The sequence below is a fragment of the Pelodiscus sinensis genome, chromosome 2 (assembly GCF_049634645.1).
Source record: "Pelodiscus sinensis isolate JC-2024 chromosome 2, ASM4963464v1, whole genome shotgun sequence".
NCBI classification, from domain to species: Eukaryota; Metazoa; Chordata; order Testudines; family Trionychidae; genus Pelodiscus; species Pelodiscus sinensis.
In genome coordinates this window covers 29,158,774-29,280,669 of record NC_134712.1, presented here as the reverse complement: position 1 = coordinate 29,280,669, position 121,896 = coordinate 29,158,774, and the positions used below count along the sequence as shown (strand labels likewise).

General features: G+C 43.6%; 1 protein-coding gene across 3 annotated transcripts; it reads right to left on the bottom strand.

Annotated features, from left to right (window-relative positions):
* Positions 1-331: 331 nt before the first annotated feature.
* Positions 332-74,006, bottom strand: SYBU (syntabulin). 3 transcript variants are annotated; one of them, XM_075920209.1, is made up of 8 exons: positions 73,953-74,006; positions 62,513-62,573; positions 57,182-57,389; positions 37,028-37,225; positions 6,931-7,033; positions 4,005-4,208; positions 3,018-3,167; positions 332-2,060 (listed from the first exon to the last, which is right to left on the bottom strand). In XM_075920209.1, exons 2-8 carry the CDS (start codon positions 62,537-62,539, stop codon positions 932-934), a joined length of 2,019 nt encoding a protein of 672 aa, XP_075776324.1. In that variant the 5' UTR covers positions 62,540-62,573; positions 73,953-74,006; the 3' UTR covers positions 332-931. The 3 variants fall into 3 exon arrangements, with proteins under 3 accessions (XP_075776324.1, XP_075776323.1, XP_075776325.1); XM_075920208.1 differs by lacking the exon at positions 73,953-74,006 and having other exon boundaries at positions 62,426-62,684; XM_075920210.1 differs by lacking the exons at positions 62,513-62,573; positions 73,953-74,006 and adding an exon at positions 50,914-50,985 and having other exon boundaries at positions 57,182-57,314.
* Positions 74,007-121,896: the final 47,890 nt, after the last annotated feature.

Genomic DNA, 121,896 nt, shown 5'->3' with positions numbered 1-121,896 from the left:
TTCCCAGAGCCACAATACTTGGCCAAAATCTAAAATACGTGAAAGAATTGAAGTTAACCCAACCCACAATGATACAAATAGGTGGAAGGACAGAACTGATGGCTTGGGAGATTGGTGACAGAATACAGAGCACTTTGTCTATGGGTCACTAGCTGCTGTGGGAGCCATAATGTTTTCTAGGCCAAATTCTGTTGTTGCAACACCACCAAGCTACCGACTCCTACTGCAGGTATGCTCCTGCCTCCTCTGCGTGTAAAATTTCAACCTTAAACTTAATTACTTTTTAATAGTTTATTGCAGGTGAGTTTTGCTAAAATAAGACACAGATTCATACTTTTAACATGCTTTACTGTACTTTGATTATAATGTATAGTTTCCAATAAAACAATTAAATAAGCAAAAAAATAAGTTAATTCACAACCACTTAGACAATATTTAACATGGCTTGAATGACTAGCAAGTTACAAGAAGTTCATTTAAGACTTTAAAATAATGTGGTTAAAATATATTCATCCCCTATTTATCAAACACAGCAAGATGCCTAACAACCAACACAAATGCATTTTTGGTTACAGTCCCCTTGCACAAAAGACCAGTGGAATGCTAGGACAATTATTGATTTCACAAGAGCATTAAGCGCGACAGACATACAATATGTGCCCGAAGCTGCCTTGGAAGTAGAAGCTTTTAGTATAAGAATTGATACATCAGCCTACGAATGAAAAGCGACAGCATGCTTGCTAAAGTACATGTATAGTACACTTAGTAGAACCAAGCCGCCATGTCACTGAGCCTTCATTTTCAAACAATCAACATGTTTTCAACTCAATATAGTGCAAATCAAATATTCAAGAGCAAAAAGACAGACTCTGCCATTAGACACAGACACTTTTATGGTCTATTGTAATTCTTCCCCACCAACCAGCTGCACTTAGGTTTTGACAATAAAAGGTACACGGCGCAGAGAGCGTAGCGCTATGAGGCAACAGCCACGAAGCAATGCACTGATGTTGTAGATAGGGTCTGTTCCACCTCGCTGAGTACTGAATGCCCACATTACTGTTGGGACAATGGGGGCTGCTACAGCCAAGAAATCTACAAGGAAACTGCTGCTCCAGTACCTTTTCACGAGACCTGCCTGAGAGCGAGTAATGACATTTCTGAAAGTTTCATCATGAGAGGCTGTAAAGTCAAGTTCCTTCATAACACGGTTGTCACTAACGATCCAATCCCCCTTGCTAGCTGGAGACTCCATGGGAGACAAAAGGATGGCAGAGTTTGGATCACTTGCATTTAAGTCCAGTAGCAAAGCAGATTCACTGAAGCACCCAGCAGGAAATCCATCCAATCCCTTTGAGGCAGCAAATGGGCTCACAGGACTGATATGTTGTTTCCTGAATATGTTCTGAATGAGCTGCTCCACATCTGGGCTGTATGGCACCACATCAGTCTGAATGCCCTGTTCCAGCATCGGGCTATTGTCACTCTTCTCTTCTGCCTGCAAGGATGTTAGATCTTCAGCAAAACCCCGTTCAAGTGCATTTTGGTTTAGGGGGGTGGGCTCTACAGTGGAAGTGCAGAGGGATGGATCATCCGATTCAGATGTAGCAGCCAGAATAACATCTTCAAAAAAGTCAGTCCCATTAGTTACCTCATCATTGAGCAGCAGCCTGCTGTCTTCTAGGGCTTGGTCCTCCATACCCCGGCTGTCCACCATTTTGGAATATCTTGTACTTGGGCCGAGGGACTTACCAGGTGACTCACATGTATACTCTAGGCACTGCTCATCCCTCAGAGAGCCGCTCTGAGCCATCTCCATGCTGTGAAGTAAGGACTCCAGTTTCTTGTTTTGGATATTTATGTCTGCAAAGTACTTCTGAATCCCTTTGTCTTTCTCAGCCAAGCTGTTTTTCATGGTTTCAATAACCTGCTTGAGCTGTTTGATCTCCTTTCGTGCCTCTTTCAAGGCCAGCTGTGCTTCCACGCGATGACATTCTTCTTCAATCCAGTCTTCCCTCATGCGTGCCAGCTGCGACTTGAGCTCTTCTATTTCTGTTTCCCTGTAGCAAAAGCAAAACCACTGTAAAACGTCTGGTCTTTGGTCAATGAAAGCATTCAGAAGTTCCATGACAGAGGGATGGTGAGGGTGTAGAGCTGCTGTGAAAAGGTGGGTTGACACGCCTATGCACACAGTACAATTTCACAGTGGTATAACATGAACCCAATGGATGGCAAAGATAAATTGGTCCACTAAGTGAATTCACTGACCTAACCACAGTAAGCTCCAGTAACAGCATGAGAGAGGTGCTCTATGCCACACCTTTGTTTGGTGGAGAGGAATGTGTGTAAAATGCCACTTCATTCAAATCTACCCTCCCCTTTTTGCATAGTTCCAACCCATACATCTCTCAGCTGTTGAGTAATGGAAGCGGCTGCTCTTCTTCTGCAAAGCATCACTACATAGTACTACTGTGAGTAAAACACACAAGTTCGTGACCAGAGGGTTATTGCTGGCAAGAGGGTGGAGCAAGAAGAATTTTTCTGTTACAATGAGGTTTAGAACAAGACAAAATACGTTGCAGCAATTTTTCACACTTGCAGAAATACTGTGGGCATAACTGAAGTAGACAACATACTGAGCCACTTGAAAAGCCAATCCCTGAAAATACATCCACAATTTACAGGCGTCAACAGTTGCATGTGCAAACGTTAAGGGTGCAATATCAGACTGACTTGTAAACAATTAGACTGCCTTCAAAATATCCCTTCTAAGTTCAAAAGAGGAAAGCTGGCTCCTTTCCATAAGTTAGACACACTGTGTGCATTCACAGAATGGGTTATAAAACCTACAATGGCTGTAAACATTTAATTTAATTAGATTCAGCCAAATTCTAAACTTCTTAGTCAAAACTCACTGCACTCAAAAAGGGAGCAAGAATGTCAGGATTTTACTCCTAGTGGAAACTGCTGAATAAATCTTCTTCCCAAACTTTTTTTTCCCCCTGGGAGAAATGTACCTTTCCTGAAGTCTGCTCTCCGATTCCTTCAGTTTTGTTTTTAGATGTCTCACTGTAACTTCTTTCTGCTGCAGTGGGGTCAAATACTGCTCTGGATTTGGTGCTTTAATGCCATGATTCTCCCCACAAGATGTATATCTCACCGATCGTCTGAAACATAAAATAGTGTTATTCCTGCAACAACAAGAAGTCCTGTGGAACCACAAAGACTTAAATTTATTTGGGCATAAATTTTTGTTGGTAAAAACCACTCGTCAGATGTATCTGGTGAATGCAAGAAGTGACCAGCTCAGATGATCCAGAGCAGCCCCGGCTGCAGAGAGGCTGGTGGGCTAGACAGCAGGATCGGGCAGGGAGCTGGATAGCAGACCCTAAGTTAAAGTGGTTAACCAGCTAACAGTTTTAACACCCCCAGATCATGTCCACAGGGCAGTCTACAGAGTTCAAAACAATGACCAGAGTGGTGACTTGAGGGATTTTGGGACATTGCTGGAGGCCACTTACTATGCAATAGACAACTGAAGTGTCCATACTGGCACCGCAGCATGGTAGCCACTGCTCAGAAAGCTCTTTGCCTTCTCATTGAGGTGGTTTACCTACAGTGCACCAACTGAGGAATTAGTGCGCACTAAGTGTCTTGCCAGTGTGGACACCTTGGAAGTTACAGCACTGGGAGCTGATTTACTGCACTGTAACTTGCCACTCTAGACAAGACTTTGGATGTGAAATCTGGCTAATATAGCCCTTAGGGTAAGGGCAGACATATATCTTGTGATGAACAGGTATCGAGCTTCCATGGTGGGAGGACAATGGGATGGACTGTATTCCTTGCTGCTCCTTTACCAACACCACAGTCACTGCCTGTAAGTCTCAGTGGTACTGAGATGCAACATGTTTTGTTCTCCAGCCAGAGGACTGATCCAACAATAGAGAATGGAGAGGAGAAGATAACAGAATTAAAACTGGGATGAAGGAACAAGCACTTGCCTCATAACTGGGCTACTATCACTTCCTTTGTAGGAGCCCGAGTTACTGCTACTAGCAGAAGACACCCCATAATTCTGACTGATGTTAACAGGACTCAGCTGATTTCTGCACAATACTGACAAAAGGTCCTTCTCACGAGAAGTAGGTGGGCTGCCTCCAGGCTTGTATGATGAAGATCCATTATTCCGTCCATGAGGGCCTCGACTAAAGGCAAACCACAATAAGTAAGGCTTGTTGGGTTATACTGAACCATACAATCACAGCATGTCCTTCTATAAGGTCACCCTATGTTGTTTTATAAAATAAATCAAAGCAGGTGGGGAGAAGGAAAGTCTTAGAGTACAGTTACACTGGAGTTGGAGTAAATCCCACCTCAAGGAGACTTATCCTCACTAGTTTTTGTTAAGCTAGCACACTAAAAATAGTAGTGTAGCCAAGGGCTATCAGAAGTAGGTGAGACTAACCTCTCAAGTATGCACCTAGAGTCTCCGAGAGGACTGATTGTACCCGGGGCAGCTAGCTCACCATCTCACTGCAGCCAAACTGCTATTTTGAGCATATGTACATATGCCTGAGCTAAAAATTATAGCTCCAGCTGCAGTGCAGCCATGCCTTAGCCTCTCCAAGTACCATGTGTCTTTCATGAACCATGAGGCAGTTACTCACTCAGATGATTTAGAGAAAGCTACAAGATCTTCCTATATTTAGCGTTTTGTTTCTACATTTCCACCATACCCATCTAAGCTAGCAAGCTGCACATTTAAGTTTTCCAGTCTACTCTCAAAGTAATTAGAAGACTACAGTCTAATTCAGTATTTACTAAGAGACTTCTTCAGTCAGGCTTGCAGCAAGACTTCATGATCCTTAGCAAGTAGCCTGAGAGGTCATAGTGACCAGTGCAAAGAAGTTTTGCTTGAAGCAATGTCCCTTTCTCCATATGACATAGAGGACTTCAACTGTCACTGCCAACTATATGTTGTACTTTGATATGATCTGAACCTGACAGGGAAAGCTGAAATAGCCCCAAAGCCTCAATAAGTGGAGAACACAGATACTTTCTCCAAGTCATTCTCATACCTGTCTCTTCCCCCGTCTTAAAACGTTCTGAACTATTCCCTATTTGTGCTTGAAAGCAGCACTGATCGGTGCTGGCCAATATCCAGGCATCTGGTAAGGACCGGTGACATTCTGGAAACTATTTATAGTGTTATATATTAGTCTGTAAATGCTTTTATCTACTTCCCCAAACTCTCTCCATCACTCTAACACGTGGAAGCTGCTCCTCTAAACTGTAACAAAAAGTGAAAACATACTTCCAAAGAAATGGAAAAAAAAATCCAGCTAGGAAATGAGAAGGTTACAACACATCAAGAAAAATACCATCGAACTCATGAAGCAAAAATCCTTTCCTCAGAAAATTGTCTAACCTAGTTCCCTCCCTCTTCTGAAAATGAACACTTTATAGGGAACAGATGGTTGTGTGGTGGCGCTGCAAGCCAGCATAGCAGTGCTATGGCTTGTGTGTCTTTATAAACAGCTTCAATAAAATGCAAGAGTGTAGTTAAGATGTCACTGAAATGCTGAAATAAATTTGACACAATTAAACCCAACTGCTTCTTTTGAATCAAACAGAATGAAGGCAAGCATTTTAAAACAATTAAAAGGGAAAGAGGAGGACTATTTATATTTTCTTTGCTCAGCACTACTTTAGGTTATTAATTTCTTTCCAAGCCAGACTCCATACAGTACCTGACTGTCCTAAATGCTGAATTTGAAGGAATATTATGCATGACTTCAGGACAAATTAAGACTGGTGTCTTGCAAGGAATATTTAAAGTTATAACGAGGTCATGCTGCTCGTAAGAAAAAGTAGGTTTAGGATTTAATCTTTTAGTTATTACTCTTGGAGTCAAACACAAAATCCCACAGTTGGAGCAGCTACCTATTCTCCTTAAATGCAGCATGACCAGAGCTAAACTGCTGTTTATTTGCATACCAATACCACGATAGAGATCAGATTCTCTTTTAGTTGGTCATTATGCTACCAGTCTCTGCATACTGGGTATGTTGTCATCATGGATGGGCTCAAGTGACTTGGAAATATGGAAATCATGCTGTCCCTCCACTCTCACTGCTAGTTTCAATCTTGTGATTTCACAAAGCAGGAGTCCTGTCTTGTCAGTTTCAAACCTCCCTGATAGCTCAAAGACTTCAAGCAGCAGGGGTTGTGTAGGCACAGCACAATGTGCATATATTAAGAGCCCTGCAAATCTGCAGTTACCCTTGGACCATGTTTGCAGATTGCAGATTGGATGCAGATACACATTTTCTATCTTCCCAGGGTTCTACACATATCCATCCAAACTCATTAGGTCTCACAAGGAGTCTAGGTTTGTATCTTGCGTACCATTCAAGAAATAGGTATTTTTGAATGGATACAAAAGGGTGGAACTTGATATTTAGCAACAAGAATTAAAAACACAAGCATAAACGTTTTTCCTTCAACAAATGATGTTACGATGACCCTACAATGTGCGTGGTAAGCTGACAATTTGTCACAGCAGGGAAACAAAGTGATGAGACCAGAAGGTTAAAGTTAACTGGTCGGAATAGTTGCACTTAACTAAGCAAACACCCAGTTATTTCCTCCTCCTTTCTACATTACACATTTTTGTGTGGTATACAGGATCTCAAAAGTATGTCAGGAATGAACAGAGCTGTTGTTGGTCACATGATCCTATTGTATCACAGTTAATATTCTCCAAATACATCACATTTATTCTCTCCTAGATCACAGATTCTCATCAATGTCAGCGCTATCAGAGAACACATTGTAGTAGTCCAAGTTGTTTTCAAAGGTAGGATAGTGATGGATAAGGCTGTCCTTCCACTAAGCAACACTCATAAGATAAATTGCTTTGCTTACTTGCGAGAAAAAGAGGCTCTTTTGCTCCCAGCAGCAGACATATGGACTTCAGGAGCTGAAATGCTGCCTGTGCTGCTTGAAGAGCTAAAATCAGCTTCACTCCCTGGAGAGGAAAAGGGAAGAGTAAAAACATGATGGAAATTATAACGCAAGGATAGATGTGCTGTTTTGAAAAGTGATGATGAATCATAGCCATCCTTCCTTTGCCTGCCCATGTAAACTTTGCAAGTCAGCTTGTGTTTTCAAACACACCCTCTAGGAGAAACTGTGGATGTATTCCAGACTTTCAACAGCTCCCTCAAAACAGACACTACTACACCAATAAAAAACAACAGGACATTCTGCATAAGTTGTTCTAGAAGCAGGCGATATACATTTTCATGGAAACATAAGAGTGGAGATGCTGCCCATTCTTTCAAGCGCATAGTCACATTGTGCAAACTGCTGCTGGATTCTCCACACTTTAAACAGAAAAATGTGACTTATCTGGGGAAGGAGGAGACACTTATCAGCTCATCTGTTTCTAATAATCCACATATAGGCTTTAATCTGACACAGAAATAGTAAGGCACTTCTGAACAGTTTTACAGTAATCCAATAACAATGCCTGGCTCTAGACTGCTTCTTTGGTATTAAACCAAACTATCTGATGACTAACTTTCTATGATTTACTGCTTTCACTTCCCAGACTCTTATTTAAAGGAAAACAGCGCTCATTTTTGCTCAGCTCCGAAGTAGGACAGTTCACTGGGTAAAGAAACTCTCATCACCTAAACAAAACTTAGCAATTTTTTCATGTTTGTCATATCCAAACCCAGTGCTGCAAAAAGCGATGAAAAAAAGATGCCAGTGTGAGAGCTCCATAGAAGGGGATGGAAATAAGCGTCCAACTTGCTTTAATAACAGCTTATCAGCCAGAAGAAAAATTACTATATACACAGTATCTTTCATCCCTGGATCCCAAAGCACTTTGTAACCATTAATTAGTTCCTTCAAAAACTCATCAGTTATATGCAAATTACAAATGGGTAAATGGGAACAACCATTTTCACACATACAGAATGGAAAGTGATTGTCTAGGAAGGAGTACAGCAGAAAGAGACCTAGGGGTCATAATGGACCACAAGTTAAACATGAGGCAACAGTGTGACACTGCTGTAAAATAAGCAAACATGATCCTGAGATACATTAATAGAAGCATTCTGAGCAAAACACAAGAAGTCATTCTTCTGCTCTACTCTGTGCTGATCAGGCCTCAATTGGAGTATTGTGTCCAGTTCTGGGCACCACATTTCAAGAAAGATGTGGAGAAACTGGAGAAGGTACAAAGAAGAGCAACTAAATGATTAAAAGTCTAGAAAACATGAACTATGAAGGAAGACTGAAAGAACTGGGCTTGTTAAGTTTGGAAAGGAGAAGACTGAGGGGGGGATATGATAGCGGTTTTCAGGTATCTAAAAGGGTGTCACAAGGAAGAGGGAGAAAAATTGTTCTCCATAGCCTCTGAGGCTAGGACAAGAAGCAATGGGCTTAAACTGCAACAAGGAAGGTTTAGGTTGGAGATTAGAAAAACTTCCTAACTTTCAGGGTGATTTAACCCTGGAATAAGTTGCCTAGGGAGGTTGTGGAATCTCCATTTCTGGAGATATTTAAAAGCAGGTTAGATAGACATCTACCTGGGATGACAGTACTGGGTCCGGCCATGGGGGCAGGGGATTGGACTCGACAATCTCTCGAGATCCCTTCCAGTTCTAGTGTCCTATGCTTCTATGAAACACAAAGAGATGAGTCACCCGAGGTCATGTGGCAAACCAGCAGAGGAAGTGGAAGTGTGCACATTGTACCTTCCCTTGCCACCTTGGCTACTGCACCAGGGGAAGAGAATTCAGCTCTTGAGAGGAGGAGAAGGGACGGATAAAGCCGTAGTGCATTGCCCTCCTCCACAAGGGTTCCTCTGCAGGAGGACAGCTTTGAGTTGTGATTTAGGCCCAAAGGAGATTTGATGGTGGAGAGTTCTCTGAGGGATATGCTGAATCACTTATCCCCGGCCATATCCCATCTCCAGCCCACACCATCTACTTGTCTAGCTGTGGTAGCTGGTTGAAAACCTCCCAGCAATTGAGGGCTGGGGGCACAGTACAACGAGGTGGCTGCCAAAGCACTGAGCTTATCGACCCAGCCAGAGAAACACACCACCCTGGCCAAAGCCACCTGCCATGGGTGGGAGGGGAGGCACTCCAGCCAGGCCATTTCTCCTTCCCCTTTAAGCAGTTAACTGTTTAACTGATTAAATGGGATTTTACATCCCTACTCTGTACATTCAAATTTAAATGCCAACAGCAAATAAGAAAACCCCATGACATTCAACAATGCTGGATTCTGCTGCTACCTCTTCTCTAAAGCTGCAGAGCCACAGACTGTAGACTGACCTATTTGTTAGCCCATTACAAACACAAAAGCAATTCTAATACCACAGAAGCAAAACATTAAAAAACAAAACCAAACCCAAGCCATTTTTACCATTAAATATGATCTCTTGTGAGGACAAGAACTCACAGTGGAACCTGTTTTAGGGGAATTTGGGAAGGGATTGTTTCAGGGATCTCACATTTTTAGAGCCTCGACTGTTTTTCCATCAGATCATTGCTAACAAGCAAAGAGTTATAATCTAGAAAAACATGGGTGTTCTTATCATCATTACCATGTACAATATGTTGTTTTTTTTTCTGTTACTTAGATTCCTAAAACTTCCTGGGTGAAATCCTCAATCCCACAACAGCTCCATTGTACCAGGTAAAAGGATGTCAGTGGCATAAAGATTGGAAAGACCTGGTGCTGGGAGGGGAAGGAATTTCCCTGGCACTGGAAGCATAGATACAGCTCTAAGGCTGATTTCTGAGAACACCTGACAAGCTTTAGTGCAGAGGACATGGTGGGCCATGGCTGCAGCAGGCAGCAATGTAGCAACAGGGCAATCTGTGGGAGACTGCTGTTACTCAGACCTTAGACAAGCCCAGTGGGTACCTCTCTAGCCTCTGGCGCAATCCAGGATAGGGATGGCACACTTGTGGTTTAAAGCTACCTTCACATGTCTGGGCTGCAAGTTCTGGGCTCTGTGTTGAATGTGCACAGCACAGACCCTCACACATCTGTCTGATCATTCTATTAGCAAATTGTGTTGGCCTCGGAACATATAATCTTAAAAAGTGATTCTAGACAAACAGTATTTTGAGGTTCCATTTCTATTGCTAGGACGATTCCAGATCAAATATCTTGTTTTCATGTAAAAAGATTTTTTCTGCCATCTCTGCAAACACAACTAGTAATACAAATTCCATAAACCATATTAGAGCTCCCGCAACATACTCCTAACCAAACAGAAACAAAATGCAAAGGTGTGGGACTGGGGAGAGGGAAAACAATACTGCTCTCTCAGGATATGTCTACACGTTCACCCTCTTTTGAGAGAGGGATGCAAATGAAGACATTCGAAACTGCAAATGAAGTTGGGATTTAAATATCCTGGTCTTCATTTGCATAATTGCGTTATGGGGCTATTTCGAAATACAAAACGTGGTGTAGATGCGGTTATTTTTGGGAGAATACCCTTCTTCCAAAATAAAATAACCACATCTACACCGCGTTTTGTATTTCAAAATAGCCCCATAACGCGATTATGCAAACGAAGCGTGGGATATTTAAATCCCAACTTCATTTGCAATTTCAAATGTCTTCATTTGCATCCCTCTCTCAAAAGAGGGTGCAAGTGTAGACATATCCTTAGTCTGTAAACACTTCAGTACATCTCCATGTACATATTCCACTGAGTCCATTCTTGGGAATGCAAAATAACTGAAAATGGGAAATAATGTCTAAAACAACCACAGAGTTTTCCCTATAAACAAAAAAAATCCTGCATTCCATTCCTATATAATATATAGAACTGTTTTGTATTTAACTATTGTTTTGTTTTAACTATTTAACATCTATGTATATAAATTACAAATGCAAGTTTACAAACAAGACTAGAGCAGGTAAGCACACTATGAATATTCCATACCTCTACTATGCTCTGGCACCAACAAGAAGTTAATGGCTTTCTAAAGAGGACTATTGGCTTTTATGCAGAGACAGCCTTAAGCGAGGGAACTCTATGATTAAGTAGACCACATCATAATTAGATCTTGTTACTGAAAGTATTCCAAGGGAACAAAGATTAATAATACCCTCTCTCTGAACACATTCACTTGGAGTAAAGTACAGTGAAGGGCTGCCAAACTAGGTATTGTCGATAAGGCTAAGCAGATACTGGAAATGTAAGCATCTCAAATTCTGGGCTTTCGCAAAGAAAATTATACTGAACTTTGGGTTGGGGCTGTCTCCTCAAAGCAAGAATTCTATAGCCTCAATTCTGCAGACACTTATGTCCATACTTAACTCTGACCATTTGTATTTACCAAGCAGCTTTTTTTATATTAAAAGTATCAAACTTGCAGGTGTTTCTAAGCATGGCAGACTTAAGGTTCAGGCTAGAACTGTGCATAATACCAAATTCACCTATACTACTGAGACTATTTTCCCCAAAGGCCACGCATCTTCGCTTAAAGCAATAAGGCTGCTATGTGTTCAAGCACAAGCTTTACATGCACATACTTAGGTAGATAAGTAGTACTTCCAGCTGACAAATTTTAACAGATCAAAAGGAGAAGTGGGTCACAAAGCAACTGAATGGTAACGCTAAGATTTGTACTTATGCTTTCCTAATTCCCAAGCCTGTGTCCATTTGCCAGGCTACACTGCTTTGGGAGTGTTTACAGGCTTCTGTGATACGCTTGTGCTGCTGCAACAAGAATCCTATGGCTCACACATCTGAACAGCTACATGGCCTCAAAAGGCACACTACACGTGGAAGCAGTTTAAGTTCCTTTGTCTTCCAGGTGTCGTAGCTCTTGACTTACTCTGAGGTTCCTTTATCTTACGTGACAGCGTCAACTGTTTTTTACTGTAAAGTCAAATGCTGCATCATACATTTCTCATTTGAAATTCATTCAAAAGCAAATTTTTCTCCATCCCCAGCCACTGGTAGATCTGTTCACCTGCTTACATACCAGCTGCCAATGTACAGCACAGCATGTTCTCACACAACACCTGTGCCACATATACCCCACAGGAGGTGGAAAAGTCCATTGCTAAGATCTCCCACTGCCTGCAAAGGGCTTTCTAGCAGCATGTGGAACCGTGCATAGCCCCACTGCAGAGAATCACAGTGCTTTATAACAGACAGATCTGCAATAGCATGGTATAAGTCTGGTCAAATTACTAAGATGTTTTCCAAAATCTGTTTTAATAGTCAACACATAAAGCTGCTATTTTTTGTGTGACTGCATGAGAAGTAATGTCTAAAGGGCTGGAAGTCAAATGTGTTCTAATCTGGGCTCAATCACTGGCTGGGTAGTTTTGGATGAGTTACTTAGGGCCTGATTTTTCCAAACTTTTCCAAACATAATTACATACTTAATTACATACATAATTAATTACAAACTTTTCCAAACATAATTTTCCAAACATAATTACAGAACAAATTGGGTAACCAGTTGTACCTCATGGTCAATTGTGCTTCTAACTGTCAACTGTATGTTTTTACCCAACCTTTGCATTAACTGGTAATTACACATGCAGGTTTGTGCACTCATAGCTATAGTAAGGTTTCTATATTGCTCACCATCATACTGTCTAAGCACTGAAATTTACAAAACACAGTACAGCGTATATAATATAAACAAATGCACATTATTGATATAGGTAGAAATAGGGTGTATATAACATTTATACAGAAATTATATACACGCGCTCACGTTGTACCTATTGTACCTAGGTATTAGCCATCATCTGGGTACAATATACTGTATGTATTCCTGAACTTTGGTATATTAGTGGTCTTAAAGGTGTTGCTAGAGCTTGAACTGTTAATGGCTTTGCTTCTGTAAATCCAGACTGATGCTTAAGCTTCCTGATTGTTGTTTTATGCTTAATGGTTAATATTAAACATAGAAGGAAGAAGGAATTGTTCAAACAAGATCTGCCACAGGAACTGTGACACCTGATCTATGGGATCAGATTCTTCAAACCTAGTATTGAAGGTGTGTGGACTTATTACAATTTACCACCTTTTGTTTGTTATTCTTATCACTACTTCAAGCTGAGAAGCAGCTGTGAATAGGTATAATCCACAGAACTCACTGGTCTTGTGGTTTCTTAATACTGAATGCATCACAAAAATGAACCTTAATGCTGTTTTTTTTGTCTTATAGCACTGATATATTTTATAATTATAAGTAAAACAACACTGACAAAAAAGGCATGTTCATTTCAAGATGCAAAACCCCTAATTCTTTGAGCTTACCTGTTTTTAAAAAGCATGCACAGCTCTGGTATCAATGAAAGGGCTCCAAAAGAAAAAAATGAAACAGTCTCCCTTTAAAGCCTGCAAGGGAGAAGATAGGACCAGATTGTATAAAATGGTCCAGTGAAACCATGAAAAGCAGCTAAAGTTGGGAAGAGTGTGTAATTGCAATGAATGCAGCTGTATTTGGTAAAGTTTCAGTAGAGTTTATCTTGAAACCTTTTACCGCATAGCTAAATTTGCAATTCTGAGAGCTCATTTTTCACAAAAAAGGGTATGTTACTAGTCAGTACAAACACTGCACCTCTTCTACCTCATGTACCACTGGGCTGCTGTGAGTGTCCCTGCAAGCATAGAGTTGTGCAAAAATCAATTCACACAACCCAGAAAGGACCATTAAGATGAAGGAGACGGATTGATGGAACAGGGAATAGGGAGAGGTAAGGCCTATCTCCAAAGTCTCAGGTTTCTTTCTAGATAACCCCCTGAAAAACTGTTGGTCTGAAGGCCAGGCAATGAGAGACTGCATCCTTTGCTAGTGTGATGAGGGATACAGTTACCTCTAATTGCTTAATGTAGTGGTTGTCAGACTTTCTCCATTTCACTCACAGAATTCTATGTAATCAGCAAATGGCGCCACCTCCCAGGAAACAATGAGGAAAGAGACAGATTTATCAGTCATAACCAGTGATAGGTCATTACCCTAAGGTGCTTAGACAACACTGAGACCCCCTTTCTCCCTGCCTGTGTCCCCTTTTTCCCTGGAATTGCTGAGTCAGGCTCTCCAGCCTCCTCTGACAAAATCTACAGACAAGGCCACCCTCAGGTGCAGATACAAACACTAATATCAGCTCTGTGAGGACTCAGTTTAAGGGATTAACTCTAGTACCCAGAAATTCTCACACACCCATTTGGGGTACAAACTCAAAATTAAATGAAGTTCACTTCCTTTCTTCATGTGAAGGAAGTATACATAGCCTCACACACACCCGTTAGAAATTACATAAACTGGGCTATATTATAGACCAGAAGAAATAAGTTTATTAACTATGAATAACTACAAAAAGGTATATTTTAAGTGGTCAAAGAGGTATCCAACAGAACAAAGCAAATTCTAAGAAAACAACAGAAAAGCATGCAATCTAAGCAAGATTCACTAGAACTGATTACAAATAACAATTTCTCGCCCTAGTTGTTATGTAAGGTACAGGACTTCACAGGTCAGGTGTCTCTTGGGCTGAGTCCAGCAGTTCCCAAGTGTTTTCAAGTATCCTTTTGGAGTGGGGAGGGGCAGTGGTAAAGCCAGCAGAAGACAATCATTGTTTTCCTCCCCAACCTTCTAACTTCATTTACAAGTTTAATTCTTATGCAAATGAATGAACAAAGACATCTGCTGGCTCACACACTGCTTTCCACATCCTACCACTTAGCCTACCAAACAAACAATGGAGGTGCTAGTGGTTTTTATCAGCCTCTTGTAACTATTTAGTCTTTAAGGTGCTACTAGACTATTTGTTGTTGTTGTTTTTAAGTTTTTCCTGCTACAGACTAACTAGGGGTATGTCTACACTACCCCGCTAGTTCGAACTAGCGGGGTAATGTATGCATACCGAACTTGCTAATGAAGCCCGGGATTTGAATTTCCCGGGCTTCATTAGCATAAAGCCGGCGCCGCCATTTTTAAATCCCCGCTGCTTCGAACCCCGTGTAGCGCGGCTACACGGGGCTCGAACTAGGTAGTTCGGACTAGGGTGCCTATTCCGAACTACCAGTACACCTCGTTTCACGAGGAGTACCGGTAGTTCGGAATAGGACCCTAGTCCGAACTACCTAGTTCGAGCCCCGTGTAGCCGCGCTACACGGGGTTCGAAGCAGCGGGGATTTAAAAATGGCGGCTCCCCGCTTATGCTAATGAAGCCCGGGAAATTCAAATCCCGGGCTTCATTAGCAAGTGCGGTATGCATACATTACCCCGCTAGTTCGAACTAGCGGGGTAGTGTAGACATACCCTAGGCTACCCCTCTGAAGCTTATCTACTCATTGTCTCTCCTTTTTCTTCCTCCCCTCCTTTCTTTCTTTTTTTCCTTCTCTTCCCTCTCCCCCACCCCTCCTTCCATTATTTATTCTTGGATCTGGACCTCTAACACACCTCTCATCTGAAGAAGTGGGCTGTACCCTCAAAAGCTCATGATACCATCTACATGTTTTGTTAGTCTTTAAGGTGCTACTAGTCTATTGTTGTTGTTTAAGTTTTTCCTGTTACAGACTAACTCAGCTACCCCTCTGAAGCTATAGAATTTCAGTAAGGCAGGACATTTTTGTTTGATTCCTCCCAACCCACTTTGGAAAAGTACAGCATTCAAGAGGGATTCCAGTATCAGGTGAGCTGGCCACATGTCTCAGAAGAGCCCCTGTAGTCATTCTTCACAAGCTGATCTACAAACTAGCTTGCAGAAAGACTAAACTCTTTTAAAGTCCATTGTGTCTTGCTAATGGGTCATCAGCCTTGGCTTTTTTATGTTAGTCCCTCCCTAAACTGCCAGTCACAGGGAATGACCCAAAAAGTCAAATGTGCAATACAGATACACAGGTCAATATTCTTAGCTTCCTCTACAAAAATAATATGTGCATAAAAATAGGATAATCATATTCAGCAATTCACAATCTTCCAATGATATCTTCCAGAAGCCATCTTGCATAAAGCATATCTCAGCTTTGACATATTCATATCATAAGCATATTTTCATGAAGCATATGAAGTATTATGTCACAACCACTATAAAGGTATCAATCGGCTTCCCTCCTTCTCAATCCAAGGTAACAAATCCCACAACTATGCCTGAATGTACCAATCACATTTCAAAGGAGGAATGAGGAAGTGCCTAAAAGCCCCCACTGGGGCTCTTGTAGGCTACGTCTACACTGGCCCCTTTTCCGAAAGGGGCATGCTAATTTTACAGGTCGTAATAGGGAAATCCTACTTCAAAGTAGGAATAAGAGATCTCCGGAAAAGGGCTTTTTTCCGGAGGATCGGGGCCAGTGTAGACGCTCTTTTCCGGCTTTTCTAAAAGCCGGAAAAAAGCGGCGGACATTTTTATTTAAATGCCGCGGGGGATATTTAAATCCCCCGCGGATTTCCCTATTACGACCTGTAAAATTAGCATGCCCCTTTCGGAAAAGGGGCCAGTGTAGACGTAGCCGTACATTTCCGAGGAGAAATGTGGAACTCAGCGCATGCAGCCGGAGGGCCAGCGGAAAGTCCTGCTGACTCCGGGCTGCATGTGGGCATGCCAGCTTTGAAATGTCCAGGAGTCCCCAGCAGGGACTCTTCTGCATTTTGAAGTGGAAGCATCCTCATGGACCCCAAGCTCCATGCTGCACTGCCGCTTTGAAATGCCACGCGGAGCCCAGGGTCAGCTGGGGACTCCCCAGCTGTTGGCGACATTTCCGCAGAACCCGGAATTAGCTAGGGACTCCTGTCAGCCGATGGTCAGGGCAGTGTGTGTGTGTGTGTGTGTGTGTGTGTGTGTGTGTGTGTGTGTGTGTGTGTGTGTGTGTGTGTGTGTGTGTGTGTGTGTGTGTGTGTGTGTGTGTGTTACACCCAAGTCTTCAACTGCTGAGACGCAAGGTCTCGTCGCAGTGGGCAGCCTAGGAGGCTGGAGGGCGCCCTGAAAAAGAGTTTAATGTCTGTGACTTTATTGCTAGGACCGGGGTCCCGTCGCAGAGGGCAGCCAACAGGCTGACAGATGCCCTGAGTTTATAGGAAGAGCTTATTACATCTCAGATTTCAGCTACTAGAATACAGGATCCCTTCGCAGCGGGCAGTCTAGGGAAGACTGAGAGATGCCCCAACGGATCTGTCACCTGGGAGTGACACAATCTAAAACGCCCACGCTCTTCCTTTACCTGTCCCTTATGACCGGCTGAAGTTCTTTTGTTTGTGTTCGGTTCGGGTACAGCAGCACGGGTTCAAGTCAGAAGCTTGACATGCACTGGCTTATTTGTAGGAGAAAGAAAGAGAAAATAAAATAAAGGAAACTTGGTTCAATATATATATATTTAAAAGTGAATGAGGGCACCCACTTATTTCCAAAGTTTTTAGCTAAATCACCTTACCAAAGGCGGTTTACAATAGAAATGAAGCAGTTTGACTTAAGAAACTATAATAAAGTAACTAAACTTATAACAGAGTAACAATTAAAGTGTACACACTGCAGGTACAGTTCTCACCCCGCGTTCCAGACTTGGCATGGCCAGCATCTTTCTCTCAATCTCTCGGAAAGAAGAAGGGTGAGGTTGGGTGTCCCACGGACCTCGGGAGACAATCAATACCTGCCAGCAGGTGTAGGTGATTGGAGCTCCAATCAGGTGGGCTACTAAACCCCTCTTTATACCCCTTGGGTCACGTAGGCTTCTTCCTGGTCTCAAGTGGCCAATTAGGAAAAATGGCTCTGAACGCCAAGTTTTCCATGAAGAATGCAAAGCATAATTCACACCTGGGAAAATGCAGACAATGGGCACTTCTAGTATGTGATGGGCGAAAATTCCTCTTCTGGGACAGTGCGGGCATGTCAATTACTGGTACTAGCCATCAGGGCGACGGGAGGCCTCCCAGTCATCAGCTAGCCCATTTACTGTCTGGTTTCTGTTTATGGTAGAGTCAGCGACAGGCAGCACACCTGTGTTCCCAGGGCATCAAAGGCTGACTGCCTTTCTCTTGCTCTCTGGGGGAAGGGGGGGAAACAAGATGGGGTTCATGTCTGGCTACAACTCCCCAATTGATCCTGGGTTCACGGAAATGCGCGCAGAGCCCGGGATCAGCTGGGCAGTCCCTAGTTGACCCCAGGCTCCACGTGGTGCTGCCGCTTTGGCGTTTCAAAGGGGTAGTGCCGCACAGCTGAGCCAAGGATCAGCTGTGCGGCGCTGTTCCTTTAAGAGGCAGCGCTGCATGGGGCCTAGGGTCAGCTCCTTGTGGCCCTGCTTTGAAACGCTGAGGTGGCGTTTCAAAGTGGCAGCGCCATACGGAACTCGGGTATAGGCTCTATGCGGCACTGCTGCTTTGAAGTATCCCCTCTTCCCTCCCACTTTGTTTTCTCTATCTGACAGAGGTAGCAAGGGAGCGGGGGGAATCGACTAGTCCTTAACATCCTTACTATATACAGTGCAAAATGGTATAAGTTTGGCACTGAGAAGGGGTGCATGCTGGGGACCTGAGACCATGCCATGACTAGAGACTTTCTATTACTGATTCATGCAGCAAGGTGTGTCCCTACCTGTAAGTATACTAGTGGGACTGTAAGACCAGGAGCGTGTCTACTGCTTGTCATAGCAGCATAAAATAGGGTCAGAGAACTCAGTGCTATCCCAGTGAGAAACCCATTACAAGGGGTTTCCTGTAGGCACCACCCTGAATAGGGATGAAAAGCCTGTTTAATCAATTAACTGGTTAAATGTTATGTTTAACTGGCTACGCAACACTGCTTCCCGAATCTCCCATTGGCTGAGAAAGGCAATCTGTGGCCAATGGGAGCTGAGATCACCCATATCTACAGAGGTGCAGGTAAACAAAGTATCTTGCGGCCAGCTAGCTCTTATAAGCCACGACCCAGAGTTTGAACACCCCTGGGTGATACCACACTACTCTACTACTAAACCAGTAAGAAAATATTTATCTGATAATTATTGGTTTTCATCTCCCAATCTAAATACATACATTTCAGCTACAACAGAATTTATGCATATAAGTGGGAAAATACACACTTAAAAGTTGAACAATCCTCACTGATTTCTCAATTGTATGTAAAATGAGATTTATTAAAACAATTTAGAAAATACAAAGCAATGCTGCATGGCCAGGAATACTGTGGGGGTGGTTAAATGAGCATAGACAGAGAGTATTTATTAATAGTAAAGAATTAAACTAGGATGAGGTATTGAGAGGGAAACTATGAAGGATCTGTTCTGGGCAAACACTGTTTTTTCTCTCCAATAAATCAATGATAAACAAAAACAAAACAAAACAAAAAACCCTGCTTAAATTGCAGATGCTATCAATCTTGGAGGCAGTTTGCCAAGACAATTGGGATCAAGAGAGATTGCAAAACAGTATTTCTTGGGAATTTAGAGATCAGGCAGAAATTATCCAGATGGAATTTAATTTGCATTTGAAAGAGTGAGAAAAAAATCACAGGTAGAAGAACAAAGCGGGACAACACTTACTACAAAGTAACATGGAGCACAATGAGTTGGGATCATGGAATACAGAGGAAAAACATTAACCAATTCAAAGGTTTTGCTACTACACAGGAAAAACAGTGTTTTATATCCCTTTTTTTACTCAGTTTTTCCAACTACATATTCTTAAAATGGTGCTCTGAGAATTAGTGTTCAAAATCTTGCATATAAAGGATCTACTACATATAAGAAAAATAAGGCAGTAATTAATAAATTCTCAATTAAGCATCATTCCAAATACAATATAAATGCAGCATCCTTGCTGAAAAATGGAAGAAAACAAAAAGACAACAATAATAAAAATAAGATTACACAGCATTGTTTATGAAGAGAGATTAAAGGAATATAATTGTACATTCTAAGGTGGTAAAAAACAGCAGCAGAGGTGGGGGACATGATAGCTGAAAAGCAACAAAAAATTAATGAAGAAGTCAGACTGTTATGAGTAGTAGTGCAAAGGTAATAGCTTAAAATAAAAAGTGAGCTCAGAGGGAGTAAAATGAGAAAATCTTGCTGGACCAGGCCCAGAATGCTTTTAATGTAATTACGGATTCAGCAAGCTATTTCAAACATTTACCAGAGAGAGACTAGATATTGTTTAAGAACAAAACACAATTACAAAAACAGTCTCCTGAAGGAGAATTCATTATGGTCTCTCTCATATACACAGTATTTCTCTTATGAACGCAGAACAGACTGAACATAGCAAAAAACAGCCAGGAAAAGAAGTTGGTAAAAGCTTCAGTTAAGCAGATATACACACTGAAAAATACATTCGAGGTTAAACTTTAACATATTTAAAAACTATTTACACCTAGCATTGTTCAGGGGGCTGGCGAAGTAGAGGATGCAGGAGCCAGGGCAGGGGGATGGGAGTGTAGGAGATTCAGAGCAGAGGCTAGGGGTCCAAAAGTCAGAACAGGAGACTAGGAGGTGTGGTGGGGCTTCAGGGTAGAGGGTGGGATGCTCAGAGCAGAGAGGTAGTGGGGGGGAAAGGGCTCAGGACAAAGGGGGTGCAGGATTCAGGGCAGGAGGTGAGGGTCTTAGGCCAGGGAGCTAAAGGCAGGTAGGTGCTGGGAGGACTTAGTCATTCTGAAGAATGACAGACTCACAGACAGGCAGATGCACATTCTCTCTAATATTTATATAAATGAATGCAGGCTTTGTGTCATGCATATGACATCGGTTTCTTTCTTTTTTTTTTTTTTTTTGGTGTGGCTCAGATGTCATATTGGACACGTGCCGAAAAAAGAGCTCTTGCTGTACATTAAAGTAGTATTTTTGCCCAAGGAAATATAGTTCTTTCTATCCTTCACCTACTCCAATTGTTATTTTCCAAAACATGAATGATTATCTTTAAAATACCAAATAACAAATATTTTACTTACTGTATAGTGTCAGCTCCAACTCACATCCTTTTTTGGAAGTGGAGGGAGCTTAAAACCTATGATTTTGCCAGCACTGTCTCACTGGCAGCTTAGAAACACTAACAATTCCATTCTGATTCAGGACAGTTTTATTCTTCTTGTTTAATTACATTGTGTAACACAAAATTCACTGGCTGGCTGGGACTCATGAAATCCTTTTATATAGAATTAAGCTTTTAGTTATCCAAGTCATATCTAGTAAAATAGACTTCTGCAGGCTTTAGAGCAGAAATATAAAACTTTTTAAGCTTACAGGGCACTTTGCTCTTCATATTGCATGTTTGAAAAAAATCTTTCTATATAAAAAAATCTTCCTGCAGGATGACAGAATGATGTCATCACGTCACTCTGCATCCCACTTCCCCCCTCCCTGATGGCTCTGCCCCAGGAGCCTTGACCAAGTGACCCCTCTGTGAAATGAGGGGGGCAGCAGATCCATTCCTGAGCACCCCGTGCCTGCCTGCCTCTGAGCCTGACCCCAGCCTTCCCGGCCCACGCACCTGCCAAGTGGCTTTGCTTTGAGAGACCCGGGCCCAGCCACAGTGCTTGGGGGCTGTGCTGCCCATCTCTCCAGCATGTGCCGGTGACCCCGGACCAGGTCCCTGGCTCAGTGCGCTCTTCCAGGCCCACGGCGAGCTGGGCAGGTCTTGCCCACACTGCACACCTGGCCCTTTGGGGACAGTGTGGTTACGCTGCACCCCAGCTGCTTCCCTGGCTCTCTGGAATGGCCGCTCTGCGCTCCAGGCTACCTGGGCTCACCACAGAACAAAGCCACCTCAACAGGCCCATTTGGAAAGGCTGGGCTGGGGGTTCCTGCTGTGGTGGCGGGAGCTCTGCTGCCCGGCCCAGTGATACTCCTGCAGAGGGGGCGGGGAGGGGAGAGAAGGGAAGCGCAGCTTGACAAATTCATGGGATGTGGCAGGGTGTGTGTAGGGAGGGAGGAAGGGGTATAGGATGTATGTGGGGGATGGCTGCTGTGGTAAGGGGAGATGGTGGGGGTGAGAGATATACAACTGGAGGCAGGAGGATAGGCAGTGTTGGGGTGCGGAGGAGGGGGGTAAGGGAAAGATGGGGGTGTAGGAATGGAGGAAGGAGGTAGGGATAGGTAGTGTAGGGTGGAGAGGAGTAGGGGTTAGGGAAAATGGGTGGGTGTAGGAATGGAGATGGAGGTAGGGATTGGAAAGAGGGGAATGGGCAATGTAGAGTAGAGAGGAGGAGGGGTTAGGGAAGATGGTGGGTGTAGGAATGGAGGATAGAAGTGGAGGTAGTGATGGAAGGACGGGGTGGGCTGAGAGCCATGGCCATAGGCGTCCAGTGGCTTAGACAAAGGAAGGCTCTGCCTTCCCAAACCGCCAGCCTGGCCATGCCCACATTCTGCCCCTAGAAAGCTTACTATAGGCATTCTGGGGGTGGAGTGTTGCTGCCCTCATCACCAGCCCTCCTGGTGATCCTGGACAGGGAGGCCGGAACCATCTCCTCCCCTCCCCTAGTTCTCCAGGAGCTGCATTGCATGCATGCTCCCCTTCCTTTTCTTCCCTTCCCTTCCCTGGTGCTTCAGGGAGGCTGGGGAGTGCCCGGAGGTGAAGAGCCTCAGCAGAGAGGGTGAAGCTATAGGTGTGGCTGGGAGCTTGCCTCCCCTAGCCCTGCTGCACCAACCACCCATGGCCATGGTGCTCTGGGATAGCACTAGCAGCCCAGATTTCCCTACTGAGTTCTCTTCCTGCGTGACCCAAATCTGGTTCTCAGAAGGGCGCGGGCACATAAAGCTGGGCGCTCCCTCATGGTTCCTTGTCTCTCCATTGTGCCCTGTCTGCACGCAGCATGTCTCAGCCCCACGGTGGGAGCTTGCTTGCCAGCTGGAAAGGCACATCTGGAGCACTGCTGCCCTGCAAAAAATGGGCAGTAAACAGGTGCAGAGAGCAGGCAATTCTCTCCCTACCTGGCTGCTGGCACGTAACCTAGCCCCGACTCTCGCTAGCGAGCCGGGTGCCCAGGAGCACCCAGAACTAAGTGTAGTTGGGCCCAGTTTTACTAACTCTGTTGGTTTTTGTTTACACGTGAGACCCACAAGCCCACAGAGTACAGCCCTTTCTGACAAGTAACTTCTCTGTAGATTGGTGCTAGCTGCCAGCGGAGGCTCCAAACTCTGCACATGACCAAACTACTTTTTGGCAGGAGGGGCAGGAGTGGGAAGGGAGGGGGAATGGTTGGCAACTGAAGGACGCAAGTGGGTAGGATGGGCCAAGAGCATTTGGATAGAGGGTCCCGTCCAAGGCATAGTGGGCAGGAGCAGAGAAGGGTGCAAGTGACTTGGGGCTATGGAGAGTGCATGTGAGTTCAGTGCAAGATTAATAGGCTCTCTGGTCACAAAAGTGGCCAACAATAGAAGGGTAGGCAAGAAATACAGCCCCTAATATATCTTAAAAATTAAGCTAGCGATAATTGCTTATGCAAGCTCTTTAGTGTGGATGCAGAAAATGTGATCAAAGTTTAAGTACATAAAACCCAACGTAAAAGAATTATTTAATCTTTTGACTTCCAATAGGACTTTGTTATTTAGGTGTTTTGGACATTTTTACTCAAAGCAAAAAACAGCAGCAATCTCTAGTGTTGCAGAGAAAAAAATTGGGGGTAAAATTCTGCTACTGGATGCACAGGGTGGCTCTTATATACTGAAAACTAGGGATGTAAGGGACCAATTAACTATCCAATAAGCAAAAGCCTATCTGACAGTCAACACACTAGTCGACTAGTCACTTCCCCCCCTTGCTGCCTCTATCAGAAAGAGGCAGCAAGTGGGGGAAAGTGGAGGAGATGCTGGGGGGAGCCAGCTTAAAAGCCGGTTCCCCCCAACTCCAGCTCTGTGGGAGGGGGGGCAGGGACACAGTGGCAGTGTTCCACCTTTGAAATGTACAAAAGTCCCACTAGGGCTCTTGTATATTTCAAAGATTGAAGCGGCATGGAGCCTGGGGCCAGTGGAGGACTCAGAGTCCCCCACTGGCCACAGGCTCCACATGGTATCACAGTCTTTGAAATACACAAGGCTGGGGTTCTTGTACATTTCAAAGGCAGAACGCTGCACAGCACTTCCACCTTTAAAATGTAGCAACAGTTGGGCAGGCTCTTGCTACATTTCAAAGCAGAAGCGCCCTTACCTACTATTCAATTAGTTGATTAATCTAATGGTAACATCCCTACTGAACAACATTCAATATTCCATTAAATAGTCCCACTATGGAGAAATCCTATCCGTCTGATGGTTAATAGTTTGTAATCTTTTTCCTGTTGGTAGGTAAATGTTTAAAGTAAAAGACTGCAATATAAAAATGGATGTTCCAGGAAAAAGTATCTAAGCGACATTCAAGCCTAAATGCCACTGACTTTCATGGGAGTTACTTTTGAATATTTTACCCTAAGTTTCCATAGCCCAGATTTTCAAAGGTACTTAAGCATCACGCTCTTCAGCTTTACAAGTCTCGTGATTTATGTGCCAAATTAGCTGCATGGGTCATTTGGGGGTAGGAATGGATCAGTGACTTGTGCATTGGTCTGAAAAACCCATGGCTGTGAGCTCAATTCTTGAGGGGGCAAATCTGTCAGGGATGGTACTTGGTCCTGCTATGAGAACAGAGGACTGGATTCAATGACCTCTCAAGGGGTACGTCTACACTACAGAGTTAGTTCGAACTAACTTAGTTCGAATTAGTTAATTCAAACTAAGCTAATTCGAACTAACGCGTCTAGAACTAAAAACTAGTTCGAATTAGCGTTTTGCTAATTCGAACTAGCATGTCCACATTAAGTGGACCCTGAACAGGGCTTAAGGATGGCCGGAAGCAGTGCCGGCAGGGCATCAGAGGAGGACTTAGAGTGTGGAGATGCTGTCTCAGGCTAGCCAAGGGCTGCGCTTAAAGGGACCCGACCCCCACCCCGGACAGACAGTTCTCAGGGGTGCCCCGCTTGAAAACCAGTCCTGGCTTGGAGTGCCCAGAGTGCCCACACTGGGCACATCACACCACTCGGCCATCAGCCCGGCTGCACTTGCTGCAGGCTGCCATCTGGGGAGAGGAGGCAATTGGGGGGCTGCAGGAGAGCTTCCACCCCCAGAAGCCCGCAGAGCCAGCCCAGTCCTCCCCATCGGGGGCTCGTACCCCATTCCTCCCTCACCTCCTTCCACTTACCCTTCCCTAGCCCCTTTTCTTGATGTACAAAATAAAGGACAATTGTGGTCAAAAATGGAATCTGTCTTTATTGAACAAAACTGGGGGAGACTGGGAAAAGGAGGTGGGAGAGAGGAAGAGAGAGGCTGGGAGAGGGGAGGGCAACTACAATGATCAGGGGTTGGGAACAGGTCCCATATGAAGAGAGGCTAAAGAGACTGGGACTTCTCAGCTTAGAAAAGAGGAGATGGAGGGGGGACAGGATAGAGGTCTCTAAAAGCAGGAGTTGGGTGGAGAGGGTGCATACAGAAAAGTTCTTCATTAGTTCCCATAAAGAAGGACTAGAGGACACCAAAGGAAAGGAATGGGTAGCAGGCTTCAAACTAATAACAGAAAGTTCTTCTTCACAAAGCAAATAGTCAACCTGTGCAACTCGTTACTGCAGGAGGCTGTGAAGGCTAGAACTAGAACAGAGTTTAAAGGGAAGTGAGATCAAGTCATGGAGGCTGGGTCCATGGAGTGCTATTAGCCAGGGGGTAGGAGTTGTGTCCCTGCCCAAGGTTTGTGGAAGGCTGGAGAGGGATGGCACGAGACAAATGGCTTGGTCACTGTCTTCGGTCCATCCCCTCCAGGGTCCCTAGGGTTGGCCGCTGTCGGCAGACAGGCTACTGGGCTAGATGGACCTTTGGTCTGACCCAGGACGGCCATTGTAAGCTCAGGGCTCAGGGTCGGGGGTCTCAGTGGACCACCTTGATTTTCATGCACACCTGCTCCTGGGTGGCCAGGCTGCCAGCTCTCCTGCCCAAGCCGGCCACTTTCCTGTGCATAGTGCGGCGATCGTGGACAAGGTCCACGATGTCCGCACTAGCCCAGGCGGGTGCCCGCCTCTTGCGGTCCCGGGCAAGCTACCGGGAGCCGCCAGCCTTGTCCCGGGAAGAGGGGAAGGGCTGGGGGGCATTGGGTGGCTGGCTCGAGCCAGCCACGTGCAGGGTCTGCTGGCTGGGTGCTGGCAGGCTCGCACCTGGCACGGGCACCGTAGCCAGCCCGTGCCCCTTTAAGGAGTCCGGGGCCGGGAAGGGGGCATAGAGTTTCCCTGGTGTTGGCCAGAGTGGCCACCAGGGAAACCTGGGGAGGGCTCGCCTCCCACTAGTTCGAATTAAGGGGCTACACAGCCCTTAATTCGAACTAGCTAGTTCGAACTAGGCTTAATCCTCGTAAAATGAGGTTTACCTAGTTCGAACTAAGCGCTCCGCTAGTTCGAATTAAGTTCGAACTAGTGGAGCGCTAGTGTAGCGCCTATCAAAGTTAGTTCGAACTAACGTCCGTTAGTTCGAACTAATGCTGTAGTGTAGACATACCCAAGGTTCCTTCCAGCTCTGTGAGATAAGTATATCTTCATATTTTGATCCTTCATGGTACTCAGCATCACAACACCTAACCCCTAGCAGGCTTGCTGTTCAGCGCACTTTTCGGCCCTGAGCTAGATGCAAAGGCTCCCCATATAATTAATGGGGAGACTTAGTCACCTAAGGATGGAATTTTAAGCAGCTGGCCAAGTGAATGAGGAACCATCCAAGCTAGCCATAAGTGAAATGCCAGGGAAAGGGCTGAGAAGAAGAGGGGGATTTTAGCAATAAAACGGTTGTTCTGGTGCACTGAGCAGCCTCCTTCTACTCAGGACCCTAAGCTGTGAACCCTCTCCTAGAATTAAGCAAGTAACTGCTAGAACTTAAGTAACCCATGTCCTGAAGACAAAATTGTTTCTTGGTATTCATCACTTGCTCATATTCACTTTACATTTTCCTATGGCCCTGGCTTGTTTTATGCAGGCATTCTGATGCTCTCCTGATACGGGACGGGGGAAGGGGAGGTGGTACTGTGGAGAACAGGTGTTAGGTGTTCTATTAACATACATACAGAATTGTTCCTTGCTTGCAAGACAGCCTTTCCCCTGTCTATTTTAAAACCTTGCTTTGGTGTCTCTGGGGCTTCAATCTGAGGCAAGGTTTCAAGCTGCTAATGATCTGTGGGAGGGCATCAGTGCTTAAGCTACTTTACCAATAGCCAGCCAGTGGAGACTTGGGCACCAAAGTGACTTGGGCATTGAACATGTCAATGGAGCTTAAATAGTGAACTTAGGTGCTATTGGGATAATTGGGTCAACAAATTTCCCTTAGTTGTAAGCTGAATTGTAAAAAGAATGTAGAGTTTATAAGTTAATAGAATAACTTGTAATAACAAATGTTTACGGGTAAAGGAAGCAAAAAAAAACCTTGCTAGTCTAAACAAAAGGGCCTACCAATATGGTTCAAAGCCTATGTGAAAATCATGTTTGGTAGAAAAACAGAAGCTATGGAATTGGAAATTAATTAACCAATCTTGTGTGTCAGAGATTAGACCTAGTTGATAGAGAAAATAATGATGAGATGGGCTATTTCTCCCAACATTCACTTAGTAGGACCCTAAAAAAACACTTGAGCAAGGGAGGGGCACTAATCAAGAACAGATGGAGGCTACTACTACAGAGAGTTTCACCATCCAGGCTGCCACTTGCATTGTTTCTTGGGACCTTGGGCATTCATTACCCTGATCCTAAGTGATGTTCTAACTGGACAGGGGAAGAGTGAAAGAGAGAGAGAGAAAGAGAGAGAGAGATTCAGATGACACTGCTACTCCCACTACCTCCAACTTAATCCAAAACACATGTATGATTGAAAAGGTTTAGTTTTTTAACAGCAGCAGCAACAAAAGCTGCCACTCATTTCAATTAAAATTTCTTTTACCTAGTTATCATCTTTAGTAGCATCTGACAGACAATCAAATAAGGGGTTTTTCTTTCTAAAACTGTCTTTAGCTAAAAGGAAAGGAACAAGAAATATTACAATGACATTTTTATTTAACACCTTATACTGCAAATGTTGAACCGTTTTCCTCTTTTCCTTTATTTTCAATATAAGGTTAGACTCATTTTAAATGGTGTATTTGATATGATACTAAATAGCCTGTGATCTCTATACAGGCAATCCCCAGGTTACGTACAAGATAGGGACTGTAGGTTTGTTCTTAAGTTGAATCTGTATGTAAGTCGGAACTGGCATCAGCCGCTGCTGAAACTGATCAGTTTCAACAGCGGCTGAATCTGGACACCAGTTCCACTTACATACAGATTCAAGGTAAGAACCCCAGGCGTCCCCAAGTCAGCTGCTGCTGAAACTGATCAGCAGCTGATTCCAGGAAGCCCAGGGCAGAGCAACTCTGCCTCGGGCTTCCTGTAGTCAGCCGCTGGTCAGTTTCAGCAGCGGCTGACTTTGGGACGCCTGGGGCAGAGCAGCTCGGGTGCTGCTGGCTTGGTCCAGTAACGTGGCCGCTCCTCGGCGCTACTGGACCAACCCAGCAGCACCCCAGCTGCTCTGCCCCAGGCATCCTGATTCAGCCACTGCTGAAACTGATCAGCAGCTGAATCAGGACGCCTGGGGCAGAGCAGCTGGGGTGCTGCCGGGTTGATCCAGTAGTGCCAAGGAGCGGTGCCACAGGCCCCCGGCTTTGCTCCACGTCTCCCTGGTCTACTGGGAGGGCACTAGCTGCGTCTCCCCCCCCCCCCCCGAAGACCAGGGAGACGTGGAGCAAAGCGGCGGAGGACCCGGGCCGAACCGTGGCTCTTCCAGATCAGCGCCGCAGTCCGGCCCGGGTCCTCCGCGGCTTTGCTCAGCGTCTCCCTGGTCTGCAGACCAGGGAGACACTGAGCAAAGCCACGGAAGACCCGGGCGGACCCGCGGCGCTTCCAGATCAGCTGAAAGCGCCGCGGGTCCGGCCCGGGTCTTCCGCCGCTCTGCTCAGCGTCTCCCTGGTCTGTAGACCAGGGAGACGCTGAACAGAGTGGCGGAGCACCCGGCCGGACCCGCGGCGCTTCCAGCTGATCTGGAAGCGGCCGCGGGTCCGGCCCCCGGTGCTCCCCCGCTTTGCTCCCGTTTCCCTGGTCTGCTGGCTCCGCCAGCAGACCAGGGAGACGGGGAGCAGCTTTTCTCGCCCCGGAGAAGGCGGGCGGCGGGACCAGGCGTCCCACTGCGCCAGTTCTCCGGGGCAAGAAATCCCCGGTCGTAACTGCGGATCCGACATAAGTCGGATCCACGTAACTCGGGGACTGCCTGTATACCAAACACCAGACACTGTTTAACACTATTTAATATTGGACAGCGACTGGGTTCTTTTAATAGCTTTGGCCCACATATTCCATCTTACAATTTAATACAACGGTGCCAAAGAATGCAGAAAGGCAACTAAATACCTTTAAGGAGCTGAGTTGTAGACATTGTAATGCTAAGCAGAAAAGAACAATGCCAAATACCTTTACTAATCTGAGCCTAAGTGTCTGAAATTTTTATTTTATGTCTTTATGTGCTTCACTCAAATTGGGAGCTATATGCATGATATCCATGCCATGAGAGAGAAAGCTATTTTCTTTTTAACAAAATGCAATTGGCAGAAACACTGAACAACTTCCAGCCTCAAATAATCAGTTCTGTGTTACACCTTCAGTTACTAATCATTGGATAGTAGGAAAAGATATTGAAGGCCTTATTTGGAGAAGAGCTGTGCACCAATGTTCCCTATAAGCTGTGTGCTTGTGTGGCTGCTCAGGAGAAATTGAAATGAGGTCCCTCTGATTAGCAGAGCACTCACAACTAGATTTGTTTTTATCCTGGTGGTGCACATTGACACATGCCTCAGTGCACATAAAAGAATTTATTCTGCATGTGGGCTAAAAAAAACCAGCACACAAATGGAAAAGATTAGAGGGGACATTGCTGAGCACCCACAATTCCAACTGAAGTCAACAACAGCAGGTACTTAGCATCTTTGAAAACCAGTCCCTTTTTAGAAGTGTAGTTATTACTGGCAGGAAGTAAAAATCTGAAAATGGGTTTAAATTTCTATCTTATCTTGCAACATGTGGATTTACAGCAGTGACTCCATGTACATAATGAGGTACACACAGAATTCTTTCAGTGTGATTGTGATGGGGTGATGTCACAGAAGACTCCTTGGGGGGCTTCCCAGAGTGCTGACACGGCCACTGCCACTTGACTTCCCACTCTCTGGGGCTTCTCACTGCTTGGCCCTACTGGGCCAGCTCTGCTGGTTTCCCACAGCCAGGGCACCAAGCTGAGGTCACTCCCTCCCCTGCCCAAGAAGCAGTATAGACATCGTACCTCTTCAGGGCCAATGAGAGTGCAGTTTTGGGCCTAGAGTCCTGAGATACCACTCCTCAAATGGGATCAAAACCCCCAATGAATTATTTGGGTAAGCCCCCTTTAACAATGAAACGGGGAATGTACACACTGATTGTTCCCCGAAATAATAATTATTTACACTGGGCTTGACAGTAAGTAAAAGTAAGTTCATTACGTACAAGCAATAGGATTTAAGTGGTGATAAGTGAGAAAAAGCAGAGCAAAGTAGATTACAAATCAAAAATAACAAAAATCGCTTAGCTAATCCTAACACTAAAATCCTCAGCACAAACTTATAAACGTACCATAAAACTGTTTCTTTTCCAGCTGCCTTCCAAATCAGGGTCATCTCCCTTCTCCTGGGGTCTCTAGTTCACCCTCCACAGGTGTGTCCAGCCAGACAAAGGACTCCTACCTTCCTATTATTTTAAAAGAATTCCTTTATTCTTGCATGGGGAGTCACCTGGCTGCTCCCTACCAACCACTGCTAAGACTTAAGGACAAAAGGTTATTTGCATATGATTGCCCAGACATTGAGGGCTCCCAGCAGAATTACTCTTGGCTTTCCATTGACACATTTAAAAATCATAGAGTATTCCCTACTCCACATGTCTAATTTTACACAGAAGAGTGATACATACACCAAAATAAGATAAACAGAACCAGCAGATTATGACATGAAGATTGATAGGTTACATGAAACAATTTGATCAAAGCAACTTTTGAATTATGTACATTTATGTCCATAAGTCCAATTCATAAAGCATGGGGCAGGGAGTCCATCATAGTGATATCATCCATACTCATATTTAGAATGCAAGTTTTGGGAACAGTCAAGAGCACAGCCTTACACCAAAGCACAGCATCTTTTTCTTTTGAAGAGAGTTGTGTATTTAATTTATCTGTTGAATATAGTTTCATGCTGGGGTAGCCATGGAGACGAAGCCTTTAGTAACTCCATGCATTAGCAGGTCAAGTAAGCAAATCTACACAGCTCCATAGCAACAGACGAGCATGTAAAACCGAGCCTATCAGTAAAACATGCAGCAGGTTTCTTTGCATTCAGCATATTAACTGAAAGCACCAAATGACTATGACCGAAAGGAAAGGAAAGGAAAGGAAAGGAAAGGAAAGGAAAGGAAAGGAAAACAATGTCAAAAGATATTTGTTTTACAACATATCTGCTACCTAGACAGGATCTGAAGAACTCTCATTCTACATCTGATTTTGAAGTCCATGCTAAAACTAGGCAAACTTTTTATCTAAAATATTTTTTCACCCAAAAAATATGCAGTTTGGGGTTAACTGAAACATGGTAAAATAATGACACTCTTATACCCCATAGTCTACTGGCTAAGCCATTCTGTTTGAATCTCCACTCTTGAATCTAAATTGCCTGATGATGATGATGATGGGTAATCACCCATTGCTGAGTATGATCATCTTCCACTAGAGTTGTGAATCTCAGGTGACTGATAAGGCTGATCCTTGAACCACAAGTTCTGTTACAGTGAGGACAGATGTTTTCAAGTACAGCAGGAGGCTACTGGCAATGACTAAAAGCCAGTCTCCTCTTCCTCCTCAGCTTGTCCGCAGGCAAATTCAAAATTCAGGGAGCCATTGCGTAAGGCTTCTCTCCATTTTGAGTGATCCTGTGTGAGTGTCTCCCAATGTCAATGTTGTCCTTCTTTAAGGAAACCAAACCAACTCGAGCACCCACCCAGCAATCCCCAATCCCTTTGGTAAAGCAGCACTGTCTGCTGGCAGAGTAGGTGTGTCTATTCAAATACAGTCTGCTCCTGAATCTTCCTGCGAAGGCTGTCACAAGATGTCCGTGGAGAGTTCATTCAGATCCTGGCTTACACACTAATTATTAAATCAAAGTGCTTGACAGTCAGAGAATATGAATGTAAAACCAGTGATCAGAGGGAAGAAGTTCCATAAATCCTTAGCAATCAATTTCTTGTATCATGCAAGTAAACAGTGGGAGACGTTACTTGCATCTTTAATTGTAATTCCAATTTTCAGATCAACACTAACTGTTCTAGCAGTCAGACCCATTTTCTACCAGTGTTCTCAACTAGTGGTACAAGTACCTTTAGGGGTACTAGAGAGACATCTGGGGGGCACCTCAACACAACTGAAATTTGGAGAAACTGAATTTTTGTTTTAAGTTTTACAGCGCTTTATTATTTTTGTATTTTTTACACCCAATAATTTCATTGCCCGCCCGGGTACGATTAAGTTGTTTAAACACATGTGTTGCAATGGTAGAAAAAAAAAATTGTGTGTCTGAAAACTGTAGGTACTGGGGGTACTTATGCTTTTTTTTTTTTTTTTTTGAAAATGGGGGTACTTGTTTTTTTTAAAAGGGGTAATCATAAAAAAAAGGTTGAGAAACATTGTTTTATACCATCATATATATAACTTCTCTGAATGCTCCCAGAAATTAGGCACTGATCCTCCAAACTTCTGTACACAAGTAAAGAGAAGCTTATATGCAAGCGTTTGTAGGATAGAGGAGACATTGCTTGCCTAAATCAAAGTCCAGATTTATGATCAAATGCCATGCTTTTTGATTTTCCATAGTTCACAATTATATCTCCATCAGCTGACAGTGTTCTTAGAATGCAAAAACACTGGAAGAGGTTACTAAAAACTGTAAAATAAATAACAACAGAAAGGTTATATTATAAGTGTCCCTGCCTCGCCTCTCCTCTCCCCATCCTGCTTCCTATGAATCTGCAAACTAAATCAAGCACAACAATTTATTTTATGGATCAAATTGAAGGAAAGCAGCAGAGCAAGTACAGGTTGGTGCTTTTAGAATATAGTTATACATTTTCTAAAGAGCACGGGCAGGATTTTAAAATGCATTTCAACAAGATAGTGAAAGCACAACTGGCTATTATTAAAGAACAATGCAGCCCTTCCCATAACATAGGATGCATTCAAACTAGGACATTCTGTATCTTTGAGTTTGAAAAGCAGACACAGTTCTATTTTTTTCCATTGTCTGCAGAAATGTGCAACAAATTGAGAACAAATAAAAGCAACCCACATACAAGATACAAATGCTGTCAAACAAAGCCGTTAATAAAAATGCCTTTTCTCCCGCCCCACCCAGAAAACAAATCTATGATTCTACCTCTTTATGATCATGAGAAATGTAAGGTTCTTTGTGGCAAACAGTGTCTCAATTATCCTTAATATAACCCTCTTCTAGGAGTTACAGATAATCTGGATATATACAAACTAGTGTATTTTGTTTTTGGAGTGGGGCACCTACACTCTGAATCGGATGTTGATACTTCCACCTTGTCATGCTGAGCAGAGGGAGCTGGCAAGGATCGGCTAAATTATCCAGCCAGGTCTAGCAACGTGAACAACTAGTCGACTATCGGATAAGCTAATGCTTATTGGACAGTCGACATCCTAGTCGACTAGTCACTTCTCCCTCCTTGCTGCCTCTATCAGAAAGAGGCAGCGGGGGGAGGGGGACCGGAGGGGAGGGAAATGGAGAGGGTGCTTCAAAGTGTCAGTGCCATGTGGAGCCTGGGGCCAGACCCTGAGCTCCAGGCCATGCTGCCACTTTGAAACGCTGCATTTCAAAGTGGCAGCGCCACATGGAGCCTGGAGTCATCTGGGGACCCTGGGCTCCATGTGGCATAGCCACTTTGAAACACCACAGGGAGCATAAGGCCAGAGCTTTTAATTTTGAAGTGTAGCAACAGCCCTGCATCGACTATTCGATTAGCTCATTACCGTAAAATCGCGAGTATAATGTGCACTTTTTTCCCGTTTATTTAGGGTCATAGCCGGGGTGCGCATTTTACATAGGGGATTATCTTTTCAAGTTTTAAACTCATCAGGCAGGCGCGAGCTGAGTGGGAGGCCCCGTTAGATGCGAGTTTGGCATGCAGACAGCTGGGCGGGGGGCAGGTTTCCTTCCCGTTCCTTCCCTCCCATTCTCCTATATAATGGGTGCGCATTATATATAGGAGTTCGGGTTTTTTCATGATTTTAAGAGTCTAAAGTCAGGGTGTCCACTATACATAGGTGCACATTATACTCGCGATTTTACGGTAATCTAAATTTAACATCCCTGGCCAGATCTCAACAATATAAATTAAATCTTAGATAACGATAGACTTACTAGTCACTACTCTTGCTCTGAGTCCCAGGCAACCATTATCTAGTGCTTCCAATGATGAGGCACCAGATGAAATCAGCAGGGCTATTAAACATTAATAACCTGCTCTCCTATCTACTCTCATCATGAGAATTACAACAAAAACTGGAGAAACCAATATCTTAGGGAAACTGTCCCTTCCTCATCCTCCAGTTCATGGAAACATTCTGCTCTTTCTGTAAAGTTGCAAGGGTAGTTGATGGGGCCTCTGAGTATCCACAGTCAATATAAAGGTGATTTGACCCTAAACTTGTATTCACCCATGCACAAGTAAAATACAAACTTAAAACCTCATTCGATTAATCCCCGCCAAAATAGGGAACACTTTCTCCCCTAGTGTTCATAAACCAACCACCATAAACTTCACCAATTACACTTAAAATGGCTTATTACCTCCTCATTAAGATCACTTGTTATTTGACAGTTACATCAGCAAAAGTAGAACAGATCATAACAGCACTGCCCAGTAAGTATAATATGACACAGTACAACTGTGAAGTGAATGATATTCTACAAACTATAGCTCACCTTTCATTAATTCATGTGACCTGGATAGGGCTGAACTGGCAGCACTTAACTAACAGAGACCCAGCAGGAACAGAGCAAGTGCACACTACAATTTCAGATTAACTGATCTAGTGTGATGCAGTCCATGCCAATTTAAAGGAAAATATTATGATGAACAACAAGGCTGGATTCTAAATGCTTGGTAATCAATTGTCAAAACGATGTCCAAAATATACTTAACATCACCATAATCTGTTGACACAACTATAGTTACAATTTTCCCATCCAATGAAGGAAAATAATTTCTTCAGCTAGGAGAGGAAATAACTAAAGTAACTACTGAGAATTGCTGTGGAGGAAGCAAAGCTTATCTTCAAGGACAGAACCGGGGCCTCGTGCCTCATGTTCAAAAAAAAAATACTGAACCTATTTATGGGGTAAATGATTACCTGCAAACGGAGCTTCCCTCCTGGTTTGAAGGTGCCCATGACACATTGGAAGCAAGAAAGTAAGTCCTGAATTTCTTGCATAGAAATGCAGAGCACTCATATGGGCCTATGTGCCAGTCTACAATTATGAATATTTGAAGACACTTAAATTGAATGTAGCTTTGTGCAATTCTTGCAGCTAAATATTGTAAGTTACTGGAGGCCGGAGACACTACTTCCACAGCCATACAGTCAAGGAGCTGGCCCTGAGGCACCCTGACCACAGGCCACCCCAGAGGCTGTAGGCGCTGCTATCAAGGTCACAGAGTCTGGGGCCAGCCCCAGAGGCCGGAGGCGCCACAGGCCATCCCAGAGGTGCCACTGGCCACCTCAGAGGTGCCCCAGCCACAGGCTGCCCCAAATGTGCCACTGCCATGGCCACACAACTTGAGGCTGGCCCAGAGGCACTGCAGCCATGTGTCCCCAGGCTGCCCCAGAAGCTAGAGGTGTGCGGTCAGGAGCTGGCCCCAGAGGTACCGTTACCGCACCCATGCAGCCCGGGGATGACCTGGAGACGCATTACCACAGTTTGGGGCCAGCCCCAGAGGCACTGCTACTGTGCCCATGCAGCCAGGGGCCAACCCAGAGGCATGCTACCACAGTCCGGAGCTGGCCCCAGACACACTACTACTGCAGCCACGTGACCCGGGGCCAGCCCCAGAGGTGCTGTTACTGCGTCCATGCAGCCCGGGGCCAACCTGGAGGCATGCTACCACGGCATGGGGCTGGCCCCAAAGGCACCGCTATTGCGCCCGTGTGGCCCAGGGCCCACGCAGAAGCACAGCTACTGTGCCCATGTGGCCCGGGGCCGGCCCCAAAGACATGCTACCATGGCTCCACAGCCTGAGGCCAGCCCCAAAGGTGCTGTAGAAGCAGCACCTTCAGCCTCCTGGGCCAGCCCCAGACCACATGGCTGCAGTAGTGGTGCCTCCAGGACTGGCCCTGTTGAGGAGCCTCAGCCCCAGTGCTGCCTCCTCTCCAGAGGGTGCATGGGGGAGGAGGGACAGGGCTGAGCTCCTTCTCCTGCCACGCGTGCTAGTTAGGGGGCGTGGCCTGTAATTGCCTCACAGGCCATATCCAAGCCCAAGGAGGACCCGATCCAGCCCGCTGAGAAGCTTTTTCCCACCTCTGATTTATAGGGATGTGCCACATGGAAAGAACAAACAACATATGTGCAATTTCTTCTACACACAAAAATTTGTATTTCAGTACATTTCACATTACATCTGGTCTTAAAATGTTATATAAAGATCTTAAATCATTACATTGTCACTAAAAAGGCCCACTACTTACAGGTGTTCGGATCTTGCAGTTAATCATATATAGAGGGGCCAATTGTTGATTTGTTTATTACCTACATAGACAAAGTCTTAGTCCTCTGTGCTGTTTGATGAGAACTTTTAAATATACTGTAAAGAGAAATTAATACAATGAAATGATCTATAATCTACTTACCAGGTTTTATAAGGTTTGTCTTTGTTTCCTTCTTATATCGAGCAGGCTGTGGGTTTCCTTCCCCCACCATTCCAGAATTACATTTCTTTTTGGTATAGTCTCCATCGCTGCCAGTACAAAAAATAATTGGACTGTTTCCAGCATCAGAAGGAGTCTTAACAGGAGATACTGACTGACTACTAGGGCAGCCCGTGTCATCTGAAAATAAGACAAAAAATGAACACAAGAATTGTTAGCCAATAAGTAAAATGAAGATGGTAGAAAACCAAATCCTTTGGAGTATTCTACCCACAAATTAGAAACAGCATTCTCTAAAACGCACAATGTGTGCACAAATATAACACCCATTTTGTCCCTACATTTCTGCACCCAACAGTTGAGTATAAAATGTATAAAATGCCACTGTAAAAATTTGTTTCCAAAATTCTGAGAAGGTGCAAAATCCTGCATACCAGATCAGTATTTCTCAACCTCTTTTTAGAAAGTACTCTTAAAAAAAAAAAAGTACCCCAGTACCTACAGTTTTCAGACACTCACAAAAATGTTCTACCATTGCAACACATTTTTTTAAACAACTTAATCGTAGCCAGGTGGGTGATGAAATTTTTGGGTGTAAAAAGTACAAAAATAATAAAGCGCTATAAAACTTAAAATAAAAATCCAGTTCTCTCCAAATTTCAGTTGTGTTGACATAGTCCCCAAGACATCTCTCAAGTACCCCAAGGGTACTCGTACCACTGACTGAGAAACACTGTACTAGATCTATGGAAAGGCCTTCAAGTTCAAGGGCATAAGATGTGTGGCTACAGCTTACCGGATTGAGAAGTGCACTCAATATCCAGTTGGGAGACAATTTGTCCTACTGATTGTGCAATTCTTAAAATAAAGCCTTAGCGCGCTTTGCTAGTATACCGATCAATGCACACACCAAATTTTTTGGATGACTCATTATTTGGAACTTTGATTTACACTTATCTATAGCAAAACATCACTTTAGCTAAATATAATGTGCATTGTTACTTTTAATTATTTACTATATTGTACAATGCATCTATGGCTGCTTAGAGATTTTGAGTGAGCATTTTTGTCTCTGATGGATGATTATAATTGAAGTAATTTGTTTTGCTTTCGTATTTTTTCTGTTTTTTATTTTATTTTTACTGATTTATCATCCTTTAAATATCTACAATATGATAAACAAACTGATCATTTAGAACAGTGTTTCTCAAAGTGGTCTGACACACTCTGAGAACGTTGATCCCGGGCTGCTCCAGTTTGTTTACCTACCAGCTCCACAGCCACAGAGTTTTGTGGCTCCCGTTGGCTGTGGTTCACTGTTTGCAGCCAAGGGGAGCTGTGGGAAGTGGCGTGACCCAGGCCACTGCTTCCTGAGGCTCCCTTTGGCTGCAAACGATCAACCACAGTCAATGGGAGCTGCCAGGCTCCATGGCTGCAGAACCAGTAAGTAAACAAACTGGAGCAACCCAATAGCAGCCTTCTCAGAATGCGTCCATGGACCACTTCGAGAAACGCTGATGTTGAATATTTATTCATTATATTGTTGCAATCAATGTACAGTCTGTGTAGTAATATCATTTTACTGGAATGTAGTACAGGCAGTCCCCAGGTTACGTACAAGATAGGGACTGTAGGTTTGTTCTTAAGTTGTATCTGTATGTAAGTCGGAACTGGCGTCAGCCGCTGCTGAAACTGATCAGTTTCAACCGCGGCTGAATCTGGATGCCAGTTCTGACTTACATACAGATTCAACTTAAGAAACCCAGGCGTCCCCAAGTCAGCTGCTGCTGAAACTGATCAGCGGCTGATTCCAGGAAGCCTGGGGCAGAGCTGCTGGGGTGCTGCCGGGTTGGTCCGGAGCGGCGCTGCAGGACCAACCCGGCAGCCCCCAGCTGCTCTACCCCAGGGGTAGGCAAGAAAAGCCTGGTCTGCTGGGTGGGGGACACTAGCTGCACCCCCCCCCCCCAGCAGACCAGGGGGACAGGAGCAAAGCCGCAGAGCACGCCCGCACGCTTGGGCTGTCCCCCTGCGGGCGTGCTCAGTGGCTTTGCTCTCCATCTCCCTGGTCTGCAGGGAGACGGGGAGCAAAGCCTTGGAGCACGCCCGCAGCGGGACAGCCCAAGCGCGCCCGGGCTGTCCCGCAGCGGGCGTGCTCCGCGGCTTTGCTCCTGTCCCCCTGGTCTGCTGGGGGGGGTCCAGCAAAGCCGCTGGACCCCCCCCCCCAGCAGACCAGGGCAAACGAGCAAAGCCGCCCAGGCAGTGGGACTCCCGCCGCCTGGGCGGCTTTGCTCAGGTGTCCCTGGTCTGCTGGGGGGGGGGGGGTCCAGCGGCTTTGCTGGACCCCCCCAGCAGACCAGGGAGACCGGGAGAAGCTTTTCTCGCCCTGGAGGACACGGGTGGCGACCCCGCCGCCCGTGAGCTCCGGGGCGAGAAAAGTCCCGTTCGTAAGTGCGGATCCGACATAAGTCGGATCCGCGTAAGTCGGGGACTGCCTGTAATATCATTTTACTGGAAACAATAAACATGTCTCAAAATAAATTATTTTTCTTTTAAAGAACTTTTTTTTAAATATTTTCCATTTCCAGAGAGTGACTATGATACCTGACTCTAAAACTGCTGTACAATATGAACAGTAAGTACTTTGGTGTAAACCAGCATTCATGTGTATAAGTATCAGCTTTCATCTCATGGAAATACAGAAATGTTGGTTTATTAAAAGTTTTACAAACACGATAAAACTCCTAACACAAACACAAGTCCTTTTTCACAAGTCATAGTAAAGAGGTAAACAGTCCAGATAGTCAAACACATTTAAGAAAAAAAAATCCTTCCTACTGTTGTTAAAATGCTTCCTGAACACTCACTTCTTCTGTGATGCCCACAATAAGTGACCTTTTTTTTTGTAATTATAAAACATATTATATTAAAAACCAGAACCATGATGTCACTTTAAGGCAAGAAATAGCCCATGTCTCAGAGAACTAAGTCATTTATTTGTCCTTTCCAATGCTGAAATAGACCAGTATCTTTCAGTATTCATGTGTACTGTGTGTTCACTTTGTATTGTCTTCATGAATAAAAGTCCCTCACACACTATCATGTGACACACACAGATGTACCTATACCTAAAGTGAGTAAGTACACAATCATATATCTGTAACCACTGACCATCTGCACTTTGCTCGCTATCATGTCTATAATTCAAATCTGCTTCTACAATGAGTTCCGCATGGGGACCAGCTGAAAACCACATTTACCCAAAGGAAAAAAGTGGAAAGAAATAAAGGATTAGAATATACAACCTTACCATTTGACTGAGGGTACGTCTACACTACAGCGCTAATTCGAACTAACTTAGTTCAAATTAGTGAATTCGAAATAAGCTAATTCGAACTAACGCGTCTAGAACTAAAAACTAGTTCGAATTAGCGTTTTGCTAATTCGAACTAGCATGTCCACATTAAGTAGACCCTGAACCAGGCTTAAGGATGGCCGGAAGCAGTGCCGGCAGGGCATCAGAGGAGGACTTAGAGCGTGGAGATGCTGTCTTGGGCTAGCTGAGGGCAGTGCTTAAAGGGTCCCGACCCCCACCCCGGACAGACAGTTTTCAGGGTGTCCCGCTTGCAAAGCAGTCCTGGCTTGGAGTGCCCGGAGTACCCACATTGGGCACATCACAGCACTCGGCCATCAGACTGGCTACACTTGCCGTGTAAATACTGAAATCTGTGCACAATTTGTCTACTGGACCATGAATTGGTTCCTCCAAGTGAATTCTTGGATTCTGTCTAAGCAACAAATATAGCTGTTTCTAGAAACATCCTGTCCTTCAAAGCATACCAAAATGTACAAAATCTTAAAGCTATATTTAGAATATAGTTCAGCCACAAATTATTTTAAACACCAGAGAGAAACTCTACTTTAAAGTATCTCAGAAGTTGACACCCTGTGAAGGAGGGTGTTTTAGTTTAAAATAAACAAAAGATCCCTACCCACAATTCTGTATGAAAAGATTTTTTTTAAAAGCAACTAATGTGCAAAACCAGCAACAAATGTAGGAGATGGAAAAGCAGATAAGAAAATGAAAATACATAGAAAATGCATGTTTTGATCAGCAGACAGTTAATATGGCCTCAAATAATGTACTGATTTTATGTCCCTATTATAATTAATTTGAGTAAGCTCTACAGCTTGCATTGTGATAAAACACTTATCAAAGGAACAAAGAGAACTTGGCACTAACAACAATAAGTCTTCTATATTTATATCATTTCTGACCTTTATACACATCAGCAACCAAGTCAGAATTTTAACTTCAATTGCAAAAAATGAATCATTTTATTGTGCTCCTTTTTCCTGTTACTGTTATTTTTAATGAGATATATACCTAAGGCTTCTATGTGAACTAGCAATTGAATCATTAGTACAGAAAAAGTGTAGCTCTAAACATTTTTGGATCTAGTTCATGTTGCGAAAAAGACAATTTTTCCTTACATGTATTAGATGTACCTTCTACAGGATTAAAATGTTCAGTATTGCCAAAGTAGCAGCTGCACATGCAACAGTACTGTCTATCACAAGGGGCTAGATAATCTCAGCTATGAGTTGAGAATGTACCTCTACTAATAACTTTGCAGATGACCATCCCATTACAAAAAGTGGAAAGGGAAGGAAAAACACTGGAAAGAGTGCACATTTGTGCATTCAAAACAAGATCAGGTATTACTGGTCTTCATTCTATCCTCACAACTGCTATGTGAATATAAATAATTTTAAAAACAACATTTCAGCTACAATTCCCTACAAAGCAGAGCACTCAAAAACTCAATATGTTTACTTCAGTTGAAAGAGTGAAGCTTGGCTGCATGTCACATTAGTAGAGCCAACTTTCATCCCACACACATGCTCAGGTTTATAAAAGGGTAAGGCTTTAAAAGCATTTATTGCCAATACAGAGTTTCTTTCAAAACAATCTTTAAAAAGGCCATTTTAGGGAAGGGGGAGGTTTTGAAATATCTGAACTACCTAGAAATAGAATAGGCAGGCAAGAGACCCATCCCTGAAGCATGTAAATCCAAAATGGAATTTATCATTACCTACTGCAGAGAAAATATTAATGTAATTTGCATTATGATCAGCTAAGGACTCAGTTTTGTAACTAAATTGGAGTTTTGAGTAAGGAAACTCAAGACTAGATCCAGGCAGAATAGGATAGTTCTCTTGAGCATTAGAAAGCTATGATAGAGAGAGGTCCTGCAGACCCCTCTTTAGAAGGTACTGCTGTTGATCTTCTACTTAGTAACAGAAGCTGTTTGCTTTCATTTTAGAAGTATAAAAAATATAAAATACACAACAGAGCACATACTCTGAAATATACTGCATAGTTTTCATTGTTTTCTTCAATGTATCTATACTCTCTACTTTTGAAGTGCTCTTGTAAGAACATCTTGTAAATTAATCTTCACCCTGAATGCCAACTGGATTTTTTTGTTGCAAAACTGTCTTTAATCACTAAGATCTGATGATGCACCTGCCAATTTTCAAATGCCGTTACAGGAACAGTGTCACATAAAACCTGCAGACAAACAGGATCAGCAACAAAACTGTTTAGAGTGTTGTGACAGTTGCATGCACTGGCTAAAATTAAAATCTTAATATAATTCAGTTGTAGTATTACTATGACAATAACATTAGGAGGTCTTATATCTTATCTGCATTAGGGATGTTAAAATGCATTTATCTGTTAAACGTGTAACCGCTGAAAACTTCATTTACACATGGGGGAAAGGAGCAGGGTTAAAGGAGCTGTCAGAGGCAGCAGCTTGGGGGGAGCGGGAATCAGCTTGGCGGAACCCAGTACATGCAGGAAGCCAGCTTGAAAGCTGGTTTAAAAGCTGGATCCCACATGCACCAGCTCCCACCTCTCCTCCCCCACTGCACAGAGGCAGCAGCATAGGGTAGGGAAGGGGGCTGCGTTTAGCCATGTATAGAGGTACACGTTCAAATTCCTAACCTGTATATGGTTAATCAAACTTTGTTTACCTTTGGCACCACTTTGTTTACCTAAAGGCTCTATAGCCATGGAGCCTCGTGGTTCCCATTGGCTTTGAGTTGCCATTTCCAACCAAGAGGAGCCACGGAAAGCAGCAGCCTGGATCACGCCGCTTCCCACAACTCCTCTTGGCTGGAAACATAGCATCACTTTGATTGGATGCAGAGGGAGCACACGACTCTCACAGTCAATGTTGTGTGCAATCAGCACACACCTCACTTCACATGCATGTCACTTTAGTAATACCGGTAGGAAAACAAAATATCCTACAGGCCACACAGAGAACACTGATGGGCTACATGCAGCCCATGGGCCGTAGGTTGCCCACCACTGCATTAGATACTGACCACAGCCAAAGGAGAAAACACCAAATTAACTGAACAGTGTCTAAACCAATATAAACACGTGAAGATATGTGATATTGCCAAGGAAGACACAAGAAGCATCATCAAGAAACTTATGATAGCTGTTGTAATTAAAATATGGATAACAGGACTGGCTAACTTTATAGGGATATGCTGTACTATATCTGTATATAGTACAAGTAATTATACCTCAGAGAGAGACCTTGAGCATCAGTATGTGAATAGCCTAGGTTACCTACTAACCAAGGAAAGCTTTTACCAGCAACACAGTGATATACTGACATTAAAATACATAATTAGATCTAGTAATAATAGTCTAAACATTGCAGCACTACAAATTATAATAAAATAATTCAGTAAAAGTACATCAAAAGAAAATGTGCAGGATCTATAAGATATATGAATTCATTATAAAAGGTTAGTTACAACTTAGTTCTACTGATACAGCATCAGTTGATGTACTTTGACAGCATAAAAAAGTTCCTCCTTCATCCTATCTGAATGTTTTTCCTATAACCAAAGTTCTAGTAATACTGGGAAACCGTAGGAATAAAGACTCTATAATTGTGGTCGTTTGGCTCTGTCATTATATTTATAACATAACTAGCAGTATTAATATTACAGCACAAAAACTTCTCAGCTATATTGGTAAAAATATAAATGAAAAATACTAGTCTGACACTATTAGGAAACTGTACCCAGGGATGACCTAATTCCCAGAGGCTTAGACATCGTATCACAAAAGCATTTAGACGGGAAGCCCAAAAATAAGTTTTGTCCAGATACTTCTTAAAGACTTCATTAAGACTAAGAGGAGGGTATGTGGTGGGTCTCCAAAGCAACAAAGATTCTTCAAATCAAATTTGTTTCTGCTAATTTCTCCCCTGTCTATAGTACAAATGAATGTGATCACAGTCCCATGAAGCTGATAACGATGATAATGACACAAAATGCTACACTCTGCCCCTTTTTTAGCCTCTCTTTTACAACACAATCTCTAGTTGAAGGCTGCTACAACATTGGTGACAACTAGAATGGATTATATTACAGAGAGTATTGTAACAAGAACACTCTTTAAAAAGCATTCAAGGTCTGGCTTCTAATAATAAATGAGAGTGCTGGGTATGCCAGTTCACAGTCTTTTGTATTCATATTTTATATACTGGCTTTACAGTCATCCAGATCCCAATCTGTGGCTATGAATCACTGCATACAATATTTAGGGAGAGGGTGAAAATTGTGGTGGTGGTGAACAAAGGCAAAATTATGCTCCAAGATTTACATGACATATTCTAGGAATAACCCTAATATTCTGCTGTCTTTATGTATGTGGAATTCCTGTTGATGTCAGTGGGAGAGTAATTTATCAGGATCAAGATATGACATATAGATTTTGTTTTTAAAATACCACAGACTCTCCTACTATGTTATTATCTTTATTCAGTAGAGTTTTGGGATTCTAAGAACAAGGTTCTTTCATTCTGTTTAAACTTGGCAATAATTGTTGATACACACGACAACATTTAACTCAATACAAATCTGTATTAAACCCATTTTAAAGCAAAATATCTTGGATTCAGTATTTTTAAGGAGAGATACAAACACAGTGCTCCTTAACATTGAATTAAATCATTTTGTTATCAGCATACATGCAGGACACAAACCTGGGTCCCAGAAGGGGTAAGATGCTAAGTGCTCGTTTCTTAGGGAGTAAACCAAAACCCACTGAAGTCAATAGGAACCTTTCCACTGACTTCAGCAGGCTCTAGATCAGGCCTTTAGAGGTCACAGCTCTGATTGATATGTTAAGCAGGTGACAGAGACATTCAGAAGGTCAAATGTCTTAGCTTCCCGAGTGGTTGTATGGTGCAGCGGCAGAAGAGCAATAATTTCATATGAAGCCATAGTGCAGAGGGGACAGAGAGAGAGAGAAGCAGGCATAAAGTGGGGACAATTTTAAACATATTTCTCTAACACAATAACTGTTAATAAAACAAAACTGAAACTAGGAGCCAAGGGAATATGCTAACAAAACATTTCTTCTGATGAAAACAGATATAAACCCAGGGAGACTTTAGCATATAAGGAAACTAATAACAGTAACCTTACATTTGGTCTCTGCATTGTTGACCCATTAAAATGATGCATTTTTTCCCCTCTTTTTTCCCTCAGAAATATACTTAGGATGTTACATTTAAATTAATTGGCTAATCAAATAGTTGATGTAATTTGCATTGACTATTCGATTATTCAATAAGGGCGTCCCCGCCTTTGATGTGAAGCAATGGTTGCAGAGCTGTTTCTACACTTCAAAGGCGAAAGCGCTGTGGGGAGCATAGGGCCAGCAGGAGAGCAACTAGTCGACTAGTGTGCCAGCTATCCAATAAGCATTTGCTTATCAGATATTCAACTAGTCGGTCACACCCCTAAAATATAATTAAGTATAGCCTCTCTCCGACTTATGAACCGGTTACGGACCAAGCAATTGGTCGTAACTTGGTTTGTTCATAAGTCAGACCCCATAGAGTTACACGCGACTGCACTGTTCGTAAGCGCGGATCACGTTCGTAACTCGGGGTCCGCTATTTACAACAGTTTCGGTCGAAACTGCAAATGGTCATAAGTCGACTGTTCACAACTCGGGGACCGGTTGTATGTGGTTTAATAATGCGCCACTCTGAGTAGCACATAATCTACTTCACTCTTCTAAGAAGAAATTATTTCAGCCATGACTGAAGGTACATCTTGTTAACTGCCTACAGTGAATGAAAATGTCTCTTCTATGGACTTGTACAGCTCCTCTGACTCAGTTACTTACAGCTAGTAATAAACATAACTTATTCAAACTGTGTATATACATGGATAAATCCTGTTTGCTTTACTCACACAAACATGCTCCCTAAACTTATCTTTGAGTATCAACCAATAACTGAATCAATTGGCAGAATAGTCTTAAGTGAACTATGCATGTGAATAATGTGAACAGGACATGGTAACAGAGAACTTTCTGCTGTAGGCACTGTGAATTAACAATAGAAACACTGTGAACACAGAGACCTAAACAAAAACAAAAGCCTAAACGCAGGCTCTGAATTCCTGTTTTGAAAATCTTGACCAGAATTTTCTAAATGAGTAAAAAAGGTGAACCTATTGCAACCACAGGTTTCCATCTAGCTCCTAGATGACTAGTAGTACTATTTATACTTATTAGCAAGGAGCTATTGCAGGTGAGAATAAAAGCCAGAAGAGTATTTTATATTTAATATAAAACAGCTTCTCTAGCTCAAGCAGCCCTTTACTACAACTGATTATTAAAACACATGTACTTCTCTAAGGATATGTCTACACTTCAAAGGTAATTCGAAATAACAGCCATTATTTCGAATTAACTTTAATAGCATCTATACATGCAAACCACTATTTCGAAATTAATTTGAAATAGTGGAGCGCTTAATTCGAATTTGGTAAACCTCATTCTACGAGGAGTAACGCCAAATTCAAAATAGCTATTTCAAATTAAGTGCTGTGTAGACACTTAATTCAAAATAGGGGGCCTCTAGCCCTTCCCAGGGAGCCCTGGAGGCCACTCTGGGCACAACCAGGAAAACTTACTCTGCTCTCCCCCAGCCCTGGAGCCATTAAAGGGGTAGACCCTGGCCACAGTGCCTGTGCCAGCTCCAAGCCTGCCAGCCCAGAGCCAGCAGTGGCCACTGGGGCCCCTGACCCAGTGGCCCCAAAACACGAGCCAGCAAGCCACTGGCAGCCAGTCCTCCACCACTCCCTGGACCAGCGTGGAGATTATGGACCTTATTCAGATTTGGGGGGGATGCCCCCAAAGTCCATGATCTCCGCACTAGATGGAGGAATGCAGCCGTCTATGGCAGGATAGCTGCCAGCCTGGCCACCAGGTTTGCATGAAAATCAAGTTGGTCCAGTGAGACCCCCAATCCTGAGCCCCGAACTTCTCCTCCCCCTTCTTCCCCTTGCTTCCCTCTTTCAGCTCCCTCCTCCCAGATTTTCCCCTCCCCTCTCCCACCCTCTCTCTTCCCCTCTCCCACCTCCTTTTCCCAGTTTCCCAAGAGGTTCATCCTCCCCCCCAGTTCTGTTCAATAAACCCAGTTTGTATTTTTGAACATTTGTGTCTTTTATTTTGACATCAGGAAAGGGAGCTAGTGAGGGATAAGTGGAAAGACATGAGGGAGGAATGAGGCACGAGCCCCCAGTGGGGAGGCTCTCCTGCAGGGCATCCTGGATCCTGACAGCCCCACGATGGACCTCCCGGATGGCAGCCTGCAGCAAGTGCAGCCGGGCTGATGGCAACGACCCCACAAGACACACCGGCATGCCCAGGGGCAGCTCTGGCTCCATGTGGCCGAGTGCTGTGGTGTCCTGAGTTCAGGCACTCAGGGCACTCCAAGTCAGGACTGCTTTGCTGTCCCTCATCAAGGTAGACAAGCAAGCGGGGAACCCTGAGAACTGTCTGTCTGGGGTGGGGGTCGGGTCCCTTTAAGCACGGAGCTCAGTTAGCCTGAGGTAGAAGCCCCACACACTAAGTCCTAACCTGATGCCCTGCCGGCACTGGTTCCGGCCAGCCTTAACTTCAGTTCAGGGTCCACTCAGTATGGAGGCGCTCTTTCGAAATAGCAAAATGCTATTTCGAAATAGTTAATTCAAATTAAGCTAATTCAAAATAATGCATCTATATACTAACTCGAATTAACGCTGTAGTGTAGATGTACCCTAAGACTAATGCATCTCAGACAACCAACTATTTTTGCATTGTTTCCTTTCGATAGGCTAAGGATCTAAATAAAGATGAATGCACAGACTGAGAAAAGAGTCTCAGTGCTACTAAAAGGTAAAATTTAAAATGCCATTAAAAAGTAGGGATGTTAGATAGCATGTAATTGAACAGTTATGTAACTGCATAAAATGTGAGTAGTTACATAACTATTTGATAGTCCCGGGGGTTACGCTGGCAGCCAGTGCACTCCAACCCCACTCTTAGGGAACCCCAACATCCCATGCAACTGCCTTGGTTTCAGAGGAAGCAGCGAAGGGTAGCAGGCGGGAGCTGGTCTGTGAGGTGAGAAGCTGCCCTGTCCATGGGGGTCCAAGCTCAGAGCCCTCACGGACAGGAGCTGCTGCCAGAGAGCAGCCTCTGTGGCTGGACCAGGCTCACTACAGACAGAACTACTCCATCCGATGCTGGAACAGCCTCTGACCATGGGGAGGCTCAGACCCCCCACAGACAGGGACTGCTCTGTAGGATGCTGGAGCAGCCTCTGTCCACTGGGTGCTGAAACCCCCCCATGAACAGGGGCTGCTACCATGGAGCAGCCTCTGTCCATGGCAAGCCTAGGCCCACCGTAGACAGAGGCTGCTCTGTGGCATCCTCTCTGCTCCCCCTCTGTGTTGCTGCTTCTGATAGAAGCAGCAGCATGAGAGGGGGAGGTGGCACCACAGAGCTGGTACTGGGGAGAGCTGGCTTTTAAGCTGGCTTCCCCCAGCACCAGCTCCTGCCTGCCCACCGTCCCCTCACTGCCTCTGTAGGAAGCAGCGAGCGAGGGGAAGGGGATCCATGGGGCTGGTTTCCTGCACTTATCGGCTCCCACCTGCCCCTGTCATCCTCTGCACTGGTGCATCTCTATCAAAGGCAGCAACACAGGGGACAGAAGGGGAAGGCAGCCCCACGGAATCAGATGCTCATGGAGAGCCGGCTTAAAATCTGGCTCCCCACAGTCACCAGCTCCCACATCCCCGTCCCTGCTGCCTCTGATATAAAAGCAGCAAGGAGGGAGGGGAATGTGTGCAGTTGACAGGATTAACTGGTAAGACTAGGCTTATTGGTTAATTGTGTAGTCATGCCTATTAAAATGATGACATCCCTATTAAAGAGATGAGCTATTCAGAAAATGAAAAAGGATGCCTCCCCACCCCCAAACCAACTCACTCTAAAAGGATATTAGAGAGCCACAGTGGATAAGGTAATATCTTTTATTAGATTAACTTGTGTTAGTGAGAGAGACACAGAAAATGAGACTCTCCTAAAGCTGTCTTTGGGAATTCCAGCAAATGAATCTGCTTTCTACGTGATATGACACTGAAGACAGAGTTAAAGTTTGTCTCTCTCACTCTAGCCAGCAAGTAGAACAGGTGGTTTATTCGTTGACAGGAATACAGCGTAGCACAGACTTGTTGTTAACACAGGAACCAGCAGCGGTCGGTACAATCCAGCTTGGGGAGAGTGGAACCCTGGGCCACCTTCCTGCATTCTCCTCAGCTGAGAAACTCACAGCCGAAGCAGCCAGTCCCAACTCTGCAGGCAGCCACGTCTCCTCCTTTGTCTAGCTCCAGAAGGTATCACCTATTGAATCTTCTACTTAGGCTCAGGTTACAAGACAGCCTGAGCTATTGTTGTGTATGTGCTAAAATGCGGCAGCCAAGGGCAGCCTCCCCCTCAATGAGAGCCACACCCAACATTCCCATCCCCAGCTGGGTACCAGTACAGTGCCCAGGGAGACTTAGGCACACACCCAAGGTTACAAAAGAACAGTATGGGACAGTAGGAATCACATACAACATAACAAGCAAACAGAGCAAACACAATCCCCACCATGTCATATCTGGGGATTATAATAAATAGAATCTGGATATAACTCAACAGTATGGTCTTGTTGCCAAGAAGTCTAATGGTATATTGGGCTGCATTAGTAGGATGCAAAGCAAGGGAAGCGATTATTCTCCTCTATTTGGCAGAAGTGACCCATATCTGGAGTATTGTGTCCAGTTTGGGGCTCCCCAATACAGAAAGGATGAGCGCAAACTGGAGAGAGTCCAGCAGAGGCCAAAGAAAATGATTAGGGAGCTGGCGCACATGACTTGTGAGGAGTGACTGAGGGAAGTGAGCTTATTTACTGTGCAGAAGAGAAGAATGAAGGGGGATTTGATAGTCGTGTATAACTACCTGAAGAAGGGTTCCAAAGAAGATGGAGCCAGGCTATTCTCAGTGATGGCAGATGACAGAACAAGGAGCAATGGTCTCAAGTTGCAGTGGAGGAGGTCTAGATTGGATATTAAGAAAAACTACTTCATCAGGAGGGTGGTGAAACAATGGAATGGATGCCTAAGGAGATAGTGGAATCTCCATCCTTAGAAGAGGTTTTGAAGGCCAAGTTTGACAAAGCCCCAGTTGGAATAATGTAGTTGGGGTTGGTCCTGCTTTGAGCAGAGGGTTGGACTGGATGACCTCCAGAGGTCTTCTCCAATCGTAATCCTCTATGAGTCTATGAAATAATGAAATTTGTGATGTTTAAATCCTATGATCGTGAAATTGACCAAAATGGAATGTGAATTTGGTAGAAACCTAATCATAATGGTCCCTTTTGGTTTTAAAATCTAAAAGGAGTTGTACATGCAAATCAAGGGTAAACACTCCACCCTGAATGTCTTACCACCAAGAAGGTAGATTCATTAGCTAGGATTTCCAATGCAGTCTTTAGGACACTCGTTTTCCTTTGAAGCAGCTGTAGAAATAGGATATAAACTGGATTATTTATCTATGATGTTTAAAGTGTGCACCTTTCTCCTAACTGAAGGTTAGTCTAGTAAGTAGGTCAAACCAAATGTGTAATTTATGAGGAAAACATGCATGACATGGGAAAATATTCCATAGCAATATAACCAGCATATGTTGCTAAGAGAATGTTTTTCACAGCTTGATATTTGAATCCTATGGCTGACTTCCAAATCAAAGAAGGGTAGTGGCTAGGGGAAGAGAAGTGCTTTGTTGCCAGCTGACAAGTAGCACCTATGGAAGCGATGAGTACTTTTTTAATAAAGATTACATACTATAAATACTGCTGTACAAATGTTTTCAGAAAGAATGTCTAAAATACATTGGACAGCAGAATTTTATGCTGCAAAATCTAATAACTAGGTTTGTTAATACCCATAAATCATCTCTGCGAGAGTTTGGAAAGAGCTACTACCACAAAGTGAATGAGTGCATTATACCATTAAATATGCAACAAGTTGAACAAACATATATTATGATCTCTGATAAAAAGTCCTCTAGAAGAGAAAGGCGGAAATCATTTTCCAAATTTAAATCTAAGATCAGCAAGTATTAATACTGTACACCTCCCACAATGCAGAGTTCATGGAGCAAAATTAAGTGTCTTTTTTTGCATCGGTTAGTGGTATTTCCTTTCCCGCTGCCTGCCTGCCTTTAAGATTGCAGCATTACTAGTGTTCCCAGAGGTTCTGAACCCTTTTAGTTTCTGCCTGCTGCCTCCCTGAAACAACATTAACAGGCCCCAGAAGGTTCTGCACCTGTCAGTTACAGAGGAAGACGAACTTGAAGCCTTTTGGTATGCATCAGGGACAGTGCAGCCAGACAAGGAAAATTAACAGACTTAGAAGCTCTAGGGACACAAACAGCAGAGCCATTTTCAACTGGCTTAGAGAAGAGAGCGGATTCTAAGTTTTTTTTTTTTTTAAAGAGCTCTCCATAGTAGAAGAGCACCATGTCAAAGATAACAGAAGAAGGGTAGGTATAATTTTTCAAGGGAAGAGGTAAAGGGAAAGAAAGTATTCCAAGTGTTGATTTATTTGCAGTTGCTATTTTCACAGGTAATTTTCATTTCTGTTGGATTTTCATGCATGAAAATTAGGTGGTCATGGAAAGGAAGAGTTCTAGACCTTTCACTCTAATGCTCACAGGCAACGATTACAGAATGTTGAACTCCTGATGATCTTTCCACCTCTTCCAAAGTTATTACCTGTTAAGTTTAACCTCCATAGCTGAGTTTATTGCTTTTAAACCAAAAAGATGTCAGATGCCTGTTCTGAGATCCTTATAATTCAAATTGGACACAATATGGCAAGAAATGACCACAAACAAAAGTTGGGAAGGACAGACCAGAGGCCAAAAGAGACAGAAGTGACCAATCTCAAGGTACATTTATTGTCATGTTATGCATGCACTTTGAAAGACAAAGAGGCAAGGTCAGGCTGGTGATCAGAGACAAGTTTTTAACGAAAGCAGCAATTACTGAGGAGGCCTCTATGAAGTCCAATTGTGTAGCGCACAATGTTAGAGAGGATATTTCAGGCAAACTAAAGAAATGGCATGAGAAAAGGCACATTGCTACAAATAGGAAATAACAAGCATCAAGATCAGGAGTGAGTAATAATTTTTAATTGGGGGCCACTACAAGATTTTGGTCAGTGATCCACAGCCGCACTTCTGTGGAGAAGGCGTGGGGTCTGGGACAGTGAATGGGGTGTAGAAGAGAGCCTGGGATAATGCTCTGGGTGCAGAGTATGGGGTGCAGGGTCCAGGAGGGGTTATGGGTACAGGAGAGGATTCTATACCCATAAACTCTGCTGGACCCTGCACCCCAAGCCCCTGCTCCAGAGTATAACCCCTTCCTTCACCAAAATTCCCTCTCAGACTCCCTCTCCCTCTCCCCTCAGGAGAGGATTCTGACCTGGGGGAGGAATGTAGGATGCAAGATCTGGGAAGGAGTTATGACCTGGGAGAAGGGGAGAAAGGGGGTGCAAAGGGTTTGGGTGGTGATGTGGGGCAGGGCAGGGGAATGGAATGCAGGGTCAGAGAAGTGTATGTGTGCAGGAAAGGATTCTGGCCTAGGGGAGGAGTTTAGGAGGGAATTGTGACCTGGAGGAGTTGGGGAGAAGGGATACAGAGAGCTTGGGTGGTGGCCTGGGCAGGTAGTTGGAGGGGAAAAGGGAGTGGGGTGCCAGAGGCAGGCTCTGGCTGGGAGGTGCTTACCTAGGTGGCTCCCAGCCAGCCAATCTGCAGAATCCCGGTCTGTGGGCTGCTCCACATGGCTCTGCTCCAGCACAGGGAGGAAGGAAGTGAAACCGGCCAATGGGAGCTGGGGGATTTTGCTAGGGGGTAGGGACAGGGCAGGAAGCTTTCCCTTCTCTATCCACCTTGCAGAGCAATTAGCAGCCTACTGTTTAAAGTGGCAGCTCCTGCCCTGTAGTAAGAGTGCCGGCCAGGCAGCAGTGGCCTGGATCTGGCGGCTTGGCAGGCTGGATCCAGCCCACTAGCTGCCTCTTGCTCACCCCTGATCAAGATGAACTAGCATACGGTCTACGGAGTGAATAAGAAACGACTGGTCTAAAGACAAGATGCAGACATTAAAAGCAGTGTATGGCCTTGGAGGAAAAGAGCTTGAATATTGTACTTCTCAATGCTACTATAATTGGTGCCTTAGAAATGTCAAAACAGATAATTTTTTACACACACACACACACACACACACACACACACACACACACACACACTCTGAAGGAGGCAGGAAACTATTATGGAGATTCAAAGAGAGAATTTATGTGGTTGGAGCAGCAGCAAATAATTTTGGTTGTAGGATGCTGGAGACTTCAAGAATCAGATACGAAAATAAGGAAGACCAAAAGGAAAACATTGCAATACTCACAATGAAAGACTGTTGGGGCACAGACAAAAGTTCCAGCACTAGTGAAGAAGAAATAAACTTTGGAGCTATTATAAAAAGGTGATTCTGAAAGGCACCATTTTAAAAAACAATTTTAGTGGCAGATTCCTTTATGCAAGTCGTGTGCAATCTGTGGGTCGCGATGCCCAAGGGGGTCACAGATGTCTTCCTGAGGACCCCCAAAGGCCAGGCCCAGCCTCCGGCCGCCCGGCTCTAAGTGGCGTGCTGCGGGGCTGCCAATGGCTGGACCCAGCTGCCCGGATCTAATCGCTGCGCCACTCAAATTATCTTGGGGGTCGCGACATGAGTATATAGGGGTCATGGTTGAAAAACGGGTGCGCACCATTGCTTTATGCAACACCCATATTCTGTCATTAATTTGTGACTAAACAAACTCATAAATTAAAAAAACATAAGACGGAACTGTTCAAAAAATCATAGAATCATAAAAGACTAGGGGTTGGGAAAGACCTCAAGAGGTTGTCCATTCCAACCTCCTGTTCAAATCAGGATGAACCCCAACTAAATCATGGCAGACAGGGCTTTGTCAAGCTTGTCCTTGAAAACCTCTAAGGGTGGAGATTTCATCTACTCTCTAGGCAACCCATTCTAGTGCTTCACTACTCTCCCGGTGAAACAGCTTTTTCCTAAAATCCAGCCTAGAACTCCCTTACTGCAACCTGGGACCACTGCTCCTTGTTCAGCCATCTGTCACCACTGAAAACAGCCTCTCTCCATTCTCTTTGGAACCCCTCCCTTCCCCCAGGGACCTGAAGGGAGGTTCCAAAGAGGATGGAGAAAGGCTGTTCTCAGTAGTGACAGATGGCAGAGCAAGGAGCAATGGTCTCAAGTTACAGTTGGGGAGGTCTAGGTTGGATATTAGAAAAAACTATTTCACTAGGAGGGTGGTGAAGCACTGGAATGGGTTATCTAGGGAGGTGATGGAATCTCCATCCCTAGAGGCTTTTAAGTGTCGGCTTGACAAAGCCCTGGCTGGGTTGATTTAGTTGGGGTTGGTCCTGCCTTGGGCAGGGGGCTGGACTTGATGACCTCCTGAGGTCTCTTCCAGCTCTATGATTCTATGAAGTCTGCTATCAAAGCCCCCACATTCTTTTCTTCTGCAGACAAAATGAGCCCAGCTGCCTCAGCCTCTCCTGAGAAGTTATGTGCACTATCCCCCTAATCGTTTTTGTTGCTCCCATTAGACTCTCTCCAATTTGTCCACATCCTTTCTGTAGTGGGAGGCCCAAAATTAGACATAGTATTCCAGATGTAGCCTCACCAGTACAGAATAGAGGGAAATTATTCCCTTCCCTCAATCTGCTGGCAATGTTCCTATTAATGCAACAGAATATGCAATTATCCTTCTTGGCAACAAGGGCACAGTGTTGATTTATATCCAGCTTCTCATGCACTGTAATCCCCAGGCCCTTTTCTGAACTGCTGCTTTGCCAGTCAGTCCCCAGCCCGGAACCATGCATTGGATTCTTCCATCCTAAGTATTCAGCATTTGTCTTTATTATACCACATCCGATTTCATGGAAGGATATAGAGGAAGCCTATTTTCCACCCTCACTGTTTTTAAAATAATGCCTTTAATTCATTAAATGATAATCTAACAGATCACTGCACTGAGCTCTGAAATATATCAGCAATAAGGATGCAGTACTATAACCATAGATGAATATTGCAAGTGCTATTTCTTTTCTAAGAAAAATTACTATTCTTGAATGTATTTTAAGTATTCTATTACTGTTTAAGAAAAAAATACAAAATAATTTAATCCCATTTTTGAGGGAAAAATCAGAATGCCCTTTAGAAACTATTCTATTCTGGTTTCACTTGGAAAAATAATTGCATCTTGTGGATTGGTAATTTTGTGAACAGGAAAAAAAGTAAATTCAGGAACTTATTCTGTCATTAAAGACTCATAAAATATCTGTTATAACTAAGATGTTGTGATTAACTGGAAATATTAAGGACAAATTCTATATGAAAGATTAAGCACTAAAATAACTTTAACTTAATGCAAAAGAAGTCTCCAAAATGAGTATCTACATATTGTGTACCAAGGAGTTAAAAGAAATAGTCCCTGTTCTTCAAAAATATTTGCACATGCATAACTTTACACATTGTGTGTACTCCCACAAAAATAGATAGGACTGTTCACAATGCATAAAGTTGAGCATGTACATAGGATAGGAAGGATATGATCTGAGTGCAGGCTAGATTCCATAGAAGCAATAGCATAATATTAGATATTTGGTTTAAAATTTTCCATGTCATAAAGGGTAATCAGTTAAGTATTTTAAACAGTCTCATAAATGTCCTTGGCAAAAGACCTACTATGTATGTAAATCAAGAATTATGATTTATTTTTGCACTCTGATACATCACTGAATCATTGCACTTTCTATAGGACCACTGTCCCGTATACTGTAGTGTTAACTAAATATTTCCCAGTAATTTCCCAGTGCAGCATTTTTACATTTCTTTTGAAGAAGGTTGAACTTTCAAACAATGTTGATTTCATTTTAACACTGTCAATAGCAGCCACCCTTTTTCTACCCAAACACACTGGTTTATATTTTGCTTCTGGTCCATACATAAAACATTGCATGTAATCAGTGTGGAGTTCTGTATTAAAAAAAATCAATCACAGTTCATGACCCAGGCCTGTAATCCCCTTTGGCAATTGTCCCTCCTGTTTTACATATCTAGCTCCTTCAGCTTCTGGTTTGTCCACATTCTCTAGACTAAGAACACAGTTTTTAAAGACTTTTCATCTAAATAGATCTCCAATAAAATGTTCTGTTGCAATAAAGATGCCAACTTTTTAGCAAGGGATAGGAAAGAAAAGCCTTTAGAATCTGAAATGGAAACATCTGGTATCACAGACATTTATTAAAAAAACAGATACTGGGTTTCAGTTAAATCAATTTTTATTTTTATCTGCAAAGCACTATGCAAGCCTAAGGCATGATGTGAATAAAATAATAATAATAAACAAATGGGGCATTAAGTGTGTTCACTATCCCCACCAGTGATTATACTAAGAATATAAAGAAAGGGAATCGTATGTCAACGTATTATCACTCTCCAAACACGTCATATACACAGGACCCGATTCTCCAATCATACACACAAATCCCCTAAAACAGTGAAGTTACTCTTCATTTATCCTAAGAGGAAAATTAGGCCAGGCATCTCTGTTTTTGCACAGCCATGCTGGTACCTGAACAGAAGCTGTTGCTGCTGATGGTCCTTGCTGAGCCTCCAGAAGAGCTATGGGGGTTGAACTCCCTACTCTCCTCCTCTGAGAAGGGCGATTCAGAGGCTGGGGACACTTTCTGTTGCTGCTGCTGCTGGGATACATAAGGCCGAAGGAGCAGACGGGGGATGCGGCTGCGGGATATCTCCTTCTCCTGCTGCAGTTTCTGCTCCTAGTCAAAAACAAACAAGGTGGATGCAAGATACAATCTATGTATCATACCCTGCTGAGTAACCCTCAATCATAAACACCTTCCCAAATACTCCAGGAATAAACTCCACTGTTACCCACCAGCTCTGGGATTCTTGGGGAACCAGAACATGGTCACCTGTCAGCCTTGTGCTCTTGGGGAGTCAGGGAGTGACATTCATGGAAACCATTCCCCTCCCTCAAGCCTCTGCTAGAATCAAAGACAAAGCAATGAAAAGGCCGGGGAAGACACACCTAAACTGCTTCAGACAAGGGTGATATAATTAAGGAAACACCCCAGCCTCATTTGCATTAAAGATGGAACAGAGGGACATCTCATTAGCATACAGAATGGAGAGCAGCTCTTCCAAGGCAGGAACTGCACTGAACTATGGGACACCGAAAGCAGAGAAGCACTGCCTGATGGGAAATCCCTGCTCCAGATGCTAATGAACCTAGGCCTGCTCACACCCAAATTAGTCATTATCAGACCAATTCTAGTAACGATCCTATTGACATCTAAAATACTGAAACTGCCTAGTTGCATTGTGAGCTCGTTCAAGGAACATCCTCCATAACCAGGGGTGATCAGTCTCTATTGTCTCTCCTCTTTCTCTTTGAACTATCCCTATAAAAACTCCTATCCTTGCCCCAAGAAAACTGTTCTGATACCTGGACTTAAACTGCATCAGTTCCATTGAGACTTCTTCATCTCCTGTCTGATCGTGCTGGGGAGTCTGTCCTGCTTTTCTCCTGCCCTCTGGGCCCCCGGCTACCATCATCATCTGGGAACCCTGATCAGTGCAAGCTCCGTGGAGTGGTGAGGTCTCTCTCTCTCTTTCTCTCTCTCAACTATCTCTCTAAGCATAGCCTCCTGACCCTGCCCTGTGTAAACTGTTATATGGTTACCTAACGTTTGTAATCAGTTTCAATTTAGATTTAATATTGTAATTGTTAGATTTAATATTGTAACTGTTTGATATTTATTCACTACTCAGAAATAAATCACTTCCATTGCTAAACTGGTTGCTTCTCTCTCTTTCTTTCTCTTTTGCTCACTCTTCCTTAAGGGGTGTTGTTTTGGCTTCCCCATTCGCTCTGCAACAACGCTTCTTGTACCCAAGCAAAAGATCCCTGTAGTGCCTAAAATCCTGTGGGGTTTGCTCATCGTGTGGTTTACCAGTGAATGACTGTGGTGTGAAAGTGGGGATAGGGGGTGCTGAACCTGGGGGCTTATGAGGATGGCAACTTAAAGTGCTGTTTAATCCAGCCCACGGAGTCCAAAGGCACATGAGGGTGCAGTGTGGCATTGCTGTGAAACCCAGCCAGCTGAGTCCAGGGACATATGAGGGGGTCAGCTTGTGAGTGCTGAGTACTCAGTCCTCTCAGACGTGCTCTGTTAGTGGGTGTGAGTGTCTGTGTGTGTTGCCAAGGTGGTAAGAACCCCATCCTGAGGAACCTAGTTCCTGCAGGAGAGCTCCAGTGGGAGGGGGAATTGGCAGCAGGGAGAATTCAGCTCCATATGAGAGCCCAAGTAAGCACCAACAGCACACTGATAGAACTGTTAACCTTCCCCCAGTCCCATAAGGGTAACCCTGATAAATGAGCATACCCCAGAGTATTGGGCAAATTTGGTAACACCACTCACAACCTCCCCACAACATGTACCAGGACTACTCTTTTCCAAACAGCTGCCCTAGAAATCTCCCATTGTAACCTCCCTCACATAAGCACTCATCCTCCCAAGTATCCTAGGAATAATCCATCCCAACTCATATTTGAGTTCCTCTCCTTATGTATACACTGATGAAAGCTCCTGCATGAGGAAAACTCAGAGGGCGATGACAGATGCATCTGTCTCTTCAGACACACCATTGGGGGACACGATAAGAGCTTTCAAGCACATAAAAGGCTGTTACAAGGAGGATGATAAAAAATATTCTCCTTAACATCTGAGGATAGGACAAGAAGCAACGGCCTTAAATTGTAGCAAGGAAGGCTAGTTGGACATTAGGAAAAACTTCCTGTCATGGTGTTTTAGCACTGGAACAAATGCAGGTTGTGGAACTTTAGAGGTTTTTAAGAACAGGGTTAGACAAGCACTTGTCAAGAATGATCTACTTATTACTTAGTCCTGCCTTGAGTGCAAAGGACTAGACTAGATGACCCATTGAGATCCCTTCCAATGTTAACACTTCTATGATTATACGATTCAGTACCTTTCACCCACAGTGGCACTAATTTCTCCTGCTACTGCTGCTCCCTGCGTGGAAGGTCTTGTGGAAAGTAGGGATGTAAAAAGTCAGTTCAAAAGGTAACCCTGTAGCTGCTGAAAATCTTAGCCATTACACATGCTGCAGGCTCTGTGGTATAAAGCTTAAATAAACTTTATACTGCAGAGCTCGCAGCAAAGCCTCCCCCGGAGTGGAGCTGTCAAGGGAAGCAGCCGGAAAGCCGCCACCTCAGGAGTGAGACCAGCAGGGGCTAATAGCTCCCAAGAACAAGGATTCCCTCCAGCAGAGAAGCCGCCTCCCTGGAACCCAGGCCAGCAGGAGCTAATGGCTCCACTTCCCACCCCTGCAAACCCCATCCCTCTCCTCAAAGCTTCCTGCCAGTTCTTTCCTGACCCCTCACCAGTCTCAATCCTCCTTCTTCAGGACCTCCTGCCAGCCTGGTCTACCCCTCCTTACAGCCCCAGCCAGCCGACACCTCCAGCAGCCTAGATCCCTCCTCCTCAGAGTCCCAACACATCTGCCAGCCCTGATCCTCCCTCCTCAAGGCCACTTCCAGCCTCATCCCACTACATGCCCCAATCCCTCCTTGTCTGAGCACCCCCGCTAACTCAAACCTCTTGCCTCATATCCCCCTATCAATCCCAATCCCGTGCTAACCCCGATTCCTCTCTTCATCCCCATTACACTTCTACCAGTCCCAATCCCCATGCCAGTCCCCTCTCCTCAGAACCTCTGAGAGCCCTGACAACCCCTGGAAACTCTGACCTCCCCTCCTCAGAGCCCCCCACCAACCTTGACCACAGAGGTCCTGCACCCCACTAGCTCCCTGTCAACCCCAATCCCTCTCCTGCCAGCCCTGTCCCACTACCAGCCCATATCCCTCCTCCTCACACTTTCCAATTCCCTTCCTCAGATCCACCCGCATGCGGGATACCTAGGATGATTAGGTGTCTAGTTTTTTTACTAGAACGCACAGTCAACAAGGCCTTTGCTAAGAGAGTGCGGGGCCCAGAGCAAAACCTCCACTTCAAGTCCCACCTCACTCTTCCTCCAACCCATCCTACCCTCATGCCATCCCCTTGTTCCAACCCTTCTCCCCGGCCACGGCAACTCTCAGTTGGGGTTAGAGGTGTATGCCTCTACCCCAACTGCAGCAGCTCTCTGCTGGGGCCGGAGAAGTGCACCTTTTTGCTGGCTGTGGAGGCTCCCTGCTGGGGCCAGAGGAGAGGTGCACTCCTTCAGCCCCATTAGGGAGCTGCCATGGCCAAGGAAGAAGCACCTTCTCAAAGTTCCCCTTCACATGCACACCATCCCCAGCATCATGGATCTGCCATAGCTGGCAGAGACACACCTCTTCCAGCCCCACCCAGTCTCACCAGAGCTGCTGCGCCTGGCAGAAGCACACGTCTCACCTGACCTGGAGCTCCTGTAGTGAGAGAGGACTGGGGAAGCCCTCTCTCCTAGTGTAGCCTATACCCAAAACCCCACATCTCCAGCCCCATTCCATACCCCACACTTCCAGCCCTCACCCCAAGCCTCTGCCCAAGTGCTCTGCCTCTCCCGTACCACAAACACCTTATTCCCAGCCCCATCCCAGAGCGTGCACCCCCAGCCAGAGGCCTCCTTCCCCCCATCCTTCTCCTACACTCTGATCCCTCTCCCCCACCACAGATTGTCCATGTGTACAGAATGAATTTTGTTATTTGCACCAATATCAAACGTGTTATGTCTCACACATCATCTCCATATTGTGAGCATAACAAAATTCATTCTGCACATGGACATAAAAATGAGAGGGAAGACTGGCTGCTTCCTGCCCCAGCTCGGACCTCCTCCTACACTCTGAACCCCTCATCCCCACTACAGAGCCTTCACCCTCTCCCCCAACCCTTTGCCCCAAGCCAGTGAGAGTGAGGTACCAAGGGAGAGGAATGTAGTGTGCAAGGGTGAGGCCTCAGGGGAGGGGGCACGGCCTCAGGGAAGAGCCAGGGTGTTTGGTTTTGTGTTATTAGGAAGTTGGCAACCTTACTGATACCCTCTTCTCAGACCCACCCCGAACCCCAATGCAGCCACAGATCCCCACCCCTGCCAACGCCCATCATCCCCCTCAAACCCTCCCCGTTCTTGCAATCCCTGAGCCGCCTTATTCCCCCTTCAGCAGCCCTGATCCCCCGCCTCAGAGCCCAGCCCCTCCAAAGACCCCAATCTGCCCTCCTCAGCCCCCCTGCCACTGCCATCCCTCAGCCCCATCGCCACTGCCATCCCTCAGCCCCATCCTCAGCCCCCCTGCCACTGCCATCCCTCAGCCCCATCGCCACTGCCATCCCTCAGCCCCATCCTCAGCCCCCCTGCCACTGCCATCCCTCAGCCCCATCCTCAGCCTCCCTGTCACCCCTCTCCTCAGCCCCCCTGCCACTGCCATCCCTCAGCCCCATCCTCAGCCCCCCTGCCACTGCCATCCCTCAGCCCCCCGCCACTGCCATCCCTCAGCCCCATCCTCAGCCCCCCTGCCACTGCCATCCCTCAGCCCCATCCTCAGCCCCCCTGTCACCCCTCTCCTCAGCCCCCCTGCCACTGCCATCCCTCAGCCCCATCCTCAGCCCCCCTGCCACTGCCATCCCTCAGCCCCATCGCCACTGCCATCCCTCAGCCCCCCTGCTTCTGCCCGCCCTGATCCCCCGTCCTCGGAGCCGTGCCAGCCTCAATCCCCCTCTCTCAGAGCCCCCCGCCGTGCCCGCCCTGACGCCCCTCCTTACCCCCCGCCCGGCCCCGCTCTCCCCCGCACCTGCACTCCTCTCTCCCGCGGCCCATCTCCCGGGACTCGTCGCCTGCGGCCGAAAGGCTCCGGGGCCGCCCCGCCGGCCCTGCTCACCTTGCCGCCCTCGCGGAGCGGTCCCATCCCGCCTCAGTCGGGCGCGGCCGGCGGCACCTGGCTGGGAGAGAGCAGACAGGAGAGGCGCTGAGCGAGGGCTGCCGCAGGGACCCGCCGCGCCGCGCCGCCCGGGGTGCAGAGCCCAGCCCAGCCCGCTGCCCCCCCGCCCTGACACGTGGTGCCGCCGCCGCCCGGCTCTGCAGCCGCCTGCCGGGCTGGCTCGCTCCCTGCTGCCCTGTGGGCAGGGCTTGGTGCTTGCCCCGGCCGGCGGCTTCGCCTGTCACCGAGCCCAGGGAGCGACACCCCGGGCAGGGGGGACCGGCCAGGTGCAACTTCCTGCTGCTCCTGCAGAGCCAGGCCACGTTGGCCCGTGGGCTGGGAGAGGCCACTGCTGACACCGGCAGCCTCTGGTGGGTGGCTGGCAGCAGGCGCTTGTCCGGCGTTTATTGCAGGAAGGCAGGGCCGGTGGTATCCGGCGCTCGTTACAGTTTCTCGGCCTCTCGTCTGCCGCTAGGAAGGCAGCCAAGGTACGAGCGCGGGAATTGCCACTTCATCTTTAAGCAACGCATTGCAAGCCTGCAAGGGACCTAGAGTTCTGTTCTCTCTCCTCCAGGCTCCATGCCAGTTGTTCTAGGCCTCAGCTGTTAGCCTCTGAGTGGGACTAGTCCCTTAAGTAACGGGTAGGTTTTTCTAGTATCGGAGTCCTAATATACATTTTAAATAACAGTGAGTGTTTAAAAGCTGCTGTTCAGAAACCACTCTTCATGCAGAGCTGGGGAATCGCCTGGCATCAGAATGAAAGGTGATGTGCTTCTTAAAACCTGCAGGAGTAATCGTTGGACCTTCTACTTTGCACCAATAGACGTTGTCAGACAAGTTGTTAAATAGTCGAACAATTAGATTACGAATATATTAACCTAATGCTGGGATTAGCTCTACATCTTCTCCATTGCTGCAGGCCATGCTTTGCCAAATAAAATCAAACTAGCTCTTGCCTGAGGATGCCAATACACTCTTTCAGCTCAGCTCTGTAAGAGGGTCATATTTATAAAGTACTGTACTTTGAAATCCTTGGATGTATATTCAAATATTCATTCATAGACAGCTGGGCAGAAACATATCAGTATTTCCCAGAAATTCACCTCCTGCAGTGACAGCAGTGTCCCCATTGAAAATGCAAGACTGCAACCTTACACCTAAACCACAGAAATAGAAATTTAGTCCTCCATTCCCTTAAAATGGGAGCTCCTCTTGTGTGTTTCTCTAGTGAGCTGTACATGACATGGCATGAGATCTCCCATATGCGCCAGCAAAGCTGTTGCAGCAGCAGAAAGAGCGGAAGAAGCTGTGCAGCATTGCCATCACCATAGCAACTGAGCTAAAGACTATATTTAATATCCAGTCACAGCCCTCTGCATAGCTTTCCATTTGGAGTTTGAATCAGTTACCTGCCTGACATTCTACATAAACAAGTTATGTACAAAATGAAGTCTTTGTGCTGCCTTAAGATTCCTAAGTGTATATCCCTTTTTATCTCTTCCAGGGATATTTTTGCATAAAAATGTCCAGGGTAACATTTCAATTAATATAATAGATAATAATTGGAATGGAAAACAGAAGAGATTCCGAAGGACTGGAAAATGGCAAATATAGTGCCAATCTATAAAAAAGGGAAATAAGGACAACTTGGGGAATTACAGACAAGTCAGTTTAACTTCAGTACCCAGAAAGATAATGGAGCAAATAACTAAGCCATCAGTTTAAAAACACATAGGGTATGCCTACACTACCCCCCTAGTTCGAACTAGGGGGGTAATGTATGCATACCGAACTTGCTAATGAAGCCCGGGATTTGAATTTCCCGGGCTTCATTAGCATAAAGCCGGCTCCGCCATTTTTAAAAGCCGGCTTGTTCGAACCCCGTGCCGCGCGGCTACACGCGGCACAGGCTAGATAGTTCGAACTATGTAGTTATTCCGAACTATCTGTACGCCTCGTGGAATGAGGTGTACAGATAGATTGGAATGGCTACATAGTTCGAACTATCTAGCCCGTGCCGCGTGTAGCCGCGCGGCACGGGGTTCGAACAAGCCGGCTTTTAAAAATGGCGGAGCCGGCTTTATGCTAATGAAGCCCGGGAAATTCAAATCCCGGGCTTCATTAGCAAGTTCGGTATGCATACATTACCCCCCTAGTTCGAACTAGGGGGGTAGTGTAGACATACCCATAGGCTGTGTCTAGACTGGCTGCTGTGTCTAGACTGGCAGCTGTCTACATTGGCCACTTGAATTTCCACAAGAACACTGACGATCTCATGTAAGAAATCAGTGCTTCTTGCGGAAATACTATGCTGCTCCCATTCGGGCAAAAGTCCTTTTGCGCAAAAGCTTTTGCGCAAAAGGGCCAGTGTAGACAGCTCACATTTGTGTTGTGCAAAAAATCCCCGATCGCGAAAATGGCGATCGGGGCTTTTTGCGCAAAAGCGCATCTAGATTGGCACGGATGCTTTTCCACAAAAAGTGCTTTTGCGGAAAAGCATCTGTGCCAATCTAGATGCTCTTTTCCGCAAATGCTTTTAACAGAAAACTTTTCCGTTAAAAGCATTTGCGGAAAATCATGCCAGAAGCCATAGAAAATAATAAGCTGGTAAGTTACTGTAGGCATGGATTTGCCCAGAGTCAAAGCAACCTATTAGGTTTCTTTGACAGGGTAACTTGACTATAGTAAGGCTTTTGACTCTGACTTGGATGACCTCATAAAAATGTTAAGGGAAATACAGCCTAGATGGAGCTACCATAAGGAAGGTACATAAATAGCTGGAAAACTGTTCCCAGAGAGTAATCCTACAGGAGTCATTTTTGGATCCTGTTCTGTTCAATATCTTCATCGATGATTTACATAATTGCATAAAGCAGTGGTTCTCAAGCATTACAGGTTACTGTACCCCTTTCAATAGTCTGATTTGTCTTGCACACCTCTAAGTGTCATCTGCTTGCTTACAAAATCAGACATAAAAATACAAAAGCATTACTGTGCACTAACACAGAAATTTGCTTCCTTTCTCATTTTGTCTATATTACATTTTAGTTGCACTGACTTTGCTAATAATGCATTTTATGTAGCCTTTTGTAAAACTAGGCAAGCATCTAGATAAACGGAAGACTTCTGCATACCCTCTGGGGTACATATTCCCCTGGTTGAAAAGCACAAGGCATAGAGCAACTCATAAAGTTTGCAGACAGTATCAAATTGGAAGGGCTTGTAAGTGCTTTGTAGGTTAGAATTAAAATTCAAAATGATCTGGACAAATGAGAATGGTCTGAAATAAGTAGGATGAAATTAAATAAGGACAAATGCAAAGTACATCACTCAGAAAGAAATAATAAATTGCAGACATACAAAATGGGAAATGAGGGTATGTCTACACTACAAAGTTAGTTCGAACTAACGGATGTTAGTTCGAACTAACTTTCATAGGCGCTACACTAGCGCTCCGCTAGTACGAATTTAATTCGAACTAACGGAGCGCTTAGTTCGAACTAGGAAAAAATCATTTTACGAGGATTAAGCCTAGTTCGAACTAGCTAGTTCGAATTAAGGGGTGTGTATCCCCTTAATTCAAACTAGTGGGAGGCTAGCCCTCCCCAGGTTTCCCTGGTGGCCACTCTGGCCAACACCAGGGAAACTCGTCTGCCGCCCTCCCGGCCCCGGACCCCTTAAAGGGGCACAGGCTGGCTACGGTGCCTGCTAGCACCCAGCTAGCAGACCCTGCACCTGGCACGGCTCGAGCCACCCACCCGATGCCCCCCAGGCCTCTCCCTCTTCCCGGGACAAGGCTGGCGGCTCCCGGGAGCTTGCCCGGGACCGCAAGAGGTGGGCACCCGCCTGGGCTAGTGCGGACATCGTGGACCTCGTCCACGAACTCCGCACTAGGCACAGGAAAGTGGCCGTCTAGGGCAGGAGAGCTGCCAGCCTGGCCACCCAGGAGCAGGTGTGTATGAAAATCAAGGTGGTCCACTGAGACCCCCGACCCTGAGCCCTGAGCTTACAATGGCCGTACTGGGTCAGACCAAAGGTCCATCTAGCCCAGTAGCCTGTCTGCCGACAGCGGCCAACCCTAGGAACTCTGGAGTGGATGGACCGAAGACAGTGACCAAGCCATTTGTCTCATGCCATCCCTCTCTAACCTTCCACAAAGCTTGGGCAGGGACACCACTCCTACCCCCTGGCTAATAGCACTCCATGGACCCAACCTCCATGACTTGATCTCACTTCCCTTTAAACTCTGTTCTAGTTCTAGCCTTCACAGCCTCCTGCAACAAGGAGTTCCACAGGTTGACTCTTTGCTTTGTGAAGAAGAACTTTCTGTTACTAGTTTGAAGCCTGCTACCCATTCCTTTCCTTTGGTGTCCTCTAGTCCTTCTTTATGGGAACTAATGAAGAACTTTTCTGTATGCACCCTCTCCACCCAACTCCTGCTTTTAGAGACCTCTATCTTGTCCCTCCTCCGTCTCCTCTTTTCTAAGCTGAAAAGTCCCAGTCTCTTTAGCCTCTCTTCATATGGGACCTGTTCCCAACCCCTGATCATTTTAGTTGCCCTCCCCTCTCCCAGCCTCTCTCTTCCCCTCTCCCACCTCCTTTTCCCAGTCTCCCCCAGTTTTGTTCAATAAAGACAGATTCCATTTTTGAAAACAATTGTCCTTTATTTTGTACATCAAGAAGAGGGGCTAGGGAAGGGTAAGTGGAAGAAGGTGAGGGAGGAATGGGGTACGCGCAAAATGCTAATTCGAACTAGTTTTTTAGTCTGGATCTGTTAGTTCGAATTAGCTTAGTTCGAATTAACTAATTCGAACTAAGTTAGTTCGAATTAACGTTGTAGTGTAGACATACCCTGACTGTCTAGAAAGGAGAACTGCGGAAAAGGATCGGGGGGGAGGGGGGTGTTATAGTGCAACACAAGCTAAATATGAGTCAACAGTGCAACACTTGTGGAAAAAAGCAATCAGAACTCTGGGATGTATTAGCAGGAGCTTGTTCGAACTAACGCGGGTTTGGTTCGAACTAACACATTCCGGCACACACTTTCACTTTTGAAACACCTGTTGAGCAGAGTAACACGCCGGCGAGATCATGATAATGAAGTGTGGGATATTTAAATCCCTGCTTCATTAGCAATTTCGGTCACCTACATTTGCATCCCTAGTTCAAACTAGGAAGCAAGTGTAGACGTACCCTATGTGTCCAGAGGGACAAATTTCTAGAGGAGAAAGAATAATATCGTCACCGTGCTTTTTCCATCCTTGGTCTCATTTAATGGCCATCGCACTGCAAAATTTGAATGACCCTCATTCACAATGGCTACGTCTACACTGGCCCCTTTTCCGGAAGGGCATGGTAATTTTTGAGATTGTAATAGGGAAATCCGCGGGGGATTTAAATATCCCCCGCGGCATTTAAATAAAAATGTCCGCCACTTTTTTCTGGCTTTTAGAAAAGCCGGGAAAGAGCGTCTACACTGGCCCCGATCCTCCGGAAAAAGCGCCCTTTTCCGGAGGATCTTATTCCTACTTTGAAGTAGGAATAAGATCCTCCGGAAAAGGGCGCTTTTTCCGGAGGATCGGGGCCAGTGTAGATGCTCTTTTCTAAAAGCCGGAAAAAAGCGGCGGACATTTTTATTTAAATGCCGCGGGGGATATTTAAATCCCCCGCGGATTTCCCTATTACGATCTCAAAAATTACCATGCCCCTTCCGGAAAAGGGGCCAGTGTAGACGAGCCCAATAAGTATATAGTAAGAATGATGTAACTCTGGGTATGTCTACACTACCCTCCTAGTTCGAACTAGGAGGGTAATGTATGCATACTGCACTTGCTAATGAAGCCCGGGATTTGAATTTCCCGGGCTTCATTAGCATAAGCGGGGAGCCGCCATTTTTAAATCCCCGCTGCTTCGAACCCCGTGCAGCGCGGCTACACGGGGCTCGAACTAGGTAGTTCGGACTAGGGTGCCTATTCCGAACTACCGGTACACCTCGTTTCACGAGGAGTAACGGTAGTTCAGAATAGGCACCTAGTCCGAACTACCTAGTTCGAGCCCCGTGTAGCCGTGCTGCACGGGGTTCGAAGCAGCGGGGATTTAAAAATGGCGGCTCCCCGCTTGTGCTAATGAAGCCCGGGAAATTCAAATCCCGGGCTTCATTAGCAAGTGCGGTATGCATACATTACCCCGCTAGTTCGAACTAGCGGGGTAGTGTAGACATACCCTCTGTTACTAACTCAAGGGTGGGCAATAATTTTACTAACCCGGGAGGGGAGGGCCCACTTCATAAATTTTTGAAGTGGCTCTGAGCTGCCCCGGAAGGGGCAGGGCCCTGGGAGGAAGGGGCAGGGCCAGGATACTTCTGTGCTCCCTGCCAATAGATCCTGATTGGCCTGGGGCCAGGGAGACTACATGAAGTCTTTGACCCCCCCACCACCCAGAGAGAATCACCAGCTTTTCTGTTGGTAAAATTATTGATTTATATTCTAAAAGAGACAGATCCAATATGAGTCTTAAACTTATTTTCTATGTACCAAAGAAGAAATATATCAGCTTCACTTAAGTTACAGTTAATGCTGAATTATGTTTCAGTGAATTTAGAAACTCCCAGAACAAGATATTGGTCCTGTAGATATGTACTAAGGCAAAATGCCTACTGGCAGCAGCTCAAATCCTAGTTCCAGCAGCATCTGTGGTTTGTAGCCCATAGAAATTGCCTTGACTCTATAATTGCACATGCTTGCACCTAATTCCTTTGCTCAGTACACATGCATAATCAGACCAAGTGCTTGTGAGACTTGAGTTTGAGAAAGGGAGAGGAGATGGGGATTATAGAGGACACAATCCCCTTGCAATTTTCACATGCACATTGCGTATTAAAAAAAATTTATATGGACCCAGTCCTGGTTCTTCATCTTGCTTCTCTACCTAAGGAATAGCTATTGTTTTAGAGCAGAATAAAGCATCAGGAAAAAAAGGCCTGGACATTTTTAGGGCTCCACATCAGAGAAGTGAGGAAGCTCATTTAAATAAGTTCTGTGTTCCTTTCCTCCACCAGGGCTGCATACCCACAGGATCAGGGACTGGACACAGGACCTCTGCTCTCTCCTTTGAGCAGCATGTGTACTGGTGCAGCTAGCTTTAGGCTGTTGTGTAGATTAGAACATGTGTATCTCTTACTGCAGTATTAAGTGGGTTTACTGGCTTAATTGGGAGTTTTACCTGAGTAAGGCCAGGTCTACATTTACCCCTAGATCAACGCTCCAGAGATCGATATTCCAGGGTTTAATTTACTGGGTATAGTAAGGACCCACTAAATCGGGGGAGGGGGAACCTTTTTTAGCTTGGGAACGGCTGACCCACAGAAAAATCAGTTAGGGGACAGGAGCTATGGGGGCGGTGATGGAGGGGCTGGAGTGCCAGCACAAGTTTCCCAATTCTGTGGGAGGCCCTATGCCTTGGGGGCCAGATCCATGCAACCCAGGGGCCAATCCAGACCCCGGGCTTTAGGTTCCCCTCTCTTGCACTAAATTGACTGCTGATGGTGCCCCTGTTGACCCTAGTATTCCATGGGGTTGTGAGGAGAAAGGGAAGTCGACAGGAGAGTTTCTCCCGCTGACCTTCCACAATGGGGATGCCCCAGAAATTTGATTTAACGTATGTCAACTCCAGCTACTCTATTCTCGTAGCTGGAGTTGCATATCTTAGGTCGACTTTTTCGTGTAGCGTAGACCTGGCCTAAGAATTAGAGGATTAGATCTCCACTTTGTTACGGGTTTATAACAAAACTTGGTCCTGCATTCCATACCAGTGCATAACTCCAACAATAAACTTCCACAATAATCAATAGACCTGTTTCTGTTCTAAATGTATTTAAATGCAGTTCCCCACAGAAGCCAAGGTGGGCTTTGCTGTAGCCCCATGAAAATTGGAATTTCATTTCCTGTGTGGCCAGCATTACGAGCAGACCTCAGAGCTGGCAGCACACCTCAGCAGCACAACTGACCCTAAGTTCCATGAGTTCCATGAGTTCCCAGGTTCGCAGACAAGCACCAGCATGGAGCATGCAGGAGATCCTGGATCTCATTGCTGGGTGGGGAGAGGAATCTGTTCTCGCAGAATTACGAGCCAGCAAAAGGAATGCATGTATCTATATCAAGATCTCCAGGGGCATGGAGGGGAAATGATATTCCAAAGGACACCCCACAGTGCTGTGTGCAAATAAAGAAGCTGAGTGAGTCATATCAAAAGACAAAGAAGGCAAATTGATGGTCTGGAGCATCACTGCAAACATGCTGCTTCTACAAGCAGTGGCATGTGTTCTTTGGGGGGAGACCCTACCAGCTTCTCTGGCCAGTCCATGGATTTCTCCCAAGACACACAGGCAGCCTTGGGCAACAGTGCGGAGGACAGCATGGTGGTGGTGATGGAGGAGAATGGTCAACAGGCAAGCAGGTCACCGACTGAGGTCACCAAGAGCCAAGAACTTTTCATAACTTTGGAGACAATCCCCTCTTCCAAGGACATCTCAGTCAGATCCTGATTCCGGGGAGGGCACTTATGGCGAATTTACATTTTTTTATTTTGCCAACTGTGGGTTAAGGAAAACAGGTGTGACCTGTGGTAGGCACTGTGCCTACATAGTTGGGGAGGAGGATCCCCAAAATAGCTTGCTAAGGTGTCTGGAGATGGAGCAGGAATCCTCATTGCACGTCTCCATAAAACTTTCATAGAGGAACTCTTTAAGCCTTCTCACAAGGTTTCTGGGGAGGCCTCCCTTATTCTGTCCACAGTAGGATACCTTTCCATGCCAAGCCAGCACTAAGTGTTCTGGTGTCATTGTATAACCCACACACCTAGTGTGGTTACTGAGCAATGCAAGTGGTACCTAGACCACAGCAACAGTTAAGACCAAGAGACCTCTACAGCATGGGCTGGGAGCCATGGTGGTGGTTACAATTGCAGCACAAAGCATAGCAGCATAAGGCCCAGGTTTCTGGCTACATTCAGTCAGCATCTGCTTCCTATCACTCTGTGTGATTTGAAGAAGACTGATCTCTTGCATGGCAACCTGGACAAAGCAGGGGAAAATATTAGCTGATGCCTCTGCATTAAACCTCCATTTGCTCATCCCCAGTTAAGCATCGTGTGAACCTCTCCCCTGCCTTGCTTCCACCCCTGGACCTCCTCCCCTCCCTTCTCCTTACCTGTTCCTGCAGTAAGGGAAAGTTTCACTCTCCTGGCAAACAGAGGGGCTGTGTCTACATTGGCACCCCTTTCCAGAAAAGGGATGCTAATGAGACACTTCGGAATTGCAAATCTGCGGGGGATTTAAATATCCCCCGCGGCATTTGCATGAACATGGCTGCCGCTTTTTTCCGGCTCGGGGTTATGCTGGAGAAAAACGCCAGTCTAGACGCGATCTTTCGGAAAATAAGTCCTTTTCCGGAAGATCTCTTATTCCTACTTTCTGCATTCCATCTGGACAGATACATTTCCATATCTGTGTGGATAACCCACAAGAGAAAAAGGGTATGAATAGACAGTTTGGTATTGCAGAGGGTGAGGCAGGAAATTAGGGTATGTCTACACTACCACCCTAGTTCGAATTAGGGTGGTAATGTAGGCAACCAGAGTTGCAAATGAAGCCCGGGATTTGAATTTCCCGGGCTTCATTTGCATGTTGCCGGGCGCCGCCATTTTTAAATGTCCACTAGTGCGGACTCCGTGCCGCGCGGCTACACGCGGCACGGACTAGGTAGTTTGGACTAGGCTTCTTATTCTGAACTACCGTTACTCCTTGGAATAGGAAGCCTAGTCCGAACTACTTAGTCCGTGCCGCGTGTAGCCGCGCGGCACGGAGTCCGCACTAGCGGACATTTAAAAATGGCGGCGCCCGGCAATATGCAAATGAAGCCCGGGAAATTCAAGTCCCGGGCTTCATTTGCAACTCCGGTTGCCTACATTACCACCCTAGTTCGAACTAGAGTGGTAGTGTAGACATACCCTTAGTGCTTTATGGACCATTGATGACGTGTACCCAGAATCATCTGTTGCACAGTTTTGGTCCCATTGTGACCCGAGATCATAACCCAGAATGCAAAGGGACGCAAGAACTATGGGATACCTACCCAAAGTACATTACTCTCAAAGTCGATGATAGCCACCATACTGGGGATGTGCTTCTTCAAACTATGTTGAATTATTGCACACAGTAGGGACATGCACCTTTGTCTTTTCAAAATCGAGTGCCAAAAAATCAATCTTTATACGTTCAACTTCATCTCGTAGTACAGACATGACCTTCATTTCACTATATATATAATATCAAATAGCACAGTGTATGTGTGTATTTTTATCATCAAGCCTTTTAAATGTTCAAACATGAAGAAAGTTAGTGGTCATCTACATAATAATCCATGGAATTTAATTTATTCAGGTGTATATTTTACACAAGTGTTATGTCTCACAGAAGGAATTTTTAGGCACTTGATTTTATCACAGGAATATTTTATCTGAAACATAACACCTATTTTCTGCTACTTACAGTGAATATGTGTCACTCCTACAGGTACTTCAAAATTTAACTTAAATTATAGTAAAAACATGAATTAATTCATCTCCCATTATGCAGTCACATGTAATCAATGAAAATTATTTTTGAAATACTATGGCATGCTCTATCTGCTATTTATGATGTTACAATTTATAAAGAAGAAAAAATAAGTAAAAGATCAACTTTTATTTCATGCCCTGTACATTATCATTTTTATAACAATGTCAATGGACCTTTAAGGATATCTCCAAAAGAATTCAGTTTTAAAGTCAGGCAACAAAAACTTGATAATATTTTTTTATCAGGAGAAATATATGTTTCTGTCTCAGTAACAAGGGCTTCTCCTGTTCTCTTTAAAGATAGTATGGTTGGTTTGCTTGGGTGGTGTGATGGGGTAGGCCCCAATCCCGGAGCGGTCTGGGAACACACAATCTCTTTGTCTTGGCCCCAGGGTTCAATGCCCCTCACTCCAGGGTAATACGGCCCTCCGGCCGAGTCTCTAAAGTTCAGTGCCCCTCAATCAGGGGAAATACGGCCGCCCGACCTAGTCGCTAAAGTTCAGTTCTCCTCAATCAGGGGAAATATGGCTCTCTGGCCTAGTCTCTAAGGTTCAGTGCCCCTCAATCAGGGGAAATACGGCCCTCCAGCATTGTCTTTTCCCCAGTCCTAGAGGCTGGATTATGGGGGGGTTTGGAGAGGTAGGGGGACCCGGGCCCTCCCACTCCACCGGGTCCCAGCCCAGGGCCCTATCGGCAGTGAGAATACCCACTGCCTGGTCGGCGGGGATGTCTGCCAGAACACGTTGACCTCCCGGAGGTCCTTCCTCTGCCCTGGGCTGCTTCCTACCTCCTCCCCGAGGCTACGTCCCAGGGTCTGTAGTGTTGTGGCTCCTAGGCGGCTGTATCAGCAGGCCTAGCTCCTGAGGCAGCGGTGCTGGCAGGCCTGGCTTCCGGGGAGACGGGGGCAGCCCAGGATCTCTTCCCTGCACTCCTGCCCCTTCGGCTACCTCCCCCAACTGCCTGCTCTCCCTGGTTTTTATCTCAGCCGTCACTCTTGAGCATGCCCAGCAGGGCTTCAGGGGCAGGGTCCACTCTGCCCCCGGGGCCAAGTGAACTCCTTTAGCTGCAGTGTAGGGCAGTGCCGCCCCGACACAGGTGGGGAAAAAATAGGTGGACCACAAGTTTAGGATCATTTATATCTGACTCAGGGCTCTCAGTGCATATTTGCATCAGATTTCCAAGTACTTTTTCCAACATTCTGTTTTTGTAGCATGGTTTCATCCTCTTTAGAGTTAAGAAACCATATTGAAACCGAAAATGACTGGATAATATAGATCATATGATAAAGATTAGGCAATTTATCTTTGCAGTTGGACAGCACACACTGACAGAGATTTTGCCTTGAGAGCTGAATAAGACTTTACAGACTAAAATTTTGGAATAAATCTCAGATGGCTAACTGGGAACCATCGATGTTATTTAATTTTAACAATATTTCAAATACAGTTAAATAAATATTTCAAGCTCTTCAACTCCATGGTCTTCTACAGCTTGTTTATTGGCTGGCTAAATATTTATGTCTAGCAATTTCAAATAGTGAATTAAATATTTATGTAAGTCTCCAGATCTGTTTGACACAGTTTAGCTTTGTCAGTTTAAGTTAAGCATGTCACTTTCACCATGTAGTCTGATCCCAGTGTAAGTTACTGATTTTGGGGTTGAGGGACTGTGAGGTTTTGCATCAACTAACAAATCATTCACATCACTACAATATACAAAGTTGTAGTCTTTATCCTTTCTAGAGTACTATAGAATTCCTCCATTAGTTATGTGACATAGAACAAATCAAAACTATTTTTCTGAATAGACAATGCCAGCTGTTATTAGTAAATGTGCAGCACAAACTTCAGCATTATCAGAGTTCTCAAATAGCACCAGGGACTTGTTGTTTTAGCAACAAGATTTGTTATTTTCTTACTGACCAGGCTTTCAAGATGTGGCACTACCACAAGAAATAACTGAAGAAAAGGCTTTACTTGTACCTGTTTTTGTACTGTATACAATGGGTTTCATTTGCTTTCTCAGACTGGATTATAGTTTCCTCCATAATCTCTGCTAAATTTTTTAAACCATGATGATGTTTAAAGGTATTTATGTATAAGTTACACATTTCAATAACATAATCAAATCAATGTATTAAAAAACTATGTTTATTTGCCAGCTCCATATGGTGCCTCAGACAATGTAATGATATAAGAAATGGTTTATAATATGCTTAAGGAGGACAATGTCTTCTTTCTTGATTTCCAAGTTAAAAGTGCTATCTCTCATGAATCTAACATGTTTATTACTAATGTCTATGCCAAGTGTTAAGAAGACAGTGAGAAGAACGTGCTTCAGGATGTCAGCATTACTATGCTTACCATTGTGTAGGCTCGAGAACATAACATTTGGCAATCTGAGTTTATACACAAAAAGTATCTTTATAAGTGGGGCTTTCACTCACCAAATCTTATTCCCCAATAAATTGGTTAGTTTTTAAGGTGCCACTGGACTCCTCATTGTTTTTGCGGATCCAGACTAACCCAGCTACCCCTCTGATATCATTTCTAAGTCATTTGAGTGAATAGCCCCATCGAGTAGTAGAAAATAGTGAACCTGCTCTTTGGCAGTTATCATTTTATATTTTATGATTTGTCCAATGATATCAGAGAACTCCTTACATCTAATTTCTGTTAGATATGCTTGTCCCAAATCTACTCTGTGATAGGATTCTAGTTTTGCTATATGAAGAAGGTTAGCACATGGAATTTCACTTTTTGCCATTGGGGATACAATATCAAACAATTTGGCAACATACTGCCTTTTGTTTGCTTCACTCCCTACAAAACTTCTGATCTGAGATAGTGAGGTAAAGTTATCCAAGACAGAAGTAGTAGGGATTTTTTCAAAACTGATAACTCTTTGGTGCCTTTCACTGCAGATGTGTTTGTTCACATTATCCATTAGCCCTGCATTTCTCAAACTGTGGGTCCCGACCCCCCGGGGGGTTGCAAGCAACTTAGAGGGGGGTTGCGGTATCACAAAGTTTGAGAACCTATACCATTGACAAAGGCAGCACTGTAATTTCACATTGATCTAATCTGAACCTCACTATTCCCAGATTCATATTACATCGAGTCATAGGCATTATTCTCCTCTGCTTCCCATTTTTTATTATCATTCTCACACAAAGATCCAAGCTATTGCTATCTCCTCTAACCCTGTTCTCTGCTCAGTGAGTTCTCACCCTTCCCCACATCCTTTTGTATAGCTTTGTTCCAGTCTATTGTCAGGGCCAGAAAAAATACAAAGAATATGAAATCATATCTGCCAGAAGAAAGTCTTCCCAGTAACTTACCAAAATACTTTCAAATAAAGGGTTCTAATCTCATTATCCATCATTATGCGTCTTCTATAGTGAAAGAAATCAAGGAAGCCAACACCCATTTTGTTCTGGGTAACAAAGAAACAAAAAACCTTGTGTTCTGTAACACAATGAAAAAATCACATGCTCATCATCTTCTCTTAGAAAGCTCTCAGCATTTCAAAGGGCTGGGCTCATGGAGTGAATTACGACCACGTATAAATGAAATAATGTATTTTTAAAAGTTCTGGATTATAAATTACATTTCTAAATGTACTGCTTGCACTGGTCATTTTGCTGAGAAGTAAGATAGATCCTGATTCTGCAAGGCTTTGTCTACACTGCAGCATTTTTGCACAAGAAGTTTTTTGCGGAAGACATCTTCCGCAAAAACTTCTTGCGTAAAAGCGTGTCCATGCCTCAAAAGCACATCACAAAGAGAGCGTCCGCACTGCATGGATAATATTGCACAATAAACCTCTGGTTGCCATTAACAGAATGGCCATCAGAGTACCTGTGTTTTTTTCTCATAGGTTCTTTTTGCGCAAGAAACCCCTGCGGAGCGTCCACACATGCCTTTTTGCACAAGAGCTGTAGTGCAAAAAGGAGTTATTCTTCATGGGAAGAGGAATAACTCAACTGGCAAAAACCCTCTCTCCTCTCGATTTACTGTATTTTTTTTTTTTGTGCAAGAACGCGCTTGAGGTATGGAAGCGCCACTGTTTTTTGTGCAAAAACCTTGTCTGGTTGGGACCATAATTTGTGTCACTGGCTACATAAAAACAATCCAGTCTGTATCCTGACGTTAATCTATGTGCATCTGAGTTTCCTTATCTGTCAAATATGGATAATAATACCTGCCAATATTTGTAAATCTCTTGGGGGAATCTAAAAATGGAAAGTTCTATGCAAATTCTAACTGCATTTATAATAGTAAATACAGGCAGTCCCCGGGTTACGTACAAGATAGGGACTGTAGGTTTGTTCTTAAGTTGAATCTGTATGTAAGTCGGAACTGGCGTCCAGATTCAGCCACTGCTGAAACTGACCGCCAGTTCTGACTTACATACAGAATCAACTTAAGAACCCCAGGCATCCCCAAGTCAGCTGCTGCTGAAACTGATCAGCAGCTGATTCCAGGAAGCCCGGGGCAGAGCAACTGCCTCGGGCTTCCTGTAGTCAGCGCTGGTCAGTTTCAGCAGAAGCTGACTTGGGGACGCCTGGGACAGAGCAGCTGGGGTGCTGCCGGGTTGGTCCAGTAGCGCCCAGAGCGGCGCTGCGGGACCAACCGGCAGCGCCCCAGCTGCTCTGCCACAGGCGTCTGGAGAAAAGCCTAGTCTGCTGGGGGGGGGAGGGCGTACTAGCTGCGCCCCCCCCCACCCCAGCAGACCAGGAAGACGCGGGCGGTGGACCGAGACACACCACGGTCCCGCCACCTGAGTCCTCCGCGGCTTTGCTCCCAGTCTCCCTGGTCTGCCAGGGAGACGAGGAGCAAAGCCTCTGAGGACGCCAGCAGCAGGACAGCCGCGGGGCGTCTGGGCTGTCCCACTGCCGGCTTCCCCGAGGCTTTGCAAAGCCGCGGGGGGCGGGGGGGAGAGGCTCGGGTAGCGGGACTCAGGTGGCGGGACCGTGGTGCCCCCCCCCAGCAGACTAGGCCTCGCTGCCCGAGCTCCCCCGCGGCTTTGCAAAACCTCGGAGAAGCCGGCAGCGGAGCAGCCCAGGCGCGCCTGGGCTGCCTCGCTGCCCGAGCCCCCCCGCGGCTTTGCTCCGCGTCTTCCTGGTCTGCAGACCAGGGAGACGCGGAGAAAGCCCCGGAGTACACAGGCGGCAGGACCGCGAGGTCCCGCAGTCCGTGTCCTCCGGGGGAGACCCGTTCGTAACTGCGGATCCGACGTAAGTCGGGGACTGCCTGTACTAAACAAGAGTTTGGGGAGGGATATAAAATATTATGTGTCAGGCTTTAAGACAATCTCTAAACAACTGAGGTTATTAGGATATTTCCCTGGGAATCAGATTATCTCTTTATATTCCTAATATGGGATTTCTTGCATCTTGTTTTGAAATATCTGGTGCTGGCCACTGATAATATATGAAAGTAGATGAACCACTGTCTGATTCAAAATGGCATTCTGTTTCCATTGTTACAAATGAGTTAACAATCAGAAGGTTTAAATGTTTCACGACTTCCACTTCAGTGTATTCAAGTTGTGAGGAAGGGAGCCAATCAATGTTCCCTCTCATCTTTTCCAGCCATGTGTGGAATAATTGTTTATGTGCACCAAGGCATGTGTGAATGTAGAAACAAAAAAATCTAGCTGGGGGCACAGCTTATAGGAAACACTGGACCCAATGTTACTTTTCATTAAAGTGGCTTACATTCACATAAATTTCAGCTGTCATTTGAATCTTTGGACTCCGTCCTACAGTCCCCCTTGAAGAAAAGCTCCACTGAACCACTGAGTGTTTTTGATAGTCAGTTTGACATTTCAGAACATACAGACCATATGTGAGCCAGAGTTGGGCTTGGTTGCAGCTCTGTTTAGCCCAGCAGGGTGGGCTGGTGAAGGGACAGGAGGAGTTTCTTTTTTAAAATTAGGAATGCCATCACATTTCACAAAGGTCCAATGACCATAAACGCCTGAGTGGGGGTTGCAGAGGGACTGTGACTGCTATATTGTCCTTGGCTTGAATAGTAGAAGAGATGATCAGTTGTTTCTAGGCCTGTCTACAAGTTGGACTGATGAATTCTACACTTTGTCCCTCACACAAAATTTGTTCCATGCACTTGGAATTGGTAAGGGGGCTTATTTTCACCCCATAGAACTCTCTTTCATTTTAAAATTCAAACGGATAACTAATTATTGAAAAATTGTAGATGAAAAAAATGTTTCCACCTGTTATTCTCTATAGTAATTTTCATCCTGGAGAAAATTTTATTGATGAGTTCCATGTCAATAAATATAAAATCATGAAAACTCAGGAACCAAATTAAGCAAATATGGTAAATAGCAGACTAATACATACAAAATAAATCCATTTATTTGGAAGGGAGAATCATCAGTGTGTAATAAAAGTTGAGTGTCTGGCTTACAATGGTGGGAGGAGCCTGTTTTAACATATAGCAGTACTAAAGCTGTTAGAAAAATTTCTAATGAAATATTTTTTGTCAGAAAATGTTGATTAGTCAAAACCAACATATTCATGTAGAATGCTTCTACTACAATAAAATCAAAACATGCCAAAACTTTATCAGAATGAAAAGTTTGGATTATGTATTTTCAAATCTCTTTTCATTTCAAAATGTAGTTTAAATTTTAATTTAATTTAAATATTTTATCTATATTAATTGTTTTATTAAAGAAAAATATAAAATGACATAGTCAATCAGTAGAATGAAGATACGAAGAAAGGAGTAGGAAATAAGAGAGAAGTCAGAAAGATGATGGAAAATAACCTTTTGTAAAAAGAATTTGCCTCCTACAGAACCTGTAAGAGAGCAGGAAATCAAGCAATCAGAAAGGTAAGAAACCTAGTTTTATGTGAGCTGTACAATGAGTTGAATAATTGCCACTTAGAATACCTATGTGATCATGTGGACAAGAAACATAAGGAAGGAATATGTAATGAGCATATCATTTGCAAAGGACAGAGGGGACAGCCGGTTTATGAGAGGAGGCATGATATGTAACTGATGGTGAGAATACTATGAGGATCTGCATCATGAGAAGAATCTTTTGTATGCTACATTACTATTGTGTGAACTGATAATTACAGATATTGATATCCTGTCAGAAGCAGACATGAAAGTTGCACCACTGAAGATAGCATATGGAAAAGCAGTGCATCTAAAGTCATGGCAGAAATGATGAAAGTTTTGAGTGAGATTTGTGTACACTGGCTCAGAGAAGTCCTTCATGTGCAGTTCCAAAGGAAAAGAAAATCCCAAGAGAATGGGGAAAGTCCATATTGATACAAGTATATAAAAAAGACTGACATACATGACTAGTTGAAGTGAATCAGCACTTGGTCTATTACTACTCATAATTGTGATTGTCTTCATAAATAAATACATCCAAATGGGAGGTGGCATAAAGTTGATCTGTGTAAATGATATTGCATTAATGGCTGACTGAGAGGAAGATTGGGTCCAGGGGATTGATGCCTATGACAGAAAACTAACAAACTATGGACTCAAAATGAATAAAGACAAGACTGAAGTGAATGACTTGTGTTGAACCAAGAGAAAAATATCAACATTGAGAGCCAGTGCCTAAGTCAGGTATCTGCATCTAAGTACTATGGGGCTGATTAATATCAAACATAGAAATTGACAAGGCAAGGCCAGGGAGCACAGAAGAAATCTAGAACAAGAAACATGGGGTGATTTATGACTATTTTAGGGACAACTATGCACAATCTTGGTAAAACTAGCTCTTCTGTATGGATCAAAGACATAAGCAACCAAAAAGAGTCACTTGACGAGAAGTGAACCCACTGAAATAAGATATTTGAGGGCAATGAGAGGGCTAACTTTGCTGGACCACATGTGGAATGATGTCATAAGGACTGAAGACTTTGGTCTGCAGTATCAGGGAGAAGCTGCAAGACAGGAGGCTGAGATGGTATGGAAAAGATGGATGAAGTATTTTGTATTCACGACAAAAGTTCATGGGGTGAAGAAAAAAAGGATGGCCAAGAAAGTAGTAGATACACCATGCCTGGGATGATGGAATGGATATAGAGGAGGAAATCTGGGACTGGCAAGCCTGGAAAAGAGTGATCTGGTGACCTGACCCCACCTAGCTGAGAAAAGGGCAGAAGAGGAAAATTATTTTATCTACTATATATTAGAGAGTGTCTGACTGTTTGATCAAGAACTCTTCCTAAATGGTAAGAGCTAGGACCATCATGATGTAGACCACTTCCCTAGTACCCTCTAGTGGCTACATAAAGTATTATTGTCTTAGGCCACCTCTCCACTTATGGGAAGATCAATGCTGTGTCAGTCGATCTTCTGGCATGCGATTTAGCAGGTCTAGTAAAGACCCTCTAAATTGAAAACTGAGGGCACCCCTGTCAGCAATGGTACTCCTACTCCTTGCAAAAAGTAAGGAGAGTCGATGGGAGTATTTCTCCTATTAACCTCCTGCTAACGCTCATTTTAAATTACCTTGACCCCAGCTACATTTTTACGTAGCTGGAACTGCATACCTTTAACTGACCTTTCCCCATAGTGTGGACCTGGCCTTAAAGAACATAAATTCCCTTGGCAACAGGGTTAATATTAAAAAAAACCTCCTGAATTTTGTACAGAGGAGATGACACAAGAAAACTAGAAATGGAAACCAAGAATCAAAGGAACAAAAGAAAACTGGTAGAGCCTCTCCCTGTCTTGGAGAAAGGGGTTAAGCATCTGTTTGCCAAAGATCTTTGTTCATAAGACAATGTCTACGAAATGTAAAAATAAAAAAGTTTAAAACTGGTTTGTGACTAGAAACCTTCAGTATTTTAAGATGCCACAACTATCGTTTTCACATTACAAGAGAAATCTGATGGAATTTGGACAGGCCCACCTCCCTATGCCCTCTCCAACTACCTAGCTGGAGCCCCATATCACTGGTCACAAGTTGTTCTCCAAGGAACAAAGGAAACGAAACAACATAGTCCAGTTTTGTGTTATAGTGCAATGAAGTGAAGCAGCAACAAAGCAAGAAGTGTGTACTGCAAAAATCTATCATGTACCGAACATGAATACATTCTACCCAGTATGCACAAGTGAGCATAATAATCTGTTTATTTAGTTCAAATCTGACTTCATTTACGTATGTTCACTTTTAAATATTATAACTGTGCCAGATAGTTAGTTTATCTGGTGCATCTAGACGTAGAATGTCACAATATAAAATGTAAAACTGAAATGAGGACACATTTGTGAATATGCTGACAGATCTTTTATTGTAATGGCATGAGTAATGCCAAAATAAGGAAAGCAAAATAATTTTTATTACTTTAGTAAGTGGCATATGAGTATTTTTATTTTATATATAAAAGCTCAATAAATAGCTTTAAGGGGAACAGCAAACATGTTAAAATAGTACCCCTTGCTTGATCCTCTACTGACAATGTGCGGTATCAATCATAAATTGTATGCTGTTTGATACAAATTATAACACCACTTGATGCTAATAATACTTTTCATTTATTGTATCATTCTTCCAAAGGTCTTAAAACATATTGCTTGTATTAATTGAATCTAATAATCCCTTAAGGAGTTCGTAAATATTGTGATATTCATTTTCATATGGGTAATCTGAGACACACAGACTGAAATTAAGTAATTTGCCCAAAGACACACTGGAAATCAATGGCAGAGTCAGGAACAGACACCAGGCACCAGATATTTTGTTCTGGCTTCTGGAATATCCCTGTAAAAATATACAAATTCATAAAATGTCACAAGAACCTAAAATAATAAATGTTCATAAAAAGTAAAAAAAGACAGAAAAACAAAATTAGTTTAAACAAAAATGCCTACTAATATAACTCAAATGCTCTGTTCAAATCCTATTTAGTAATCAAAAAAAATAAATCTGGCAATTTATAAAATTAATAATATTAAATAAATAAAATTAAGTAAAATGTTGAGACAAAATTAGTGTCTCAAATATCAAGCCTGACCAGTGAACAAAATAATGAAGGTGTGGGTTATTCTACCCATCACTCCTCTTTTAAGTTCTTTAAGACAGAGACTTTTTTTGAGAAAAGGTAGAAAAAGAAAATGTGCATTTCTAGTAGGTTTCACCATCATGGCTTCCAGCCCACCATCTCCTGGGATCCTGGACCTTCTTTCTTTTCTAATCCTGGAAATAGCTCTGACCAGATCTAGCCAATGAGAAGGACCCAGATGACATCCTCTCCTCTATCAACTCCAGCTGAATCCCAAACCCCATTGGGATTAAACTGGATTGGACATTAACAACAACCACAACGACATTGCCAACCCACCTCAGTTAAATTCTTCTCTTTTCCCTTAAGGGAGCATTATCACCACTTTTAATACCAGCGAAGGGGCTGTCAAATAACGGTTTTTTTTTCCTTCTAAAAAGCTCTCTCCAGCCAAAGGGAACGTGAACAAGAGCTGTGGTCAGAATGAAAGACTTACTCAGTACTATACATTTCTAATGCTTTGAGTGACTTCTTAATCTTAATAAAAAAATGTTTTAATACTATGTTTGCCATACAACTAAGGTAGCTGAAGTCTCTATGCCAATTTGTATATTTACAGGGATATTCTAGATGTTCTTTACTTTCCCTCCTTGGTCGAGTATGGAGTGCAGCTTAGGCCGAATGGAGAATCAGGCCTCGATTGTTCCATTTCTCATTGTTCTTCTCTAACTGAAAACCCATGATGTTAAAACTTGCTGCTGCAGGAAGTACAAAAGCCAAATACTTAAGCTTTAAATAGTTTATTTTTCTGTATTTTAAAAATTCTTCCTCTAAGAGATAACAAAATAAGTTGATTTTACTAACTTTCCATTGTTTGGCAACTGAACATTTATTTTGCTTAACCCTTGCTTTCACACCCCTTCAATATTCATTAATGGTATTAGTGAAACAGTCTCATTTTCAGGAACTCACTTGGCCACTATAATGCATGTTATAACTCATAGAATGCCACAAGGATTAGTTGAGCAGGAGCTTCCTAAGGCCGGAGTAGAGGCCACACAGACTTTTACTATTCTACCACTTGGCATGAAGGTTTCATCTCTTTCCCTAGCCTCTACACTACTAGCATTGGACTCAGCTTCTTGGGCTGAGCACTGGGAACAGGGTTAGCTGAGTTCCTTATGGTCCTATGCCATTTGTGGTGCTGGTAGCTATGTAAAATGGCTGCTAGGTTCTCTCCTTGCAGGTGACAGAAGTGATCCATTACTACAAGGCTACGTCTACACTGGCCCCTTTTCCGGAAGGGGCATGTAAATTTCAGCAGTCGTCGTAGGGAAATCCGCGGGGGATTTAAATATCCCCCGCGGCATTTAAATAAAAATGTCCGCCGCTTTTTTCCGGCTTTTAAAAAAGCCGGAAAAGAGCGTCTACACTGGCCCCGATCCTCCGGAAAAAGTGCCCTTTTCCGGAGGGTCTTATTCCTACTTCAAACTAGGAATAAGACCCTCCGGAAAAGGGCACTTTTTCCGGAGGATCGGGGCCAGTGTAGACGCTCTTTTCCGGCTTTTTTAAAAGCCGGAAAAAAGCGGCGGACATTTTTATTTAAATGCCGCGGGGGATATTTAAATCCCCCGCGGATTTCCCTACGACGACTGCTGAAATTTACATGCCCCTTCCGGAAAAGGGGCCAGTGTAGACGTAGCCCAAATGTATAAAATGCTCCACATAAAATAAATACATAGATACCTTTTGAGAAATGTTTATCTTTTTTGCATAGTGTAAGAATTTTGCTTAAGTAGACTTAAAATTGACTTTAATTATGAACAGTGATCATAATGTATAATTATACCTAGTTAATACTGTGCACAGAGTTTTATAGCTTTAACTATAGATGCTAACTTTGTGGGTGCTTTGGGACTGGAGTGCCCATGGAAAAAAATAGTGACTGCTAAGAATCCACCAGCACACCTGTAGATCAGCATCTCTTCTCCCTCCCAGCACCTCTTGCCCACAGACGACCCCACCCATCAGCTCCTCTTGCTCTCTCACAGTGCCTCCCACCTGCCATGATCAGTTCTTGGGGGGAGAGAAGTGAGGGCAGTAAGAGGCGGGGTGAGGATGGGGCTGAGTTCTTGGGTGGAGTAGGGGGTTGAGCAGACCTTGGGATCCAAGTCAGTCAGTGAGTATGAACTATATACAGAACTTATAGCATTAACACACACTCACATGTGTGCGAGTGCACGCGCGCACGCGCACACACACACACACAGTTAAAACTAATGTGCATGGTTTCTGGTGACCTCAGGTCATGAAGGATGTTGACTAGTCATTTGATGCAGTGAAGTGCAAACTACATCAGTAAAAATGAATCTGGTCACATGTCCCATACACAATTTTTTAAGATAGGAAAACAATTTACTTGTGGAAATTAAATAAATTAATAAAGAACCCTGATTTTGATCTTTTCCACAGTCAGATTTTTCCAGTGGAATTTTGTCAGCACTGAATGAATCAAAATTGGATTTAATAAGGAATTAAAGTAATGCTGAAGAGCTGGACAATTCACAAAAAGAAAGAAACTGACAGTTCATACTAAAAATATTCATTAATCCACTCCCAGATGAATGACTCCATATAATATGCAGTCCACGTCTTTATTCTCGTGCATATACTACTCCTATTTATGTCAAATGAAATTGTATTCACCTATATGAGTAAAATGTTGGTCCTTGAGGCTAAATACTATCCCGGATTACAATGATTTCAGTAGTGCTAGGTATAAATGTGAATTCGGTCCAATAAAACCCTTAGGTGTGGGCCTTTCAAAGTTGGAGGAATTAGAAATACAAAGGAGAATTTCAGTTTTCATTTTTCAGAAATGTGTATTTCTAGCCACTTATTCCCATGAAGAGTGCATGGAAAATGTACAGCATTTGCTAAAGGTTGCAAAAATAGTGTGCCTACATTGTTAAAGTGATAAACCAGGACATCATTCATAAAGATGTCATCCACCCTTTATTCAAGACCTTTTTTTTCTCCAACTTAAACCCACTCACCTCCCTCTTCCCCTCATATGTTATCTGAAATCAAAGAAAAAAACAAACATCAATAAGAATATTTTTCATGTCTGATAATGTCAGAAAAATGTATATTGTACATCCCACCTCCTCACAACTGCAAGACTATTTTCTATGAAGGCCCCACCTAGAAGCAAAAGATTTGCCATTACTCTTCACTCCACATCTCCTGCAAAAAAGTGCTTTGCTCTGCCAATCACACCATTAGGCTGTCAGTTTTAGAAATTAACCAAGATTAATTTCTACTTTTGTATTTATTCTGTATTTTTAAACTAAAACTGATCTCATTTTAAAATTGTGCATTTTTTGAATATAAAACGATTTTACAAATACCTACAATGAAACAAAAGAAACCAATAAACAAAACCAAAACAATGGTAAAAAAAAGCATTCATATTATCTAAAACTGACCAACCACTTTCAACCAAAACAAGTTTGTATAAAAAATTGGGACATTTTATGTTAAGCCATGTCTCATGCAAATACTTACATCTAAATAATGAGATCCAAAATTAAGATTTTTAAAGAAACTGTAAGCAGATTCATAATTACTGTTTGGCTACTGAGCACTAGTAAGATTTAAATTGCACCATATACTAGACTGATTGATTGATTTATCAGTCACATTGTAAAGATATTGACAGCTGGAATAAATAGTAACAAAGCAGTTTTTGTGAAATGATTTTAAAAGATGCCATTGTGTTGAAAATTGTAATGCAGGGATTATTGTCACATTAGATGACTGCAATTTCTAAGCCAATGACTGAAATCAAACATGTTGATTTCTTGATAATTTAAATATTCTTTTGGAGCTATGAACATGAAAAAATGATGAAATAATTTTCCTCCCACAAACAACATTTTTCTTCATCTTATTAATACTGATTCCTGGGACAAATTCTGTTGGCTTTAGTCATATAAAATAAGTAGATTTGACCTCACAATCTAAATGAAACAAAAAGAATAAACCTCTCTCAAACTTGAAAGAAGAAAAGACTTGCCTTTGGAAAAGAAGAGAAGAAATAACACAGTATCTTTCCAGGGAACCCTGGCTTGAGTAAATGGATAGCACAGTAACCTCCTTCTTTGGACCCAAAGGATGAAGCAATAAGAGGTCTCAATGAACCGAGTGCACAATCGTCGTGACTATCCTCTAAAATAGAAATCAGCAAAACAGGCAGTAAGTCCTGTGCTGCCGAACTGCCTCTTTGTTCTAGACAGAATGCTAATGGTAAAACTGTAGTTTGTATCTCTGCTTCTGCTACCACACTGAGCACTGATCTGATCTGACAAAGTGCTTCTAGCCAAAAATCCTGATACAAAAATAACCCCCCTGTTTCTCTTACAGATTAAGCATGTACAAAAAATGACCACAAGCATAAATAAAATAATCCAAAAGATTGGAAACACCTGGTCATACTAGTGCTTATTATCCTTTCAGGGTTCTCTCTTAGAAAACACATTCCAAATGCTATGAACATAAATATCAATATTGAAATAATCCCACCCCATTCTTAGATACATATGCCAATCAAAGTATTTGACAGTCTTTGAAAATGAGACCATGCAGAATTCTATTAGTATCCACATATTACACATCCTCTACAAAGGAGACATTGCTTAGAATGAAAAAGGGATGTGAGTAGGAGTAATGGGATGAAAATAAGCCAAGAAAAATGTAGTCTGAATTTCAATAAAATCTTCCTTATCGTGATAATAATGACTGTGAAATAGTCTCTAAAAGAAAGTGGTGAAAGCCACAAGACTTAAATAATTTAATACTAAGCTAAGTGAAGTGCTGGCAAACATATTGTAACCAGTCCCACTGCAGCATCTGTCTGTGGGGGCTATGAAAGAATAGTCCTTTTTACGATTTGGTCATGTATATTGTGTAAACACTGTTGGGTCTCTGGGCACTAGCCCCTAGAAACTAACCTTTGCTTGATCCCCAGTATATATTCACCAACTCCTAGTAAGAAAAAGGAGTCTTCACCAGGTCCCACAGAAAAGAAAGGGCTAGGTACAGTTACAAGTAAACTTTTTAAGAGCAGAACAATGCAGAACATACTTTTAAACCTGGTGAGGGCTGCAGGGTAGGTGCTGTTGGGAGGGGCTGAAGATGAGCTGTTCAGAGTGCAGAAAGGGGCAGAAGGTTAGGATGTGGGGTTTTGTGAGGTCTTTGGCCGGTGTTGTGGGCCCCCAGCCCTCTCCCAGCTGGCAGCAGCTAGCTCTGGGGAAGGGGCCTCTCTCACTCCTGCCAGCAAATAGCATGGAACTCCAGGGGAAGGGGCTTTGGGCTTAGGGGAGAGGGTCACAGCAGCCTTGCAAGACTAATCTTTCTTTCCCACCCAGTTCCTGCCCATGGCCCGCCCCCTGTCTTTTTCCTCTGCAGGTTCCTGCTGTATGGCCCTTTAGAGCTGCTGCATGACTACTTATAGCCCGCTGTGTGGCTGTGCAGCCATTCAGCTTAGAGAGAACTGAAGCCACACTTACGTGCAGGCCTTGAAATAAAAAGATAAGAACCTAAGAACATAATAATGGCCATGCTGAGTCAGACCAAAGGTGCATCTAGCTCAGTATCCTGTGTTCTGACAATGGCCAGTGTCAGGTGCCCCAAGGGAATGAACAAAACAGGTAACCATCAAGTGATCTCTCCTTTGTTACCCAGCTTTTGACAAACAGAGTCTAGGGACACCATTCATGATTCTATCCTCCATGAATTTATCAAGCACTTTTTTGAAACCTGTGAAAGTCTTGGCCTCAGAACTTCTTCTGGACAACAATTCCTCGGGTTGACTGAGCATTATGTGAAGAAATACTTCCTTTTGTTTGTTTTAACCTGCTGCCTATTAATTTCATTTGGTGATTCCAAGTAATTGTGTTGTGAGAGGGAGTAAACAGCGCCTCCTTATCTACTTTCTCTATACCAGTCATGATTTTATAGACCTCAGTTGTATCCCCCCTTAGTCGTCTCTTTCCCAAGCTGAAAATCCCAATCTTATATATATATCCTTATATGGAAACCCTTCCATACTCCTAACCATTTTGTTGCCCTTTTCTGAACCTTTCCAATTCTAGTATATCTTTTTTGAGATGGGGTGACCATATCTGCATGCAGTGTTCAGGATATGGGTGTATCATGAAAATATATAAAGGCAATATGATGTTTTCTGTCTTATTATCTATCCCTTTCTTAATGATTCCCAACATTGCTTACTTTTTTGACTGCCACTGAACTTTGAGTGGATGTTTCCTGAGAATTATCCTCAATGACTCCAAGATTACTTTCTTGAGTGGTAGCAGCTGATTTAGATAATTTTATATGTATAGTTGGAATTATGTTTTCCAGTGTGCATAGCTTTGTGTTTATCAACATTAAATGTCATCTTCCATTTTGTTGTCCAGCCACATCCAGTTTTAAGTGATCCTTTTGTAGCTCTTTGCAGTGTGCCTGGGACTAAGCTATCTGGAGTAATGTTGTATCATTTGCTAATTTTGCCATCTCACCATTTGATCCCCCTTTTTCCCAGATCATTAATGAATATGTTGAAAAGGAACAGTCCCAGAACAGACCGTTGGGAAACGTCTTTTTCCATTCTGATAATGGACCATTTATACTTACCTTTTATTTCCTATCTTTTAACCACTTACCAATTCATAGGAGCTCTCTTATCACACGGCATCTTATTTTGCTTCAGAGCCTTTGGTGAGGGACCTTGTCAAAGGCATTCTGGAAATCCAAGTACACTATATACACTGGATCCTTCTTGTCCACATGCTTGTTGACCCCTGAAAGAATTCTAATAGATTAGCGAGACATGACCTCCCTTTTAAAAAATGTTCTCCAACAAAATATGTTCATCTATATGTCTGACAGCACCATTTTTTCTTTAGCTTCAACCAGTTTGTCTGGTACTGAAATCAGGCTTATTGGCCTGCGGCTGCCAGGATCACCTCTTGAATCTTTTTAAAAGAATTGGCATCACTTTAGCTATCTTCTAGTCACTGAGTAGAGAAGCTGATTTAAATGATAGGTTATCATCTACATTTAATAGTTCTGCAATTTCACATTTGAGTTCTTTCAGAACTCTTGGGTGGATGCCATCTGGTCCTACTGACTTAATACCATTTAATTTATCAATTTGTTCCAAAACCTCCTCTGATGACACCTCAGTCTTGGACATTTCCTCAGATTTGTCACCAAAACAGAATGGCTCAGCTTTGGGAATCTCCCTTATATCCTCAGCCATGCAGATCAATGCAAATAATGTATTTAGTTTCTCTGCAATGGCCTTATCATGCTTGAGTGCTCCTTTAGCGTCTCTATTGTCCAGTGGCTCACTTGGTTGTTTAGCAGGGTTCCCATTTCTGATGTACTTAAAAAAATTTTACTATTAGTTTTCAAGTTTTGGCTAGTGGTTCTTTAAATTCTTTTCTGGTCTTCTAATTATTAAATAACCCCCACTTTACTTGGCAGAGTTTATGCTCCTTTCTATTTTCCTTACTAGGATTTAACTTCCACTTTCTAAACAATGCCAATGAAGAACATTGGTCTATACTATTATTTTAACCCCACAGCTCAAGCCCCATGGACCTGAGTCCATTGATACAGGCTCTGAAACTAGCAGCTGCAGTTGCTGTGTAGACAATCTCTTCAAATTAGTTCATCCTCTCTGCATATGTAATTGCCAGAACAGCTAGTTCATATTTATTATAATTTGATGTACTATTCTGTAAAGAAGGCCATATCAGGCAATCCTGACATACCCTTAAAAGTACACAATTAAAATAAACAAACTGTCAATTATCCCTAAATAACTATAACCTGGCTATAACAAATGTAACAATTTATTTTAACTCCCACAGCAAAACCAGGAAGCATCAAATTGCTTAACAAAAGAAAAGAGCAGACTCCTGCAGTCGATGAAAACCATTACATTTTATCCTGTGTATATCCAAAATGGATGATTTTAGAGTGAGAGGAGTACTGTTTTATTCCTTGGCATTCTTGTAGCATAATTAGCTATTGGGGGCTCTTTCTGATCAATGGAAGTGAAATTATCCTGGGATATTTCTTTGCACTCAGTACACAGAGACTTCTAAAGGAAGTTCTAGCTTTTTGCCTTCCAAAAATGTTTAGTTTCTCTTGTGTGATTTGGCTTGTATGCTGACAAGGTAGTTGTCTGGGAACAGTGCTGTAGTACAACCAACCAGTACCAACAGTTTTTTAAATAGGAAGAGAAGAGAGAAAACACAATCTGGAAATGATGAAAGTCAAGGGAGCAATCACAGAGCTTTAGAGACAAATATTAATGAATTTCTGAGCATTGCAATACAGTGGTTTCTTCTCATTGTTGTTTAGCACATGATAAAATACATAGATGAAATAGACATATAAATATACAAGCAACTGGCATTAGTTAATTGACTTCTGACCACTTTAAGTGTCCTGAAATAGCTTCTAAATGCTGCATGGCACAGGAATTCACCAGGACAAGAAATCAGTCCTGTAATTTGTGCACATACTAAACCACAATATCCAGAGAAACTCATCATTTCACATTTCAGTACCAAGGACAGAGTAGACAAATTGTTAAACAGCATAATTCACTGACTTTGGCTAAGTTTACCCTTAAAACTTTAAAGCGCTGCCATGGCAGCACTTTAAATGGAAAGGGTTCTCAGAGAATCCATGCTGGGAGAGAACTCTCCCAGTGCTCTGTATAAGTCACTGAAATGAGGGGAGTAGTTAATAGTGCTGGGAGCTCAGCCAGTGTTCTGAGCCCATTTACACTGGTGCTTTACCGAGCTGTAACTTACTGCACTCAGGGAGGTGTTCTTTCCCTACCCCTGAGTGAGAAAGTTGCAGTACAGGAAAGTGGAGTGTAGACATGACCTAAATCAATGTCACTTTAAGGATCACATTTTGTAGCAGCTGAAAGCATATCTACTATTTTAGGCAGCAATTTTTTATCAAAACTGTTCAGTGAGGAATTTTAAAGTTCAGTCTGGCAACTCACATTATTATGAGGGAAAAATTTGCTTAATTGTCTGAGTTAAACCCATTCTCTCACTGAAGTGTACAAATGAATGCATATAAATACTGTTAGTCTTAATTGATATAACCCAGAATTCTAGTCTCACACATATTGTTTCTGTGGAAAGTGCAAGATTGATGACAATAGCAAATGAAACTGCCTATATATAAATATAGCAGAGGAATTGAGAACACTTAGCACCTCATGGAGTATAGACACAACAACAGAGCTCTAAACCAGCATGGAACTAGCATAATATTTCATGCCACTTGCTCATTTAACTTTCCAGCAGGGAAACTCTCGTCACCATAATATCCTGAGTACCATCCTTCGTTAGCAGAGTTAAATGGTATATTTGGTCACAGAGGACCAAATAAGGAGGTCAAAATTAAAAAATGAAACTATATATTCACATGTAACTAAAAGATTTACCCAGAATTGCTCAGGTCCTTAAATCAGTTTTGTTTTTCTTCATTTAAATCATTGTTTGGGGGTGGGCCTGGGGATGAGGATTTAAGTATGCAGGCTACCTCAGGGAGGGAGGATAAACTCAGTCTTCTTTCACTGCAGCAGCTTGGGACCAGGTAAGAAGCACTTGTTGATGGCTGGTGCAGCTGCAGTGGGAACAACAGGGGGAGGGTTGCATGTCCCTGGGAGACAAACAGACACACAGATAGACACAGAGAAAAACTCTTTGAAATATATAGTAGATAGCTGTCCCTTTCTCCACCTCTGCCCTCTGCTGGCCCAATGGGGTTATAGCCGTCCTAGTCTCAATCTCTGCTACACTTGCTCCCTATCTCAATATAGGGATGAAAATATTGTATGCCGAAATTGCATTATATGAGGAGTAACAATTATTTTGAAAGAACGGTTTTCTCTCCAAATAACGCTGCTACACTGGGCATTGTATTTCGCAATAATGTAATTTCAAAATGGTGGCTGGATGTGATTATACTAATTAAGTGCAGGATATTTAAATCCCTTGCTTCATTAGCAATTTCGGTACACTACATTTGCATCCCTATCTTGAGATAGGGAGCAAGTGTAGACATACCCTTACTGCCCTCCCTCCCCGTGCTCATTCTACAGTGTAACTGTCCCTTCTAGCAGATTCAGCTCTTTACATTTTATGAGAAACAATTGAATTCCATACCATACCAAATGTGTTTGTCCTAGCTCTTACTGTTTAGGAGGAGTTCTTGAACAAATGGTGTGATGGAAAGGAGGAGTACTGGCCAGCACTTGGTGACTAAGGGTTAAACTCAGGTAGGCAAGCCAATTGGAAAGATTGTTGAAATTTAAATTGAACAGATAAACCTGTCTGCTGTTCCTTTGTGTGGGATTTAAGATAGGAGCTGGGGGAAACAAGATGAATTAATCCAGACTGAACTACCATACCTACAAGGAATACTGGGCATGGAAATGTACTGGACCTTGAAGTATTGATTGTGAGTAGATAGGAAAATGTATATTTAGTCACTAGCAGGTTATTTTCTTTGTTTTGTTGTTTGGTTAAACTTCTCTGTGCTAAGGCCATGTGCCCGCCCCCCTTTCACTATAGCTAAGCTGCACCCAGAGATATTATGTTTCTCTGTGTTTTACTTTGTTTTTATTCAGTTGCTCTGTAAGACCTAGCAAACAAGTATGCTTTATTAAATATATCTTTTTGTTTTGTTAATAAAAATCACATTTTTTAAGGCAATGATTTGATTGTTGTGTCCTGGAAAGTAGCAGGGGTCTGTGTACGTGTGTCTAAGACTAAGGGCATGTCTAGACTATGTTTTTCTTTTGAAAGAAGATGTGCAAATTCAGTGCGAATTTGCATATCTTCTTCCGATCACTTTTTCAAAAAAGCTTTTTTCAAAAAAGCCAGAAGTCATTTTTTGAGGAAGAATGGTTCTTTCAAAAAAGGGTTTTTTTCCCCTGAAAGAACCACATCTTGACTGTTTGCTCTTTCGAAAAACCCTCTTTCGAAAAAGCGATAGGAAGAAGATATGCAAATTCATGCCGAATTTGCATATCTTCTTTTGAAAGAAAAACGTAGTCTAGAGGTGCCCGAAGAGGTCAGCTATCAGAGATTGCAGTTTGTTTTCTATTTTTCTCAAGCTCTCTTGTGGTAAAAGCGTTTGGGAGGTACCCCTCTTGAAGAAGTTTAAGTGCTTTTTCCTGGGTTTCAGAAGAAGGGGTTTTGTTTTTACGCTTGATGGTGGCAGCTACCTCCTAAGGGCAGGACATCTGTGACCTTGTGGAGTTTTTGTAAGCAGAGATTATACAGGCAAAGTATTTAAGGTTTCTTGCGGGTTTCCGCCTTCTACACTTGGAGTGACAGAGTGGGGAACAGCTGTGAGAAACAGACTGACAGAGGGACAGACGCACATTTCTAAAATAAATAATAAGAAGATATAGGCCCAAGGAAACTGAAAATGTTAACAGAATATAAAAACCGGTAACAGAATACAAATACTCTAGCCCAGCAAATAAGAAATGTTGTGGAAACACATGCTTTATACATACATATAATTAAGAGTAATGTAAGGATTTGTAATGCTATCTTGATTCTTCTGGGCCAAAGCAGAGGACAGTGTGAGGCAATGTTTCTGCACTGGTGAAAGAACATTGGAGCATCCTGCTGGTGTAAGTTGGGCAGGAGTTTGTGGCAGGCAGGACTACTCTGCAGTGCCCCCTTCAGGGTCATACTTGGTACTGCAACCACTCCACATCTTGGTCTGTAAGGTTTAACTACCTGCTTGGAACAGGGTAGCACATGCCATAAGCTTAAAGTCAGTCTCTAAACAAGTAACAAAATAACAAATCAGGATTTGACTACTTGCATCTTACAACAAAACAACTGGGAGTAGTACCTTCAAAATTGAAGCACCTATTTGCAGTGCTTAGTGAAAGGCCCTGAGTTAGGCCTGGGCTTGGGCCTGGGCCTGAGTTCTGAGTTAGCCCTGAACAGCTTCTCTCCTGTCCCAATCGCATGCTGTTCTGCCCCAAGCAAAAGTTGGCTAGCCTTCTTAAACAGCATCCTCATTCGTGGCTGGTCAGTATTTCCTCCTGGCTACTCTTGGCCTCTGGAGGACTGTGTGCCTAGTGGAGCAATGGAGTACTCAGGTATAGGGCCTGAGGAGTCCATTTCCCCAACCACACATTCCATAGCCCTATAGTTTTTCCTTTCCAACTCCACCAGCCCATAGCCCAGGCCTTCACTTCCAGACACTTCCTCATGGCCCACACCCCCAGACACTTCCTCATAGCAGCCTCCCCTACCACAAGGACTCTGGTACTATGGATCCTATAGCCAGTGCCACCTCCACCAGGTCCTACTCATCTTGTTGCCTCCAGGGAGCAATCCAATCCCACTCCAGTGGCACCTATCTGGGAGCCCTGCTGAGCAGAGGCTGCTTCTCTGATCTAGATGGCAGAGCCCAGAATGCTGTTAGACATACAAAGCCAGCTCCAGGGCTTGTGTGGCAGGGCAGGAACTGGGGGACAGCCCCTCCCCTCGAGATGCTTTCCCTCCATGAACCCCAAAAAGGTGGCCTTGGGGTGACTGACAGAGGCCCTGGTGATGGGGATGCACATGTAGCAGGTGTCTGGGAGCTGTGGGGAGGGGACATTTCAAAGCCCTTGGCTGGGAGGCTGAATTGTGAGAATGTTTGTGGAGCTAGGTATTCCTGTGAGGAAGGGTGAATGAAGCAGTTCTCTGATTCCAGCTTTTTAGGCCCTGATCCACCAAATACTTGTGCAGGGGCTCTTAACTAGCCTATCTTGAGTAGTCCTATTCACTTCAGCTCCTTGTTGTTTATTCCAGAAATGAGGAATCTAGGGTAAAATGTATATGTTATACATTTCTAACAGTTTTCACATAGCAAGATTAAGTTGGCCATTGTTTTATAAAGAATTTCACAGAACTAGTTGGATAAGGGGCTATATATACATAGATGACTTAAGGCAGCAATAAGGATACTTATGGCAGTAAAATCAAGTACGTGTATTTATAGAATTGGTACTTCAGTCATTTGCATCCCACCCATTACCAAAGATGTAGAGACCAGTATTCAAACCACTAAGAAGTATCTGGCAGTGACATGACACTCCAACAAAGTTGGAGCATGAAATAAACAGGAAAAAAAATTTTTCTCTCTACTTGCTTGTGAAAGGCATGAAATACATGGATAGAAGACATCTTCTATGCCCTATCAAGGCTCTTGCTGCAGTACTGGAAATAACAGAACAAGCTATGCAACAGCACTGCTATCACCATAGTAACAGAATGAAGAAAAAGATTATGCTTTGCTATGGGCCTGTATCTTTGCTGTGCACTTTGGGCTAGATCCACAAAGGAAATTAGGTGCTTCAAAGCTGAATATCACTGCACTTAACTTTTATGTAGCCTGCTTCTTGCAACTCCTTTAGTCCACTCTGCCTGGTATCTCTAATGGCTGATCCCCAAAGGAGTGCCATCTCCAGGACTGGTATATGCTTGGCTGATCTATCATACTTTAGTGCTGGCTTTCTCTGATTGTTGGCCATTTCCTTTCATCAGTGTATCCATTCTTCCAGCTGCAACAGGTTTTGGAAGCAGGGTTTTGGTTCTCTCTGGAAGCAGGGTTTTGGTTCTTTCTCTCATTAGTGCCTGTGCTGCACTATTTTAGCACCCCTGTGATGGGATATTCTGGTGTGCCAAAAATACTAACAAGGAATAAAAAGAAACAGCTTTCTGTTACATTCTCTTAACTGTTTTTACAGCTGATTCCACCTTACTGTTATTTGATGGGTATTCTAAGGTGGAGATAGGGTAATCCAGCTCCCATCTATGTGCAAATTCCTGAATTTTTCTGAAGCACATTAGGGTCTGCTGCTGTTGAATGCAGTATCTCAAACCCCATATATCACAAAATGGGCCCTCAGCCCTGGTCTACACTAGGGAGTTATCTTGAAATAACCCCCCCCTTTTGAAATAATAAGCAGAGCATCCACACTATCAAGCCCATTATTTCAAAATAATGGGCTGGTTATTTCGTAATCTGTACTCCTGCTTTCCTCAGGGAATAACACTTATTTCAAAATTGTTATTTCAAAATAGCACTAGTGTGGATGCTCCACTGTTGCTATTTCGAAATAACTATTCCCCAGAGTAATTTGAAGTAATTACTCCCCAGTGCTTCCTGGGGTTCTAAGTCAAGGTGTCATCCTGAACCCTCAGCTCATCTATAATTTGGAAAAACTGTTCTTCTTCTGCCAGTATTTGGCTTTTGTCTTCTGGCCACTTTGTATTGCTCTCTTGGCTGCCTGTAGTGGAATGTTCCTTTCCCTAGCCTCTTTGCTTTGCTGCTGAAATGAGGAGATACAGATTTAATATCCTGATCCCCTTCCCTTAGTTCACTGATGCTGGATATACACACTGCTCTATGTGTTAGCTAACACCAGCAATTATCCTAAACAATACTTGATCTCTTGATTCTGGAAGTGCATCAAGGGAGCACTAAAAAGGGGCTTGCCATGCTGATATTTAGGGGTTTGTGGTCTGATTGCAACTATTATTCAGTAGCCACAGGTGTACTGCTGGATTCACTCCACTTCTAATACTACAGCCAGAAGCTATTTTTCCATTTAGGCATATCCTTGTTCAGTCTCTTTCAGTGCTCAGTGTCTAGCTAAGTGAACCAGCTGCTTCTGTGAAAGAGCAGAACCCAATCCTTTCTCAGTGTGTCACATTGGTGTGTCTGGTTTTTGTGGCAGATAGTAATTCAGGACAGGGGAATCCATTAGCCTTTGTTTCAGCTTGCAAAGGTTTGTTGTTGGGAACTGTGAACAGGTGGAAAGTCTGTTGCCTGGCAGTTACAGTCTGTCAGTTACCCTGTCTAGGGGTCACAATCTTTGGTGGTTGCCCCACCTAGCAGCCACTGTTTTGGGTGGCCATCCTACCTAGTGGTTACAGTAATTGGTGGTTACTCTGCCTAGTGGTTACAGTCTCTTGCAGTCACCATGCCTAGTAGTTACAGTAAGGGGGTAGGGAAATCTGAGCCTTTCAGCTCCACTGGGTTTGACCCAAAACCTGTGAGGCCTGTCTAGCATCTTTCATCATGGGATGCCGCAAGTCAGCCTCCCTGGGTCACATCCTACCTCGCCTTTCCTGTGGCATGCCACAGTTTGTTCCAGCAAACACCGTGTCATGGGCTGTATACATATCTCCAGCCCATAAGAGCTGTCACTCACTGATGATCCTCCTCTGGAGTTCCCTGAGGCAATCTATCCACCTCAGCTGAGCCAGCTTGGTCCCTTTTAAATCCCGCCTCCGAATGGATCATGCAAGCAGAGGGGTGGGGCCTCCTGATCCCAGAGCTCCTTTTTAACTCTTTGCTGTCCCATCACAGGAACCTTCTGAGTCTCACTTAATGTCCTACCATGTGAACTGTTGTGTGGGTTCCACTAGTGCACCAGGTGTGGACAGAATTTAGAACTAACATTTATTATGCCTATAAAGCACTCGTGACAAAAGCTGGAATAATCTCTGCTTTGATTTTATTGGAATTTGCTTCCATTCCTGATGCTACAAGCAGGTGTCTAAAATATGTTCCTTCATTTTGTTTGAGTTGCATTTTTTTTAGCTGAGTTTTATGTTCCTGTCCCTTCATTGCAGTAGAAAAACTTGTACCTTTCTGCTGTGGTCTCACTCAGCTCCCTACACCTGCAATAAAGGTGTTACATTGGCAATTATTTTCCTGTCAGGCAGTCCTCCCAGTATCTGCCCAAAGTCTTTGGTACAATGCTGAGCTTATGCCCTTCAACATGCACAGCCAGTTATAGTGACCACGTGGTGTTGCAAAGGTTGTCAGTACACAGGACTATTAATCCAGATGTATGTGCTAAATCTTGCTTCTCACATAACACATTGTAAAGATCCTGGCTTTGGAAAATTCTAGCATAATGTCATCAGATGGGGGCAGTAAATAGAGCAACTTTTCAACTGCTCAGTTCCCGGGCTTTGGGAATATGCAGATGCATAATTTGCCCGATGCTTTTCTTTAGCACTACCGACACCATACTATATTTTCAAAAGTACTGAGTACCAAGCAGTTCCCAGTGAAGTTAAAGGGACATGTATTGAAGATCCAGCCAAATAATATTATATAGCAGTTACAATCAGGTATTACTCTTTACTTTACCTTCCCTCTTGACTTCCATGATCTTCAGTCTGATGTCCAAAATAGATTTCTCACTTACTGAAATGGAAAAGCTAACAGTACCAGTTTGTTATGTTGCTTTCCACCAACACGTGACATGCTGTATTGACTTTTGGGCTGCAGTGTTATCATTTCCAGCTCTTTTTTCCCACTCTATCTGCCCTCTTGACAGCAGACAGAAATTTGGCCATTAATACTAAATCTGAGTCAGAACTAGACAAATGAGAGCTAATGGAAGGGAATAATTTCTCATTCTTTTCTTCTATCTCTATTTCATTATCTCTTTTCCTCCCTTCTTCTATAAAACACTTATAATATTGTTAGAACCAAGATTATAATTCACTGTGAATACATTCTTGATGAATTTACCACCTCTTTTTGGCTTGTGAGCAAGTGATTTCTTTAGATTATTTATTTTTCAGAATGATAGGACTTTCTTTTGGTAATGTTGAATTTATTTCACAATTTATTTCACACTCAGGATTGATTGAAAGACGTTATTTGCAAGTATTTGGCTTGCTGATGTCACACACCTCTTCTAGGTGCCCTCTGGTTGAATACATCCTTGCACTCTCTCGGTTTGTGGAGAATCCTGTCTGTGATTTCTCAGTGGGTTTTCAGTGACTCAGCCCTAAACTGAGACACTCATGCAGTCTGTATGATAAACCCATCGGGCAGCTCAGCTGGGCTGATTGTATGTGTGTTTGCGGGGGGAGAGTGGGCTGGGCTGTGGGGGAGCCAGGAAGTCCAGGGGGTGGCAGAGCAGCAACAGGAGGCCAGAAATGACCTCCCCTGGTCTGGAAAAATCCATAACCAGTCAGGTCTTGAGGGTGCCAGACCAGGAAGAAACAACCTGTGCTTGAAAGGTGCTGACATGTCCCCTTTTAGTTTTCTCTTTTCCAAACTAAACAGACACAGTTCTTTCAGTCTTTCCTCATAGGTCATGCTTTTTAGACCCTTAATCATTTTTGTTGCTCTTCTCTGGACCCTCTCCAATTTATCCACATCTTTCCTGAAATGTGGTGCCCAGAACTGGACACAATACTCCATTTGAGGCCTGATCAGCCCGAAGTAGAACAGGCAAATTTACTCCTTGTGTCTTGCTTATAAAACTCTTGCTAATACACCCTTATTTTGCTGTTCTCCCTTCTATCATTCCTTAGAGCAGGCATGTCAAATAGGCCGCATGAGGCCTGATCAAAATTTTTTTCAGAGTGCAACTATATTTTTATAAAACAATAGAGTGCAGCCTGCTGGTCACTTGAAGCACGTGGCCAAGTGCAGATAACAGCTGACTGACCGACCGCTCTGTGCATAGCACTGCAGTGATTATTCACGGCTGGCTGGGCCGCTCTGCGCATGGCACCCAGCAGGTGCTCACAGCTGGCTGGACTGCTCTACACTCGGCACTCCAGCATATGCTCAAGGCCGACTAGCCGCTCTGCACAGGCATCAAGCGCTCCTAGCTGGCCGCTGTGCTCACCACCCCAGTGCCTGAGGAAGAAATGTGTGGCAGTGGCGGTGGCTCCGGGATCCAGGCATTAGGTTAGGGGGGGCTGGGAGTGCCTGGCTTTGGGGGAAGGGAAGGGCATTGGGTTAGAGTGGGTGTGTGCCTGCCTAGCTCTGGGAGAGGGATGAGGCATTGGATTGGGGGGGGGAGGATGAGGGCTCTGGGGAAGTGGAGGGGTATTGGGTTAGAACGGAGCTATGGGAGTGCCTGGCTTTGTGGGAGACAAGGGGGATATTCTGTTAACATTTTGGGTTTTTTAATTGATTCCCAAATAAAATCATAAAATGTATATTAATTTTATATCAATAAATATGTCAATTATTTGCAACTTGCATGTAAATTTTGCAACTGCATGAATATTATATTTTTATGCAAAACCTCAAACTTACAAAGTATCTGAAATTTTCTATTTGATTAACCACAGTCTATACTTGTTTTTATTTCAACAAAACATGTTATGTATCATACAAAAAATTAAAAAGTACTTTACATTTATATTTAAATTAAAAATTATTGTATATGGGCAAATAACAATTTTACACATCAAATTATTGTATTATATTAAAACAAGACCTGAAAAGTTATAAAATATATCTAAACCATAATCTACTACATTTTCAAAAAATATTTTCGAAAGTTTGTTTGTTTGTTTGTTTGTCCCGAAAGATCTCCGAAACGGTAAGAGCTAGAAACGCAAAATTTTGAACGGGTACTACTGATTTCCTAACTTAAGTAACTGGATTGGTTATATCTCAAAATCAGTTCCCCCAGTTCTCCCCGAGCCCCAATTGGGCCCACTGATAATTAGCTTTTAGTAGTGCCTGATCATAAGCATTTGTGGGACTCTTCTGTTAAGTGTGTTACATAAACTGCAACTACGAGATCCTTTCCCTCTGGCTATGAACTAAGTAGTTCATCTTTTGTCCACTAGGGAATGCGCTTTGTAAGCACAGCACTAGCTATGTTAATTTCTTAAAATAATATGATAAAAGAAAACGTATTTCCAATAAAATATGTTACGTTAAAGTAATTTATGTAGTTCATTCACCACACCTTTTGTTATCAAGAAATGAGTTAAATGTAAATGCGTTATGTAAGCACATCACTAGCTATGTTAATTTCTTAAAGTAATATATAAGAGAAAAGTATTTCGACTAAAATATGCTATGTTAATGTAATTGACATAGTTCATTCATCACACCTTTTACTATATTTTCCCTGGGTGACGCCAGGTATTTCTGCTAGTAATAAATAATTATGACTTTCTGATAGAAATACATTTTCTTTGGTGGCCCTGAAAGCTATCATTTTTCATTTGTGCCACCCTCAGTAGGCTTTGAGTTTGACATGTCTGCCTTAGAGTCATGAACTCTGTGATTTCATGATCACTTTCACCCAAGCTGCCTTTCACTTTCAAATTCTCAACCAGTTCCTCCCTTTTTGTCAAAATGAAAGCTAAAACAGCTTCCCTCCAGTAGCTTTCTTCACCTTTTGAAATACAAAAAAAAGTCTCCAATGTATTCCAAGAATGCATTGGATAATCTGTGCCTTGCTGTGTTGTTTTCTTAACAGATGCATGGATACAGGCAGTCCCTGGGTTACGTACAAGATAGGGACTGTAGGTTTGTACTTAAGTCGAATTTGTACTTAAGTTGGAACTGGCGTCCAGATTTAGCCGCTGCTGAAACTGACCAGCGGCTGACTACAGGAAGCCCGAGGCAGAGTTTCTCTGCCCCGGGATTCCTGGAATCAGCCGCTGATCAGTTTCAACAGCAGCTGAATCTGGACCCCTGGGACAGAGCAGCTGAGGCGCTGCCAGGTAGGTCTCCGCAGCACCACACCTCAGTGCTGTGGGGACCAACCCGGTAGCACCCCAGGTGCTCTACCCCAGGTGTCCCCAAGTCAGCTGCTGCTGAAACTGATCAGCGGCTGATTCCAGGAAGCCCGGGGCAGAGCAACTCTGCCTCTGCTTCCTGTAGTCAGCCACTGGTCAGTTTCAGCAGCGGCTGACTTGAGGATGCCTGGGGCAGAGCAGCTGGGGTGCTGCTGGTTTGGTACAGTAGCGCCGCTCCTCGGCGCTACTGGACCAACCCGGCAGCACCCCAGCTGCTCTGCCCCAGGCGTCCTGATTCAGCCGCTGCTGAAACTGACCAGCAGCAGCTGAATCAGGACTCCTGGGGCAGAGCAGCTGGGGTGCTGCCGGGTTGGTCCAGTAGCGCCGAGGAGCGGCGTTACTGGATCAACCCAGCAGCACCCCAGCTGCTCTGCCCTAGGCATCCGTGAGAAAAGCCTTGTCTGCTGGGGGGGAGGGGGAGAGCCCACTAGCTGCGCCCCACCCCCCACCCCCAGCAGACCATGGAGACGTGGAGCAAAGCTGCGGAGGGTGCGGGCAGCGGGACCGCCCAGACACACCGCGGTCCCGCCCGGGTCCTCCACGGCTTTGCTCCGTGTCTCCCTGGTCTGCTGGGGTGGGGGTCCAGCAGACCAGGGAGATGGAGAGCAAAGCTGCGGACACGGGCGGTGGGACCGCCCAGACACGCCGTGGTCCCGCCCGGGTCCTCCGTGTCTCCCTGGTCTGCAGACCAGGGAGATGCAGAGCAAAGCTGCGGAGGACCCGGGCGGCGGGACCGCGGCGCATCTGGGCGGTCCCACTGCCTGCGTCCTCCGCAGCTTTGCTCTGCGTCTTCCTGGTCTGCTGGGGGCCCCCCCTAGCAGACTAGGGAGACGCGGAGCAGCTTTTCTCGCCCTGGAGGACGCAGGCAGTGGGACCTCGGCGCGTCTGGGCGGTCCCGCCGCCCGCGTCCTCCAGGGCGAGAAAAGCCCCGTTCGTAAGTACGGATCCGACATAAGTCGGATCCGCGTAACTTGGGGACTGCCTGTAGTTGAAGTTCCCCATCACCACCAAGTCCTTTTGAAAGTCCACAGGCAAAAAGTCCCTATTTATTTTCTGACTTCACACTAAGGCCGGGGAATTTTTGTGCAGTTTTCTCACCTAGTATTTTGGTATTGGTTAGATTGATTGATCAATTGGGAGAGAAGGGAACCTTACCCCACCCTACTCTATAAGGTTCTTGGCCCTGAGATTCAAGTTTTCACTCAGGACCATTTTCTCTCTTTCTCTATTTGCCTCTGTTGTCTGTAGGCCATTTGCTCAGTTGAGATTACTCAGAACTGGTAGACTGGATACTGGGGACCTTTTTCCTTAAGAATCCAGCGTGCCTGATTAACTTTGTATTTTATTGCTCCATTCAGTATACTTTAATAAGTGCCCTTAATTTACATTATCTCCTTTGCTTTACCCTCCTAGCAAGATTGAAAAAAAGGATTTGACATTTATAAGGGTAAGGATTTGCACAGTGGCAAAATATAAACAATATATAAACCTTTGTGCTTCAGGACATTAGCCAACCACTAACTGATAATGGTTCAGAAAATTTCCCCTACGGGCAAGTTGTGCCATCACCATCCATCATAGGGATTCTAGCACTTTGCATTGAAGCATCTAATGCTGACCCTTGTCAAAGTCAGAATACCAAACTAGCTCGATTGCTAGTGGCAATTCCTGTCTTCCTTACAGAAAGCATGTAGTCTTTTTGATTCAGTGATTCTTTACATTAAAATTGCTGTGGAACAGATGTTTCCCAAGGACAGTGATAGAGGCTTTCTTTTTATTATTGCTAGCAAGCATGTTGACCTTCCACAAAAGATTAATTTGCTTAAAGATGAATTGTAAATGTCAGAATCATGTACAGAGAGATACTAATTGAAGTAATTTTTTACAATCTGCTAGATACAATTTTTCAGAGTATAGGCTTACAAAATAGGATGATCTCTCAGATCATCATTGAGGAAACAAGCGAACCGAAGAGATCTTCAGTTAGACAAATGATGTGGAGTGGAACCACCTGCATAATTTCTCATACAAGACTAATTCACTATGGAGATCAATGGGAAAAGGGAGGCTAGGAAGAAAAAGAGGTGGTTTGGGAGAAAGCAGTCAGAGAAGCTAAATTTTAAAGCACTCAGGGACACCCACAATTGCAGTATTTGACTGACTGAACAGATTTAACTTTTTAATTCTGCATGTAAGGTGGCATCACATGTTAAGTATAAGAACGTAAGAATATAAGAATGGCTGTACTGGGTCAGACCAAAGGTCCATCTAGCCCAGTATCCTGTCTGCCACAGTGGCCAGCACCAGGTGCCCCAGAGAGGGTGGACCGAAGACAATGATCAAGTGATTTGTGTCCTTCCATCCCTCTCCAGCCTCTGACAAACAGAGGCCAGGGACACCATTTCTATCGCCTGGCTAATAGCCTTTTATGGACCTAACCTCCATGAAATTATCTAGCTTCTCTTTAAACTCTGTTATAGTCCTAGCCTTCAAAGCCTCCTCTGGCAAGGAGTTCCACAGGTTGACTACACGCTGTGTGAAGAAGAACTTTCTTTTATTAGTTTTAAACCTGCTACCCATTAATTTCATTTGGTGTCCTCTAGTTCTTCTATTATGGGAACTAATAAATAACTTTTCTTTAACCGCCCTCTCCACACCACTCATGATTTTATAGACCTCTATCATATCCCCCCCCTCAGTCTCCTCTTTTCTAAACTGAAGAGTTCCAGTCGCTTTAACCTCTCCTCATATGGGACCCGTTCCAAACCTCTAATCATTTTAGTTGCCCTTTTCTGAACCCTTTCCAAGGCCAAAATATCTTTTTTGAAGTGAGGAGACCACATCTGTACACAGAATTCAGGATGTGGGCATACCATAGTTTTATACAGGGGCAGTAAGATATTCTGTGTCTTATTTTCTACCCCTTTCTTAATAATTCCTAGCACCCTATTTGCCTTTTTGACCGCCGCTGCACACTGGGTGAAAGTTTTCAGAGGACTGTCCACGATAACTCCAAGATCTCTTTCCTGATTTGTCATAGCCAAATTATGCCCCATCATACTGTACCTATAGTTGGGGTTATTTTTCCCGATGTGCATTACTTTACACTTATCCATATTAAATTTCATTTGCCATTTTGTTGCCCGATCACTCAGTTTGGTGAGATCTTTTTGGAGTCTCTCACAGTCTGCTTCTGTCTTGACTATCCTAAACAGTTTTGTATCATCCGCAAACTTTACCACCTCACTGCTTATCCCTTTCTCCAGATCGTTTATGAATAAGTTGAAAAGGATTGGTCTCAGGACTGACCCTTGAGGGACACATCTAGTTAGGTCTCTGCATTCTGAAAATTTACCATTTATTCCTACCCTTTGTTTCCTGTCTTTTAACCAGTTCTCAATCCAAGAAAGGATCTTCCCTCTTATCCCATGGCCATGTAATTTACACAAGAGCCTTTGGTGAGGGACCTTGCTTTCTGAAAATCTAAGAATACTATATCTACTGGATCCCCCTTGTCTGCATGTTTGTTATCTCTTTCAAAGAACTCTAATAAATTAGTAAGACATGATTTCCCTTTACAGAAACCATGTTGACTTTTGTCCAACAAATTATGTTCTTCTACATGCCTCACAATTTTATTTTTTCCTATTGTTTTGACTAATTTGCCCGGTACTGAAGTTAGACTTCTGTAAGAGCCCTTTTTAAATATTTGTGTCACATTGACTACCTTCCAGTCATTAGGTACGGAAGCTGATTTAAAGGATAGGTTACAAACCGCAGATAATAGTTCAGCAATTTTCAATTTGAGTTCTTTTAGAACCCTTGGATGAATGGCATCCAGTCCCGGAGATTTGTTAACATTAAGTTTTTCTATTTGTTCCAAAATCTCCTCTAATGACACTTCAATCCAGGACAGTTCCTCAGATTCATCACCCACAAAGGATGGTGCAGATTTGGGAATCTCCCTAACGTCCTCAGCCATGAAGACTGAAGCAAAGAAATCATTTAGTTTATCCACAATGGTTTTATCATCCTTGATTGCTCCTTTTATATCTCGATCATCTAGGGGATCCACAGGTTTTTTAGCAGGCTTCCTGCTTCTAATGTACTTAAAAAACGTTTTGTTATTTCTTTTTGAGTTTTTGGCTAGCTGTTCCTCAAAATCTTTTTTTGCTTTTCTTATTACATTTTTACACTTGATTTGACAGTGTTTATGTTCCTTTCTATTTATCTCACTAGGATTGGACTTCCACTTCTTAAAAGATACCTTTTTGTCCCTCACTGCTTCTTTTACATGGTGGTTAAGCCACGGTGACTCTTTTTTAGGTCTCTTGCTGTGTTTTTTAATTTGGGGTATACTTTTAAGTTGGGCCTCTATTATGGTGTCTTTAAAAAGTTTCCATGCAGCTTGCAGGGATTTGGCTCTAGTCATTGTGCCTTTTAATTTCTGTTTAACTAACTTCCTCATTTTTGTGTAATTCCCCTTTTTGAAATTAAATGCCAGGGTGCTGGAATGCTGAGGTGTTCTTCTCACTACAGGAATGTTAAATGTTATTATATTATGGTCACTATTCCCAAGCGATCCTGTAACGGTTATCTCCTGGACCTTATCCTGCACTTCACTCAGGACTAAATCAAGAATTGCCTCTCCCCTTGTGGGTTCCTGCACCAGCTGCTCCAAGAAGCAGTCATTTAAGCCATTGAGAAATTTTATATCTGCTTCTCTTCCTGAGGTGACTGTATCCAGTCAATATGGGGATAATTAAAATTTCCCATTATTATAGAGTTATTTATTTTGGTAGCCTCTCTAATCTCCCTCAGCATTTCAATGTCATTATTGCTGTCCTGGTCAGGTGGTCGGTAATATATCCTCACTGCTAATTTCTTATTATTGGAGCATGGAATTAATATCCAAAGCGATTCTATGGAACATGTTGATTCGTTTAATATTTTTATTTCATTTGATTCTACATTATCTTACACATACAGTGCCACTCTGCCACCCACCTGGCCTGCTCTATTCTTTCGATATATTTTATATCCCGGTATGATTGTGTCCCACAGATTTTCCTCATTCCACCAGTTTTCAGTGATGCCTATTATGTCAATCGCCTCCTTTAATACGACGTCCTCTAGTTCACCCATCTAATTGGTCAGACTCCTAGCATTTGTGTAGAAGCACTTTAAAAATTTGCCACTTCTTATTTTTCTGCCCTTCCCTGATGTACTGGATTCCTTTATATGCGATTGTTTGTCTGCTCTGGCCCATGGTCTGTCCTCTCCCCTCCTCTCTTTCTGACTACAGCTTAGAGAATCTCTATCAATGGAGTCTCCTCTAAGAGAAGTCTCCCTCCGATTTACGTGCATCTCCGCACCAATCGGCTTTCCCCCATCTCTTAGTTTAGAAACTGCTCTACGGCCTTTTTAATGTTTAGTGCCAGCAGTCTGGTTCCACCCTGGTTTAGGTGGAGCCCATCCTTCCTGTATAGGCTTCCCCTCTCCCCAAAGTGTCCCCAGTTCCTGATAAATCCAAACCCCTCTTCCCTACAGCATTGTCTCATCCACGCATTGAGACTCTGAAGCTCTGCATGCCTACCTGGCCCTGCGCATGGAACTGGAAGCATTTCCGAGAATGCCACCATAGAGGTCCTGGATTTCAGTCTCTTTCTCAGCAACCTAAATTTGGCCTCCAAGACATCTCTCCTACCCTTCCCTATGTCATTGGTACCTACATGTACCACAACCACCAGCTCCTCCCCAGCACTTCATATAAGTCTATCTAGATGCCTCGAGAGATCTGCAATCTTTGCACCAGGCAGGCAAGTGACCATATGGTTCTCCCGGTCATCAGAAACCCAACTATCTATGTTTCTAATGATCGGATCACCCACTACTAACACCTGTCTCTTCCTAACAACTGGCATTCCCTCCCCCTCAGAGGTATCCTCAGTGCGAGAGGATACCTCAACATCCTCGGGAAGGAGGGTCCCAACTATTGGATAGTTTCCCTCTGCTCCCATTGAATTCTCTATTCCCTTGAGACTTTCATCCTCCTTAAGAGCACTGGGGCTCTCAGACTGGAGGTGGGACAGTACTACAGTGTCCCGGAAAGTCTCATCAACATAGCTCTCTACCTCCTTTAGCTCCTCTAGTTCAGCCACCCTGGCCTCCAAAGCCCGAACTTGGTCTCTGAGGGTCAGGAGCTCCTTGCAACGGGTGCACACATATGCCACCCGCCCACAGGGCAGGTAATCATACATGTTACACTCGACGCAATAAACAGGATAGCCCCCACTCTGCTGCTGGGCTTCTGTCTCCATTTTTTTAATGAATAAGTTTAAGTATAAACTGGGCTTATTAAATCTCTGGAATATAGATTATTATAAAAGTTAGGTTTAAAGAATGTCAGGAGTCACTAGCATCCTCTATCCTCCCCCTCTAACCTCCCTCTCTAAACTCCCTGTTAGCCGCTTCTGTTCGCAAGCTCCCTGGTTGCTGACTCACAGGCTTATCAAGCCTTGGTAGTCCCTCCCCCTGACTGAGGCTCAGCCAATTAACAGAGGCTTCTAGATTTCAAACCTTTTAGAAGCTCCTTCAAACAACAAACAAAAAGTATGGCAGATCATAACTCCCATAGGCCCTGTATCACAAGAGCCATGAAACTAGTAATTGCCATAGTGGATCAGATTAGTTATCTATCCAGTCTAGAATCTTATTGCAATGGCCAGCGCTAAGTACTTCAGATGAAGAAATCTACATAATGGACAATTATATAATAAAATATCTATATAAGAACTTTCTCCCTGAATCCTGCCCGTTAGTGGTTGTCTTATGTGCTGAAGCATGGAGATTTATATCTCTTGTCATTTTTTTCTAACTAGTATAACTTTGTGTATTTTCATTTATCATATAACTATTTCACCATTTTAAAAGACTGGCAGAATTTATTCCCCAATAATATGTTTAGAAGCAATACTTTTAATCATCTTTAGATCTTTAGACTTTTAATTGTGCTTCATCTTGTTTTTCTACTGTGTGAAAGCATAAGAGTGATTGGTTGGTTGTCTTTCTCTCTCTCTCTCATTATTTTACAATTTTCTGTTATCACTCCTTTCATTCATCACTCCTGAAAAATAAATAGTCCACTGCTAATCTCTTCACTCTCTTTTCGCTTGGAAATATTTTTAGTGCTCCAATATTTGTTGTCCTTCTTTGGCATTTTCTGCCGTATCAATGTATGGAATCTTGACATGGTCAAGGGGAATAATGGTCTTGTGTTAAGGCACTGGACGGCCTTAATGGAAGACAAGTACCGCTAGAGGACTTCCCGGCAACAGGAGATTTTTCAGTTATAGCATTGCAGCACAGATTTACTAGGGGCCAAAAAGCCTAAGTACTCTGGTGATGGGCACAATAGACATGCAGGTATTATCAGAATTTACAAGGAAATAGGGATATGTCAATGACCCTTACATTTTAAATGTTTATTCTTATTCTGGTTTTAAATGAAAGTTTTTTTTAATTCTATGCATCATTCATTGCTTTAAGCAGCAAATTGCATGACATGAAGCTGTTCCCTAAGCCAGTGAGCTGAATAAAGCAATAATCTTGAAACACTGTGTTTGATATTAACATTTACTGACAAGTTTGTTGCACTGCACTGCAGTAGTGACCTTATTATGCCAGTTCCACACTCAAGCACTCTTGGTGCAGCAGAGGGAGGGAGGAAGGCAGGCTATTTTTAGAAAATAAAATATGCATTAAATCACCAACTCTGGTGCTCAGTGAAGCAAACAAATCGTTGTCCCTCTGCTTTTCAAGCAACAGTTAAAAAAAGATCCAAATTTTCTTTAGAATATCTTGGGAACCATTAACATTTCAATCACTCTGCTAGAGCCTAACCGTGCCAAACATGTTGATATCATGACTGAGAAAGCGGGGAAGGAAAGTTGTGAAGATAAACCTCTAAGGCTACGTCTAGACTGCAGCACTTTTCTGGATACTGGAGGTATCCTGGAAAAGCAATGCCTTGTCCAGGGAACGTGTTTGCTCTTTTGAATTTTTTTTTGAAAAAGCGCACACATTCTTTTGCCATCCCTGTAAACCTCATTCTCTGAGGATGAAGGGATGTGTTGAAAGAGAAGGTTTTTCTGAAATTTGGCACCGTGTAGATGTGCCAAATTTTGGAAAAGCCTCTTTTGACAGAAAAGCAGAACAAGATACACAAATTGCAATTCACAATTTGCATATCTTTTTCTGACTAACCTTTGTAGTCTAGACGTAGCCTTAATGATGCACTCGAAATATAGGAGGCTAAATGTGATTTCAAGTTGAACAACTTCAGGTCAGTGAAATACATATCTTTACATTCTTTCTGTAAAACTAGATTTGTGATGTGAAATAACAATAGCAGGGAAGTGTTAATAGGTTACAGAGATTTACACTTTTACTAGTCACTAGTTGTAATTTAGCCCAGTTGGCAGCAGCCAACAGTTGTTATTGCCTGAGGGCTTCCTGGTGATCTGTTAGAAATGAACCAGAGGCCTCTGTCCAGGTCCCAGTGGGGGTTTTTCAGAGGGTTTCTTCCCATTGAAGAAATCCACACTGAATACATTAGTTTTAGCCACCATTCCTCTTCATCAAGTCTTCTATCCCTAGGCAAACTCATAGAGAAGCTAGCCTAAGACCAACTACAAGTTCATCTAATGGAAGCTAGTATTGGAGATGTGGCACTGTCCGGATTCAGGTCAAGCCATGGAACTGAAACAACTTTAGTGGCACTGATTGTCTCCTGAGACAATCCCTTCTCATCCTCCTGGGCCTCTCCACAGCATTCTACATTGTCTACCATAAGGTAGTGCTGTCTCACCTGAGACAGATGACAAGCATCCGGGGTAATGTGCTAACATGGCTTGACTCCCTCCTGCGGGGACAAACCCAACAAGTAGTGATCAGAAATGGCTCCTGCATTGTAAAGCCCTCACTTGTGAAGTCCCACAAGGAACAATTCTCTTTCTATTCCTATTCATTATCTGTATGTAGCCACTAGGAAACTGGTGAACTGGTCGGATGACATGGACTAAAATGACAGAAGTATGCAAAAGGTACACAGCTCTGCTTATGCTTTACCACATAGGCCCATGCCAATGCCACCAGGATGTCCCAGCACTTGGATAAGAGCAGCTTTGGATTGAAGCTGAATCTGAGCAGCAGGTGATGTTGGTGGGCAGAGGTAAGCACGCTGAAGAGTTTGCAGTCACAATTCAGTATCCTTTTTTAGAAGATACACATCTACAACTGATCCATCCAGTCTATGGCTTAAGAGTACTTCTGGATTCCTCACTCTGATTGGCTAGCAGATTCCATCCCATCCTGACAATGATGAACTATCCTCAGTTATTCTTGCCTTCCTCACCTCTTAGCTGGACTACAGCAGTGTGATACATCTGGTTATGAAGCTTTCAGTGCTATGGAACACAACACCTTTGCAACACAGACTATTGCAAGCACAGACAACCTGTCCTCTACTTCCTACTCTGGCTTGCCTTAGCATATTGAACAGAGTTCAAGGTCTCAATCCTTACCATCAAAGTGCTCAGTGGTTTTGACCCAGCAGATCAAAAAGATTTCCAAAGCTCTGGGATGAAGACTATTGTCAACAACTTTGTTCAATTGGCATAAGAAATTTTCTACAGTAAAGGTAAAACTCCTCTCTGTAGGAGATAAAACTTTTTCATAGGTCAGCCCAAGACTGTAGAATGAACTCCGACAGGAACTAAGAAGTCCACAAACCTTTCCACCTTCCAATCTAAGTGCAAGGAGCAGTTCTTTGACATTGCCTTTCTAACATAAACATAGAGATTAAATTCATAACTTTACTAGCCACTAAAAATCTGCACTTAGTAGAGACAGTGGTTATATGTCTCATTACAACAATGTAGAAACCACTTAAACTTCCTTTGTCCGATGACTGCAGGGGTGTTAATTGCCCACTTCATCTTGAATGGTCTCTTGCAACATATGTGAACTCCTTATGCTTTCAAAAATATTTTTCACCTTGTATTTAGCTACGATGTTTTGAATACCTTTCTGAAACCTGAAAATCTCTGGGTAGCTTGTCTCTTTCACCAACAGAAGTCATCTTACCTTTCTAATTTTCTGTCACTAACATGGCTACAACAACACTGCAATAATAAATATATAGCAAGATTTGCTTAAAAAGATTCCAAAACATAACACTCCAGTATGTGCACTTCTGTCTTGGAGAGAATAAGGAAACAAACACATGAAACACATTGGTTGTCTTTTTAAATGAGCTACTTTAAGATACTCAGGTACTTCGGAGAGAGAATAAACAAGTCACCTCATCAGAATTATCACTCTTGTTGGCTCTCTCTGTAGAGATGCCAAAGATCAAATGCGCATGGACTTCACTAAACCATCCTTTCCCCTTAAAAGTGGCTCCTTCGGGTCAGAGTTAAGGCACATTGGCAAGGCTATCTTGCAATGACATTGCTTATTTGCACTTAGTTGTGGATAGAAGGTTTCAGTCTCCAGCATCATGAATCTGGTGCCTATCATGATCACTATTTTCACTAAGCAGTATCTGCTACCTGCTTGGTGGCATTAGCCCCAGGGAGCACATTGTTGTGACTTTTTTGAAGACTGCACTGGCATCCTATTTTCTTCAGACTACAATTCAAGCTGCTGACGTTGATCTATGTGTAGTGTGATGCCTTGAGGCAGATTCCTGGCTGTTTAAATAAGACACCTCTCTCCCTATGCATCATCACAGAAATTGAGATTAGATTGGGCACTTGAGCTCAAGAGTTCTTAGATTTAAATATTTGGGGTTTGTCCGCAGGCTGTTTTCAGTTGAACGTCTCTAGCATTGGTATTCGTTTCTGCTGCACGCTCATGAGAGCAAAAGTTTTGTTTTTTTGTTTTGTTTTTTAATCCTGATTTCTTAAAAGACCCTTAGGCTTTTGCCTACAGTGTGAGACAAGGAGTCTTTCCTTTTGGCTATGGTGATTAGAAATTGTTTGTAATGTTGTCCTAGCTGTGTTAGTCCCAGGATATCAAAGAGACAAGATGAATGAGGTAGTATCCTTTATTGGACTAACTTTCATTGGCGAAAGACACAAGAGTTTGAGTCTAAGGCAAACTCATTGTAGCTTAAAAGCTTCTCTCTTTTCACCAATAGAATTTGGTCCAGCAAAAATATTACCTCACCTACCTTGTCTTTGTGATTAAAAATTGTGTGATATGAATTGTCGTTCCTATGTGTGGATCTTTTTGTAACTGGACACAGATTATAAATTACATGATACAGTTCCAGATTAAGCAAAAACATAAAATACAGGTTAGGGTCTTACAATATGAGGGGCCTCTAAAAAAGAAAAAAAACTGACCCTGTTTCAAATTTTTATCAAAATTGGTTGATAACTAAAGGAGATATGAGGAAAAGTCTCTACAAATATAGACATTTTTGTTCAAATAAGACAAAAATATACACATCTGGCTAACTAAATACCCTTATTTTATCTTTACCCTTCACTAATGGTTCATTATTGACAAGTGGAAGTCCAGGGCTGAGAAAAATTGATAATTGCACTTGTAAAATTAGTATTTCTATGAATAAGCTTGTTATCAATATTCTAAGGCAGCATTTTGTTGGCCAACTGCTTCTGGTAAAATTCCATCTGTGCCTTCATAACTTATTTAAATAATTAATCGCACTGCAGATAAAATCAGGAACAATGTGTGGTCGGAGACAGGAGTGCTGTGAAGCAATCCTACCAAGCTCATACTCAGATGGGATTTATCCTAGAAGTGATGTCATGTATAGCATTCCCCTTTGGCTGGTAATAGTCGGCAGTCCATCATCCTTTGTTTATGGTCTAGTATGTATAGTTGTATAATGTCTTCACTCCTGTTTTTCTTCCTTTTCTTAAGGGTTAGTGTGTTCTTTCTTCCTTTGATCTGGATATATGTACAACTGTGCATTTTAGTGCATATGCTCCATATGACGGAGTTTGTAGGCGATCATCTTATGGACCTGGGGCAAGTGGATCTTGAAAAGGATAAATTTATATTGGCTTCCCTGTTAGTTTCAGGAACCTTCACCACATTTTTATACTATGGCAAGAGAAAAATCCCAACAATTAATTGCTTGATAGCACAAATTAAATTGGAATAAACATTTGTAAATATATTTTATATATAGTCTTGATAAATTTTGTATTTCCCTAACAAAATCTTTTTTTTTCATTTATTCATATGAAAAGAGGCATAATTTTCCTTGTTTTCTTAAGAGAACACAAAGCTAGCATGTTTATATATTCAATTACCTTTTTGTGAAAATAATGAATTTTTTTTTTATGATAGGGGGCTATACACTTGACATAGCATAGGGCCTCAGAGTGTCACTCTCTAGCGCTGTTACTCAGACTGCATGAGTGTGACCAAAAGCAGGATTTGGTACTATGTCCTTAAGTCTAAATTAGACACATGTAAAACAGAAAAAAAGTAACATTTTGCAACCCTGCTGGATTCCTCTCTCCGTGTGTTTTAGACTCTTTCAAAGAGACAAACACTCTCCTTCACGTGCAGCATCTCAGGACTCCCGGACTGAACTTTGTATTTAGAAGTGATGATGGTATGGTTGTCATGCCAATCACCTGATTTGGGGGAAGCCCTAAGCTATTTTAATAAGCCTAACATCCCTCTCCCTTATATGATTTTATTCTGGTCTTTTCATGTGTGTAGTTCTGTGCCTGTATGAGATATATGTGCATTGTGAGCTAGAAGGTGACATCAACTTTTAAAATGCTAATTAGCACTTGGGTTGCCAACCCTCCAGGATTATTCTGGAGTGGTCAGTAATTAAAGATTAATCTTTTAATTAGAACATTAGGCCATGCCTAATCTTTAAATCTCCAGGAATACGTCCAACCACAATCGGCAACCCTAATTAGCACCATCAGCAGATCCACATAGATATAGACTTTTCTCAGCAAATCTGGAAGGGTGATATAGTCATAGAATTTTCTCCATATACCTTGCAAGGTTCCTTCAAGATAGCCCTTTTGTAATTTTAGTGATATTCTGTAGAAATTACATGATTAAGATCATGTCAGTGTTTCCAATATAATCCTTTATTATTGTCTTAGATCAGATTCATTCCTCACATCAGTTCATTTCCATTACTGGAGCTACATCAGAGATTAATTTGGCCTGTTATCCATAAAAGTTTTCATGGGCTGAAACCTTTAACTTGATATGGAAGGTGTCTGTATAAAAACTGAATTCTGTGTTTAAATGCAAAATATAATTAAACATATTCAGTTAAATTAAATTTAACTGGGTAGAAATTAAAAGTGATTATTTTAAAGAGTTTTCTTGCATTTCCAAAAGTCCTCATTTCAGCTTTTATCTGTGCATTTTGACTTTTAAATATGACATTCTATCAAAGTACTGGGACTTCAGGCTCCTAGTTCTATTCATGGTTCTACCACGCAACTTCTGTAAACAGCTCCTTTAACTTCTTTGTGGGCCAGATGATGATGCCCTAACCAAGGTCAATAGGATCTGGATTATTTCAGTCTCCATCTAGGCTATGTCTAGACTGCAAGCCTCTTTCGAAAGAGGCTTTTTCGAAAGATACTTTCAAAAAAGCCTCTTTCGAAAAAGAGCGTCTAGACTGCAAGCAGAACTTTCGAAAAAGCAAGCCGCTTTTTCGAAAGAAAGCAGTGAGTGAGTCTGGATGCTCTCTTTCTAAAAAGCCCTGTTGGCATTCAAGAATGCCTTTTTTCGAAAGAGCACTTTCGAAAAAAGGCGTTCTTCCTCGTGAAATGAGGTTTACCGCCGTTGAAAGAAAAGCTGCGTTCTTTCGATTTAATTTTGAAAGAACGCGGCTGTAGTCTAGATGCAGGTGAAGATTTTTCAAAAAAAAGCTACTTTTTTCGAAAAAAACCCTGAGTCTGGACACAGCCCTAGAGAAAGAGAATATAGTACTTGACCCATACTGTTCCCTTTATCAACTATCTGGTGTTGGCTCCAGCCATCCTGTCTCAGATCCATTTTTACAAAGATTTTTATCTTCAATCCTACCTGAGAGTTGCACATCAAGCACATGCTATATCAATATAGTATTGATATAGTATTTCACTTCCACCTTTGCCATGACAGCAACATTCCAAGTTATGAGTCTTTTAAAACTCGAATATTAAGTTTGCTTTTGCCCCTACACCTTGAAGTCAATAGATAGAGTGAGCAGTTTCTGTCACCCAGAATAATGCCTATGGCTCAAACATTTTGAACTAATGTGATCTATGCCATGAAGTGCCAGTAATGCCTCTCTCATGGTCGTGAGGGATGGCCAGCAGCCTGGGGACTAACGGGTTAACAGTACCTAGCCAGGTAGCAGTCAGCCAGTAGGAATGCAGTTAGGGATTTCAGATTTGGACAAAGGAATTTTTTGTTTTTTCCTCCTTTGTCCCTGAGCAGTTTACTCTCCAGATACTGAGGAGGACAGACAACATGTCTCTCTCCAAGAAAAGACTATCTGTAAGTAGGGTCAAGTTTAGATAAATTAGTTAGGTTTTATTGTTTTATGGTTTGGGAATGTGAATCTGATGTCTGTGCATTTAGAAATGGGTTTTCCTCTTTTTTGTAACTAAGTTTTGTTCCCATGGGAAAATTCCCCATGAGTTTATTAATTGTTGGCTCTTACCATCTAGCCAATCCAACTATGCTTATGTAAGGGGACTGTTAGCCCCTTACTAAAACTCAGTGGGAGTTTTTGGTTGGCCAGTTCCCAGTACCAAAAGGGGAAGAGTCCATGAGAAATTATGGCCCTGAGACTGACAGACCCCAGGGACAATGGGAAGAGGCCAACACTCCAGGTCAGCCTGATTGACAGGTTGGACAGAACAATGAGGGAATTAGGAGGCTAGGTCCTATCCGCCGTGTGAGCTGGGATTTTCTGGGTCAAAGGGCTAAGAAGAGCAACAAGGGGTCCAAGCTGTGGTGAGAAGCAGACCTGCAGTGACTGAGCCAGAGACCCACACAGCCCACAGAGTGCAGACCCTGTGCTAAGAAGCAGACCTGCAGTGACCAGAACCAAAGGGGTCAGAGAAGCAGCGCAAGGAGTTGCAGGCTGGCAAAACAGTATAGTCTGGAGCTGGGTGTGGTGAGCAGGTGGGACCATCAAAGGGGGGAAAAGAGGCTCTGGACAGGGAGGCGCCAACAGCCAAGAGGCCCCGCAGGCCAGACTTGGAGAGGGATTGTAATTCCAACTTGGAGAAGGGTCCTGCTACCTAGAGCCTGAAGTCGTGTGGTCACTGCCAGAGCAAGCGTGTCCAACCTGCAGCCCCCCCTGTAGCACAGCCAGGGCCTGGGACCTATAACAGACCATGAACTGTCCTTACACTCAGAAAACTTTGATGTCCCCGTGCTACAGAGTGGGGATATATGTTCTCATTTAACCTCTCATTTTTTCCATATTCTTTTCTTTTTAATCAGTTGCTGTTTAATAAATTGTATTCACTTTGAACTGTATGTAATAATCACTGGGTCAAGAAAGCATTCAGTGTGAAGAGTGGGGACACCCGGAGTGGGGACACCATAGCCCCTGCCCTAAATGACTACAAGGTCGGGGATTAAGCCCCAGAAAACCTGGGCCCAGCCTTGTTGGGATTTCGAGGACTCTGCTACCCAGGAGAGTGGAAGGGGAGCCCTCAAGGTCAAGGAGGCCACTGGGTAAAGGAAGTGGGAGCGGGAACTCAGATCCTTTTGCTGGTCCATTTCACTGGGGTAGTATAGAAGCCAGGAAAATTCCCCACAATAGTGGGACCATTCCCCCACTTACACTTGTAACAGGAGTATCGTTGTGGTAATAAAAGTTCTTTCTCTTTTATTAACCTTGTATTGGTTAATTTTTGTGTCCTGGTTTCACTTTAGGCCTCAGATTTCCCAAGTGATTTCTTCCCTGGTTTTCTTACCATTACTTGGGTGGTGGCAGCAAATTATTTATCCCCAAAATCTAGGGCTTTAGGATTTTGGGGGGAAATTTTATTCCAAAGCCTCAAAAAATAAGATTTTGGGGTACTTTTGCAGGCCCCCAGTTATGCATTCATCGTGCCAGAGTGGGGAATCAGCCTTGACAGCCTCTCTGCCATGTATATTGGCCAAACTGGACAGTCTGTATGACAAAGGATAAATGGACATAAGTCAGATATCAGAAATGGTAACACAAATCCCTGTAAGAGAACATTTTAACCAATCTGGGCACTAATTAATGGATTTAACAGTAGCCATTCTTCTACAAAGTAATTTCAGGAACCAACTACAAAGAGAGACTGAGGAATTGGCCTTCATATGCAAATTGACACTATCTCTCATGGCTTGAACAAAGACCTGAACTGGATGGGCTATTATAAAACCAGCTTCCCTTACATTTAACACCCAATTGACATCAAAAGCTAAGTATGGGATACTTCCAGCCCACTCAATTAACCTCATTAGCATTGGCAATACAGTTGACAGGTACTTTTTTTTTCTCCCCTCTCCCTTCTTTTTCTGTTATAAATTGTGAGGGTTTCCCCACCCCCTATTTCTCTCACTCCGCTTATCTAAGCTTTTGCCAACTAAAGCTCATGATACTATAGATATATATTTCTGTTAGTCTCTAAGGTGCTATAGGACCACTTGTTTTTTAAAGTTACAGACTAACATGGTTGACCCTCTAAGACTTTCAAAGATAAAGATGTCAGCTATGAGAAGCCATTCCAGATCTGGGTTTGGTTTGGGTTTAAATGCTCACCCTTTCCTCCCCCGGGTAGACAAGAGTTGGGGTCCAGGATTTTTTATTCAGGACTCTCTCTAGTTAAAAATAAACACGATCATAAACAAAGACAATTTCAAAAAATAGTTGGATTTAAATTAGGAGCTCCTCTAAGCAGGTGAGCTCAATGTTAGTATTTAATAAATAAACGAGTACAGTAAATTTCCAATAATCCGGCACCTTTAGGACCCAGAGGGTGCCGGATTATCAGATATGCCGGAGTACTGGAAGGGGGGCTATGAGGAATCTGGAGTAGGGGGGGTGGGGTCGGTGGGGAACTGCACAGCGTGGGAGAGGGTGGTGCTATGGGACCGACCTGGCAGCACCCCAGCCGCTCTGCCCCCAGCTTCTCCAAGTCCGCCGCCCATCAGCAGCAGCTGACTTGGGGAAGCTGGGGGAAGAATAGCTGGGTGCTCTACCCCAGGGCTTCCCCAAGTCCACCGCTGCTGACACTGACCAGTGGCGGACTTGGGAAAGCCGGCAGCAGAGCAGCTCCAATTGTCCGGCTGGCCGGAGCACTTCTGGGGTCGAGTTGGTGCTGGACTATCAGGAGTGCCGGACCACTGGATGCTAGACAATTGGAGTTATATTGTATAACACACTTAACACTGCACCCGTCAGGGCAGCAGCTTCAGGATCACCTAGGGTACGTCTACAATGTGCGGCTATTTTGAAATACCAAAAGTATCCTGGAATAGCTACCATGGGTCTTAAGAAGCTGCCTCTTATTTTTAAATATTTTTCAAAATAACAGGTGCGCTATTTCGGCATTCCTCTAACCCTTGTTCAATGAAGGTTAATGGATGTCTCAAAATAGGGCATTATTTAGAAATTTGGCACTGTGTAGATGTGCCAAATTTCAAATTTCAAAATAGAATCAAAATCAGATGCGCAATTTGCATAGCGCAAATTGCGTATCTTATTTCGACTTTAGGGTGCTGTGTAGACGCACCCTTAGACCAAAGTGAGAAGCAAGAGTTCCAGAAGAGGGGGTTGTTAAGAAAATCTCATTGCTCTTCCCTTGATATTAAAATCTAGAAGTGATCCTGCTGGTAATCCTGTCTGACCTCAGCTTCTATGATGATGCATGGAAACAGACACAGTATTTTAAAAAGGACCCAGTCCTATATAATGCTGATTTCTTCTACTCCCAGCAGCATTAACAAGAGTTGGGCAAACTGAATGGCTTTCAGGGGAGGGCCCACACACAGGGGGAGTCAACTCACACAGAGCTTTCAAGGTTTGGCCTTTCCCCCATTATAAACAACTAGTGGGAATTACCTGGCGTTGTTCGGGAAAGTGGAGGAACAAAAGTTAGAAAAACAGTAGTCCATTATTGTTTTTTGAATGGTAGAAAAGTTGCACTAAGTTCTATAGGGATGAAAATATATATATATAAAAAAATATAAAACCAATGTTACATGTTATCAAAAACTTTATTGTAAACTATGATTTGTTTCATTATTCTTAACAAATATAAACAAATTTTTTCCACTTCCAACTCTTGAACACGCCACATAGAGTTCTCCATGTGAAAAGCAAGATGTCTCCAAATCAATTCCAGCTACTTTAAGTGACTATCCTTGCGCTTTGTCAGTATACATTGTTGAAATATATGTTGACAGTTGATATAACTGAGGTGAAGAGCCTGAGGGGAGGGAGAGAGAAGGGAGTCGTGCACCTGCCGCCAGTGCCTGAGCCTGCCCTCCGCTTTCTTGTCCCTCTGCCGGCCTTAGTGAGTGTCTGGCCCCACTGCTTCCCCTGGGAAGCCGCTTCTCCCCGCACTGCCAAGCTCCGTGCAGCCACGGGGAGAGGTGTCAGTCTCTCATCTCTTCCCTCCCACAGTCCCTTAAAACCTTCTCCTGGATAAAAGGTTATCCCATGCAAAGTTTGGTTGTGGTAGCTCTTATAGTGTCCAAGTTATTAGCACACTAACATTTTCCTTTATATAGTAGATGGAAAACTCTTAGGGCATATCTAAAAATTGACTCTCTGGAGGTTGATCTTCTAGCATTCAATTTAGTGGGTCTAATGCAAATCCCTAAATCAAATGCTGAGGGCAGCCCCTGCCAGCAGTTGGTACTCCTTGTTCTGTGGGAGTAAGGGAAGCCGACGGGAGCATGTGCTCCCATTGCCCTCCACAGTGTGGATGGAGATTTAA

What these genes read in the sequence shown, in the direction of transcription:
- SYBU (XM_075920208.1), bottom strand. Translation starts at nt 62,539, where the DNA reads ATGGGACCGCTCCGCGAGGGCGGCAAGGTGAGCAGGGCCGGCGGGGCG. An exon ending in CGCGGGAGAGAGGAGTGCAG is followed by an intron (nt 57,390 to 62,425) that starts GTGCGGGGGAGA and finishes GTTTTTGACTAG; the next exon opens with GAGCAGAAACTGCAGCAGGA. An exon ending in CAGCAACAGCTTCTGTTCAG is followed by an intron (nt 37,226 to 57,181) that starts GTACCAGCATGG and finishes TCTTATTTTCAG; the next exon opens with ATGACACGGGCTGCCCTAGT.